The sequence below is a fragment of the Corylus avellana genome, chromosome 1 (genome assembly GCF_965113065.1).
Source record: "Corylus avellana chromosome 1, dhCorAvel1.hap1.2, whole genome shotgun sequence".
NCBI classification, from domain to species: domain Eukaryota; kingdom Viridiplantae; phylum Streptophyta; class Magnoliopsida; order Fagales; family Betulaceae; genus Corylus; species Corylus avellana.
The window spans coordinates 8,485,993-8,621,160 of record NC_142490.1 but is presented as its reverse complement, the minus strand read 5'-3'; the positions used below and the strand labels follow the sequence as shown (position 1 = coordinate 8,621,160).

The 135,168-nt window shown below is 36.4% G+C and overlaps 8 protein-coding genes and 1 pseudogene across 11 annotated transcripts in view; 5 read left to right on the top strand and 4 right to left on the bottom strand.

The window, feature by feature from the left end:
• The window catches only part of LOC132169741 (sterol 3-beta-glucosyltransferase UGT80A2), a gene marked incomplete in the record, with an annotated part of 36,457 nt that extends 28,558 nt beyond the window's left edge, over positions 1–7,899 (bottom strand). Inside the window, 2 exon segments of the mRNA XM_088517286.1 lie at positions 6,757–6,929; positions 7,518–7,899. Coding sequence (XP_088373412.1) covers positions 6,757–6,929; positions 7,518–7,650 — 306 coding nt within the window.
• A 10,765-nt stretch (positions 7,900–18,664) lies between these two features.
• LOC132171562 (uncharacterized) lies at positions 18,665–31,001 on the top strand. 3 transcript variants are annotated; one of them, XM_059582919.2, is made up of 8 exons: positions 18,665–18,823; positions 19,371–19,692; positions 23,971–24,072; positions 24,241–24,975; positions 28,402–28,457; positions 28,548–28,879; positions 29,052–29,371; positions 29,540–31,001. In XM_059582919.2, the coding sequence occupies exons 2-8, from the start codon at positions 19,501–19,503 to the stop codon at positions 30,794–30,796; spliced, it is 2,994 nt and encodes a 997-aa protein (XP_059438902.2). In that variant the 5' UTR covers positions 18,665–18,823; positions 19,371–19,500; the 3' UTR covers positions 30,797–31,001. The 3 variants fall into 3 exon arrangements, with proteins under 3 accessions (XP_059438902.2, XP_059438901.2, XP_059438900.2); XM_059582918.2 differs by having other exon boundaries at positions 24,235–24,975; positions 29,055–29,371; XM_059582917.2 differs by having other exon boundaries at positions 24,235–24,975.
• Positions 31,002–33,278: 2,277 nt separating this feature from the next.
• Positions 33,279–39,104, top strand: LOC132168467 (uncharacterized). The gene is made up of 7 exons (XM_088516381.1): positions 33,279–33,831; positions 33,908–34,085; positions 34,562–34,742; positions 34,850–34,933; positions 35,325–35,432; positions 36,476–36,745; positions 38,911–39,104. The coding sequence occupies exons 1-7, from the start codon at positions 33,537–33,539 to the stop codon at positions 38,986–38,988; spliced, it is 1,194 nt and encodes a 397-aa protein (XP_088372507.1). The 5' UTR covers positions 33,279–33,536; the 3' UTR covers positions 38,989–39,104.
• A 15,968-nt stretch (positions 39,105–55,072) lies between these two features.
• LOC132172901 (uncharacterized) lies at positions 55,073–60,874 on the top strand. Its single transcript, XM_088516383.1, has 7 exons — positions 55,073–55,553; positions 55,633–55,810; positions 56,290–56,470; positions 56,578–56,661; positions 57,003–57,110; positions 58,123–58,392; positions 60,560–60,874. The coding sequence occupies exons 1-7, from the start codon at positions 55,253–55,255 to the stop codon at positions 60,635–60,637; spliced, it is 1,200 nt and encodes a 399-aa protein (XP_088372509.1). The 5' UTR covers positions 55,073–55,252; the 3' UTR covers positions 60,638–60,874.
• A 4,318-nt stretch (positions 60,875–65,192) lies between these two features.
• Positions 65,193–91,746, bottom strand: LOC148587919 (violaxanthin de-epoxidase, chloroplastic-like; annotated as a pseudogene).
• Positions 77,442–87,383, top strand: LOC132170943 (uncharacterized). Of its 2 annotated transcripts, none has more exons than XM_088516375.1 (7): positions 77,442–77,962; positions 78,042–78,219; positions 78,825–78,993; positions 79,101–79,184; positions 83,169–83,276; positions 84,177–84,446; positions 87,158–87,383. In XM_088516375.1, the coding sequence occupies exons 1-7, from the start codon at positions 77,662–77,664 to the stop codon at positions 87,233–87,235; spliced, it is 1,188 nt and encodes a 395-aa protein (XP_088372501.1). In that variant the 5' UTR covers positions 77,442–77,661; the 3' UTR covers positions 87,236–87,383. The 2 variants fall into 2 exon arrangements, with proteins under 2 accessions (XP_088372501.1, XP_059438086.2); XM_059582103.2 differs by having other exon boundaries at positions 77,444–77,962; positions 78,822–78,993.
• A 3,340-nt stretch (positions 91,747–95,086) lies between the features above and the next one.
• LOC132169019 (putative serine/threonine-protein kinase PBL22) lies at positions 95,087–100,585 on the bottom strand. The gene is made up of 6 exons (XM_088513279.1): positions 100,495–100,585; positions 99,267–99,886; positions 96,924–97,383; positions 96,429–96,544; positions 95,868–96,128; positions 95,087–95,329 (listed from the first exon to the last, which is right to left on the bottom strand). Exons 1-6 carry the CDS (start codon positions 100,583–100,585, stop codon positions 95,087–95,089), a joined length of 1,791 nt encoding a protein of 596 aa, XP_088369405.1.
• Positions 100,586–103,596: 3,011 nt separating this feature from the next.
• CYP97A3 (cytochrome P450, family 97, subfamily A, polypeptide 3) lies at positions 103,597–120,874 on the bottom strand. Its single transcript, XM_059581548.2, has 16 exons — positions 120,566–120,874; positions 120,317–120,485; positions 115,410–115,626; positions 115,233–115,304; positions 115,031–115,141; positions 113,453–113,644; positions 113,139–113,300; positions 111,142–111,237; positions 110,966–111,067; positions 110,428–110,460; positions 110,257–110,337; positions 110,082–110,164; positions 109,137–109,268; positions 104,670–104,730; positions 104,435–104,500; positions 103,597–104,022 (listed from the first exon to the last, which is right to left on the bottom strand). The coding sequence occupies exons 1-16, from the start codon at positions 120,681–120,683 to the stop codon at positions 103,795–103,797; spliced, it is 1,923 nt and encodes a 640-aa protein (XP_059437531.2). The 5' UTR covers positions 120,684–120,874; the 3' UTR covers positions 103,597–103,794.
• Positions 120,875–128,441: 7,567 nt separating this feature from the next.
• Positions 128,442–131,249, top strand: LOC132169246 (disease resistance protein RPM1-like). The gene has a single exon (XM_059580311.2). It carries the CDS (start codon positions 128,442–128,444, stop codon positions 131,247–131,249), a length of 2,808 nt encoding a protein of 935 aa, XP_059436294.2.
• Positions 131,250–135,168: the final 3,919 nt, after the last annotated feature.

Genomic DNA, 135,168 nt, shown 5'->3' with positions numbered 1-135,168 from the left:
ATGTGCGTGTGTGCACATGTGATAGCAACAAACAATTACTTGTTAAAAAACATACAATCAGCTTATTTACAACAAAAATTTCAAAAAAGAAAATGAAGAACTCAATGAAGTAGAAAGACCTAATATATAACAAGGGTCTGGTTGGAATTGCGTTTGAAGAGCCTAAAAGTGCATTTAACACTCAAAAAGTCCATTTGAATAAAAAAGTACTCGTTTGATTTGGAAGTCCCAGCCATACACTCGCTCTCTCCCTGAGCTCCTCTAGAACCTGAGTTCTTTCCTCTCTACTTCTTTCTTTTTCCTTCTCTAATCTCTACTCCTTTCCTTTGTTATGGATTTCTCATCTCAAAACATAGACTCCCTTATAACACAAACAGCTGCTCTAACATGGGAGGACCCTTCCTCTCAGCTAGAAACTCTCCCCTCTGAACTTGTTAATGATGAACTTCTACCTTTGGTAGGACAAGTCATTTCCCAAAAAACTCAAAACAATCAATCTGTTAATGCAGCCCTGACCAAAGCCTGGTTCTTTGCCATTCCTTTCTCGTTTGCTGTCCTTGGCCCAAACACATATCTGTTCAAATTTTCTGAGAAGGACCACATTTCCAGAATTCGCAATCAAGTCTGGAATGTTAATGGGTTCTTGTTAGCTTTACAAACTTGGTCCCCCACAGCTACTCTAGGTGAACTCTCCTTAAAAGAAGTTCCTTTCTGGATCCAAGTTCATGGTCTCCCTCTACACAACTTGTCTATCAAAAATGCCATTGCTATTGGGAAAGGACTGGGTCACCTTGTGAAAGTTGAAGATGCTAGTGGAGTTGATACCCCTTTTCGCAGCTATCTAAGGCTTCTTGTTGATGTGGATATAAGTAAGCCTCTAAATCCAGGGTTTCTCTTCACCAGGAATGATGGAACTTCCACCTGGATCAGTCTGAAATACGAAAGATTGGATGTCTATTGCACCGAATGTGGAAAGATTGGCCATAAACATTTCTCATGCCTATCCCCTCAAGCTGCCAGAGTTCCTTCCAGGTACCAAATCTCTCTCAAAGTTAACATTTTTTCTAACCTGCCTTCTTTAAATACGACTCATCATGAAGAAAAACACCATACTTCGTCTTCCCCCCTCAGAATTGATCCCACTCAGCCATGCATGCCAAGCACTCAACCCCATGCAAACCAGCTAGATATCCGCCTGACACCTCAACAACCCTCTCTCATATCCCATACCCCTAGATCTGTTACTTCCCTTACACAAGACACTCCCTCTCAAAATATCCCTAGTCTAATCCCTCCTACTGCCACAAGATTGGACAACCCTCTTGAGAAAACATTAAATGCCTTATCCTTGTCTCAGAAACCTACTCAACTATTTTCTTCTAAACTTTCTCATCACTCAACTAACAAGTTAGTCTCCAACCACTCTTTGGACTCTAACTTGATGGATATCTCCCAATATAGGCCCACCAATATCCTCTCACATGACCCAGCTCAAACTGCCCAACTCAAGCCATTTCTTCTGAATATTTAAACACAATCCACTCACCAGACCCAGCTAAAACTTCTCAACACAAGCCCATTTCTCCTGACAATTTAAACACAACGGCTTCTATCAATATCCCCTCTTCCTCTTCTGTTCCCACCAAATCCAGCCACACTTCAACCCAATACAGTAGGAAATCTCCCTACAATATTCGTCCCCCCAAAAAACCCACCTTACCATCTCTAGAGAATTCTCATACTCCCCCTCACTCTCCCCCATCAAGCCCTCCTTCTTCTCCCACTCATCAGATCAATAAGAAAAGAACTAGACTGTCAGATTTAGCCTTTCCCTCAAAAAAACGTCCTGGTGCTTCCACTACTAAGGTTGAACATCCTAACCAACCCCATTCTCAATCCCCTGTTTTCACCCCAGGTTCTTCTGAAAAGCTCCCAGCTCGATCTATTTTTAGAGCTGCTAGAAAAGGGAAAAACAAACTTGTTTCAGTAGTTGTGGCTGCTGAAGTTGACTCTGTGAAAAAGGGGGGCTTTGTTAAGCCTCCCCAGCACCAATGAAAATTATATCCTGGAACTGCAGGGGCCTCTCTCGGCCTGCTGCAGTTCGAAGTTTGAGGATGCTGATCCGGGATCAGTCTCCTGATGTTCTTTTCCTCTCTGAAACTAAATCTCCTCCTCCCCAAGTCTCTGCTACTTTGAACAGGCTTGGTTTTTTTCACATGACTCAAGTTGCTCCCTCTGGTTCTAGTGGTGGTTTGGTTCTCTCTTGGCGTCCTGGAGTGGACCTTGAATGTTTTGTTTCAAACAAGAACAACATTTCAGCTTGGTGCTTTTCTGATCCTCCTAATTCTCCTTGGATTCTCTCTTGTGTGTATGGTCCTCCTGATAGAAGGGACAGATTGGCTTTTTGGGAATCTTTTGCCTCTGTTGGTGATCTTTTTGAAGCCTCTTGGCTTTGTATAGGAGACTTAAACTCAATTTTGGATCAATCTGAGAAGCTTGGTGGGAGACCTGTGGCAAGCTCTTCCCACTGCCCTTTTAGAAGCTTCATTGATCGTTTTGGAATGATTGATTTAGGATTTGCTGGAAATCCTTTTACTTGGTGCAATAATAGACAAGGCTTGGATACTATTAAAGAAAGGTTGGATAGAGGTTTGGCTTCTCCAAATTGGGTTCATCTTCACCCTGAATACTTCCTACTACATCTCCCTGCTCTAAACTCTGACCATAACCCCATTTCTCTTAATACCAACTACTCTTCCTGCTTCTTGCCTAGGCCTTTTAGGTTTGAGGAATTTTGGACCAAAGACAGTTCTTGTGGTCAAATTATAGAAGCTGCTTGGCAGAAATTTGTTCCTGGAATCCCTGCCACTTGCCTTCCTAAGAAACTCAAAAACACCAAATCTGCCTTGCTAAAATGGAACTCTCAACATTTTGGTAATATTCATAAGAAGATTAAGGCCACTCTTCTTCTCTTAGACACAGTCCAACAATCCCCTCCCTCTCCCTCCTCTTTTGATAAGGAAATAAGTTTGAAGTTGGATTTGGAGAATCTCCTAAGCAAGGAAGAGATCCTATGGCGCTCAAAATCCAGAGAAAGTTGGTTGACTTGTAAGGACCTTAACACCAAGTATTTCCACACTTCCACTCTCATCAGAAGAAGATCTAATGCAGTGAACTTTCTCAAGTTGGGTCCAGGAAATTGGGTTTCCTCTAGAGCTGAAATTGGTGGACATTTCACAGCTCACTTCTCCAGTCTGTTCACTTCTTCAAACTCTCCCATTGAGGCTGAAATGCTGGACTTATTCTCTCCTATTATCACTGAGGAGGAGAATGTTACCTTATGCTCCATTCCTTCTGAGGAAGAGGTTTTTGAAGCTTTAGCAAGTCTTGGCTCTACCAAAGCCCCTGGACCAGATGGTTTTACTGCTCTATTCTACAAGAAATACTGGTGTCATGTCAAAGTGGATGTTCTGAATTGCATTTGGAATTTCTTTAAGAACAATTTTTTGATGAGGGATCAGAATCATACTTTTCTAGCTTTGGTTCCTAAACTTAGTGGCTCTCACACTGCTCACCAATTCAGACCTATAAGCCTTTGCAACATTGTCTACAAAATCATTTCTAAAATCCTGGCTAACAGATTGAAAATCTTTCTTCCTAGAATAATATCTCCTCTTCAGTCAGCTTTTGTTCCAAAGAGGAATATTCAAGACAACACGATCCTGGCCCATGAGCTTCTTCATTCTTTCAAATCCAAGAGAGGCAAAGGGGGTTACATGTTCCTCAAGATGGACATGGAGAAGGCTTTTGATAGAATGGAATGGACTTTTCTCTTGTCTATAATGGAAAAACTGGGGTTCAGCCCCATTTGGATCTCCTGGGTCAGAATCTGCATCTCCTCTTCCTCCTTCTCTATTTTGCTGAATGGTAGTCCTTTTGGTTTATTCTCCCCTGAGAGAGGGTTGAGACAAGGAGACCCCCTCTCTCCTTTTCTTTTTATTCTGGGTTCTGAAGTCTTCTCCAGACTTATGTTCAAAGAGGAAAAGAATGGTTTTCTTAAAGGCCTTCGGATAGCAAGGAACTGCACTGCTATTCATCATCTTTTATTTGCTGATGACTTACTCATTTTTGGGAAAGCTACTGTGTCTGAAGCTACTTGCATCAAATCTTGTCTGGATAAGTATTGTAGATGGTCTGGTCAGTCCATCAATGCTGCAAAATCCTCCACTCGTTTCAGTAAGAACACCAATCCCTGCACTTCAGAAGCTATCTCCAATATTATTCCTTACCCCTCCAACCCTTCCAGCTCTCTTTATCTTGGTTTACCAATTCTGATGGGGAACTCAAAGAAAAGAGCCTTTCAAGGTTTTATTGACAAGGTTCTTGGAAGAGTTGAAGGTTGGAGAGCCAAAACTTTATCTCAAGCTGGCAGATTAGTTCTCATTAAGTCAGTTGCTGCTGCACTTCCCTCTTATGCCATGAGCACTTTCTTGCTTCCTAAAAGCTTTTGCTCTGATCTTGATAAGATTTTCAAAAATTTTTGGTGGGGATTCCCAGCAAAAAAGTCTAAAAACCTGACTTTGAAGGCTTGGGACTCTATTTGCCTTCCAAAGGTTTTAGGTGGTTTAGGCATCAGGAAAATGAGAGAAGTTAACTTGGCTCTTATCTCCAAGTTAGGCTGGAAACTTCACTCTAATGCAGATTCTTTATGGGTTTCTCACTTGCGAGGTAAGTATCTTCACTCTAGCTCTTTTCTCTCCCCCTCATCCATTTCTTCCTCATCATGGTTATGGAAAGGCATCCTGAAAACTCGTTCTTTTATCTCCAAAGGTGCCTGTAACAGAATCCATAGCTCCTCCTCTCTCCCTATTTGGAGCTCCTCTTGGATTCCAACCATTCCATCTTTCATTCCTTCCCCCTCTCCTCTTTTGCTTAGGCCCCTTCCCAATCTTCTAGTTTCTGATCTTTTCTGTCATGATCCCTCTTCCACTGCTTATTCATGGAACTATCCTCTTCTCCACTCTCTTTTTGATTCTGTTAGTATTAAGGAAATTGTTAAAATCAACTTTTCCTCTCCCTCTTCTGATAAGCTTCTCTGGACCCCCTCTGCTAATGGCTGTTTTTCAACTAAATCTGCATATAATCTCATCAGTAGCCAGAGATTTTCTACTGAAAACTCCCCTCTTTCTCCAGCTCAATGGAAGCTTCTCTGGAATCTCAATCTTAATGATAGATTGAAACTTTTCCTTTGGAAAATTGCTTGGGATATTGTCCCCTCCAAGATTAGGTTAAACTCTGTTTTCCCCATTCCCCCTACTACCTTAGTTTGCCCCTTATGCAATGTAGAAGAGGACTCCCTCTCTCACCTCTTCTTCAGTTGCTTTTTTGCTAGAATATCTTGGAGATCCTCTCATTGGCCTCTAGACTCGTTGAAATGGTCCTCTCTCAGCCTCTCTGAATGGATCAAAGGTATTTTAACTCCTCATACATCTTTTGGCATTCCTCTCGCAGACTCACATTTGTTCCAGATTTATGCTGCTGTTTTTTGTGATCTGCTTTGGATTTCCAGAAACCAAGCTGTTCATAATGGTGTTTTCCCTGAAGCCTCCAAGCTGGCTGCAAACATCAACCGTGTCTCCTTGGAACATTTAGCAGCCTGGACTTCAAAGTCACATCCAATCAGAGAGCTATGGTCTCCTCCTCCTACAGATTACTTCAAGATAAATTTTGATACAGCCATCAGAGATAACTTCTCTACTCAAGCAGCTGTTTGCAGAGACTCCAAAGGCCAGATCATCAAAATCCTCTCCCAAGTTAGGCCCACTTGTAGTCCTTCGTATGGAGAAGCTCAAGCAGCCCTCTTGGCTGGTTCCCTGGCAGCTTCCATGCACCTTGATAAGTTCATTCTAGAAGGGGACTCCTCTATTGTTATTTTATCTTTACAGAATCCATCTAATGTATTGGATTGGCATCTTGAACATGTAATCTCTGAAACCTTATCTATTTTTCCAGCCTCCTGTATTTGGAAGGCCAGAAAAGTTAACAGAAGTGCGAACTTCTGCGCCCATCATGTGGCATATAGGGCCGCGGCAAGAATTTTCTCGGGCTGCATTCCCTCCTTATTCTCCCCTCCCCTCTCTATTCCCTTATGTAGTGGAAAAGATCCACCCCCTTCTTGTCCCTCTTTGTGAGGGTTTGTGTTCTGTTGGCTCTTTTCTATAAAGTGGTTTGTTACAAAAAATAAAAATAAAAAAGTACTCGTTTGGTAAAAATATTAAAAGCGCTTTTAAGGGTCTAAAAAGCCTAAAAATTGCCAAAACGCACTTCTGGCAAAAGCTTAAAAATGAAGCTTTTGCCCAAAAGCGCTTTTTAACTTAAAGCTCTATTTCTAAAACGCAATCTCAAACAGACTTTAAGTGTTTCATGTCAGCTTAGCAAATAATTATTTTCATCATAGCATTATCGACCACACCCATCTATCAGGAAAATAAATTTGATCTAAGCTATAGATGTTGTTTGGTTTTATAATAATTGTTTCTCCTCTTTCATAAGTCCTCCAGCTAATCAATACACGTATAGAGTCTTAAATCCATATCAATCAAATAACGTTAAAGCAAATAACAAACTAATTTAATCATCAAGTAAAAAACATATCCATCTATACCCTGCATAAGTAATTTTGTAATGAAAACAAACAAAATGTGCGCGATGCCAAATTGTAACGGCACAAGTTAACATTATCTTGATGTATCACACCTTCTTCTTGGGTGAAACTTTCTCGTCGAAAAACTTAGCTGCCAACACTCCTAGGGTTTGATCTTGCTTGGACTTTCTACGCTGATCACTGGAACTCGAAGCTGCATCTGACCTTCCAACCGCCAACTCTTCCCCAGGCACACTCTGTGTTGATGAATTACTCCCAGTAACCTCTGATCAAAAACACATTCATTAATCAAATTGTAGTACATCCTAATACCTAATATTCTTCTGATCATCATTCAAATAAAATAAAAATAAGCGTGATTATCCCATTAATTACAACCGCACCTTTCCCACATTCATAAAGATTTGTAACAAAAAAAAAAAAAAAAAAGCAACAGACCACGAGAGGCAGTGGTATTAAAAATATAGGCAAAATTTATTTATTTTTCTTAATACTTAAATTGCTCCAAAAAAGATTAAATTTTAGACAATTGAGAGACCGTTGCATTGAAAAAGGGAGAAACTGTAATAACTATAACATATCTATATATGTATATAGATAGAAAGCGAAAGCAATGGAAAGAATTAAAAATGCTTCAAAATTGTTTACAAATAAATAAAAGTGACTTCCAATCATAAATTTTGAAATTATAGAATATTAAAGAAGAAAATGAATAAAGAGGAAACGTAAGGAGCAGGAGATATAGTGGCACTGCCGCAATGGCGTCTTAATCTTCTCGAAAAAAAAAATCTTAAAAAAAAAATAAAAAATAAAAAAGGAAAGAACACCGTAATCCCACTAATTTCAATGGTACCCTCGCCGGAAGAGTCGAAGTCGACGTTGACGTCAACGGCGGCAGGTAGGGCTTCGAGATCAACGGAGATGTCCGACGAGGCATCGGAGGAGCTCCGGCGGCGGTGATGGTTGGGCGCTGAGGACTCGGCCATGGAATTTTCTGGAGAAAGATGGCGCTGTGTGTGTATGTATATATACAGTGAGGAGGAGGAGGAGGAGGAGGTCTAGATATGTGGATGGACGAAAGGAAAAAGGTGAAAATGGACAGAGAGGCAGGAGAGTAGGAGGGATTGCGTGGTGGGAAAGGTATCTGAATCTGGAACTCTGGAACTGTAAATTTTACGTGCGCATCGGAGGAGAGAGTCTTGAGGAAAAGAGAGAAGCCAGAGTGAGAGAGAGAGAGTGAGCGCGGGGTGGCGCCGTGGCAGTGAACACGTGGAGAAAATATAAGTTTAAATTTGAGTGTTCGTTAGGACACGTGTATATATGGCTGAGTTCAGGAAATTGAAAGGAAAATAAATAAATAAAACCTTTTATGGGCGCCAAATTAATAAAATGGGGGATGAATCGGGGTCGATTACTTAGCCAACCACTTCTACCTTTATAAATAAGGATTTTAAATTTTTTAATTCTGATAATTATAAAAATTTATTTTTAACCATTTGATAAATAAGTTCCTTCGTCCTTTTTTATTTAACAATAGGTTTCTTTTACCATTCATACTTGAAAATAGAACTTTGGAATAATAAATAAGTAATAAAATAAACATATATTTGATAAAAATATACGGAGCACAATATAAAATTCAGAATAAATAAAATAGAGAAAAAAAATATAAATAAAATGCAAGAAATGAAAACTAGAAAAAACTTAAAATTTCAAATTTAGCTTTCTGGTTCGATCGAGACGAAGTTCATTCAAACAAGGCAGGACTCGTTCGAACAAGCTTAATTAAAATTTAGCTTTCTCTTAGTACCAATTGTTTGTTTTGTTTTAAGTACTCAATCTTAAAGGGAGGTTGTACAATGAGTGAACGACAAAGGCTCAAATTTGTAGAACAAGATTCTCTTCAGTTCATTTGAATTGGATAATATCGAGTTAGTTATAGTGAAAGGGTATTTTGTCTTTTTACTTTTTAAATAGACAAAAATATATTTCTACTATAACTAACTGATATTATGTAGTTCAAATAAAATGGAAAGGATCTTAATTTCAAATATGTTAGGTTGTCCATCCTCTTGGTTAAATTATAGGATTAGTGATCTATAAGGGCTCGAATAAGTCGAGTCATCAACCATGACCCAAATAAGTTGAGCTGTTGACCTTACCGGATAAAGTATAGGATGAGTGATCAACTAGGGTTCGAATAAGCTATGTTATTGACCCTCTTGGGTAAAATATAGGATAAGTGATCATCCATGGCCCGAATAGGTTGGGTTGTTGACCTTCCCAAATAAAGTATAGGATGAGTGATCAACCATGGTTTGAATAGGCTGGGTCGTTGACCCTCCCGAATCTAATATAGGATGGGTTGTGGGCCCTTCATAGTAGGACATTAGCTAGGTCGTGGGCCTTATGTGGTGGAACACTTTGGCTCACCCTTGTAAGGTATTGGTTGAGCCTATTGAGAGAGATTTTATGGCCTCTTTGGCATTTTTGAGTAAAGTTACGGGTCCCTTTAGGCTGAATTTTCTAAATAGACAGGCTTTCTATTTGTAGGTTGACGGCACAAAAAAAACTAGCCCTTAACAATAGTAGTTTGTGAAAAGTATTCTTATGATGTCCTATTCAGTACCTTCCAAATGTACCAACATATTAACCAGAACTCTTCACATTGATATCATTCTATCATGCCTAATTTTATCATCCGAGGGAACTCAAATTTACAAGTTATAAGAAACTTGTGATTTTTGATCTTTTATGCCTTAGTCACACTCAATGCACCTAAATCATAATATAATATAACTTCACCAAAAAAAGGCCCAATTAGTGACGCATGAAAAGTGAAGTTTTTTGTCCAAAAAAGTCAATTTTCAAGTAGTGACGTTTAAATAGTGACGCTGGTCAAACATTACAAAACATAGTGTCGAGATTCAAGAATAGTGACGTTTACCGTTGAAACGTCACTAATTGAAAGCTTTTTTGCTCAAGCAACAACTCAATAAAGGTGTCACCACTGTTCAAACGTCACCTTAAAATAAAAAATATATTAAAAAAAAAAGACATTTCACTATTCAAACGTCACTTTTCTTTTATAAAACTAAGAAAAAATAATTTATACCCAAAACAATGTGAAAAAATATATAAATAAAACTAAAAAAAAAATTCAAACTTTTTTCTTCTTTTTTTTTGGGGGGGGGGGGGGGGGGGGGGGGCACCCCCACCTTAGGGTTGGCGGGTGGCGGCCAGCCCATGGGGGTGGAGCGCGCCCACCCCAGGACACATCTGGGGGTGGCTCGCTGGCCACCCCCTCCCCTAGGGGCAGTTGGCAGCCACCCCTTTATTTTTATTTTTTTCAAAAAAAAAAAAATTTAAGTGTGTGTCTGGGTGAGAGAGGGAGAAATTTTGAAGTTTTTCAGAGTGTGTGGTTATTATAAGTGTTAGGTTTTAGATTGGCCTAATTCATTGACCGTTCTTGTAAAGTTTTTGAGTTTAAAACTTTGTTGATCTTTGGGGAGTTGGTTCTAAGGTTAAAAATTTAGAGCACCAAATTTTTAAAAATTATTTAATGTCGTTTGAACAATGTTATTGTTCAAACGACACATTCTGAAGCGTGAATAGTATTGTTTGAAAGCGTTACTGTTCAAACGACATTGCTGTAGTCAGAAGGTGTCGTTTGAATAGTAACGCGTCGTTTGAACAATGTTACTATTCTTTTTTTTTTTTTATAAAACAGTGTTACTATTCAAACAACACCTTTTGGCGCATCAATGGTGTTGTTTGAACAGTGTTATTGTTCAAACATCACATTTTGACGCGTGGATAGTGTCGTTTGAACAGTAATTTTTATTTTTATTTTTCAAATGTTAGTAATTGGCCCTTTTTTTATAGTGCTTGTGGACTTCAATTTATCCCATGAGTCAATATTACCCAAAATTCTTGAATCTAAAAAATAAAACAACTTTTTTCAAAGAAAATCAAAATCAAATTTGTTTTTTGGGCAACAACCTTAACGTTAATCATGATAAAAGAAATAGGTTTTGTGTTTACAGAGTACTAGAAGGGATTAATCACAAGCATATGAACAAGAATCCCCATTTGGCCATTCCTAACATCATTGAGGATGTTATGCTAAGATCGAAACCTGCACACTTGCTGATGCATAGTGCGTAGGAAAAATAAAACATTGACAAAACTAAAAGAAAGAAAAAAAAAAAGTTTAATTTAGACGTATTAGTTGTCATAAAAATATCATAAATAAAGTTTTACTCAACCGATTAATCTTCCGAAGAATATCAAGAAAAAATGTATCAAACCATGTAGCTATAATTAATGATACCAAACTGCGTTAATTCCAATGATACCAAACCATGTAGCTATAATTAATAAATTTTTCTTCTTAAATTATTATTTCACTCAAAGACTTAATAGACAGTGTTATATACTTATGTTAAGAATATATATATTACATATTATTTTAGGGTTATTTACTTCCTTATGTATTATAGGTCTACTAGGTCGCTTGCCTATCACTTATAGCATCTCTATAAATAGAGGTCTCTGTAATCCTTCATATAATATAGTCTTACTACAATGTAGTCCATGATATGCTTTTGTTCTCTCCTCTCTCTTCTCTTCTTTTTTTTTTTTTTTTGGCCACCAACAGTATCCAAACGAGTCGCCATGGCCCCTAAAGAATCTATATGTTCTATTATGCGTCGCCACAAAGCGCCAATCGCCTCGAATATAGTGCCAATCGACAGATCAGGGCCAAACGAGTCCAGAGCCACCAAGTATAGCCTCATCAGATCATCCACGCGCTCACACGCATTGCACGAAGGTGCTGCCATTCCACCGCACACTACCACGTCTGGTCGATGATTAGCCTGGTTGTCGGACCATTCCATAGATCCGCCGCCAGCCGTTCAGGATCAGTCTAAAAATCAGCAAACAGACGTAACACGCACCCACACGCGCCACTACTGTCTTTACGCGTAGGGCCACGCGCCTAAGTTTCGCCGCCACAATGAGTGCGTGTTATACACACGCCAAACAATTCCCCTATTTCCTGCAGCCACGTGTCACCCAACGAGATCGCCACATCAACCCTAGTCTTACGTAAGCACCTCTGCCACGTCAACACATTGTCAAGGTTGACTTTGACCTTTCGTTAGACTCTGACCTTGACTTGTCCCAGAGTTGACCTTTGACCGGACTTAGAGTTGACCAGGTATTTCCCACTCAATTTTTCGTCCCGATTTCATATTGAAAGTCTATTCTTGCTTTTAGCATCTCTATATGGCGCCAAAATGAGATTCTTCACCAAGTTAAAGCGATGTTTTGTCGAATTCAATTCAGTTCATGCATTGTTCAGTTCGGTTCCAAGGCCTTTTTTCAGCGTAGTTCAACCCAGTTCATTCTTCTTGCAATGGGCACTCTTGGGTCAGACCAATCTTTCATCCGGTCCACGTGTTTTCAGGCCAAGCAAGCTCCTTCAGCTGACCCACTTATGCCTTGCCAACTGTCGCCATCACCGGTTATTACAGCCTCTCCCCAGGCGATCGATCCATTACTAACTCAGAATTTTCGAGTCAAACCTTTCAACGGTCCAAGATTTTTCGGACGTGATTAGCCCCTTCAACCAGCCCTTTCTCTTAACTCAACTCAGCCGACAAAGCGAGATGGTCCAAGGATTTTGGGCCACATATGACTCTTTTCTCTCCACTCAACCAACTAGGCCAACTAGTCCATTACTAGTATATGGTTTTTGAGTCAAACTGCCATCAAGTGAACCAAGCTCTAGTCCAAATTGTAATGCCTCCAAAATTGACTTTGGTCAGCGTGGCAGGGTTACTGGCAATTACCCTAGTTTAACTAACTGGTGGCTAAATGAGGAATTGCCCCTCTAAGCATTATCAGAGTTAATGCATAGAAAGGTAAAATTACTCTGAGAAATCTATAAATCGTTACAGGTGCAAGTATAATCCTCAATTTGAAGAAATGGAGCAACTAATAATATAAGGCAAACCTGATAGCAGCATGAGAATCTTAAAGAAAAGTCTGTAATGGCAACCATACTACTCTTGGGTTATAGGAACAGGCTCCCTATAAGAGTAATAATCGCTTAAGTCTAATGGCTTAGTAAGTAAACCTCACAATTTGGTATGACATAAGCTCATTATTATTACGCAGTAGTAAACGTGTAGCTTTTGGTAAACATTTAAATGATGTATTGTCTCCGTTAATACAAACATGTGGTGACTTTAAGGTATGATGACAAAGTCTACTAGATAGTTATGGATTAAGGATCATGATTGGTTGTGCCAGTTATATAATGGGTGAACTTTTCGCGTACCGGCATATCTGAAAGGTGTGTTTTGGGCTGGTATGAGAACTACACAGTTGAGTGAAACTATGAATGCCTTTTTTGATGGCTATGTGCGTCCGTCAAACACTTTGAAGCAATTTGTTGACCAATATGATGTTGCTTTGCGGAAGAAGGTTGAGAATGAGACTTTTGCAAATTTCAAGTCAGTAGTCTACCGAGGCACGCAAACTCCCATCGTGTCCCATATCACATTTCATGAATCGAAAGGGGCTAAGCTTCCACATGCAAGCTTCTTTCATTTTGAGGAAAAATTTCAACAAGTGTACACCATTACAAAATTCAAAGAAGTTCAAACTGAGATATTAAGTAGAATTTATTGTATTGTCTCTCTTTTGACTAAAGATGGTGCAATTTGCACTTACCAAATGATTGAACAGGTAATAGTTCAAAATGTAGTAGTTAAAGATGCTTATGTGAAACTAGTAACATATGTTATCTACTTCAATGAAGATGTCAATGAAGATGAAGATGAATTTGAAGTAAAATGCATATATGACGCATTTGAATCAAGAGGCACCTTGTACAGACATGTTATTTCTGTATTAAGTGCATATAACATTACATCTTTGCCCCCTAAATATTATCTTGACTGCTGGAGGAAGGATGTGAAGCGAATATATACTTTAATTAAATGTAGTTTTGATGCGTTGAGTGCCAACCCCGAAGCAAAAAGATATAACAACTTGTGCAAAAGTATGCATACATTAGCAGAGATCGCTGCAAGAAGCGTGAATCATTACACAAAAGTTCGGATGCATATTGATATATTAACCAAGGAATTATGTGGTTTAAGTTCTGAACCCAGTTCATCTTCTCTTGCACTTCCAGGCATGTCATTTATGTATTGAGTGCATATAACATTACATCTTTGCCCCCCAAATATTATCTTGACTGCTGGAGGAAGGATGTGAAGCGAAGATATACTTTAATTAAATGTAGTTTTGATGCATTGAGTGCCAATCCCGAAGTAGAAAGATATGACAACTTGTGCAAAGGTATGCATACATTAGCAGAGACTGCTACAAGAAGCACGGATCATTACACAAAAGTTCGGACGCATATTGATATATTAACCAAGGAATTTCGTGGTTTAAGTTCTGGATTCATCTTCTCTTGCACTTCCAAGCGTATCTTTAACATGTAGTGAATCCATTGATGATGTAGAGTTGGCGGTAGATGGTGATGAGGTTCATAGTCCAATTGTAGCTCAAAGAATAGGAAGGTTACCTCATAAAAGGAAGATGTCTACGGTGGAAAAAGTGACAGTGAATAAGTCACAACGAAAAAGTAATGAGTCGTGCAACACTAATCACAATAAAAAAAAAAACAAAAAAATAAGGTTACTTATTTTCCTTCCCCTAGTTTTTAATTATTATTATTAAAAAAAAATTGTGCATTTCTTAACATTTTTTCCCTTTTTTGTACCACATAAAACATTTACTTGAAGACTTCCCATGGAGATGATGTTCCGCATTTATTCAAAGTTCCTTGTCCAATTTTAGCTAATATTCAACATAGTGATATTTTTGAAACTCAAGATAGTGCAAGTACTCAGGTATTAAAAATGAAAATAAATAAATATTTCATGAGATTTGGTTTGTATTGTTGTCTGAAATCTTGATCATAATTTTGTAAAATATGTGGCCACTTGAGCTATTGGAACTGTAATTGGAATGAAATGAATGCAAGTTACAATGCATTTTTTTATGTTTTGACACTTTTTTGGTGTTGTATAGACTAGTTACCCTTTTTGTGGTGTACTAAATAAGAGTGTAGATAGTGAAAATGTTACTTTTAAAAATCTCTTATCTTGCAGCCCCTTAAACGTGTTAGCCTTTTTGTGGTATAATGATTTGGTTATTGTGACTCCTATGAAGGTGCATTTTTCTTTTCAAATGCACAAATACTAGTGGTTCTAATGACTTCAATTTTTGTTTTAAATGCTTTTAGTTAAATTGATATCTAAGGAATTGCATTTAGTTAAATATAGTTGTGGCAATTGTGTAACCATGGATTGGGCATTGTTGTATGAAAGTAAGCAGGACAATAACAAAGTATTATGTAGTTCTTTGGACGTCTCTCAACGGCTATCAAATCAACACAAGGGAAAAAGATGTCACCCGAAAAAATAAACCTCCACAAAAAGCTATCAAAGTAACATCAATTTTCTAATAGATGTAACCCCACCTTATTGCGATCAACAATTGCAATTTTGTATTTTCCAAAGAAACAACCGAATCGATTAACCAATTCACAATAAAAAGCTAGAGTTAGACACCAACTAAGAAAAAATGCATTCAACCAGACAATAGAAAAAAATTAATCAGATTAAGATCTATAAAGGGTACTAAATTTTATTCTTTTCCTTAATTAAGATACAATTACAAATGTCATGTAAGACAAACCTAATTAGACAATATTGTGTCATTCCTTGTTCTTTGTTCTTGTTTTCATTTTATTAGATTGTCCTACCATTTTCATTTTATTGTTTTCTCAAAAGCACAAAGATTGACAACGATTAATACAATGGCAATCCCTTCCTCCATCCTTCCATTTAAATCCAACACGTTTTCATCTTACAACGTTATAATAAAAAAAAATCAAATTTAAGCTCAAAAACTAAATCTATCAGAAAAAAAAAAGATAATAAATATCCTCATTTGTGCATGCAATTGATCACGATGCTAACAAAATTTGTGCATACAAGCTGCTGATTGTGATTGTTAGTTAACTTACAACACGATGAATAAGTTCATCTAAGATAAAATAGTATAAGCAAAATTAAAAAAAATTAAAAAAAAAAAAAAAAAACTAAGGCAGCATGATACATCTTATCTCTAGATTGGTACAACTTTACCTTAGTTTGGTACAACTATAGGGTTTAGGATTTAGGATATTGGTAGACAGCATCACGTCAATGACTAAAAGAAGAGAAAATTGAAACAACTATCATGAGGTCTGCACCTTGTAGTCAGATTGTATTTGGTACTCTAGACCTACAAGATCTATGAACTCAAAGCATGAAAAAACCATGAAATTGCTGCCAACCAACTACTTAACTGTCAAAAACAAACTATCATCTTTCATACATAAAACAAGGCAAGGACTTGCATTAGAAATTTACTTCTTCCAGGCCATCGTTCCATGAGAATTCTCCCTAATATGCATATGGGAATGTTAGACTAACATATGCATTTAAAATTGTTCATAAAAGTAAAACATATTATTAACTTCAAAACAAAATCAAAAACCTTGAAAATGTAAATATACGAAAACAAAAAACATAAACCTTCAAAATGTGAAGCCTTAAATCCCTCACATTTTTGCAATTTATTCAATCCATACACACACAAAAATTTCATTGTAAAAGAAAAGAAAAAGTCTTTTAAGTTTTAAAAGAGTTTCTTACATGGGATAAGGCTATGGTGGGTGGTGGTGCTGGAGCTTCGTGGTGGCCGGCGGCACTGGATTGTGGTGGCTGGCTGTTTGGGAGAGAGAGAGAGAAACCGGGTTGGGGTTGATGATGCTTTTGCTTCATGTTGGCCAACGGCGCTGGATTGTGGTGGCTGGCGGGTTGGGAGGGAGAAAGAGAAAAGGGAAAGGGTCAAGGCTCTCCTACTTCGTGGTGGGTGCTGGCGTGTCTGCTTCGTAGCCATTGGATAGTGTGGCTAGCGGTGCTGGATGGTGGTGGCCGGTTGTGGTGGTGGGTGGGAGGGGGTGGGAAAAATTGAGAGAGAGATAGAGAGAGAGAGAGAGAGAGAGAGAGAGGGAGAGGGGGGGGGGGGGCAGGAGATTTAGAATTTGGAGTGAAAGTGAAAGTGAAACCCTAAAGATATAAAACGTGCGTGTTGTTATTATTATTATTTCATTATTTTACTTTTTATTAAAAGGTTGGTTAACTAGCCAATTTGCGGACTGATTCCGCACAAACTTTATTTCTTTTGACTAGTTTATAAAGTTGTTATATGTTTTTTGAGCATGTAAGAAATATTATTTTTGTAATAGTTATATTAAAAAATTATGTGATTCTCACATGCTAAATGACACATGGCAAAGTTATAAATAGACATAAATTTTCTCTAATTTGGGTGGAAGCAAGTTCTTCAAACGTAGTTTTATAAATTTACTATGTGTCCTCTTTACATATGCAAACACATGATTTTTTAGAATAGAAATTTCTTCCAATACAGTTTATAAAAACTAACATGTATCCTTTTACCATGGGAAAAATACATAATTTGTTAATATTATTAAAAAAAAGGAAAAAAATATACTTTACCCCCCGAATTTGGACACCTTTTTTGTTTTACCTCCCATGTTTAAAAATAGACAATCTACCCCCATGAAGTTTTCTTTCTTTGCAATGTAGCTATTCGTGTTGGCCGGTGGAGCTGGATTGTGGTGGCTGGCAATTTGGGAGAGAGAAAGAGAAAGGGGAAAGGGTCAGCGCTCTCCTGGTTCGTGGTGGGTGGTGGCGCGTCTGCTTCGTAGCCACTAGATGGTGTGGCTGGCGGTGCTGGATGGTGATGGTCGGTTGTGGTGGTGGGTGGGAGGGGGTGAGAGAAATTGAGAGAGAGAGAGAGAGAGAGAGAGAGAGGGGCAGGAGATTTGGGATTTGGGGTAAAAGTGAAAGTGAAACCCTAAAGATACAAAACGTGCATGTTGTTATTATTATTTTATTTTTTTATTAAAAGGTACATACTTTGTTAATATTATTAAAAACATGAAAAAATATACTTTACCTCCCGAATTTGGACACCTTTTTTGTTCTACCTCTCATGTTTAAAAATTAATAATGTACCCTCATAAAGTTTTCTTTCTTTTGCAATGTAGCCATTCTGTTTGTAAATTTCGTCTTTTTTGATAGTCACGTGGGTCTCACGTGGCCTTTAAGTACCAAAATTGCCCCTATGATATTTCAAAATTACCCAAAATGTCCCTATATATATATATATATAAACTGAAGAAAAAAAAAAAAGGGGGGTGGCTCCACTCCCATTAGGTCATGGGGTGGCTCGTCACACCCATTTCAGTTAGTTGTGGGTGGCCCAGCCACCCCCGGCCCAAAGGTGGGAGCTAGAATCAATAGAGGTGTATAAATTCGAAGGATAAAATGTATTTTTTCCTTAAAAAAAATTATATGATGTAAAAAAAAAAAAATTAAATGATTCTCACATGCTAATTAAAAAAACATATATTTTTTCCATGTTATAGAACGCATGGCAAAATTAAAAGCTTAATTGGAAAAATTTCTGAAATTTATGTCTGTTTTTAATAGTTATATTAAAAATATATATATATATATATATGTAAGAAAAACAATTGAAAGGAATTTTTGTCCCCTTCCAAGATACTAGTAAACCCTAGATTCTAGAGGGAATGATGAGGTGGCATCCCAGGGTGAGTCTCGACTCTCACGTGTCGCTACGCCAGCTGTTCTTATCAGCGTTGGTCCGCACGTAGGAAATTGAGACAGGGGAATAGAAGGGGCCGGTAGGACCCGCCTGACACAGCCAATGCCCTGCTTCTGCTCCACTGCTGCAAAACGACAGCGACGTCGAGAAATGCTAAAAATAAAGACGTTTCTTTGCCTCAAATCACTTCTTCCCACTCCCACTGCCAAAATGTAAAACGCTCTCTCCTTTATATAACTAAGCACCACCCCCCAGAAAGCAAAACGCATTCTCCGACACCGAAAGAGAAAGAACGAGAGAGAGAGAGAGAGAGAGAGAGAGAGAGAGAGAGACGCCTTCGTTTCGCTCGTCGCTGCCTCTCTGGTTCGATCGTTCTCCTTTTTCCTCCTCCTCCTTTCAGCAAGTTGTTGGATAATATTATGTAAAAGAATATATTAATTTATCGCATTTCTTAGGATTGCACATTATCTTTGTTGCTCCTGAGTTTGGCTGCCAAAGAAAAATAATGGGTAGTTAAAGTATTGTGCTTGCTTGGTTTTGGTTGAGTAATTTTCTGTGGTTTTTTTTTTTTTTTTTCCTTTTCATGCTTGCCTACTAAATGGAGTATTTTTTTGGGTCAGAGGTGAAAAATCTGTGAAAAGATTAAAAAAAAAAAAAAAAAAAGTGGTAAGAAGAATGGCTTTTAGCTATGAAAAAGACCACGAATCATCACATTTGTCAAATAATTGCTGTTGATTTTGATCATATCTTGTTTTTGTTGCTTTTAATTCAAGATTGGTTGATTTCTACTCCGTGTCTTTGTCTCTGTGTGTGTTTGCTGGTCTTGTCTTTTAATTTCTTGTTTAGCTATTTCATTATCTATTTGTTCTTTATTACCTCTTAATTTATGAGGAAGCTTTTATCTTTGCAGGTGATGGGACTGTAAAAATAAGCTCGAATAATTTTTCCCATATGAGAGAAGCAAATATTTTCTTTGTCTGATTTCTGAGTTACTTAAGGCCATAGATCTCTGCACTGGGCAAGAGTTCTTGAAAGCTTCAATGTCTAGCAGCAAAGTGGTTTTAACATACAAGCGAAAGCGGCCATCTTCAAGAAATGGCCTTGCCCATGGCAATAGTGGGTGTGATGCACTTTTGGGACGTCCAAATGACACTCCTTTAGCCACCCCAGCAGATAAACATGGTGCGCTGAGTGATGAGCAGATATCAGAAAATCATGAAGGAAATTCATCAGTGAGATTCTGGAGACCCTGTAAACCTTTCTTATTTATTGTGTAATGGAGTACCCTAACATGCCATCATTAGCACCTTATGTCTTGCACTTGTATTGTTGATTTACTGCATCGATTGTTGGCATGAACTAAACTTTTTCTTTAGTATAAATCTAATTTATAACATGTAGTGATTAATCTCAATCCTGACTGGTATATGGAAACAATACTGTTTACCGTTGATTTTGCTTCTATGTTTTGATTAGTAATTGAAATTCATTAAAATGAGAAAGGGTGCAACCCAAGTACAAATGAAGTATACAAGCGAAATACCTAATAAAAAAAGAAAAAAGTTCAAAAAAATCATAAAAACTAGAAATATGAAGACAATCCTGCATTAAATCTGGTATGACTAGAGAAATCCCCCCAACCCCTCATGACATTTTTCCACAACCCTACCCTATGTGTCCCATGAGGGTCACTAGAACACCACCCACCCCTAGAGCTGCCATATTTAGACCCCACTACGATTCTCCATAAAGCCTCTCTCTTAAGCATATAGCGCCATAGCCACTTCCCCAAAAGAGCACGGTTGAACAAAAGCAAGTTTTGAATCCTCAACCCTGCCTTAGAGATTGGAGAATAAACCTTGAACCAATTCACTAAGTGAAATTTGAATTCTTCTCTTATCCCACCCCATAAAAAATATCGATGCAACACCTGCAAGGAAAGGGAGGAGAGACATTAAATATTTAGGCAAATTGGAAAGGGTGCTCTTGATCAAGGTAATCCTTCCACCCTCAGACAAATACATCATCTTCTAGCCAGCCAAACGACGCTCAATCTTCTCAATAACACCATCCCAAATAGATTTGGCCTTAAAAGAAGCTCCCAATGGTACTTCAAATGCAAAGAAGAGACCTTGCATCCTAGAAAACCTACCAAACCATCAGCATTATTGATGTTGCCGCGAAGAACGAATTCCGACTTAGCCAGCTTAATTCTCAACCTAGAGGTAGCTCCAAAGCATAAAAATATATCACACATATAGCGGGGGTGGTCTCAATTATCCCTGCAGAAAATCAAAGTATCATTGGTAAACAGGTGATGTGTAATGTTAAGTACACCAAAGTTCCTAGACTCCACAGAAAAACCTGGAAGAAGACCCCATTAACAGGGGCAAAAAGCATTCTGCTTAAGCCTCCATGATGGTGACAATCAGCAATGGAGACAAAGGATCTTCCTGTCTTAAATCACGGGAACTATTAAAGAAACCAAAAGGATTACCATTCACCAAAATAGAAAATCGCACCGAAGAAATACAATGCAGTATCCAATAACGTCATTTCTTCCCAAAATCTCACCCCCTCAACAAATACAACAAGAACTCCTAATTGACTTGATCGTAGGCCTACTCAATGTCCAATTTGAAAATCATCCCCGATTCACCATATTTGACCCTACTATCCAAACATTCATTAGCTATTGTTAAATTACCACTTGTCCTAAAAATTTAAGCTCATAAGAAGAGGTAAATTTAATTATTTAATGAATACTTTAATAGTTATAAACACTGAACCAAGGATTTGCCTACCTCTGACAAATGTGTTTTGAGGCTTCGAGATGATCCTCTCCACAACCCTTCTCAACTTGTCGGCTAGGACTTTGGTAATAATATTGTACACTCCACTCACAAGACTAATGGGTCGAAAGTCCTTAACATCAATAGCCCTGGATTTTTTTTGGAATACGAGCAATGAAAGTGGTGTTTTTGGTGTGAAAATCAAGGAACACCCCCATAATGTATGCTTTGATCACATTCCAGCAAACTTTGAAAAATGCCATAGTATAAAGCCATCATGGCGTGTCACCTTATTGTTCCTCAAATGGTCTCTCTAACCAATAAGCCTCCTCCTCATCAATGGAATCAAAAGCAAGGCCATCGGGCTGCCAATTAAACTATTCAGTAAACAAACCATCATAGAATCCTGATCTCAGTTTGGTCGGAAGAGACTGAGCCATTTACCAACAACATCTCAATAGAGTTGTTTCTCCTATTCACTTCGTGCATTTGCCCCCCTCTCTTAACCAAAGTGCCATTGACTTTTACCTCCAAATCACCTCCTCCAATAAGATAGCCCTCTCCAGATCACTAATTACTATGTTTTTCCTCTACCTCTCTTCATCACATAAAGCTCTCACCTCCTCCAAACCATCAAGAACCCGTAATTTGGTTCCTGAGCTAAGCCTTGGCTAAACCTCCAAAAGAATCATTTTTTAGGTCTCAACATTACCAAACACATGTTTGTTCTAGACTCTCAAGTCAGCTTTCAATGCCTTGAGTTTACGAGTCAAAATGAAGCTCAAGGCGCATTGAAAATGATAAGAAGTCCACCATTTCACCCTATTTGCAAACACTTCGGCCTTTAACAACATGTTCTCTAACTTAAAGTATCTTCTGCTACGTTGAACACCGCCACAATCAAAGAGAATGGGAAGATGGTTTGGGAAAAATCTAGGCAACCTTCTTTGAGACAAATCAGGAAACTTGGCTTCCCAATGAGAGACAAGAAACCTGTCTGCTCTTGACCCATAAGGAGGATCCCTATGGGAAGTGAACTTTCAGCGGGAGGTGAAGGTTGCTCGGGCCAAGTCTAAAGGCAAAAGGGAGTTGTTCAATTTGAAGAGCTCCGTTAATTATGGCGATGCTTCCAATCGGCGAAGGAAAGGCAAGGCTCGTGAGCGGTAGCGTTGGTTTCCCCTACGGGTGGGAGGGTTTCGGGTTTAGTCCCTTGGGATGGTGAGTTTTTATGGGTCAGTTTGGCAGTTGTTGTGCTCTTGTGGGTGTTGGGTTCTACGGGTTCTTTTCCTGTTCTTTCTTGTTTTTTGTTTTTTTTTGACTCTTTTTACTTTCTGTGTCCTTTTTGTATACTTCCTATATGCTTGGGACGCCTACGCTTTTTATAAAGCTTTCTTGATATTACCTATAAAAAAAAAGGAGGATCCCTGTTGTTTGACCACGTAAAATTTCCTCCTACAAAGGGGGGTGTCCACGAGGTCCTGCTCAAAAATAAAATCAAAGAAATCCATCATGGCCGGACAAAAGTGCGCTTCACCCAATCTTTCACTAGGAAAATGGGTGATGTTGAAGTCTCCCCCAATGCACCACAAGAAGTTCCACCAAGCATGCCTGCCAGCTCCTCCCATAAATACCTTATGTCACAATCCGAATTGGGCCTATGGATGCCCCTCTAGAAGCTGAGTAGCACACCAGTCCTCATGTTGACGAGTAATTCAATTCATCATCTCCTTATCTCCTTCCCATTCCCCCTGTTAAAGTAATGATTAAGTGATTAAATTTACCTTTTTCTATTAGCTTAAGTTTTTTGGACTACTGGTGATTTAACATGGTATTAGAGTCAAAGGTCATGGGATCGAACCTCGACTCCATCAATTCTCACCCCCCATTTAAATTAAAAATATTCCACGTGTTGAACCTCACTTATTAAAAAGGAGTTTGAATCCATACGGATTGGTGTGGTCTCCCATCCAAAAATCCAATCTCCATCCCCCTCTATGCATGGAGATTGGTATTTTGGTTGGGGGACCATGCCACATACGTTTTCGGGGAATGGGAAAGGGAGAGGGATTCTTTTTTTTGGGGGGATGGGGGGGATGAGTTTCAATTTAGATTCCTGTAAATTCCTGTAAGCAAACAGAATTTTCCGTCGACTATCTTGCTCTTTTTTTTTTTTTTTTTTTTTTTTTTTCTATTATGTACTTCTGTTTCACTTATTTACTTCAAATGATTGTTGCCTCTGCTAACTTGATGGCTCTACAGATCATAACTTTTCTATTATGCTCTTCAAATGGCTCCCCTTTGTCTTCTTTGGTGCCTCTGGAAGGAAAGGAATGGGAGATGCTTCGAGGATGTGTCGAGGAATCTTGAGGACCTTATTCATTTCTTTTTGTACACTTTATTCACATGGACTACAGGCTGGCTTGCTCCTTTAGTGATCAGCTTTTCTGATTTTCTCTTTATGTTCTCTTCTTTTTTCTCCTCTACTTAGGCGCTCTCTTGTATACTACCTGTGTACTTGGGTTGCGCCCCTCTACGCTTTTTTATGCATTATTACTTATCAAAAAAAAAAATGATAAGTTCTCATCTCAGTCTTGATCATATGATTTTGATTGCTAATTAGAAGTGTCCCTTAATTATTTTTGACAAATGTTCTCTTTTATCTTTTCCAATTCCATAGTTAATTGCCCCTTACTCTGCCCATTGTTCAAATTCATGCAGGGATCTCTTGAATGTGCTGCATGTGGTGAGAGGGGTAACCTCTTATACTGTGATGGATGCAATCAATCATATCATCCTCAATGCATAAATAAGTCCCTTAAGGTATTGCTAATTTTTACTAAAAGCTAAAATGGTGTTTGTTAGCAATGCTTAATTAATGATGCAACATTCAATGTTTGGCTAATGATGTGACATGCCTTCTCTTTCCCCTCCACCCCACCCCCACTCTCTCTATTCTCTCTGAATGTGTATTTCTCATGGAAGAGGCAGTGTTGCGGTAGTATTATACAAAAGGATTCTTCGACATCTCAGCCGCTCCGAAAATCAAGTAGACTAAAGGCAAAGAAGAACATTGAAGGATATGACTCAAGTGAAATGACGGTTAGCTCTAATAAATCTCTGATGAGAAGTCCTGGTGAGGGTTCTGGAAAGGACACTGCTGGCCCATCTTCTGAGGATATAGTTTCGGACAATAAGTTTGGTCACATTCAGATGGTTTCATGTTCAAATGTTAATTCCAGCACTGCATGTGATCATAATTATTCTGAAGGGATATTACTCTCTAAGTCAATGAGTCTGGACACTGAAAAGTGTTCAGACTTTGTTAGCTTGAAATCTTCTTTCGGGACGAAGTGCAGCTTTGCATGTGATGATGTTTCATCTGGGTTAAAATTGTCAAATTTGGAAGACACTGACTTACGCTGTAAAGCTAAGTTCAGTAACTGTAGTGATGCTGTTGCGCCAACCAAACTGACCACTTCATTTATTACGTTCAGTCGAAGATATAAAAGAAAAAAGGAAATGGATGGCGGTAATACACAAGGAAAATCACTGTTTGAGGAAAAAAAGTGTACGTTGTTCAGCAAATGGAGTAACTGTGCAAATGGTAATGCCCATGGCCAAGCAACATTCAATAAAGCCTGCTTGGTGGATCATGCAGCAGATATTATCCAATCAAAGGAGGTTCCAGATTCGAGGCATTCGTATTGCCAAAATAAAGATAAAGTAAGTCCTCTGTCTTTCTAAAGGCTTCTTGGCATGGTTCTAAACTGTGTTGGGTTCTTCACTTGATACCAACAAATTGAAAAGAATGCTAATTAAGTTTCTGGTTATTTCTGTAGCATAGATTCATCAGTTTTAATATAGATTTATATATATTTTTGAGATGCTCTAATTTAACTAATATATTACCAGTACATGTGATATATTCTTGAGATCATATGTTTGCCTGCCTGGTCTGGCATTGTTTAGTTAAAAGGATGGGAGGATATGGAGCAAGTCCTTTTTTTTTTTTTAAAGGATATGGGCCTAGTCAATTAGACTTTGCTCTCTCTTGCTAGTGTTAATGCCATCAGCAGAGTAGGTAATAGGAAGGGTTCTTAGGAAATAGGTATAATCCACTGCAGATATTTGAGTTAATAAAGTGATTGGATTTCTTAGTTTCCCATTTGGGCTTTGTCTCTCACACGTTATTAGTTAATGTGAGTTCTGGATGCTAGATATAAACCTATTCAGGACTATTTCAAAATTGTTTCTTTATGTGAATCCCATTGACTTGATGCTTTTGACAAATTATTGTTATTACCCTAGGTTGTATAACAAATAAGCAGCATTTGTGGATTTCAAGATAGAAGTGGGGGAGCACATTTCTTAAGAGTACATCTGTGCGTTGTAAATTGGAGCTAGGCTCTTACTAGGGTAACATTAATAATTGAGAGACAATTGGATATAAAAACAACGTAAGCATGCTAATATATTTATGTTTGCATATGCTGGGTTGCATCACCATGTTGCAGTTTTCAGCTTGAAGTCTCAGGGAGTATAGACCTGGAGAAGATTTTCTGGTGATGGGAGTGTCATTGGTAAGGATTAATTTCAATAAAGTAAGAGATTAGTGATTGGAAGTGGATCATGAAACAGGAAATTGGTGATTTTGAAACAGTCGCATTCAATCAATACAGTAGCCATACTTTCAGATCTTCTGCTTTCTTTCAACGAATGAAGGCAACACAACTACCACCGTGTGGGCGCCGTAATTGGCATCCTGAGCTATTGACAGGGGCTTAGTCTCACCTAAGAGCATGAAGGTCTATGAACCTTTAGGAGAGATGGTATGCACGGTAGAAGGGGATGGTAAATGTGAGAAGTAAACGGGACAGTAAAGGTAAGAATAAGGAAGTGAAGCTGGTGAAGGAAAAAAAGAGAGAAAAACAAAGTATAGGTTTATTTTATTAGTATTCAAGCCAGGGCTCTGATATCATGTAGATGAAAATAAGTGGTAGGATATTTTTCTAATTAACCTACACACTGTTATTATTTATAAAGAAGAGTTATGTATTTTTACTCTTATAAAATTTATCCTAATCTGACAATTACAAAAGCTCATCCATGCATGTTCAAAGAGGTGAGACTATCAATCTTGATGGGATAGTGTCCAATCATAGTTTATCCTTGCACACTCGCACGAACACCAAATAGTGAACAATCAGTCGTCGCCCTGGCACATTACCAAGCATAGGAGCATAGCCTTTTCCAAAGATGAACCACAAATTTCACGTTTGTAGTATATATGTATATATACACACACCAAACTGACCCATAAGCATTCCAAAGTGAACTGTGGCGTTGAACAGTGAACCACTAATTGTCCTAGTGCATCATGGCACATGGGTATACCTTGTTGTCCTATCCCTACGTGAACTTTAGCTGTGTTATAGTTTGTATGAACGGTTTAGACACAAAAGGCGGAAGCTTTTATATTATTCAACTTATGTTAACCTAATACAGGCATCCTATTATATAGGATTAGGGAAATACCATAAAGACTAAAATACCCCCAAAACCCTAATGACTCAAACCCTAACTCTTCTAACACTCCCCCTCAAGCTGGAGCATATACATCATATGAATCCAGCTTGGAAGATACAAGCAAACGAAAAACAACTAGAAAACATATTCTAACACTCCCCCTCAAGCTGGAACTGCTTGGACCACACAAGTTAATTAAATAAAACTTCAACGCCGGTCGAAAACTCGTTGGTAACTTGAACAACCATTTGATCGGTTCTCACCGAAAAACACCAAGGCCGGTCGGATGCAATGATCACTTGATCGGTTCTCGCCGGAGAATCCAAGGCCGGTCGGATACATCAATCACAAACAACAAACAAACAACAAATTTTCACATGATTAACCAACAAGATTCGCCGGAAAACAGATACTGGAAAAACAAAACAAAAAATTCGCTGGAGCTTCACTGGAAATACGCCGGAACTTTGTCGGGGCTTCAAAACTGGCCGGAAACAAACAGAACTGGCCGGCAGTACCTAAAAACACTGAAAAACAGAACAGAAACAGTCACTGGAGGCTCGCCGGACCTTTGCCGGAGACTTGCTGGAGCTCGCCGGAACTTGCCGGAGAAGACAGAACACTCCGACCACTTCAACAGCAGCAACTACAGAATCAATAGAGGGCCACACAGTAACGTTTCAACACCAAAAACATCAAATCGTCGGAATTTTTTTTTTTTTTTTTTTTTTCCGATGGCCGCTGCAACTTTTCCGGCCACCACAGAATACTCCGGCCACTTCAGACAAGACAGAAAACCACCACAGAACCATCCGGCCAGCATCACAGAACATCAAAAACAAACAAAATATATATATATATTTTTTTTTTCCCCAGAAGGAGTTTCGGTCACCCTAAAACAAGAACAAAACAGCTCTACGGAGCTCTTTGAAGGTACTGCCCGTGTGGGTTAGCCCACACGGGCATTGCGGCCACCAAGTTGAAAACTTAACTACCCAAGAATCGAAACAAGCTCTGATACCATGTTATAGTTTGTATGAACGGTTTAGACACAAAAGGCGGAAGCTTTTATATTATTCAACTTATGTTAACCTAATACAGGCATCCTATTATATAGGATTAGGGAAATACCATAAAGACTAAAATACCCCCAAAACCCTAATGACTCAAACCCTAACTCTTCTAACAAGCTGCATAACATGGGATCTGTAGAAGTTAGAATCTGACCCCCCCTTCTCTTTCTGTCCAGTTTATCCTTTGTCCTCTCCTTGAGCAGTGCATCTCTGTTGGGGACATGGACATTGTACAATTGGTACCATGGTTAAGTTTCATATGTGATTATTCATTAATGCTATCCGCTTTGGTTTTAGTAACTAGATTGACTAAAGCACTTACCAAAAAAACTAGATTGACTAAAGTACTTTGATTTTTTCTGTGTGTGAGTGTGTGTATCAGGGCTTTCCTATGGATGAATCTGTCCAATAATTGATTGTGAACTAAGACCTTAAGTATATATAATATTTTGCATTCTTGTATTGTTTTTCCTTTCTGTGAAGAGGCTGGCATACTCGATATGTTTGTGATGCACTTTAGCAATCACCCATTTCATTGATTTGGTGACAGATAAAAGATGTTGATTCTACAGAGACTCATGGTGGAGATGCTCCTGAAACCAAGACGTATTTTCTTATAAACTCTATTACTTAATGCTAAAATTTGAATTGCTGGTATTAAATATTGTAATTGCTTTGTTAATTTGTTCTAAACAGTTTGGTTTACAATAAAGAACCACCACTTGATGGGGAAAATATATCAAAGGAATTCTCACCTGTAGCTGGACAAGTACTAGGTCAGAGCTCCAAGATTGCCATAGACATCGAAGAAGATCTTCCTATTTATTGTACAGGAATGTCTTTAAATAATGCCGTTAAAGACTTGCACTCTCAAGCCAGAACTGTAGATAAAGAATCTGAAACTTTGCAGGCCTACATCAGAGAGGAACCTCAACTTGTGTCAAGTGATGGTTTGAAAGCAATAGTAATACCTGATTTCACTACAGGAGGATCTCTACCTTATGTGAACCTGTCTTTTACTCCCACTGGTATTATCTCTTTACTTACCCTTTCAACATGATATAAACATGCTCTTGGGCCAGTAGCTTTATTAGTTGACATATTGTGAGGCTGCAGTTTTTGTCCCTTATTTCTTATGGAACATTTATATACAGATTTTCCATACTTTTTTGCCTAAATTATTCAGAAGAGCTCTTATAGCAGATTCATGCAATACCAAGGGTTGTAATATTAATTTGGATCTGGATTCTCAAAAGCAATCCATTTGTTCTGCACCACAAACTCTTCAGCGCGCGGACTCTGCAAGCCGAAGTGATGCCACTTCTTTACATGGAGTGCTTCCCCAAGAATTGTTGGATTCTATGAATGAGAGAGTTGGGAAATCCCCTTCAGCCCACCCTATGCAGGCACGTGGAGATGCATATATATATATGGAAGGAGGTGGTGCTAACTGCAAAATTAACGATAAACTTTCTTTTGAGTTCTCCATGGACAACACACCAAAAGTTAAATGTCTTCAGGTAGGTTGCGTTCTTGAAGTGTTGCTTTTCTATTACCCATATGCTGTACTTTCTTATGCCATATTGTCGTCTGGTAATCTCATTAAATGGTCATTTCTTATTATTTGTTCCTTTTTGCTTGATGATATGATTTGGGATTGAAATAAATGTATTTTTAACTGATTTCAGCTATTTTCAGAGGACAAAACCACTGATGTTCTGAGCTTAGCCATTACGCAGCCTGAGGTAACTGCTTCCATGGTTTCAGAAGAACAAAATCATCTTCATTTGGGAAGTGAAAGCACTCAGCTGAAACAAGATTCAAATAGATCGCCACTCCTAGGTTTATCCTTACCCTCTGAGTCTAAAATTGGAGGATCTGGCTCCAACAACTTTTCCACCGCTCTGCCCTGGTTAAACTGCATCAGTGAAGCAAGACAATTTGTCCAGGATGCTGTGCCCGAATCCTTGACTAACCGTTCGTCATCACCTCTGGGACACAGGCTGATGCTTGACAGCATTGTAAGCCGAGCAAAAGCTTTGGATAGAAGAGGCAGTGTACATGGTGACTTCAAGCCTAACACTATCATGTGGTCTGAAGAGGAGTTGGATTTTCTGTGGATAGGTGTGAGAAGACATGGAAGGGACAATTGGGATGCTATGTTAAGAGACCCAAGATTGTGCTTTTCACCATGGAAGGTGGCAGGGGACCTGGCTGAGCGGTGGGAGGAGGAACAATCCAAATTATTGAATGCTACACATGCTTCATTGTTTAAGTATTCAAATACGAGAAATTATTCATCGAACTGTAACCTCAACTTCTCAGGTCGTAGAAGAGGAATCCGGAGAGAAAATATGACAGATGAAACTCAGCTCTCACTTGGAAATTTATATGCTCACTCAGAGGGTAATGCTGGTAGTAATGTCTCCAATAGGCCATATTTCAGGTCAAGTTATATTCAAAATAATGACCCTGGACAACTCCAGAGGCCTTTTAGTCACCCATGGAAGGGCCCTTATTCTGATTTTCATGGGGTAAACTATGATTGGGAGTCATATAATTTTTTGGAATGGGAGACTATGCCAAGGGGCAATCCTCCATCAGCTGATGGCCCCATAACTTGTCCTGCAGCAAAAGCTAATTTACCCCACTGGCTCAGAGAAGTGGTTAGCACTCCTCCAAGGTCAGCTGGGTCAAATCTATCTGTGGTTGCCTCATCATTTGCTCAGCCATGCCCTTTACCAAGAAACAGAATCCATAGCAGGCTTTGTGGTTTCAGGACAAGAGGCATGCAGCCATCAAATAGCACCCATTGGTTCAACTACTCATTGAGAAACAGAAGTGGAATGGCTGAACAAAGCATGGCTTGTAAACCAGATGATGTAATAATTATTGACAGTGATGGTTCTTCTGAAGAGACCATATCTGATGATCGTAGTACTTGAAGGAGGTTTTTGCAAGGAAAACTCTTGCTGAGTTGATGGGGAAGTTGTGGAAAGTTTGTATCTCTATCTGCTGTACAGTTTTGTACAATATCAATTTGTAGATGCAGAGATTGATTCGTGCTTTGTTGTTCTACTTTTTTGAGCGAGATTGGACCAATAAACCGTTGAATGTATATAAGAGCAGGGTTTTCGTTGTTGTGGCTTACTCTTAAATCTTAATGATGGTGCTTAAAGTCTAAAGAATTCTTAGGTTAGATGACAGATACATAATTTGGGATTAATAATAATAATAATAATAATTAATATAATGAATGTACATTCAGCCCGCCCAGGTTAGAGAATTCAGGGCGGGATCCCGGGGTTTGTGCGGGGGTAATTAGGTCCAAATCACGAGCCCAATCAAGCAATAGGAATTAATGTGTTGGTGCATTAATTCCATACCCTCATAAAGTCGGAACAGGATCCTCTCTAGTCCATTATGGACTGGAGAATATCCAGTTCATGGTAAGGATTTCTTCTCATAAATTCTATGGCTAGAAATAGAACACATGTCCCATTAAAAAAAATAATAATAAAATATTATTTTAAATTAAAAAAATTAAAAAATAAATTAATAAAAAAAGAAGAAAAAAGAAGGGGGTGGCTGGCCACCATAAGTTTGGGTAGGGGGTGGCTCAAGCCACCCCCAATGGCCGGCTAGGGGGTGGTTCGGCCACCCCCAAGGGCCAACCCATTTTTTTTTTTTTTTTTTTTTTTTTTTTTAACTTGGCCCTTGGGGCGGCCACCCCCAAGGGCCATGGGGTGGCTTCGGCCACCCCCAATGCTCTTGGGGGTGGTGCGGCCACTCCCTTTTTGCAAGATGGGGGTGGCCGAACCACCCCCATGGCCTATGGGGGTGGTTCGGCCACCCCCTGGCCGGCCATTGGGGGTGGCTCCCTACCCAAAATGGGGTGGCCAGCCACCACCTATGGTGGCCAGCCACCCCTTCTTTTTTCTCTTCTTTTTTTTCTTAAATTTTTATTATTTTTTTTAATTTAAAATAATATTTTATTATTATTTTTATTAGTGGGATCTGTGCCCCATTTGTGGCCATAGGATTTCTGAGATGAAATCTTAGCCATGAATTGGATATTCTCCAGTCCATAATGGACTGGAGAGGATCCTGTTCCCATAAAGTCTCACACCATTTTTATTCTCTCTTCCAGGCGTATGTTGCTTGAGCTTGACCGTGCGATCAACTGCATCATCAATTGGTGTGGTCTGTGGGAACTGCTTTGTTACTCCTTAGACAAAATATCATATGATGCAAACTAGATAACAAATGCTCGGAAAAACACCACCAACAACACAAACCAACAACTTCATAGACTTATATGAATTCTACATAAGTCAATGGTTGATCTATTAAATTTATAGAAAAATAAAAAACTTATTGATCCCTAATATTTTGCATTGTCAAGTTCTCCTAAGACGAGGAAAAACAGAGCAAGCTCTATTATGCGGAAGAAGAACAGAGCAATCCGAGAGGAAGAAGAAAAGAAAGGAAAAGAGAATAGAAAGAAATAGAGAGACATTGAACAAGAAACCAAAACAGAATCAATGAGAATATCTTCTTTGTATAATAAGAATGAAATGTACTTTATATATAGATTACATTGAACTTCCAAATAAAAGAATATTAACAAGAATGTTAACTAACTAACTGTTTAAATTAATTCAATACAACTATATTTATAGCTTGAACTATATTTACAACTTTCATCGGACTTTTTTGAAAATATAAGTTAAATATAAAAAAAATATTGATCTCTAACATGTTTCATATATATATATATATATTACCCACAACTTCCCCTAAACCCGTCACTTAACACCGTAAGAGCATTCCTATGGAAGAGCCAAATATTACTTTTATCTAAAATAGCTTTTCAGATGTTTAAAAAACATCCTACATTAAATTGGCCAAAAAAAAAAATGTAAAATAGATACTTGATTGGAAGAGCTAAAAAAAAAAACTAAATGTAGCAGCACTTTTCAAGAGAGCTATATTATTTTTCATTGTTTCTCTCACATGTTTTTTTTTTTTCTCAAGTATTTTCCTACTTTTCCTCTTCATGTTCTCTTTTTCTCAAATATTTTTCTATTTTTTCTCTCACATGTTCTTTTTTTCTCAAAACTTTTTTTACTTTTAATAATATTTTAATAGAATAGATAGAAATATAGTTAATTGGATGTAGAGACATTTAAAAATGACTTAACTAAACTAGATAAAGGTGAATTTTGAAAATTCATTTTACATAAAAATATGACTCTTGTATTGAGAATACCTAACAGACTATTCCACCAAAATACCCACCAACGGTTACTTTACTAATAAGTAGGAAAGAAATGTCGGTTCATCGGAATTAAAATGCATTTTCCTTTTTTCAGTCTTGCAGGACAAGTACTGTCAGTTCATCGGAGTAAAAATGCATTTCCCTAATCTTTTCTTTAATCCTGCTTTCTTTTTCTTTTTGTCTTTCTTCTACTCAAGTCAACAAAGTTTGGACGACACAAATCCCATGCAGAAGGTGGTAGAACTCACTCCTCCATTTGTCTAATTTCGATTGCTTGTACCACAAGTACTTGCCCTGCAAGTATTGAAGCTTTTGCGCTCTCTATAAAATCTAAACGTTTCTTCTTCGGAAATCGGATCATCCACACCCCTCTGCCTACTCTGTAATTGCTATACCCTTCTTCCATGTCTTACATTCCCCGACACAAGCGGCGGTCCAAGGACTCCTACAGGCCCTCACCAATACCAGAATCTTTTCGTCCTGATTTTAGGAGAAATCTTGATTTGAGGTCATCCAAATCTGTTAGAGATAGAAGCGGAAAGATTACCTATGCTGAACGGGCTGTATCCACTTGGTTTGCAGTTGGTTTGGATGACGATAACCACTTTCCATCTTTCGTGCAGCTTGAGCCGGTTTCCATAGAGTCTATTGAGAGAAGAACCGGGGAAAAACCCCTTGCTTTGGCGAACCGGAATCTGGGTAAAGGTTAGTCTTTTGTCATTTTGCTTTGTCTCTGGAATTGGTGATTAATAATGGGTTTGCCGGTTTTGGTTAGTTGAGGATGCGCAAGTCGGAGGAGATTGTGTGACGAAGCCGTGGGTGTCTATTGCAGACAATGTCCTGCCGAACCTGCTTTCCTCTTTTGAGAATGTGCGGAATGAAGCTGTTCGCCAAAAGTTGGAAAACGTTAAGCCGACGCTGGTTGCTAGATTTGGGAATATTCTTTTTCATGGGTAATTTCTTTTTTATTTTATTTTATTTTTATTTTTTGGCACCCTATGAAAATTTAGTTGAGAATAAAGGAAACAACATGTCATACTGTGCTGTATGTGTAAGATGAGTGGGGAGTCTTAAGATCATCTTCTACTCCATTGTAAGATTGGGAGTGCCTTATAGAGTGATATTTTTGGTCGTGTTGGGTTAGCTTGGGTTATGCCTAGAAGCGTAGAAGACATTTTTGCTTGTTGGAGAGGGTTGAGCGGTAGTCCTTAGAATGCATCAGTGTGGAAGATGGTGGTGAACTAATAGAAGTTTTGTGGTGTCTTTGGAGGGAATGAAGACAACTGCTTTGGATCTTAATTTGCATAGTTTTCATAATTTTCTTGACTTTTTTTTCCCCTCTTTCTAGTTTGGTGCACCGCTTGTATACTTGTGTGTACCTGGGTTGTGCCTTTCGTGCTTTTCAATGATACTAGCTTTTGTCACGCAGAAGCCCTTCAATCAACCAGGAAACTACCGCAATAGATTTGGCTGCAGAAACCACATTGAGAACATTGAAAAGAACATTTTACACAAATCTTCCTAATTCAGACATAGAAAAAATCAAGGGGGAAGCTGCTGGAAAGATTGAAGTTGATTTCGAAGAGGAGAAAGATTTATACCATGTAAAGGTATTTCTTGCTATATACCTCTGCTTTTTAGGTTCAGATTCACGCTGTTTACTCTTTTGATTCAGTTGGCTACTGACTTCCTCAATTTATTTTCTCATGTTGTATAGTTGTCTGATGCCACAAAACCGGATTCAACTCTTTCTTGCAAATGTAGGGTGATGAAAGAACATAAAAAGCTTCAGCTTTATAAGGCAAGTTTCAGCTTAAAGTCAATGCACATTTCTGTTTTAGGTTAGAGAGCTGATGATTTATTCACTTTCCTGTTTTGTTAATTTTATGTGACAAATACCTCAATGTAGTGTAAAGAGCATAATAAGAATAATTGTTGAGTAGGTTTATTTTTCCTAAATTGCTGCCCTTTTAAGCCAAAAGTGGATTTCTCTTCCCTTGAACGGTGGAGATTTGGGATTTGATCCATTATGGGTGGGGGTATCTGGGAGTAAGGTTCTCCTAATGTTTGGCTAAAAAGAAAAGGGGTCTCAGACTTTATTTTCTCCCCCAGTATTTTGACAGTTTTACTATTTCCTTCCAATTGTTTATAACGATTGTTTGGAGGCTTATGTTGAAATGTCAACTCTGTAGGTTGAACTAAACCCGGTGCGTCACATGGTCGTGGACGTATCGTGCCTTGATAAAAGTTTAGACCTAAGGCTGATGCTATACAACAAGGGCGTCTTAACATCTCTCACTGTAAGTTGCTTTGTTATAGTCACTGTCATATCTCACAGTTTACATTATTTCACAAAAACTGGTCATGTTCATCCCCATGTCTTCTCATATCAATAGGTATTAAAAAAATTATACGAGGGTGGAATCTTTACACTAGAGCTTTTATGCTTTGAATCCTTATCTGGAAAAGAACAAACGTGATAAAATCTTGAATTGTTTAACATATGTATGCGTTTATGTCACTTCAGGCAGGTAAATTTAGCAGAATCCACCAAAATTTCTTTCAAAAAGTTTCCTCTAGATGAACATAGAAATTGGTATATGCAAATAGGGTAAGGTTTCTTTGAATCAAGTTAGTTGCAATCACGAAGACTTGAAAATGGAAGCCAGGGAAAAGATTATGTAATTATGACACATCTTCTATTTTTTTATTTATTAATTATTTACTAGCATATTGATCACATGTGTTGCCTTTGAGCAATTTGAGTGTCAGGTTACAAAAACAAAATGGTAGATTATACAATTTATATGTGATGAAATAAGTAGATAAAATAATTCTTCTAATTCCTTGAAAATTTGAAAACACATGTTAAAAGAAATGAAGTGTATTTTCCCCTATTATTTATCTATTGTTACGTCTGTTTGTCTGGGTATGTGTGCATGTCAATGCCTATTTATATCAGAAAAGAAATGAAAAGCTCGTGTATGAAAAGCATATTTATGTTTAGGTTTTAATTTTATGGGTACTTTTTTTTTTTTCTTTTTTTTTTTAAAAAAATGTAAGTTCTATGGGTACTTATTGACTGGAAAACATATTCAAAATTTGATTTCTTCCCTCAACATGTTTTAATTAGAAAGATTAATTTTAATCAGAAAGATTAATTTTAATCTTCGTTTGCTATGAAGCAACCTGACCAAAAAAGAAGAAGAGAAAAAATTAAAAAAGAAAAAATGAAAACAGGTGTGGGAATAATCCGCTTAACCATTCAAGATAGTTTTTTTGTGCTATTTTTGATACCTGAGACTAACATTCATGATCAAACTAAATTCATTTGCTATTTCAGGATGATGAGCTGGAAAACATTAGAAATCTGATTAATTCTGCAGTTCTAGATCCAGATGTGAAGGGTGGGTTGAGATGGCCCCTGGGTTATGCGTCTTCTGAAAACAAATATTGTGTGGTGGGGGTTTGGCACACAGTAGCTAAAGCCTATAAAAGTCCATCAATGAGGCTGAAGGTGAGAGAGGCTGATCGATTTGATTTTAAAACTTCAACTGGGGAAGCTTCAAGGGAGATAAATTTGAAGGTGAAAAGTGTCATCTCGTTATTACAGGTAGTAATGTCTATCTTCATGCTTCTTAAGTGGATAATTTCTGCGCTTTATTGTGTTTTCTTGTTTTATTTTTTATTTGTTTTTATATAATTAATTTCATTATCATTAATTAAATGCAAAGATGTAGAACCCTAGTACATAGAGAGTATAAATGAACCCCTAATATGAAGAAAAAGAATACAAATTCAAAAAATCTGCAAAACTAGTTACTAGCAAACTATGATGCGCAGATATCCTAGTATAGAAAGTGTTGAATATAATCTTCTGCAACTATGTCACCGAAGTCTCTACATTTTCAAAGCTCTTAGCATTATGCTTTCGCCAAAGACACCACATTAAACACAATGGAGCCAACCTCCATACTACTATACTTCCATAGCTGTACCTTGCCCAACTTGTCCTCCCAATCACCACAATATTCATCTAATTATCGAGTGTCAATATTTTTCCTAATGCTACTGTCTACACAATAAACTCCACCTGTGAAGGAGCCTTGACTCTCCATATACTCTTCAAAGGAAAAGATGAATCATTTTGACTAGTTAACATCTTTGATAAAACAATTTCACTTCAAACTTGGTCATTTTGGAAGGACTCCAACCCATTCTATCCTCCTCTCCTTGTCTTAGTTTGAAAGAATACAACCTCTCAAAGAAAGATACTACCACCTCCATCTCCACCTCCACCTCCCAAACCTGAACTAGTCTAGTAAAATTTACATTCCATTGAACAATCTGTTCTCGAACCAGCATGTTATCTGCTACCCACGCATCTTTTCTCAGAGCAATACTAAATAAATCCGGATAAGAGATCTTCAATGGACTATCCCCACACCACACATCATGCCAAAAACTAACCTTTGACTCATCCCTTACCTCAAATCTAACAAATTTGGAAAACATATCCCGCCCCATTCTTATATGTTTCCAAACTCCCATTCCGAATGTCCTTATAACCTCTTTAGAGCACCAACTTCCTTCTATACCATCATATTTGGTCTCTATCACCAATCTGTATAGTGTGTCTCTATCCATAGTATACCTCCGTAACCACTTTTCCAAAGGAGCTCGATTGAACTGAATCAGATTTCTAACTCCCAATCATGTCTCTATCCATATATCTAATCGTTGCAGCCGCCAACCACCAACAGTTTCCATCACCTTCTTGATGAGCCCTCAAAATTGTAATAATAGTTGAAATGATAATTAAATTAAATCATCATATAATCAAAATTAAATCAATCAAAACCACCCTAAAATTTTAAAGTACAATTAATTGAAACCTTTGTCCGCTCTCCCACGTTTCATGGCTTGCTGCAACTCGGCAATTTCCATTTGCCTTAAATATCATCTGCTACTAATCACCTGCTATGCTATTTTAACTCAAGTTCGAACACCAAGCGCTAACATGGAATTAATGTACTCCTATAAGTTGCTTATACAGAACTGAACCCCACATTAGAGTATCAAGAGCGAAACACAAAGTTCACTAGTTATCGACATTGTATCTTCTTCTTGAACATTTTGGTTTATGCTGTACCTTGTATTGATTTTTTTTTTTTATCATGTCTCGAGTCAAGGCAAGAGAAGAGAAGAGATTCTTTAAAATTACTGAGACACATTCTATGTTTTTATTCCAAAGTGAGGACATATTGTGTCCTAAGAAAACTGGGGATGTTGCTATCCGCCTGTTGATGTAAGGAGAGGAAAATCTGATATGCATACATGTACTATGTTCATCTATTGGTAGATCAAAAATTGTGTTTGACTTGGAAGGTCTGACTGATCATCCCCTATAGGTTTGAGATACAAGATATGTTCAACATTTTTCTCTAGGATAATTATGTAATGTATTCTTCCTGTACCTACATATGAAGTGGGGGTCTGATTTGACAAATAATGTATTCTACAACTTGAGATCCCAAATAAGACCCCCACTTTCAAAAGCAAGATCATATATAACAACAGAGTAAGCAACAAAGAACCCGAATCATAAGCAACAACACAGGATTTGGATAATTATTCAGCTTCAACGTAATTGACATTGTAGATTATTTGTGATGAGTACATATTAATTAAGCAAACAATGTATATGTTTCTCTTTACATTTATTTCTATATTTTCTTAATGATCCTTCACGTGTTTATGACCTCATTCAATTATCAGGAACAGGTAGTTGAGATTACTTCGGTTTCGGAGATGCTTAAAGACATGCTAAGGTTGATATGGAATCTCATACCATGAAGGCTTTTGAACATGAAATAGCACATTGCAGGCCGCCCGTCCTTTCCCTATGTTTTGTAATTTTTTTCCTTTTTTTGAAAAATGCTAGACAAGTTTTACAAAATAAATTTCACAACATGATGTGCTACAACATGATGTGGCACAATATGAGTAGGTTTCTTAAAAGTTAAATTTATCTCATTTCCTTTCATGTTATGTCACATTATGTTTTAAAAGTTTTTTTGTAAAATTTGTTTGTAAGCTTAGCATTACTTTTTTTATTTTATTTTTTCCTTGTTTGATTATAGTGTAAATGTGTACATTTTATGGCCAAAACAAGGTTGTGAATATGTCATTTGTAAGTTTGACTATATTTCTCTTATCGATCGATCACCTTTTAGATGCTTGATAGATGTATAGCAAGTCGAAACCTACCTGCCTCTTGTATCCGGCCGCTTGTAAGGAATACGAGTGGACTTTTGGCCTAATAACCTAGGTGGGTGAGTACCCATATAGCTATATCTGCCCTAGGAGGATACTGGTATATGGGTATGCGGGAGCAGATAATATTTGTTTGCTCTCACACCTATATATATATAGGTTATTTTTTATGCTTAAAGTTTCAATCTGTGATGTTTTGATTTTGATGTTTCTTTTGTGCTTCTTCAACTTGAACCCAGTGTGCATGTTTGTTTTAGAGAATGATCTGGGTGGTTAATAAAAATATCCGCCTGCCCTATGCCCATAGGTGGATATGAGCAGATTTTGCTTGTGGACAATTACAATGGCATATTAGGGTTGATCTCAACCCGTTAGGGGCGATGCTTAGCCCAGCCGTAATGCCTATTGTTGAGATTTGATATCGAGGGAAGGATATCTCACATGTTGATTCTTTGTTTTCCATGAAATGGGAGTCATTCCTAGAGTCTATCAAACTAAATCATATTATGATAAACACTATCAGCTGATAGTAATTATAATTTACCACGTCCAAGAGGTTTTTGACCTTGTCCTGGACTACAAGAGCAGTCATGTGACGAGCTTTTTTTGGGACTGACATAAATTGGCTTGGGCTGTATATGAATGCAGCTATTGACAATATCTGCATTCATATCCGCATCATGCGATTGGTTATTATTTGCTATCCGTATATTGTGTCTATTTTTTGTCTTTTTTGCCTTCTTTGGGTCTCTATTAGGGTCTATTTTAAACGATTTTGAAAATAATTTGGGCTTTTTTTTTTTGTTTTTAGTGGGTTGGTCATATTTTTGTGTTTTTTAAGCTCAGCGTCATGGCATGAGTGTGTGAGATATGAGATGAAAAAAAAAAAAAAACCCTAAACATAACTAATAACTTTACATCAAATCTAAAACACCAAAATGATGCCGTTTTGGTTAATTTATTTTATAAATATAAAGGATGTGGTTCCAAATTTAATTTCAAGTGTTTTATGTGAGAGAGAGTGAAAATTAAAAAAATTACGTAAGAATCTAAGAGCCAATATAGAACCACGTTCTTAAAAGAAAAACAAAAAGCCATTGGATAACACCTTTCACTGTTTCACAAGTGTCGTTAGAGAATTTGCATGATAACAACCCATTTTCTATCTTTACATTCTCTGATTTTATCTAAAATTTAGTTAAGAGTCCCCCAAAATTACCTCATTCCATATCATGCATTGTTGCTCTAAAATCCCAACGAGCTGCAATCAGCAACAATCCAAATTTGATTAAGAGTTTTTAAAAAGTGCGATTTAAAAATAATGATTTTTAAAAACACAGTTAAACGTTTGGAAAAATCACAATTTGACCTTCAAAATAGTAATTTAGCCTTTAAAATTGTGTGTTTTCAAATCGTAATCTCAAACAATTTATTTCTTGTGATTTGGTTTAAAATAATACTTTTTGTCTTTAAATCGCAATACCAAACACACCGTAAACACTAATTGTTAACGAAAGGTGTAACTTATATCCAAGTAATAATTGGAGGGGTCAAATGTTACTTTTTTTATATTAAAGTTTGGTGGTCTAAGAGTATTCACAATGGGCTCTTTATACTTAGCTTTTCTCTAAAAATTTAACAAAACTAATAAAAACACACTCATTTAACAAGCTCCATTCTCTACTTTATATTTAACTATTGTCATAGATGCTCCCTATATGTCAAGAGCTAAAAAGTTAAAGTTATATAATTTTTTAAGCTTATTTTTTATCATCCCCTCTCTTGATTGGTTTAAAACTAATAGAATAATAATATTTATAGAGAGTTTGATGTTTGACTCATTTTAAAAGTAACTCTTTAAATTTGATAAAATAAATTTTTCTTCTCAAATTTAGCTTATTTGAGAAGTCCATTGTGAATGCTCTAAGGTCAAATGTTACTTTTAAATTTTCCCTTCTTGAGAGCCTTGCAGTTATATAATCCAAGAAAAAAGTATGGGAAATTACCTTGTAATTGATTTTTCATATAATATTAATTAAACTTCGCATTTCATCTTCTACCAAGTGAAAAAAGTATGGATGCAAAATCAGATTACATCTTTCAAAGAATAAAAAATGAAAGTAACTATGTCTGGTGCAAACAATGAACTCACCTATTTCAAGATGGAAATCTATCTAAGCTTTCTTCTAATTGGCAGTGCTTTTCCAAAGAGCTTATCTTCCTCTGTTGCCTCCATCTTTAGCTCGCTTAATATATCCATGTCTTCTTTGCTTAGCTTTCTTACGATATTCTCATCTTCTTGAAGCACTCTAAATCCTTCAGCCAACCTCTCCAACAAGGTCCTTTCCGTCTTTCCAACCTTCTCAACTTCCCCTTCTATCTCTTCAACTTCCTTTATATAATGGTCCTCTCCCCTTCCTCTAAGGGAGTATCGCCCTTAAATTTTAAGTTCGAAACTTGCTAGATGCAAACTCCTCCTTGGGGTCAAACCCCTTGGAGTAATGCTACAAGTCCCTCTTGTGTTCCTCTTGAGTCCCTCCAAGAATGATATGACTATTAAAATCACCATTGAACTTGTGATTGATCATTATTGTATTTTGATCAAATGGTAATTTTAATAGCCACATCATTCTTGGAGGGACTCAAAAGAGACATAAAAGAGACATAAAAGGGACTTCTAGAATTACTCCACCCCTTGGTATAAAAAGTCTATGATTTACCCGAATTCGTGTAGGAAAACTTCGGAGAATACAGTGCCCAAGTCCGAGGTTTACTTTGTACGGATGGCTCTGAAGAGGCCTTATCGAGTTTCCCATTATTTTTGCCAATAGGTTTCAAGTGACTTGAATAGAGTTGTGCACAATTTACACTAAAGCAACTTACCTGGATCACCATAATGAAAGGTAAGAACTTAATTGAATTAACTAGCTGAGCACCTGGGCAACAAGGTTAATGGTTTGACCAGAAAAGATTCCTTACTGATAAATATGCACAATTAAATGCATGATGTTCGTCATCTATAAAGAGGCTCCCAAAAAGGATAGATGTAGACATTTCTAATCTGGTGTGGATCACATATCATCTTCCTTAAAGAGAAGATAAATTGTGCAGTGACATGTAATAAAAATGAGTATGCTTTCATATCAAAAGCTTTATGTTGTTTTCCGAAAACATATACGGGTAACTTTTCTCCCTACCTCAAGTATAAGGACCATTAACTTTTCCATTTAGTATCCTATAGATATGGACAGTCAGAACCTAATTGTCCAATTCTTTCAACTGCCAATAATCCAGCAAGGCTCAAAGGACTAACTATTGTTGCTGAAGACATATTAATGTTTTAGAGCAAACAAGTAGAGAACTAGTCTTGTTTGGTTTATCTGTCTTATACTTTTACCCAATCCCTAAAACCAATAACTGCAATATATGTGTACACATACATACAAACAAAACAAAAAAGAAGGCAAAAATCAATGACAAGTACCCTCGTTGTGTCATAATCAAAGAAATACTTATTTGATGAATTGAATCATGAAATGCAAAAGGAAGTCATATAAAGAGGAAATTCATCCAGAATTCATACTTAATTCAATGCGAGAGCACAGTTACTCAAAGGTCCTTCCATCTGAAGGCTCGACTTAATCGATGTTTGAGTATTTTTTTTTTTTTAATCAAATTATGCTTATCGAAACACAAATATTCATCCATCCATGCCATAAATTGCTAATTACCACAAGTTAACAAGGCGAAATAAAAAGATGAGTGTGAACTTATCTCACACATCCACCAAGACGAACTCCGAGTGCAGATCTGAGTAGATCGGCAACAAATAAACATATATGTGCATATTCTGAGTAGATCTCAGTATGAGTATAAGTCTAGATTCGATACAAACGATAAAATATCCAAAGAAGGTCGTCCATCAGCCGGTCGGTCGTAGCCATAACTTTGATAGATGAGAACTGTCGTTCTCACAGATGGCGCCAAACTATTGATGTAGTTTTTGGTATGGCTTGATCAGCAATGAATTGCCTGCAAAATAACAAGATCATCAAAGGGTCCCGACCTTGGCCGGAGACTCTCCAATACTTAAGTTAGCACTCTTATATGGAGTCAAAATAATAGCATGACCTTATTTCTTATGAGAAGGATTTTATTGATCCCCTTTAATTGATGCCTTGAGTCCCCTTTTGTAGGGTTTTAGGTAACTGCTCTCTCCATGTTCCACCTTCAGGTGGTTGATGGATAGTGAGAGGTAGTTTAGAGATAAATGAGGGTGGTTGATAAATAGTGGGACCCATAGTGAATTTTATACACAACAGTTACCCCCGATTCCCATGATTGAATTGTCCAACTAGTTGGGCATTGGGAATCTTCTGTGTACTCATGACCGAATTTACCTTTGTCCTTGATAAGCACCGAATGTTGCACATTCAAGCCCCTTAATTTGCATATGTTAATTCCTTAGCGTTGTTATTTGTTTGATTTTGTTTTGTTTTTATTGTTTTCAGGTTATAAATAAAGATGCAATTAATTCCATTGATTTTGGGCTCCGAATTTTTGGAGTCGTTGCCGGGGACTGCTTAACGGTTTCATTATCAAAATTTAGAGATTAATTTTAGCTTAATGATTTATTTTTCTGTTTTAAGTTGCTAATTTTAATTATGTTGTGTTTGGTTTTTTTTTTTTTTAAATTTTTTTTTTAGAATTTGCAAACAGGTTCGTAAGCTGCCTTCTTTGTGACTGCGATCCAGCGCAGGTTGTGTGCGATCGAGTGCACAGACGCATTCCAGCAGGAACCAAGTCAGCAGCGCTCGAGCCTTCTTCTCATGCGCTCGCACCCATTCGCGGCAGTACACTCGAGCGCACCTGCCGTGCGATCAAGCGCACTTGCGGCAACCTGCATCCAAAACCCTAAGTGCACCTAAGGGCCGTTTGTGAGTTTTTATTTTTATTTATTTTTATTTTTCTGTTGTTATTTTATGTTAATTCTATTAGTTAGTTCATGTGGGGAGGCATTCCAACACCCCATGGACCATGTTCATACTGCTATTGTCCTTATCATCATGTTAGAGATTGTCCTACATCAGGACAATTTTCTAATTATTCTTATGAGCATATGAACAGACCGTTCTCTAGACCGGGGAATGACCTTTATTCTGATCCCTATAACCCGGCATGGAGCAACCAGTCTAATCTCTCGTGGCAAGCTCAAGCTCCTGGGAATTATGCTCCACAACGTCATGAACTATACCATCAGGCATATCCGCAATTCAATGATCAATCCTATTCTCCTCAATATCAAGCAACTCCACAACAGCTATACCAGGCCGCACCACCCCCTCAGATTCTAATTTTGAGGCTCGGATACTAAAAATGATAAGTGAGCTAACGGGTGAGATAAAGCAGACAGTGAAATCTCAACAGGAATGTTATACTCCTCAATTCTTCGCCGAGATAGACGCCAAGATGGAAGCTCATGTTGAACAAATCATCAACCACCTCAATAGGATGGAAGAAGAAGAGCGTCAAAGTTACCCGGTGGCCATTCCTGATGAAAACTACATGGAGGAAGAGAGTACTTCTTGTCATGAGCAAGCTATCATCACACTGAGGAGTGGAGAGGTGGTCGAATACCACGTGGAAGAAAGGAAGGAGGAGCCAAAGGAGGAGCAAATTGAGGTCCCACAGGATCTACATCGGAAAAAAAGCAAGGAAGCGAGCATTAAGGCTTCTTCACTATCACCTCCTATTTCCGAGATGCCATATGAGCCCCGAGCCCCTGTTCCAGGTAATCTGAAATCTTCATTTTTAGGGACAAATGACACTATCCCGACCATTATTTCTTATGACTTACTAAGAGGCCAGAAGGGTAGTCTATTAGGGCAGTTAGATGAGCAAAAAGAGACCATCGAGGTAGAAAAACTCCCTAAGTATTCTTCTCATTTTATTCCAATTCATGATTCATTTTCGGATGAGAAATTGTTTGAGAATACTCATAGGGATCTACCTCGAAATGCTGACATTTGGAATTACCCATTTGTGGGTAAAATTTATTCTCTTTGGTCCAAGAGAAGAAAAAATTGGTGCTTCAAATTTAAACTTAAGGGTTAGAGAACACTGCGCGCATCAAGGATGTGGATTCCATTCCATATATTTTGACTAGATGAGTTAGTTTCATAGGATCGAGCGCAAGCCCTGTGCGCTCAACTCCTCATTCTACCAGGGTACATGATCTTAATCCAGGTTTACTTTATCCATTGTTGTTTCATTCCTTGATTATATTTTTACAACAATGTGTGCACTTGATTGGTATTTGGTTGGAGTATCACTTTGTTTTTCAGGACATGTGTTTTTGCATTCAAGTTTGGGGGTATGATATGCCCTCATCTGCTCATTCAGGTATTTCTATACTCTTGATCTGATTCTTTAGTTCTATATATACATTGGGGACAATGTATGATTCAAGTTGGGGGGTATGGAAAAAAAGAACACAGTCCATTATTTTTGTTATGTCATTCTTAAGCATATGGTTGAGCTTTGATTTTGATTTGAAATTCTTTGGTAGGCTTAAAGTTGTGAACACATGATCATATGACTTAGGAATTTTGAGTCTTGTTACTTACTTTTGGCAACATGAGATGTTTCTTGTTTCAATTTAAATCTATCTTGAGCACACTAGCACATGTCTGTGAGGTATGAATTTTGAGACCAATTATGTTTGTTTTCAATGTCTTGATTTCTGTTGGGTGACATATTGGATGAATAACTTTGGCATGCTATATATGTATAAATAATAATAAAAAAAAAATCAAGTTTGAATTTTTCGCTGAGTAACCGGATCTCTTGCCTCATTAAGCAGTGAGTGTTCGCGTCAAAAAGTGAAATTTTTGGGTTGATTAATAAAATGGCTAGCTTAGCTTCGTAGCCTTTTTGACTCGAGTTATTAAGTCCTTATGGGTGTCTTTACACCTAGTGCCCTAAAGCCATTTGGTTTGGGAGACATTGGCCTAACACTCGATACATGGGTCAACTAGAAAGCTTAAGGGAGCTAAGCATTGCAAAGCCTACAAAAAAAAAAAAAAAAAAATGTATGCATTGGTTGTTTCATTTTGATATGAAGTCCAATAAATTCTGAGATGTTAATTCATTCATATTGGAATTATTTTGAAGCCTCATGATTATGTGTTAGTTCACTTTGCACTAATTGAAACTTGTTGTATCTCAATCTGCCATTGGTAAGTGATTTGACTTGTGAATTCCTTGAAATTTTGAAGATGGAGTTTATAATAAGCTTGCTAATGAATGAGAACCATTATTTTTGTGATACTTTATCCTTTTGAATGACATAATGATAATGTTTGTGGGTATTATTCCTGGAAAACCCTCACGAGACTTCACTCGTCCACTAGGGAATTCCTAGGGGTTTAAAAGGCTTGTTGCATACGCTAAATGCAATCGTATATCCCACGAAAGATTGATTTATCTTTTTGTTTTTCAGTTTCTTTTATGTTTTGTATTGCTAAGGGACTAGCAATATGTAAGTTTGGGGGTGTGATAAGCACCGAATGTTGCACATTCAAGCCCCTTAATTTGCATATGTTAATTCCTTAGCGTTGTTATTTGTTTGATTTTGTTTTGTTTTTATTGTTTTCAGGTTATAAATAAAGATGCAATTAATTCCATTGATTTTGGGCTTAAAAGCACACTTTGAGAAGACTTAGAAGATATGGTTAAACTTAACCAATCATGGTTAAGTTTAATCAAATAAAGAAAATGATTAATTCGGAATTTCTCAAATTGGAGTCAAAATCGGATTAGATTCAAATTTGGATTCTGCATATGTCTCGGTATTTTGGCCATAACTTTCAGCTCAAATATCCGATTGAGGTGATTCAAGCGGCATTGGAAAGCTAACTCAAATTTATACAAATCATTGTGAAATATAATTTTCCTAATTCGGAGCGCCGCAATGCCAAAATCGCCTCGTAAGATAGGAACACAATTCTGGGCGAATCCTATTCCGATTTGGACTTAGGTTTTCTTTATCCTAATTGGACTTGGACTTAAATCTTCGAAATTTTTAGGTTTCCTAGGGCTTCTAGGACTGGCTTGCTCCCTATAAATAGACCCTTAACCTTCAAGAGAAGGTGTGCTTAGTTTTAGATACAAAAATCTTCTTGGAGGCTTGACAAGTTGAAGAGGAGATAATCCATGGCAATAGGCCATCCTAGCACCCCGATGAGCGGCTAATTCTGTAATAGGGTGTTGATGTAGCCCTTTCCAAGTAACAATGGTTTAATTGTATTTCTAGATTTTCAATTTATGCATGTTGATTGTATAACTATGAGAATTACTACCTTTTGATTATGTTCTTAATTATTAAATGCAATTGTTCTTAAATTCCCAAAATCAATATTTGTGAAATTCTTCTCTTGTCTTAGAAAATATTTTACTTTTATTGATCTCAAATCATTCTTGTTTTCTGTGATCATGAGAATGATAGTTATACAATGGGTTTAATTGACATATGATCAATAGGAATTGATAGGCCATGCCTAGGGAAGACGGATTGTACTACACCCTAGTTTAGTATAATTTAGGTAGACAGTCTGTGCCAACTGAAGATGGGTTACACTTATTCATTGATTGTATGTATCCTGTTATAGAATTTGATAATTTATACCTAGGGAAGACGGGTTGTATCGCATCTTAGTGGTTAGGTGGACGATCCGTGTCAACCGAAGATGGATTATACTTATTCTTTAATAAAGTAGTTTCTTGTTTATTTATAACATGCATAGAACGAATTTTTGGATTAAATCTGATTGACCATTGTTATGCGGTTAGTGGTGAAATCAACTCCCTATTCTATCTCTCTTATTTTATATCTCTTTATTTTCATGCACTTTACTTTTAAAGAAAATCAAATCAATTCTCTTTTTAATTAAGTTAATTTTGATCTTTCGAATTTGATAACAAAATCCCTGCAGTCCTTGAGGTTCGACACCCTCAATATAGCCCTATCCTACGAGATTCGTTCTATTGCGAGTGGTAATTTTTATAATTGATATTTTTTGTCACAAAAATACCACATCAGTCCTTAATACCAAAGGTGAAGTGTCACCCGTTGGGTACTTGCTAGGACCATGGTTGTTAGGGTGCCTAGCATGCATTATAAGTCTTATCCTGTTGGTCATAACGCCATAATTGCATGTCAGGGGCAAGGGCTCTAAAGCTCTCATGCAATGTGTGCTTTCAGAAATGGGCCCGTAAGCTTCTCATTTTTTGAAAGGTTTGGATACTTCCAGAAACGGGCCGTAGGCTTCTCATTTTTTGAAAGGTTTTGTTACTCTTGGAAATGGGCCTTTTTGGCTTTTCATTTTACGAGAAGTTTTGTTACTCTCAGAAATAGGCCTTTGTGACTTCTCATTTTTTGAGAGGTTTTATTACTTCAGGGATAGGCCTTTGTGGCTTCTCATTTATCTAAGTTTTTTTACTCTCGGGAATGACCCATTTTAAGGTTCATTTCTCAAAAGTTTTTATTGCTTCATGAATGGGCCTTTGTGGCTTTTCATTTTTCAAAGTTATTATTCTTGGGAATGGCCCTTGTGGCTTCTCATTTTCCAAGGTTTTATTTGGTAATGGGCTTTTGTGGCATCTCATTTTTTGAGAGGTTTGTCGAGCGTTCTCCCGGTTGGCCGGGTACTGTTTTGGTCTTTGGCTCCTCTCCCTTGTCTAGCATACTCGAGGCAAGGGCATAGTAGATCCCCAAAAGCTTCTATTTATGTTGTTTCTCACTTCTTATTTATTTGAATATCTCTCCACGTAGTAGTTAGTACCACATACTAACACTTGACACAACTTCCATAAACCCGCAACTTAACACCATAAGATAACAGTTACTTTACTAGTACACCCACTAGCGATAAGCCCCGATTGGCAATCTGTTTTTTCATCTTAACATTGTTTATGTACTATTTTTTAAAAAAAACTAACATCAGAATATTTTTATCGTTAATTTTTTATTACTATTTAAATAAAAAAATACTATAAAATAAAACATTTTCAGTTCTTATTATAAAAAACTCAAAACTTTATGTCACGTCAATCATTTTCATTTTTAACAACAATAACAAAAGCAAAAATGCTTTGCCAAACAAGGCGTAACGTCCTCCACGATGTGCCTCTTTTCAGTCTTGCAGGACAAGTACTGTCAGTTCATGGGAGTAAAAATGCATTTCCCTAATCTTCTCTTTAATCCTGCTTTCTTTTTCTTTTTGTCTTTCTTCTACTCAAGTCAAAAAAGTTTGTGTTGAAATAACTAAAGAAGACTAGAGAATATAGGGATAAACTGAATATTGTATTTCTGTGTGTTTAGAACTGTATACAATGAGGCCTATTTATAGTTGAATAAGGCCAGACAGAATAGGAAATACAATCACGGAATTAATGTACAATATTACAGAATAATATCAATGTATATACAGGGAAAGTATATCAATCAGCAATTATGGTAGTATATTAATCAGCAATTATGGTGATTAGCAGAATATAATCAGAATATATTCTGATTATATTCTAACATCCCCCCTCAAACTCAAGGTGGTAATGTAGATGCCAACTTGAGTTTGGAAACAAGATCACGGAACCGTCCAGGTGGATGTGCTTTGGTGAACACATCGGCCAACTGATCAGCGGAAGCAATGGGACAGAGACGAAGAGTTCCCTGTAAAAGATGATGGCGCACAAAATGACAGTCGATCTCAATGTGTTTAGTACGTTCATGAAATACATCATTATGCGCAATTTGAATCGCACTTCGATTGTCACAAAAGATAGGAGAACTGGAGGTCTGAGAAACACCCATATCATGTAAGAGCCAGCGAAGCCAGAGGAGCTCAGAAGTGGTGTCAGCAAGGGCACGATACTCAGCTTCGGTGCTGGAGCGGGCAACAACAGATTGTTTCTTGCTACGCCAAGAGATGAGAGAATCACCAAGTAAGAAACAATAACCCGTGGTGGAACGACGATCAGTGGGATCACCTGCCCAATCAGCATCTGAATATACATGTAAGTCTAATGATGAGTGAGAAGAGAAATGCAAACCATGAAACAAGGTGCCCTTCACGTAGCGAAGGATGCGAAGAACAGCCGCATAATGAATTGAGCGTGGCGCTGTCATAAACTGACTAACAAGGTGGACTGCATAGGCAAGATCCGGTTGTGTCACAGTAAGATAGATGAGACTGCCAACTATCTGTCGATAGAGAGTGGCATCAGAAAGTAGCTCACCATCAGTGGCACGAAGTTTGACATTTGTCTCTAGAGGACTATCAACAATTTTGCAGTCAGTAAGGCCAGCTCGTGAGAGGAGATCTGAAGCATACTTGGCTTGAGAGAGATAGTAACCATTTGGATCAGAAGACACTTCCAATCCAAGAAAGTAGCTGAGAAAACCCAAATCCTTCATCTCAAATTGTTGGCTCAAAAACTGTTGAAGGTTACGAATACCAACAGTATCATCTCCAGTAATAATCATATCATCAACATATAGTAAGAGGAGAATGAGACCAGCATCAGATCGCCGGATAAAAAGAGCAGAGTCATAGGGGCTAGAAACAAACCCAATCTGCGCAATAGTGGAACTGAATTTGGCAAACCAAGCCCGTGGAGCCTGTTTCAGACCGTACAATGCCCGGCGAAGTCGGCAAACCTTGTGTGGCGGATGATCGTACCCAGGAGGAGGCTGCATATAAACTTCTTCACTAAGATCACCATTAAGAAATGCGTTTTTCACATCCATTTGAAAAAGATCCCAACGACGCACAGAAGCCACAGCAAGGAGTGATCGAATAGAAGTAAGACGAGCCACTGGTGCAAAAGTCTCCTCATAGTCAATACCATACTCCTGATTGAACCCCTTTGCCACAAGACGTGCCTTGTATCGCTTAATAGACCCATCAGATTTTGTCTTAATCTTGTATACCCACTTGCACCCTACCGCAGTTTTGCCTGGAGGTAAATCAACTAAGTCCCAAGTATGGGTTTTGGAAAGGGCATTAAGTTCTTCTGACATAGCATTCTGCCAAAGAGGGTTAGCATGAGCCTCACGGAATGAGTGAGGTTCATGGAGAGTAGCAAGGGCAGAATAACAGTGATAATCATGAAGATGGGAAGGAAGAGATGTTACCCGAGTAGAACGACGAGGGATAGAGGGAGCAGCCTCAAGAGTAGATGGATCAACAGGCAGGGCAGTGTCATTGGGGTCGACCGTCGGAATGTCGTCTGGAGAGCTTGTCATCCCTGCATCAAGATCAGTAGTGTCGGGGAGCAAATCCACCGAGATATTAGTGAAGATAGGAGAAGAACTAGAGGGACAAGTAGGAAAAGACTCCATATCACTAAATAGCCTATGTTCCCAAAAAGTGACGTGCCGCGAGATGCGGAGCCGTTTGGAAATAAGATCATAACAACGATATCCTTTGTGTTCAATGCCATACCCAAGAAAACAACATAGACGAGAACGAGGTTCTAATTTTGTTCGTTCATGGGGTGGAAGGAGCACAAAACAGACACAACCAAAGATGCGGAGAGATTGGTAATCAGGAGGAGATCCATACAAGAGTTCATAGGGGGACTTATTTAAGGTAGTGGGAGACGGGACCCTATTAATGGTATAAACAGCGGTAAGAGCGGCTTCTCCCCAAAAGTGTTCAGGGATAGAAGCAGATAGGAGCAAAGCCCTAACAGTGTCTAAGATGTGCCTGTGTTTACGTTCAGCTCGACCATTTTGTTGAGAAGTATTTGGGCATGAGCGATGGGGAAGAGTACCATTTTGTTTGAGAGTAGTAAGGAAGGTAGATTCACGATATTCCATGGCATTATCAGAACGAAAAATTTTTATGTTTCGAGAAAATTGGGTTTGAATCATCCGTTGAAATTCAGAGTAAATTTTCGGAAGTTCAGACCGATTTTGTAAAAGATAAAGCCATGTGTATCGAGAAAAATCATCCACAAAAATGACAAAATAGCGGGATCCACCCATGGTGGGAATAGGCGCAGGGCCCCATACATCAGAATACACCAAATCAAAAGGAGCAGAAGAAACAGATGCACTATTATTAAAAGGTAAAGCACTTTGTTTTCCAAGTTGACAGGCAACACAATCAAATGACTCAGACTCAACAGACCCTAATTGACCACTTGTAGCTATAGAACGAATACGAGAAATAGATGCATGTCCTAAACGAGAGTGCCATAAACTGAGGGTGGTAGAGGAAGACCGAGATGGAGTGGCAGCTGACACAGCAGGAGGAAGATGGAGTGATGAAAGCTCAAACAGACGTCCAATCTTACGGGCGGTCCCAATTAGCTGTCCCGTCTGTGGATCCTGCACATCACAACCTCGGTTAGAAAAGTGCAATTCTAAGCCAAGTTCACAAAGTTGACCAACAGATAAAAGATTTAATGAGAGATTAGGCACTAAGTATGTATCAGACACAGATAGTTGATTAGTAGAAACAGACCCGACATGACTAACCGCAAGATGGGAACCATTAGCTGTGTAAATGGTGGTAGGCCTAGGTAACACAGATTTTGCAGAAAATATGGAAGAGTTCGGTGTCATATGATTACAACAAGCAGAATCAATATACCAAGAGGAATTACCTAGTGTGGTGGACATGGCGGTATTAAGATTGGACTTAGATAAAACCTGATGAATGAGAGCTTCGATTTCTGCAGGAGAAAGAGTACTGGGTTGGGGTGTAGTATCGGTGTAAGGCATATCTGATGTATCAGTATGAGCGACCGCAGCAGCCTTATGACTAGGAGCTCGATGATTCCCATTCCCACGAGAAAGTCTTTTCCTGCATTCACTATATCTGTGGCCAAACTTTTGACAATAGTGGCACTGGATGTTCCGATTGGATGAGGAAGATCCGGCAGGAATAGAATTAGGAGCGCGCGCATTCCGGGATGCAGTGGCCATGACCATCTCAGAAGTGTGTAACTTCATAGTAGAGAATCGAGTCTCTTCTTAAACAAGTTCACTAAGAGCACTTTCCAAAGATGGCAGTGGTGAGCGGTGAAGAAGAGAAGCTCGAGTATGCTCAAACTCATCTCGAATTGCTGCAAGAAACTCGGCTAGGCGCATGCTATCGCAAAAAGCGATGTACTCAGAGGCATCAACCTTATCCCTCCACTTTGGCTCACATAGTGCTAATTGATTCCAAAGACAAGTCATTTGTGAATAAAAATCAGTAATACTCTGACCTGGTTCCTGGCGCATGTGATGGAGCTTGGTCGCAATCTGAAACCGCTGAGCAAGATCAGTAGTGCTGTAGCGCTGAGCTAACATGTCCCAAACATCTTTGGCATTGTCAAGATTGCCAAATGTCATGCTGATGGAGACAACACAAGTGTTGGAGAACCAAGAAATAATCCTGTAATTGATACTTTTCCATGTGCGGAGGCAGGTAGAGAAAGCCGCAGCAGGTTCCTCTTTTCCAGCAAGAGGCTTAGATTCTTCACCAGAAACATATTCCCAGAGACAATGTCCTTTGAGCCACCTACTCATATTTTGAGACCAAGCCGGGTAATTGGAGCCATCGAGAATAGTAGGAATAGGTTGGGTAATATCTTTGGTGTTTGGAAGAGTGGTAGGAGGTACGGCCATTTTTTTTTTTTTTTTGGGATATAATCCGGTGTGGTTGGGTGTAGGATAGGTTCTGTGAGCCTGGTGAGAGAGTTGAATCTGGTGTGGCTGAGTGTATGATAGGTGATATGAGCTTGTTTTAAAAGGTTAGGATTTGGTGTGGCTGAGTATATAATAAGGAATATAGGCTTGGTTAAAAGGCTGAGATCTGGTGTGGAAAGGGGGCGGCGCGTGACGGCGCGTGGCGGGGCGTGGCAGCTCTGGGTGGCGCTTGCGACGGCTGGTTCGACAGATCGGCAGCCTCCGATCACGAATCTGTGATTCGTTTCTGAAAATGGCTGAGAATGGCGGCGCGTGGTGGCCGGAAACAGCGCGGGGCGTGTTCAAAATTCCACAGAAAGTTGTGGCGGCGCGTGGCAGCGCGTGGGGACTCCTGGTGGCGCTTTCTTTCGGTAGGTCAGTAGATCGGCAGCCTCCGATCTGGATTCTGGCAGAATTTTCTGAGAACGGCTGACTTGGGCGGCGCGTGAGGCGCGTGAATAGTGACACAGAAACTTCAAGCGGCGCGTGAGAGCGCGTTGAACTTCAGAACGGTGATCTGATAACTCCACAGGATTTATCGTACCTTTTTGAGCCTGTTGGTATAATAATTATACCAAAACAAGATCGAAAAGGCTTTTGAACGAACTGACTTCCTACTTCTCTAGAGAAGTCCAAAACTTGGCTCTGATACCATGTTGAAATAACTAAAGAAGACTAGAGAATATAGGGATAAACTGAATATTGTATTTCTGTGTGTTTAGAACTGTATACAATGAGGCCTATTTATAGTTGAATAAGGCCAGACATAATAGGAAATACAATCACGGAATTAATGTACAATATTACAGAATAATATCAATGTATATACAGGGAAAGTATATCAATCAGCAATTATGGTGATTAGCAGAATATAATCAGAATATATTCTAACAGTTTGGACGACACAAATCCCATGCGGAAGGTGGTAGGGCTCACTCCTCCATTTCTCTAATTTCGATTGCTTGTACCACAAGTTCTTGCTCTGCAAGTATTGAAGCTTTTGCGCTCTCTATAAAATCTAAACGTTTCTTCTTCGGAAATCGGATCATCCACACCCCTCTGCCTACCCCTCTGCCTACTCTGTAATTGCTATACCCTTCTTCCATGTCTTACATTCCCCCACACAAGCGGCAGTCCAAGGACTCCGACAGGCCCTCACCAATACCAGAATCTTTTCCTCCTGATTTCAGGAGAAATCTTGATTTGCGGTCATCCAAATCTGTTAGAGATAGAAGCGGAAAGATTACCTATGCTGAACGGGCTGTATCCACTTGGTTTGCAGTTGGTTTGGATGACGATAACCACTTTCCATCTTCCGTGCGGCTTGAGCCGGTTTCCATGGAGTCTATTGAGAGAAGAACCGGGGAAAAACCCCTTGCTTTGGGGAACCGGAATCTGGGTAAAGGTTAGTCTTTTGCCATTTTGCTGCTCGCGTTTTGTCTCTGGAATTGGTGATTAATAATGGGTTTGCCGGTTTTGGTTAGTTGAGGATGCGCAAGCCGGAGGAGATTGTGTGACGAAGCCGTGGGTGTCTATTGCAGACAATGTCCTGCCGAACCTGCTTTCCTCTTTTGAGAATGTGCGGAATGAAGCTGTTCGCCAAAAGTTGGAAAACGTTAAGCCGACGCTGGTTGCTAGATTTGGGAAAATTCTTTTTCATGGGTAATTTCTTTTTTATTTTTTTTGGCACCCTATGAAAATTTAGTTGAGAATAAAGGAAACAACATGTCATACTGGTGCTGTATGTGTAAGTGTTGTATGTGTAAGATGAGTGGGAAGTTTTAAGATCATCTTCTACTCCATTGTAAGATTGCGAGTGCCTTATAGAGTGATATTTTGGGTCGTGTTGGGTTAGCTTGGGTTATGTCTAGAAGCGTAGTAGACATTTTTGCTTGTTGGAGAGGGTTGTGCTGCAGTCCTTAGAATGCATCAGTGTGAAAGATGGTGGTGAACTAATAGAAGTTTTGTGGTGTCTTTGGAGGGAATGAAGACAACTGCTTTGGATCTTAATTTACATAGTTTTCATAATTTTCTTGACTTTTTTTTTTCCCTCTTTCTAGTTTGGTGTATCGCTTGTATACTTGTGTGTACCTGGGTTGTGCCTTTCGTGCTTTTCAATGATATTACCTTTTGTCACGCAGAAGCCCTTCAATCAACCAGGAAACTACCGCAATAGATTTGGCTGCAGAAACCACATTGAGAACATTGAAAAGAACATTTTTCACAAATCTATCTAATTCAGACATAGAAAAAATGATGGGGGAAGTTGCTGGAAAGATTGAAGTTGATTTTGAAGAGGAGAAAGATTTATACCATGTAAAGGTATTTCTTGCTATATACCTCTGCTTTTTACGTTCAGATTCACGCTGTTTACTCTTTTGATTCAGTTGGCTACTGACTTCCTCAATTTATTTTCTCATGTTGTATAGTTGTCTGATGCCACACAACCAGATTCAACTCTTTCTTGCAAATGTAGGGTGATGAAAGAACATAAAAAGCTTCAGCTTTATACGGCAAGTTTCAGCTTAAAGTCAATGCACATTTCTGTTTTAGGTTAGAAAGCTGATGATTTGTTCACTTTCCTGTTTTGTTAATTTTATGTGACAAATACCTCAGTAAAGAGCATAATAAGAATAATTGTTGAGTAGGTTTATTTTTCCTAAAGTTGGAGATTTGGGATTTGATCCATTTTGGGCGGGGGTTTTTTGGGAGTAAGGTTCTCTTAATGTTTGGCTAAAAAGAAAAGGGGTCTCAGACTTTATTTTCTCCCCCAGTATTTTGACAGTTTTACTATTTCCTTCCAATTGTTTATAACGATTGTTTGGAGGCTTATGTTGAAATGTCAAGACTGTAGGTTGAACTAAACGCGGTGCGTCACATGGTCGTGGACATATCGTGCCTTGATAAAAGTTTAGACCTAAGGCTGATGCTATACAACAAGGGCGTCTTAACATCTCTCACTGTAAGTTGCTTTGTTATAGTCGCTGTCATATCTCACAGTTTACATTATTTCAGAAAAACTGGTCATGTTCATCCCCATATCTTCTCATATCGATAGGTATTAAAAAAATTATACGAGGGTGGAATCTTTACACTAGAGCTTTTATGCTTTGAATACTTATCTGGAAAAGAACAAACGTGATAAAATCTTGAATTGTTTCACATATGTATGCATTTATGTCACTTCAGGCAGGTAAATTTTGCAGAATCCACCCAAATTTCTTTCAAAAATTTTCCTCTAGATGAACATAGAAATTGGTATATGCAAATAGGATAAGGTTTCTTTGAATCAAGTTAGTTGCAATCACGAAGACTTGAAAACGGAACCCAGGGAAAAGATTATGTAATTATGACACATCTTCTATTTATTTATTTATTAATTATTTACTAGCATATCGATCACATGTGTTGCCTTTGAGCAATTTGAGTGTCAGATGACAAAAACAAAATGGTGGATTATACAATTTATATGTGATGAAATAAATAGATAAAATAATTCTTCTAATTCCTTGAAAATTTGAAAACACATGTTAAAAGAAATGAAGTGTATTTTCCCCTATTATTTATCTATTGTTATGTCTGTTTGTCTGGGTATGTGTGCATGTCAATGCCTATTTATATCAGAAAAGAAATGAAAAGCACGTGTATGAAAAGCATATTTATGTTTAGTTTTAAATTTTATGGGTACTTTTTTTTGTTAAAAAAAAGTAAGTTTTATGGGTACTTATTGACTGGAAAAACGTATTCAAAATTTGATTTCTTCCCTCAACATGTTTTAATTAGAAAGATTAATTTTAATCTTTGTTTGCTATGAGGCAACCTGACCAAAAAAGAAGAAGAGAAAAAATTAAAAAAGAAAAAATTAAAATAGGGGTGGGAATAATCCGCTTAACCATTCAAGATAGTTTTATTGTGCTATTTCTTATACCTGAGACTAACATTCATGATCAAACTAAATTCATTTGCTATTTCAGGATGATGAGCTGGAAAACATTAGAAATCTGATTAATTCTGCAGTTCTAGATCCCGATGTGAAGGGTGGGTTGAGATGGCCGCTGGGTTATGCGTCTTCTGGAAACAGATATTGTGTGGTGGGGGTTTGGCACACAATAGCTAAAGCCTATAAAAGTCCATCAATGAGGCTGAAGGTGAGAGAGGCTGATCGATTTGATTTTAAAACTTCAACTGGGGAAGCTTCAAGGGAGATAAATTTGAAGGTGAAAAGTGTCATCTCATTATTACAGGTAGTAATGTCTATCTTCATGCTTCTTAAGTGGATAATTTCTGCACTGTACTGTGTATTCTTGTTTTATTTTTTATTTGTTTTTATATAATTAATTTCATTATCATTAATTGAATGCAAAGGGGCAAAACCCTAGTACATTGAGAGTATACAAGAACCCCTAATATGAAGAAAAAGAACACAAATTCAAAAAATCTGCAAAACTAGTTACAAGCAAACTATGATGCGCAGATATCCTAGTATAGAAAGTGTTGAATATAATCTTCCGCAACTCTGTCACCGAAGTCTCTACATTTTCAAAGCTTTGAGCATTATGCTTTCACCAAAGACATCACATTAAACACAATGGAGCCAACCTCCATACTACTATAGTTCCATAGCTGTACCTTGCCCAACTTGTCCTCCTCATCACCAAAATATTCATCCAATTATCGAGTCTCAATATTTTTCCTAATGCTACTGTCTACACAATAAACGCCACCTGTGAAGGAGCCTTGACTCTCCATATACTCTTCAAAGGAAAAGATGAATCATTTTGACTAGTTAACATCTTTGATAAAACGATTTCACTTCAAACTTGCTCATTTTGGAAGGACTCCAACCCATTCTATCCTCCTCTCCTTGTCTTAGTTTGAAAGAATACAACCTCTCAAAGAAAGATACTACCACCTCTACCTCCACCTCTCAAACCTGAACTAGTCTAGTAAAATTTACATTCCATGGAATAATCTGTTCTCGAACCGGCATGTTATCTGCTACCCTCGCATCTTTTCTCAGAGCAATACTAAATAAATCCGGATAAGAGATCTTCAATGGACTATCCCCACACCACACATCATGCCAAAAACTAACCTTTGACTCATCCCTTACCTCAAATCTAACAAATTTGGAAAACTTATCCTGCCCCATTCTTATATGTTTCCAAACTCCCATTCCGAATCTCCTTATAACCTCTTTAGAGCACCAACTTCCTTCTATACCATCATATTTGGTCTCTATCACCAATTTGTATAATGTGTCTCTATCCATGGTATACCTCCACAACCACTTTTCCAAAAGAGCTCGATTGAACTGAATCAGATTTCTAACTCCCAATCATGTCTCTATCCATATATCTAATCGTTGCAGCCGCCAACCACCAACAGTTTCCATCACCTTCTTGATGAGCCATCAAAATTGTAATAATAGTTGAAATGATAATTAAATAAAATCATCATATAATCAAAATTAAATCAATCAAAACCACCCTAAAATTTTAAAGTACAATTAATTGAAACCTTTGTCCGCTCTCCCACGCTTCATGGCTTGCTGCAACTCGGCAATTTCCATTTGCCTTCAACATCATCTGCTTCTAATCACCTGCAATGCTATTTTCACTCAAGTTCGAACTCCAAGCGCTAACATGGAATTAATGTACTCCTATAACTTGCTTATACAGAACTGAACCCCACATTAGAGTATTAAGAGCGAAACACAAAGTTAACTAGTTATCGACATTGTATCTTCTTCTTAAACATTTTGGTTTATGCTGTACCTTGTATTGATTTTTTTTTTTTATTTTTATTTTTTATCATGTCTCGAGTCAAGGCAAGAGAAGAGATTCTATAAAATTACCGAGACACATTCTATGTTTTTATTCCAAAGTGAGGACATATTGTGTCCTAAGAAAACTGGGGATGTTGCTATCCTCCAGTTGATGTAAAGAGAAGAAAATCCGATATGCATACATGTACTATGTTCATCTATTGGTAGATCAAAAATTGAGTTTGACTTGGAAGGTCTGACTGATCATCCCCTATAGGTTTAAGATACAAGATATGTTCAACATTTTTCTCTGGGATAATTATGTAATGTATTCTTCCTGTACCTGCATATGAAGTGGGGTTCTGATTTGACAAATAATGTATTCTACAACTTGAGATCCCAAATAAGACCCCCACTTTCAAAAGCAAGATCATATATAACAACAGAGTAAGCAACAAAAAACCAGAATCATAAGCAACAACATAGGATTTGGATAATTATTCAGCTTCAACGTAATTGACATTGTAGATTATTTGTGATGAGTATATATTAATTAAGCAAACAATCTATATGTTTCTCTTTACATTTATTTCTATATTTTCTTAATGATCCTTCACGTGTTTATGACCGCATTCAATTATCAGGAACCGGCAGTTGAGATTACTTCGGTTTCGGAGATGCTTAAAGACACGCTAAGGTTGATATGGAATCTCATACCGTGAAGGCTTTTTAACATGAAATCGCACATTGCAGGCCGCCCGTCCTTTCCCTATGTTTTGTAATTTTTTTTTTTTTTTTTTTGAAAAATGCTAGACAAATTTTACAACATGATGTTGCACAATATGATTGAGTTACTTAAAAGTTAAATTTATCTCATTTCCTTTCATATTGTGTCACATTATGTTTTAAAAGTTTTTTTGTAAAATTGTTTGTATGCTTAGCATTACTTTTTTATTTTTTTCCCTGTTTGATAATAGTGTAAATGTGTACATTTTATGGCCAAAACAAGGTTGTGAATATGTCATTTGTAAGTTTGACTATATTTCTCTTATCGATCGATCACCTTTTAGATGCCTGAAAGACGTATAGCAAGCCGAAACCTACCTGCCTCTTGTATCCGGCCGCCTGTAAGGAATACGAGTGGACTTTTGGCCTAGTAACCTAGGTGGGTTGAGTACCCATATAGATATAGCTATATCCGCCATACTGGTATATGGGTATGCGTGAGAAGATAATATTCGTCTGCTCTCCCACCTATATATATATATATATATATATATATATATATATATATATATAGAAAGAGAGAGAGAGAGAGAGAGAGAGAGAGGTTATTTTTTATGCTTAAAGTTTCAATCTGTGATATTTTGATTTTGATGTTTCTTTTGTGCTTCTTCAACTTGAACCCAATGTGCATGTTTGTTTTAGAGGATGATCTTGGTGGTTAAACAAAAATATCCGCCCGCCCTATGCCCATAGGTGGATATGAGCAGATTTTGCTTGTGGACAATTACAATGGCATACTAGGGTTGATCTCAACCCGTTTGGGGCGATGCTTAGCCCAGCCGTAATGCCTATTGTTGAAATTTGATATCGAGGGAAGGATATCTCACATTAGGGGTGCAAAGGCGGTTACGGTTAGCGGTTAGTGGCAATAACCGCTAACCGTAACCGCCCTAGCGGTTAGTAAATTTCACTAACCGCAACCGCTAACCGCCTAGCGGTTAACGGTTAGCGGTTAGTGGCCGGTTAGCGGTTAGTGAAATAGACAATCGCCCGCTAACCGCTTTTTTAAAATTGGGCTTTTTGGGCTTTTTTTTACCCTCATTTTTTTTTCTTGTATTTTTAATATCTTCTTGGGCCCAATTGCTATAAATATTTGAATTGTCATTGGATCATATGATTAAGTGTTGATCTTATAAACTTACAAACAAACAAAAATACTTCAATTGTAGTTATAAGTAACACATTGTTTAATCCAATGTCAATTACTTAATTTGATATTATATGAATCACATTGTCATTGTCATTGTACATGAATAATTGATTAAGTATTGGAATTGTAATTGGATCATATAGTTAAATATTTATCTTATACATTTATATTATTCAATATGCATATAATATAACTATAAGCAATTATATATATATATAAAATTCAAAATTGTTCAAAATTGTTAATTTTCTTTTTTTTTTTTTCTTTCAAAAAATGGTTAAATTTCTTTTTCTAAAAAATGTTCAAAAAATACATTAATACTTCAATTGTGATTATAAGTAACACATTGTTGAATCTAATGTCAATTACTTAATTTGATATTATATAATCATATAGTCTCATTAAATTATATCATATGATTCATATGATTAATTATTTAAATTCTTATCATATTTACTTATAATCTTTTTTCTTTGAATTGAACTTAATATCTAATGGTAAATGGTAATGTTCAAACTCCTAAATCCTAAATTCCTAAAGTATCTAATAATGCTTTAATTAAATTGTAGATTTGTAGTTATAAGTAACATATTGTTTAATTCAATTGAATCAATTGTGATTATCATTGTACATGAATCATATGATTAACTTGTAGACTTATGACTTATGAGTTATGTCATATTATATATGTGTTATTTATTATTATATAATCATATGATTTAATGATCAAGTCATCATGTGATATAATCATATCAATTATAGTGATAATATATAAATTACTAAAATTATAATGATAATACATTAATACTTAAATTATGTTTATAAGTAACACATTGGTCATTGTTTAATCCAATGTCAATTACTTAATTTGATATTATACGAATCATATCATCATTGTACATTAATAATATGATTCACTTGAAGTCTTGAATAAAGTATTTGAATTGTCATTGAATCATATGATTAACTATTGATATTATACATTTATATTATTCATATACATATGTAGACTTATATAGACTTATAAGTTTATAACATACATTGGAAATAAGTCTCTAGATATTTAATTGTTGTATTAGTATGAATTAGTATACTTATGAGTTATGTCATATTATATATGTATAATTTGTTATTATATAATCAAATGATTTAATAATCAATCTCATGTGATATAATCATATAAATTATAGTGATAATATATTAATACTCAAATTGTGATTTAATTATTTTTTTTAAAAAATTGTGATTTAATGATCAAGTGATTATATGATATAATCATATAAATTATAGTGATAATATATTAATACTCAAATTGTGATTTAATTATTTTTAAAAAAAATTGTGATTTAATGATCAAGTGATTATGTTATATGTATAATTATAAAAATATATTATATAAAAAGGCGGTTAGCGGTTAGCGGTTACGGTTAGTAGACCCAATAACCGCTAACCGCTAACCGCTAGGCGGTTATGGCGGTTAGGCGGTTAGCGGTTAATGCGGTTAAACGGTTAGGCGGTTAGGCGGTTGGCGGTTATAGCGGTTAGCGGGCGGTTAAAAACCGCCCGCCTTTGCACCCCTATCTCACATGTTGATTCTTTGTTTTCCATGAAATAGGAGTCATTCCTAGAGTCTATCAATCAAAGTCATATTATGATAAACACTATCACCTGATAGTAATTATAATTTACCACGTCCAAGAGGTTTTTGACCTTGTCCTGGACTATAAGACCAGTCATGTGACGAGCTTTTTTCGGAACTGACATAAGTTGGCTTGGGCGATATATGAATGCGGTTATTGGCAATATCTGCATTCGTATCTGCATCATGCGATTGGTTATTATTTGCTATCCGCATATTGTGTTTATTTTTAGTCTTTTGGGCCTTCTTTGAGTTTATATTAGGGCCTATTTTAAACGATTTTGAAAATAATTTGGGCTTTTTTTTTTTGTTTTTAGAGGGTTGGCCATATTTTTGTGTTTTTTAAGCTTAGCGTCATGGCATGAGTGTGTGTGTGTGAGATATGAGATGAAAAAAAAAAAAAACCCCTAAACATAACTAATAACTTTACATCAAATCTAAAACACCAAAATGATGCCGTTTTGGTTAATTTATTTTATAAAATATAAAGGATGTGGTTCCAAATTTAATTTCAAGTGTTTTATGTGAGAGAGAGTGAAATTAAATTTGAACTATTAAAAAAATTACGTAAGAATCTAAGAGCAAATATAGTACCACGTTCTTAAAAGAAAAACAAAAAGCCATTGGATAACACCTTTCACAAGTGTCGTTAGAGAATTTGCATGATAACAACCCATTTTCTATCTTTACATTCTCTGATTTTATCTAAAATTTAGTTAGAGTCCCCCAAAATTACCTCATTCCATATCATGCATTGTTGCTCTAAAATCTAATGAGCTGCAGTCAGCAACAATCCAAATTTGATTAAGGGTTGGTTCGGGTTTCCAATTTTAAAAAGTACGATTTAAAAATAATGATTTTTAAAAACACAGTTAAACGTTTTAAAAAATCTCAGTTTGACCTTCAAAATCGCAATTTAACCTTTAAAATTGTGCGTTTTCAAATCATAATCTCAAACAATTTATTTCTTGTGATTTGGTTTAAAATAACACTTTTTGTCTATAAATTGCAATACCAAACACATCGTAAACACTAATTGTTAACGAAAGGTGCAACTTGTATCCGAGTAATAATTGGAGGGGTCAAATGTTACTTTTTTTATATTAAAATTTGGTGGTCTAAGAGCATTCACAATGTGCTCTTTATATTTAGCTTTTCTCTAAATATTTAACAAAACTCATGAAAACACACCGATTTAACAAGTTCCATTCTCTACTTTATATTTAACTATTGTCATAGATGCTCCCTATATGTCAAGAGCTAAAAAGTTAAAGTTTTATAATTTTTTAAGCTTATTTTTTATCCTCCCCTCTCTTGATTGGTTTAAAACTAATAAAATAATAATATTTATAAAGAGTTGGATGTTTGACTCATTTTAAAAGTAGTTCTCTAAATTTGATAAATTAAATTTTTCTCCTCAAATTTAGCTTATTTGAGAAGTCCATTGTGAATGCTCTAAGGTCAAATGTTACTTTTAAATTTTCCCTTCTTGAGAGCCTTACAGTCGTACAATCCAAGAAAAAAGTATGAGAAATTGCCTTGTAATTGATTTTTCATATAATATTAATTAAATTTTGCATTTCATCTTCTACCAAGTGAAAAAAGCATGGATGCAAAATCAGATTACATCTTTCAAAGAATAAAAAATGAAAGTAACTATGTATGGTGCAAACAATGAACTCACCTATTTCAAAATGGAAATCTATCTAAGCTTTCTAATTGGCAGTGCTTTTCCAAAGAGCTTATCTTCCTCTGTTGCCTCCATCTTTAGCTCGCTTAATATATCCATGTCTTCTTTGCTTAGCTTTCTTACGAAATTCTCATCTTCTTGAAGCACTCTAAATCCTTCAGCCAACCTCTCCAACAAGGTCCTTTCTGTCTTTCCAACCTTCTCAACTTCCCCTTCTATCTCTTCAACTTCCTTTATAATGGTCATCTCCTCTTCCTCTAAGGGAGTATCACCCTTAGATTCTAAGTTTGAGACTTGCTAGATGCAAACTCTTCCTTGGAGCCACACCCCTTGAAGTAATGCTACAAGTTCCTCTTGTGTTCTTCTTGAGTCCTCCCAAGAATGATGTGACTATTAAAATCATCATTGAGCTTGTGATTGATTATTATTGTATTTTGATTAAATGGTAATTTTAATATCCACATCATTCTTGGAGGGACTCAAAAGGGACATAAGAGGGACTTCTAGTAATTACTTCACCCCTTGGTATAAAAAGTCTGCGATTTACTCGGATTCGTGTAGGGAAACTTCCGAGAATGCGGTGCACAGGCTCGAGGTTTACTTTGTACGGGTAGGTCGGAAGGGCCCTGCCTTGTCGAGGTTCCCATTAGTTTTGCCAATAGGTATCATGTGACTTGAATAGAGTTGTGCGCAATTTACACTAAAGCAACTTAACTAGATCACCATAATGAAAGGTAAGAACTTAATTGAACTGACTAGCTGAGCACCTGGGCAACCAGGTTAGTGGTTTGACCAGAAAAGATGGTTCCTTGCTGATAAATATGCACAATTAAATGCATGATGTTCGTCATCTATAAAGAGCCTCCCAAAAAGGATAGAGGTAGACATTTCTAATCTGGTGTGGATCACATCTATATCATCTTCCTCAAAGAAAAGATAAATTGCGCAGTGACATGTAATAAAAATGAGTATGCTTTCATATCAAAGGCTTTATGTTGTTTTCCGAAAACATATGTGGGTAACTTTTCTCCATTAAATTTTCCATTTAATATCCTATAGATATTAAATATCCTATAGATATGGACAGTCAGAACCTAATTGTCCTATTCTTTCAACTGCCAATAATCCAGCAAGGCTCAAAGGACTAACTATTGTATAAGGACCATTAACTTTTCTCCCTACCTCAAGTATAAGGACCATTAACTTTTCCATTTAATATCCTATAGATATTAAATATCCAATAGATATGGACAATTAGAACCTAATTGTCCAATTCTTTCAACTGCCAATAATCCAGCAAGGCTCAAAGGACTAATAATTGACGCTGAAGACATATTAATGTTTTAGGGCAAACAAGTAGAGAACTAGTCTTGTTTGGTTTATCTATGTCTTATACTTTTACCCAATCCCTAAAACCAATTACTGCAATATATGTGTACACATACATATAAACAAAACAAAAAAGAAGGCAAAAATCAATGACAAGTACCTTTGTTGTGTCATAATCAAAGAAATATTTATTTGATGAATTGAATCATGAATGCAAAAGGAAGTCATATAAAGAGGAAATTTATCCAGAATTCATACTTAATTCAATGCAAGAGCACAGTTACTCAAAGGTCCTTCCATCCAAAGGCTTGACTTAATCGATGTTTGAGTTTTTTTTTTTTTTTTTTTAATTAATTAAAATATGCTTATTGAAACAAAAATATTCATCCATCCATGCCATAAATTGCTAATTACCACAAGTTAACAAGGCGAAATAAAAAGATGAGTGTGAAATTATCTCACACATCCACTGAGACGAACTCCGAGTGCAGATCTAAGTAGATCGGCAACAAATAAACATATATGTGCATATTCTGAGTAGATCTCAGTATGAGCATAAGTCTAGATTTGATACAAACGATCAAAAATCTGAAGAAGGGCGTCCATCAGCCGGCCGGTCGTAGCCATAATTTTTGATAGATGAGAATTGTCGTTCCCACAAACGGCGTCAAACTATTGATGCAGTTTTTGGTACGGCTTGATCGGCAATGGATTGCCTGCATCCCGGCCTTGGCCGGAGACTCTCCAATGCTTAAGTTAACACTTTTATATAGAGTCAAAATAATAGTATGACCTTAGCTCTTATGAGAAGGATTTTATCGATCCCCTTTAACCGATGCCTTGAGTTCCTTTTTGTAGGGTTTTAAGTAACTGCTCTCTCCATGTTCCACCTTTAGGTGGTTGATAGATAGTGTAAGGTAGTTTATAGATAATGGAGGTGGTTGATAGATAGTGGGAGGTAGTTTAGAGATAAAGGAGGGTGGTTGATAAATAGTGGGACCCATAGTGGATTTTATACACAACAGTTGCCCCCAATTTCCATGGCTGAATTGTCCAACTAGTCGAGCATTGGGAATCTTCTATGTACTCGTGGCCGAATTTACCTTTGTCCTTAATACCGAAGGTGAAGTGTTAGCCGTTAGGTACTTGTCGATGTTGAGATAAAATAATTCTAGGATCATCAATGAAGCAGAAAAATAGCGGAATAGAAAAATAACAAATATCACACAAGACACCAAGATTTAAGTGGTTTAGCTTAACAAGCCTACATCCACTAGCGGAGACGATCCATGTGAAATTTACTAACAAAAGGTGGAGTACAAAGAGTAGTACAAACAAAACCACTCAAACCCAAAAGCCCGAATACACCCAAGCTCACTTTCGCACAAAAGAGAATTAAATACAAAAGAGAAATTATCTCTTTTAATTCCCTAAAGCTTGCTGTCTTTTCTCTCTTATTTTTCTCTAAAAAAGACTGCAGCCCCTCTCTTCCTTTTTTTTTTTTTTTTTTTTTAATCTTTATGAAGCTGCTATCTCACCCTTACTTGACCGAATGCCAAACTTTTCTATATATATAGAAAACTTGGCCAAGTGCTTCACTAGGAAGGAAAAGAAAACTTCTTCATGAAGCATTCTTAGAAGAGACAAAAAACACCACTTAGCAACCAATAAAAGTAACATACTGCGGCCCACATAAGACTTGATAAAATCAAGTCACTTTCGCTACAAATCTCCACCTTGACTTAAATTTTATCAAGTCCACTTTGCTGGACATCTCCTCCAATACCCTTAGGGTAATCACAAACTACAAACACCAATCAAGTCCAAGCAATACTTAAACTTGAGAACTGGAACTGGTTTTGTTAACATGTTTGCTGGATTTTCCGTTGTAGCAATTTTCTTCACTGTGATATCACCTTGTGTCACAACCTCCCGAAGAAAATGATATCTGACATCAATGTGCTTGGTCCTCTCATGACATATTTGATTTTTGGTCAAATATATTGCGCTCTGGCTATCACCAAACACAATAGTCTCATCCTGCTGCAAACCCAGATCACTGACCAAACCTCTCAACCAAAATGCTTCTTTTACTGCCTCTGCCGCTGCCATATACTCTGTCTCTGTAGTAGACAAAGCAACTGTTGACTGTAATGTCACCTTCTTACTAATGGCACATCTCGAGAGTGTGAAAACAAAACATGTCAAAGATCTTCTCTTATCTAGATCACCAGCATAATCTGAATCAACATATCCAATAACACTGGAACCGATACCATTGCCTCTGTCATAGACTAAACCAACATCTGTAGTTCCCCGTAAATATTTGAGTATCCATTTCACTGCTTGCCAGTGAACCTTGCATAGGAACATGTGACATGAACTGCTCCTCCTCCTCATTCTCCGGGGCTAACATTGCTGAAAGTCTGAAATGTGCGGCAAGCGGCGTACTCACTGGTTTAGAATTATGCATACCAAAGCGTTCAAATACTTTTGCAATGTACTTTTTCTATGACAAGTATTACTTCCCCGCTTTTCTTTCCCTATGAATCTCCATTCCTAGGATTTTCTTCACAGCACCCAAATCTTTCATTTCAAACTCATCACTCAACAGAGATTTCAATCTCTTAACCGCCAACTTGCTTTTAACAACAATAAGCATGTCATCCACATAAAGCAACAAATAAACAAAAGCACCCTCTAACAATTTCCTGTAATATACACAGCTATCATAGCTACGTCTTGTGTAACCATGCCCAACCATGAAGCTATCAAAGCATTTGTACCACTGTTTTGGAGATTGTTTCAAACCAATGAGTGATTTCCTTAACTAACAAACATGATCTTATTTACCTTCAACAATGAACCCCTCTGGCTGATGCATGTAAATGGTTTCCTCAAGCTCACTACGTAGAAACGCCGTTTTCACATCAAGTTGCTCAAGTTCCAAATCAAATAAAGCAACCATGGCAAGCAACACGCGAATAGAACTATGTTTTACAATATGAGAGAAAATTTCATTGAAGTCTATACATTCTCTTTGACTGTAGCCCTTTGCCACCAAGCGTGCCTTGAACCTTGCATCTTCAACCCCTGGGATCCCTTCATTTTCTTGAAGACCCATTTACAACCGACAACCTTAACGCCCTTAGGAAATTTCACCAATTTCCATGTCCGGTTCTTATGGAGAGACTCAATCTCCTCATTCATGGCAATAACCTATTGTGCAGACTCACTACTTTTGACATCATCTGAGTAAGTGGAAGGCTCCTGGACTATAGTGTCCTCTGCCACAGTAAGTGCATACGCTACCAAATCTGCATAGCCATATCTTTGAGGTGGCCTAATCTGCCTCCTCTATCTACCAGCCGCAATACTAGTCTCTTGCTTTTATTGTGGATCATCATCATTAGAACTGGAACCATGATCATCTGTAACAGGCTGATCTTGAGTGCTCTCTCGCTCGATCTGTGAATCCTCCACCTTCTTGCTATGACCCTGCTCTTTTCCTGCAGAAACAGCAGAATCCTTCCTTGGGTGAAGCATAGCAAATTCATCAAATACAACATCTCTACTGATTATAAACTTAGGTGATTTAGGATCAGAACACCACAATCTATATCCTTTCACCCCATCCGCATAGCCTAGAAATATACATTTCTTTGACCTAGGCTCAAGCTTTCCATAATTCACATAACAATAAGCAGGACAACCAAAATTTTTCAAAATCGAATAATCAACAGGAGTACCAGACCATACCTCATAAGGAGTTTTGTAATCAATGGCTGTTGATGGAGAATGGTTGACCAAATAGCAAGCAGTATTGACTGCCTCAATCCAAAATTCTTTAGACAACCCGGTATTTGAAAGCATGCAACGCGCCTTATCTAAAAGAGTCCAGTTCATCCGCTCAGCAACCCCATTATGCTGTGGAGTATGATTAACTGTACGGTGTCTGGCAATGCCTTCCTCCTTGCAGAATTTATTAAATTCACCACCACAAAATTCCATGCCGTTGTCTGTCCTAGGTCGCCTGATTTTCTTTAACCTGAGAATGACCTTATAAATCTGAATGGATATAATCCACTGTACCACTAGTTCTATGGATACCTGTACTGAACTTGACTCTGCACTGTTTCTCGAATACACAATGCTCACAAAAGTCAAGAGATCTTGTTTTCTGGTCACAAAGCTAACCCCATTTGCTCAAGATTGTCATTATCTCCTTCTCACTCATATGACCTAACCACATATGCCATAAATGGGTAGTCTTTGAATCTGGATCGTCTGAAGAAGACACATCAGCTAAACCTGTTACCGTACTGCCCTGAAGAAAATAGAGACAGTCAGTCTTGTTACCTTTCATTATAACCAACGAGCCTTTGCTAACCCGAATGACTCCACCTTCACCTGAATACTTGTATTCAAGAGAGTCTAAAGTGCCCAAAGAAATAAGATTTTTCTCCAAATCTAGTATGTGTCGAACATTCTTCAAAGTCCTCTCGATCCCATCATGCATCCTTATTCTAATTGTACAAATACCAACAATCTTGTAGGCGACGTCATTTCTCATCAAGACTGAACCACCATTGACTGACTCATAAGTAGTAAACCAATCCCTTTTAGGGGACATATGAAATGTACAAGCAGTATCAAGGATCCAAGTGTCGTGAAAACGACCATCAAAAACGGTAACTGCAAGGACAAGTTCTGAATTTTAAAAATTTCCTTTAACAACACCAGCCACTGAAGAGGAATTTAACTTATCACTTTTCTCTTTATTTTTCAGCTTCGGACACTCTGATTTATGATGCCCATACTCTTAATTTTCCTTTACCAAAATTCCTCTCACTGGATCGACCTCTAAAATTACAGGAATTTTCTGAACAACCCTTAACAAATAAACCCTCTGCCTGATTATCACTACCTTTACCATTTAATTTTGTTCTCAACTCTAATAGAATTCAAAGCAGATTTAACATCAGCTAAGGAAATGGTATCTTTATCGTACAACATTGAATTAAGAAAATTATCAAACAAATCAGGTAATGAACACAACAAAATCAGGGCTTGATCCTCATCATAGACTTTAATATAAATATTTTTTAGATTCAAAATAATTCTATTAAAGTCATCAAGATGATCACAAAGAGGCATACCTTCTTTCATCTTAAGGGTATATAACTGTTGCTTTAAATACAATCGGTTAGTGAGGGACTTCTTCATATACAGGCTCTCTAACTTCTTTCAAAGGCAATATCTTCATCGGCAACTTCTCTCAAAACGCCATCTAAAAGAGACAACAAAATTGCGTTGTGGGCTTTTTCTTCAAGTTTCGCAAGTTATTCAATTTCTTCAAATGCTTTAATACCAATTCTCTCCTCTGGTGGTTCCAAAACCTTCGCCAAACCTTGTTGTCATAACAAAGCCCGCATCTTGATACGCCAAAGACTGAAACTATTATGATCATAAAATTTCTCTACTTCATATTTTGCAGTAACCATCCCGCAAAATAAATACCCAAGCTCTTAATAAAGTTCAAAGAACACTATATGATGTAATGGCTTTTATACCCATCTACATGTGTATTCATTGATATATATAATAATTCTTTACAACAAGATTTCCAACAATTTCTCAATTACAGCTAGCCATTAGATTACATCAAATAACAAATAATATTTAAACTAAGATATACACAAGTGACAGATAAGGGATAAGAGACATTATCCCTTATCACTTGAATTCAAATGTGAACTATCTTCAATGATATTTGAATTCAAACTTGAAGCTTTATCTTGTGCTTTATCATTCCCCCGCAAGTTCAACGGGGAGTCACAGACGTTGAGCTTGTAACAGAACCATTTAAACTGTGTAGATACAATCGGTTTTGTTAGAACATCCTCAATCTGATCTTTACTTGGAATAAACAAAACTTGAATAGTTTTGTCTGCTACACGTTCCTTGACAAAATGAAAATCGATTTCTACATGCTTAGTTCTTCCATGGAACACCGGATTAGCGGAAAGATAAATTGCTCCAATGTTGTCGCACCATAATTTCAAAGGTGTGGAAAGTTGTATACCAAGATCACCAAGTAAGGCCTTAATCCAAATTAATTCTACGACAGTGTTAGCAACTGACTTGTACTTAGCCTCAATGCTAGACTATGAGATTGTAGGTTGTTTTCTCGAACTCCAAGATATAAGATTTGAGTCAAGATACACACAATATGCACCTCTGGATTTTCTGTCATTCGAGCATCCAGCCCAATCCGCATCCAAATAGGATTGAAGTTGAGATACAGTTGAACGAGTTATTAATAATCCATGAGATATAGTATGCTTCAAATACCTTAAAATCCGTTTTACTGCCTGTCAATGTAGATTGGTTGGGTGATGCATAAATTGACACACTTGATTTACTGCAAAAGTAAGATCAGGCTGAGTGAGAGATAAATATTGTAGAGACCTAACAGTGCTTCGAAAAAGAGTAGAATCCTCCATTGAATCGCCCGTATTTGTTGATAAATTGTGAGAAGAAGACATTGGTGAAGAAATCGGTTTTGCTTCATGCATGTTGGTTCGTTTGAGCAAGTCCATAATGTATCTTCTTTGTGACAAAAGCAACCCATCCGGGCAGGGAGAACCTCAATGCCAAGGAAAAAGGATAGTTGTCCAAGATCTTTGACTGCAAAATCCATCTTCAGTTGTTTCAAAAGATCATCAATTGAAGCCGGATTGGAAGCTGTGATGATAATATCATCAATCTAGATCAAAACAAAAATAGTAACAGATTCGGACTTGTATGTAAAAAGTGATGAATCTGCTTTGGATCCAATAAACCCCAAATGAATAAGTCTACCACTAAGTCATAAAAACTGAGCGCGGGGAGCTTGTTTTAAGCCATATAGCGCCTTATTTAATTTGCATAAATGTTTTGGCAGTGATGGATGCTCAAAGTCAGGTGGTTGGCTCATATAGACCTCCTCAGACAAGAGCCCATGGAGAAAGGCATTTTGAATGTCAATTTGCCTCATTGCCCATCCAAGACTGTAAGCAATAGATAGAACGGTGTAGATAGTTGTGGGTTTGACTATCGGACTGAATGTCTCATCAAAATCAATCCCAGCTTGTTGATAAAATCCTTTAGCAACCAGCCGTGCCTTGTGGTATTCTATCGTTCCATCGGCTTTACGTTTCAGTTTGAAGACCCACTTGCATTCAACCACATTGGCAGCAGTTGACGAAGGAACCAAACTCCAAGTATTATTTGCAATAAGAGCATTAAACTCACTTTGCATGGCCTGATGCCATTTAGGGATATGTATAGCAGTGGAATAACACATGGGTTCTTGAAGAGCCAATGCTTGGATTGTGAGAAGAGCACATGGAAGTGGGTATCTTACGGTGCCATCTGTGAATTGACGTGGATATATTATGCTGAGCCCGTGTTGCCATAGGATGAGTTTGAGTGGAGTCATGTGGCGCAGGTATAGGACTTGGGATATTGGGATTATCATGATGTGTAAGAGATAAGGATGACTCAGTGTTTGGGTGACTTGAATCCGAAACTAATGGATGAGATTGAAGGGATACGGGTAACATGGTATATGAGGAAGTGGATAAAGATGATGATGCCACATTTTTAATTTTTGAAAAAGGAAAAATTGTCTTATGAAATACTACATCACGTGAGATATAAAATTTTCCAAATTCAATGTGGAAGCAACGATATCCTTTGTGTTTTGAACTGTAACCCATGAAAACACTCTTTTGACCGGAATTCAAACTTGTGATTATATTAAGGTCGAAGATTTGGAAAGCAGGCACAACCAAAAATACATAGGAATTTATAGTCAGAAATTGATTTAAATAATTTTTTGTAGGGAGACATGTAACATAGAGTTGGAGTTGGTAACCTATTTATGAGATAGCATGCAGTTTGACATGCCTCATCCCAGAAAGTTTTGGAAACATTATTGTCAGCTAGAAGAGCTAAAGTAGTATCAATTATGTGACCGTGCTTCCTTTTGACACACCCTTGTTGTTGATGAGTGTGTGGGTAGGAGATCCAATGAATAATTCCAATCTTTTTAAAAAAGGATGAGAGAGGTCGAAATTCTCCACCCCAATCAGTTTGAACACATATGATTTTACGATTAAATAGGCGTTCAACCATAGATTGGAATTGAAGAAAAATAGCATACACATAAGATTTGCAAGAAATAGGAAACAACCATGTATATTTACTAAAATCAATAAACGATACATAGTAACGATTTCCATGACATGAAACAACTGAGAAGGGACCCCATACATCGGAATAAATTAAAGCTAAAGGACTAGATGTCACAGACGTAGATGCTAAAAATGAAAGCTGGTGACCCTTGGCTCGGCAACACGCAGAACAAGGTAATCCAGGTTTATTATCCGTTATCACTTGAATTCAAATATGAACTATCTTTAATGATATTTGAATTCAAACTTGAAACTTTATCTTATGTTTTATCACCAATGAAGCAGAAAAATAGCAGAATAGAAAAATAGCAAACAGTCACACAAGATAGCAAGATTGAAGTGGTTCGACTTAACAATTCTACATCCCCTGGCGGAGATGATCCGGGATAAATTCACTAACAAAAAGTAGAGTACAAAACGTAGTACAAACAAAATCACTTAAACCCAAAAGCCCCAATACATCCAAGCTCACTTTCACACAAAAGAGAAATTATCTCTTTTAATTTCCTCAAGCTTGCTGTCTTTTCTCTCTTATTTTTCTCTCAAAAAGACTGCAGCCCCTCACTTCCTTTTTTTTCTTTGCGAAGCTGCTGTCTCACCCTTACTTGACCGAATGCCAAACTTTTCTATATATATAGAAAACTTGGCCAAGTGCTTCACTAGGAAGGAAAAGAAAACTTCTTAGTGAAGCATTCTTAGAAGAGACCCAAAAAAAAAAAAAAAAACACCACTTAGCAACCAATAAATGTAACATACTGGGCCCCACATAAGACTTGATAAAATCAAGTCACTTTCTCTACAGTCGGGACCATGGTTGTTAGGGTGCCTAGCATGTGGTATAAGGCCTTCTTTGTTATACTCCACCCTATTCCCCTATATTTCACCACACTATTTACTTCATGTTTTTTTAATTTTTTAATTTTTTAATTTTTTTTTTTTACTTTTATATTAAATAATTTATTTTTTATATCACATCATTTACTTTTTATTACTATTTAAATAAAAAAATCACAACAAAACAAAATTTTTCACTTTTTAATTCCACTTTTTCATTTCCCTATATTAATCATTATTTTATTTTTTATTTTTTTTACACATGAACAGTGCCGTGGTGGGAGGTGCTGTTTAACAAACACTCCCTAAGTCTTACCATGCTGGTCATAACGCTATAATTGCATGTCAGGGGCAATGGCTCCAAAACTCTCATGCCATGTGTGCTTTCGAAAAAGGGCCCGTGGGCTTCTTATTTTTTGAAAGGTTTGGGTACTTTCAGAAACGGGCCTGTAAGCTTCTCAAAGGTTTTGTTACTCTTGGAAATTGGCCTTTTCGGCTTCTCATTTTCCAAGAGGCTTTGTTACTCTCGGAAATGGGCCTTTCTGGCTTCTCATTTTCCGAGAGGTTTTATTACTTTGGGAATAAGCCTTTATGGCTTCTCATTTATCGAAGTTTTATTACTCACGGGAATGGGTCCTTTTAAGGTTTCATTTCTCAAAAGATTTTATTGTTTCATGAATGAGCCTTTGTGGCTTCTCATTTTTTGAAGTTATTATTCTTGGGAATAGGCCCATGAGGCTTCTCATTTTTCGAGGTTTTATTCGAGATAGGCTTTTGTGGGCATGTGGCTTCTCATTTTTTGAGAGGTTTGTCGAGCGTTCTCCCGGTTGGCCGGGTATTCTTTTGGTCTTTGGGTCCTCTCCTTGTCTAGAGGACAATTTTTTTTTTTTTTTAATGTTAAAATATTATTAAAAATAAAGAAAAAAAAATTGTCTAGCGTGCATGAATTGTTCAAGCACGCCGGCGTTGTGTGAATCACAACTCTTATTTGAATCTCTCTCTCTCCACGTAGTACCACATACTAACGCTAACACAAACACATGCAACTTCCATAAATCCCCTACTTAACACCATAAGAGAACAGTTACTTTACTAGTACGCCCACTAACTATAAGCCCCGTTTGGCGATCTTTTTTTCATTTCAACACTGTTTATGTACTATTTTTTCAAAAAAACTAACATCAAAATATTTTTACTTTTACGGGAAACTTTATTTTGGCTTCCTAAACTTTTACTGGATTTTACAAACCTCTCTAGACTTTCAAATCTCTTATTTTTGACCTCTGAGCTTTCAATTACTCTCAATATGGACACATCCATCAGATTTTAAACGTTACATGACATTTATACTCATGACTTTTGTATAAAATTTTAACTTTCAAAACCTTTTTTTATTTTAAAAAAAATGAAAATCAAGGACATTTTGGTCTTTTTTTAGTATTTTTAACGGCTAAATTTAACGGAAGAGTTCTAATTAAGAGTAATTAAAAATTCAGGGGGTCTAAAATGAGATATTTGAAAGTTCAGAAGTTTATAAAATTGGGTGAAAGTTCAAGGAAAAAGTGAAATTTCTCCTTACTTTTAATATCACATAATTAATTTTTTATTACTATCTAAATAAAAAAATTACTATAAAACAAATTTCACTTTTCATTATAAAAAATTCGAAACTTTATACCATTTCAATCATTTTCAATTTCAATAACAAAGGCAAAAATGTTTTGCCAAACAAGGCGTAACGTCCTCCACGATGTGCCTCTTTTCAGTCTTGCAGGACAAGTACTGTCAGTTCATGGGAGTAAAAATGCATTTCCCTAATCTTCTCTTTAATCCTGCTTTCTTTTTCTTTTTGTCTTTCTTCTACTCAAGTCAACAAAGTTTGGACGACACAAATCCCATGCAGAAGGTGGTAGGGCTCACTCCACCATTTCTCTAATTTCGATTACTTACCCCACAACCAGTACTTGTCCTGCAAGTATTGAAGGTTTTTCTGCTTTATAAAATCTAAACATTTGTTCTTCGGAAATGCGATCACCCACACCCCTCTGCCTACTCTGTAATTGCTATACCCTTCTTCCATGTCTTACATTCCTCCACACAAGCGGCAGTCCAAGGACTCCGACAGGCCCTCGCCAATACCAGAATCTTTTCCTCCTGATTTCAGGAGAAATCTTGATTTGAGGTCATCCAAATCTGTTAGAGATAGAAGCAGAAAGATTGCCTATGCTGAACAGGGTGTATCCACTTGGTTTGCAGTTGGTTTGGATGACGATAACCACTTTCCATCTTCCGTGCAGCTTGAGCCGGTTTCCATGGATTTTATTGAGAGAAGACACGGGCGGAAACCCCTTGCTTTGGTGAACCGGAATCTGGGTAAAGGTTAGTCTTTTGCCATTTTGCTGCTCGCGTTTTGTCTCTGGAATTGGTGATTAATAATGGGTTTGCCGGTTTTGGTTAGTTGAGGATGCGCAAATCGGAGGAGATTGTGTGACGAAGCCGTGGGTGTCTATTGCAGACAATGTCCTGCCGAACCTGCTTTCCTCTTTTGAGAATGTGCGGAATGAAGCTGTTCGCCAAAAGTTGGAAAACGTTAAGCCAACGCTGGTTGCTAGATTTGGGAATATTCTTTTTCATGGGTAATTTCTTTTTCTGTGAGTTAATTGCTTCATTTGCTTAATCTGCCTTACTTAAATAGCAATTTTTTTTTTGGCACCCTATGAAAATTTAGTTCAGAATAAAGGAGACATGTCATACTGGTGCTGTATATTTGTAAGATTGCGAGTGCCTTATAGAGTTATATTTTTGGTCGTGTTGGGTTAGATTGGGTTATGCCTAGAAGCTTAGTAGACTTTTTTGCTTGTTGGAGAGGGTTGTGCAGTAGTCCTCAGAATGCATCAATGTGGAAGATGGTTTCGTCTTTTGCCTTTTGTGGTGTCTTTGGAGGGAAAGAAATAATAGAAGTTTTGAATACCGTGAGAGGATGGTGGTGAACTAAAATTTTTCTTTTTCAAAAGTCTTTATCATGAGACAACTGCTTTAGATCTTAATTTGCATAGTTTTCATGATTTTCTTGACCTTTTATTTTATTTATTTATTTATTTTTTCTTTCGTCTTTCTAGTTTCGTATATCACTTGTATGCTTTGTGTGTGCTTGGGTTGTGCCTTTCGTGCGTTTCAATGATATTTTGATGACTTACAAAAAAAGGAAGCAATTATTACCTAGATCTTTGTCACGCAGAAGCCCTTCAATCACCCAGGAAACTACCGCAATAGATTTGGCTGCAGAAACCACATTGCAAAGAACATTTTACACAAATCTTCCTAATTCAGACGTAGAAAAAATCATGGGGGAAGTTGCTGGAAAGATTGAAGTTGATTTTGAAGAGGAGAAAGATTTATACCGTGTAAAGGTATTTCTTGCTATATACCTCTGCTTTTTAGGTTCAGATTCACGCTGTTTACTCATTTGATTCAATTGGCTACTGACTTCCTCAATTTATTTTCTCATGTTGTATAGTTGTCTGATGCCACACATCCATATTCAACTCTTTCGTGCAAATGTAGGGTGATGAAAGAACATAAAAAGCTTCAGCTTTATAAGGCAAGTTTCAGCTTAAAGTCAATGCACATTTCTGGTTTAGGTTAGAGAGTTGATGATTTGTTCACTTTCCTGTTTTGTTAATTTTATGTGACAAATACCTCAATGTACTGTAAAGAGCATAATCATCATATATATATATATAAAAGCCGAGTTTTGACGTAGGGAATGCTTAAAATTGCGACACGTGTCCTCCTAACTCTATTTCCCACGTCTCTCTCTCTCTCTCTCCCTCTATCTCAACTTAAATGTCTTAAACTTTTTTGAGAAAAATGTCTTCAACTAATTCAATGGTTTAAGACATTTAATTAATTGTGCTAACTCTCACTCTCCCATAATTTATGTTTCAACCGTTTTTGTCTCTCTCTCTCTCTCTCTCTCTCTCTCCCTCTATCTCCTCTTAAATGTCTTAAACTAATTCTATGGTTTAAGATAATTAATTGTGCTAACTCTCACTCTCCCATAATTTGTGTTTCAATCGTTTTTTATTTTTATTTTTAAATTAATTGTGCTAACTCTCTCCCATAATTTGTGTTTCAACCATTTTTTTTTCTCTCTCTCTCTCTCTCTCTCTATCTCCATTTAATTGTCTTAAATCTCTTTCCCATAATTTGTGTTTCAACCGTTTTTTTTTTAAAATTAATTCTGCTAACTCTCTCCCATAATTTGTGTTTCAACTGTTTTTTGTCTCTCTCTCTTTCTCTCTCTCTCTCTCTCCCTCTATCTCCACTTAATTGTCTTAAATCTCTCTCTTTCTCCCTCTATCTCAATTTAAATGTCTTAAACTAATTCTATGGTTTAAGACAATTAATTGTGCTAACTTTCACTCTCCCATAATTTGTGTTTCAATCGTTTTTTTTTTAAAAAAAAATTAATTGTCCTAACTCTCTCCCATAATTTGTGTTTCAATCGTTTTTTTGTCTCTCTCTCTCTCTCTCTCTCTCTCTCTCTCTTTCTCTATCCCCACTTAATTGTCTTAAATTTCTCTCCCATAATTTTATATCTGAATTCCTTTTTCTTCTTTTTTTCTTTTTTTAATTAATTGTGATAATTCTCACTCTCCCATAATCTCTCTCTCTCATAATTTATGTTTCAACCGTTTTTTTTTAATATAATTTTATATTTGAACCTTTTCTTCTCTCTCTAAACTAATTATATGGTTTAAGTGTCTTAACTATTTCTCTCTCCCATAATTTTGTCTCTCTCTCTCTCTCTCTCCCATAATTTTCTCCACTTAAATGTCTTAAATCTCTCTCTCTCTCCCATAATTTATGTTTGAACCAATTTTTTGATTTTTTATTTGTAATGCATTGAGTTGTCTTAATGAAGAATACAAAAGGTTTTCAAATTCTCTATTTCTCTCTCTTTATTTAATTTTCTTTTTATCTTCTCTTGCTTTATGTTTATATCTTAATGTGAGATATATTATTATATATATATATTCATCATCATCATAATGCATTGAATTGTCTTAATGAAGAAAACAAAAGGTTTTCAAATTCTCTATTTCTCTCTCTTTATTTAATTTTCTTTTTATCTTCTCTTCCTTTATGTTTATATCTCAATATGAGACAATTAAAATATATGAGTTTTATTTGTAATATATTTAATTGTCTTAATGAAGAAAACAAAAGGTTCTCAAATCCTTTCTTTCTCTCTCTGTTTATTTTTCTTTTTTCTCTTCTCTTGCTTTCTATTTATATCTCAATGTTCCTCTGTCAATTTCACACTCAAATCAGGAAAAAGACAAGACTACAAGAGAGAGGTAGAGAGAGTTTCTAATCGTTGTTTCTCAATGATTTCTTTTCTTTATTTTATTTTTTTGCAAGAATAGTTCTTTTAAATTTTCCAATCGTTGTTTCTCAATGAAAAATTATACTATTCTCAATGAAGAGTAGAATAGTTATTTTCAATTATATTAGTATTTTCATTTTATTCGTTTTTTTTATCTTTATTTTCGGTGCTTATGTTCTTCCATTTTTGCTTTTGTCCCTTATATTTTTTTCTAATTTTTTTTTTCTTCTCTTACTTTCTATTTATATCTCAATGTTCCTTTGTAAATTTTACAATCAATTTAGAAAAAGACAAGAGAGAGAGAGAGAGAGAGAAAGGGATTTGCATTGCTGCTTCTCAATGAAAAATTATACTATAGTTATTTTTTTTATATATTTTTTTTTTCTAGAACAGTTCTTTTCAATTTTTCAATCGTTGTTTCTTAATGAAAAATTATACTACGGTTTTTTTTTTTTTTTTTTTTTTAATCTAGAATAGTTATTTTCAATTAGTATTTTTTTTTCCTTTTTTTTTTATCTTTATTTCCGGTGCTTATGTTCTTCCTTTTTTTTTTGTCCCTTATTTTTTTCTTCTAATTTATATATTATTTTTGATTCAAATGATTACTTTTCTTTGGTAAATTTTACATTGAACTCAAGAAATAATAATGAGAGAGAGTTTCTTATCGTTATTTTTGGTTGATAATTTTTTAGTTTGTACATGTTGTTGTTCATTGAGTGATTTAATTTTTTTTATCTGTTTACATGCTTAATTAATGGATGACATTGGTTTTTAAGGTTTCATTGGAATCGAGAAACGTATACAGTAGAAAAAGACAATTCTTTCAATTATATTAAAATTTTATTTTTAGTTTTTTATTTTATCTTTATTTAATGTATTTATGTTCTTCCATTGTTATCCCTTAAATTTTCTACTAATTTATATATTATTTATTCAAATTGAATATTTTTCTTTTATAAATTTCACATTGAATTAGGAAATGATAGTGAAAGAGTTTCCTATCATTATTTTTGGTACGGTGTAGGATGCTTTTTTAGATTATGTCAATGTTCATTGTGTAGATTTTTTCGTCTTTGTTTTCCTGTATGTCTTAAAATTAGTTTCATTTACTTTATATATGTGAAGGATGGCTGTTAAAAAAAAGAAAAAATTGGTTATGTTCTTCCATTTTTTTCCCTTAAATTTTATACTAATTTATATATTATTTTTTCAAATTGATTAGTTTTCTTTTGTAAATTTCACGTTGAATTAAGGGAAATGATAGTGAAAAAATTTCCTATCATTATTTTTGGTACGATGTATAATTAGATTATGTCAATATTCCTGCCAATGTTTTTTATCTCTTTCATTTTTTTTAAAAAAAATTAAACTACCAACATTCTTTTGTTTACAAAATTAGTAAACATAACTGTAATCAAATATCAATATGCTCATATATTTTAGAACACTTCTTCATTTTTGTTAGTGTAATAGAAAAATTTCTCAAAAAAATTGTTTATGAGGAGAAAGTTCAACTCCTGAAAGACAAAAGTTTACCATAATGGATTGTGTAGTGGAGGAGAAGTGGTGTCATTGTTGGAATATAATGATTAATCAATCATTTTGTATAATTGATTAATCTATGTTTTTATTTTGAATTTTTTTTCCTTTATATTTCATTTTAAACTACATATATGGGAACAAATATTTAATATGTTTCAGTTTATAAGAACTAAAATTTATGAATTTTTAAATTTATTAGATATGTATTGAGTAAAACTATGGTTTAAAAGGATCTTATGAACATTTGTCATTTTTAGTAGCTAATTAGTTAATTAAGAGAAGAAAATAAAAATTGTTGTTGATAATCTTTTAAAGAATTTTTGAGTAAATTACAAAATAAAAAAAAAAAACCCGGCGCGTAGCACGGGCTCTCTAAGCTAGTAAGAATAATTGTTGAGTAGGTTTATTTTTCCTAAATTGCTGCCCTTTTAAGCCAAAAGTGGATTTCTCTTCCCTTGAAAGGTGGAGATTTGGGATTTGATCCATTATGGGTGGGGGTTTCTTGGAGTAAGGTTCTCCTAATGTTTGGCTAAAAAGAAAAAGGGTCTCAGACTTTATTTTCTCCCCCCAGTATTTTGTCAGTTTTAGTATTTCCTTCCAATTGTTTATAACGATTGTTTGGAGGCTTATGTTGAAATGTCAAGAATGTAGGTTGAACTAAACCCGGTGCGTCACATGGTCGTGGACATATCGTGCCTTGATAAAAGTTTAGACCTAAGGCTGATGCTATACCGCAAGGGCGTCTTAACAGCTCTCACTGTAAGTTGCTTTGTTATAGTCGCTGTCATATCTCGCAGTTTACATTATTTCACAAAAATTGGTCATGTTCATCCCCTTGTTTTCTCATATCAATAGGTATTAAAAAATTTATACAAGGGTGGAATCTTTACACTAGAGCTTTTATGCTCTGAATCCTTATCTGGAAAAGAAAAAACGTGATAAAATCTTGAATTGCTTAACATATGTATGCGTTTATGTCACTTCAGGCAGGTAAATTTTGCAGTATCCACCCAAATTTCTTTCAAAAGGTTTCCTCTAGATGAACATAGAAATTGGTATATGCAAATAGGATAAGGTTTCTTTGAATCAAGTTTGTTGCAATCACGAAGACTTGAAAATGGAAGCCCGGGAAAAGATTATGTAATTATGACACATCTTCTATTTTTTTATTTATTAATTATTTACTAGCATATTGATTACATGTGTTATCTTTGAGCAATTTGAGTGTCAGGTGACAAAAACAAAATGGTGGATTATACAATTTATATGTGATGAAATAAATAGATAAAATAATTCTTCTAATTCCTTGAAAATTTGAAAACACATGTTAAAAGAAATGAAGTGTATTTTCCCCATTATTTATCTATTGTTATGTGTGTTTGTCTGGGTGTGTGTGCATGTCAATGCCTATTTATATCAGAAATGAAATGAAAAGCATGCGTATGAAAAGCATATTTATGTTTAGGTTATGGGTACTTTTTTTAAATTTTTTTTGTTAAAGTACTTATTGACTGAAAAAACATATACAAAATTTGATTTCTTCCCTCAACATGTTTTAATTGGAAAGATTAATTTTAATCTTCAAGATAGTTTTATTGTGCTATTTCTTATACCTGAGACTAACATTTATGATCAAACTAAATTCATTTGCTTTTTCAGGATGATGAGATGGAAAACATTAGAAATTTGATTAATTCTGCAGTTCTAGATCCAGATGTGGAGGGTGGGTTGAAATGGCCCCTGGGTTATGCGTCTTCTGGAAATAGATATTGTGTGGTGGGGGTTTCGCACACAATAGCTAAAGCCTATAAAAATCCATCAATGACACTGAAGGTGAGAGAGGCTGCTCGATTTAATTTTAAAACTTCAGTTGGGGAAGCTTCAAGGGAGATAAATTTGAAGGTTAAAAGTGTCATCTCGTTATTACAGGTAGTAATGTCTATCTGCATGCTTCTTAAGTGGATAATTTCTGCATAGTATTGTGTTTTTTTTTTTTAATAATTAAATTCATTATCATTAATTAAGTGCAAAGGGGCAGAACCCTAGTACATAGAGAGTATACAAGAACCCCTAATATGAAGAAAAAGAACACAAATTCTTTTGAATTTGTAAAACTAGTTACAAGCAAACTATGATGCGCAGATATCCCAGTATAGAAAGTGTTGAATATAATCTTTCACAACCCTGTCATTGAAGTCTCTACATTTTCAAAGCTATGACCATTATGCTCTCGCCAAAGACACCACATTAGACACAACGGAGCCCATCTCCATACTTTCATAGTTGTACCATGCCCAACTTGTCCTCCCAACCACCACTCAACCACCACAATATTCATCATTTTCAAATTATCGAGCATCGATATTTTCCCTAATGCTATTGTCTACACAAAAAACGCTACCTGTGAAGGAGCCTTGACGCTCCATATACCTTTCAAAGGAAAAGATGATTCATTTTGACTAGTTAACACTTGATAAAACAATTTCACTTCAAACTTGCTCATTTTGGAAGGACTCCAACCCATTCTATCCTCCTCTCCTTGTCTGAGTTTGAAAGAATACAACCTCTCAAAGAAAGATACTACCACCTCCACCTCCACCTCCCAAACCTGAACTAGTCTAGTAAAATTTACGTTCCATTGAATAATCTGTTCTCAAACCTGCATGTTATCCGCTATCCACGCATCTTTTCTCTGAGCAATACTAAACAAATCCGGATAAGAGATCTTCAATGGACTATCCCCACACCACACATCATGCCAAAAACTAACCTTTGACCCATCCTTTACCTCAAATCTAACAAATTTGGAAAACAGATCCCACCCCATTCTTATATGTTTCCAAACTCCCACTTCGAATGTCCTCATAACCTCTTTAGAGCACCAACTTCCTCCTACACCATCATATTTGGTCTCTATCACTAGTCTGTATAATGTGTCTCTATCCATAGCATACCACCACAACCGCTTTCCCAAAAGAGCTCGATTGAACTGAATCAAATTTCTAACTCTCAACCACGTCTCTATCCATAAATCTAATCATTGCAGCAGCCAACCACCAACAGTGTAATAATATTTGAAATGATAATTAAATAAAATCGTCATATAATCAAAATTAAGTCAATCAAAACCACCCTAAAATTTGAAAGTACAATTAATTGAAACCTTTGTCCGTTCTCCCACGTTTCATGGCTTGCTGCAACTCGACAATTTCCATTTGCCTTCAACATCATCTGCTACTAATCACCTGCAATGCTATTTTAACTCAAGTTCGAACTCCAAGCGCTAACATGGAATTAATGTATACCTATAACTTGCATATACAGAACTGAACCCCACAGTAGAGTATCAGGAGGGAAACACAAAGTTCACTATTTATCGACCTTTCAACTTCTTAAGCATTTTGGTTTATGCTGTACCTTGTATTGTTTATTTTTATCATGTCTCGAGTGTTTTAGGGGTGTATGTTTTTGTTTTTGTGTGTGTGTGAGAGAGAGAGAGAGAGGGTGGAAAAGTTGCAGTAGCTGGGCAACATCAGAGATTCTATAAAACTACCGAAACACATTCTAAGTTTTTTTTTTTTTTTTTTTGACGTGTCCACACAAGGGAAGGGGGAGGGAGGATTCAAACTAGTGACTTCCGCTTCATAAGGCGTGGTCTACAGCCGATTGAGCTACCCCTTAGGGACTACATTCTAAGCTTTTATTCCAAAGTGAGGACATATTGTGTCCTAAGAAAACTGGGGATGTTGCTATCCTCCAGAAGAGTAAGGAGAGAAAAATCCGATATACATGCATTTACTATGTTCATCTATTGGTAGATCAAAAATTGAGTTTGATTTGGAAGGTCTGACTGACATCCCAGATAGTTGTAAGATACAAGATATGTTCAACATTTTTCTTTAGGATGGATAATTATGTAATGTATTCTTCCTGTACCTGCATGCTGTTTTGATGATGATAGCTCTTCTTCCAAGACATTTGTTGCTATGAGAATCTGTTCTTGCATGGGTCGTATGTCATTATTTGAAATTAAACGGCTTTTTAAATATCTGACCTTCTCCAGAAATACATAAATAAGTAAAAAAAAAAAAAAAAAAAAAGTAGCTGAAAAATGTTATAATTTTCTATACATCAAAGGATAGCAGTCTTTAAAATATTATGTTGCTCCCTTTGCCATAAACTGTGGTTGAATGTGCACGGACAAATATTCATATGGTCTTACTTTTAAATCTAGCGGTTTTATTTGGGATCTCAAGTTGTAGACTATAGTTAAAAAGAAAAAGAAAAAAAATAAAAATGGAACAATTGACATGTTCAGCTGTACTTACTTTTTTTTTTATAACTAGTGTACAACTTCAAACCCCAAATAAGACCCCCGCTTTCAAAATGTATATATATATATATATATATATATATATATATATATATATATATATATATATAGTAAGCAACAAAAAGCCAGAATCATAAGCAACCACACAAGATTTGGATAATTATTCAGCTTCAACATAATTGACATTGTAGATTATTTGTGATGAGTATATATTAATTAAGCAAACAATCTATATGTTTCTCTTTACATTTATTTCTATATTTTCTTAATGATCCTTTACGTGTTTATGACCTCATTCAATTATCAGGAAGAGGCAGTTGAGATTACTTCAGTTTCGGAGATGCTTAAAGACACCCTAAGGCTGATATGGAATCTCATGCCATGAAGGTTTTTTAACATGAAATAGCACCTTGCAGGCCGCCCGTCCTCTCCCTATGTTTTGTAATGTTTCTTTTTGAAAAATACTAGGGTTACAAACAAATTTTACAAAAAAACTTCTACAACATGATGTTGGACAATATGATTGGGTTTCTCAAAAGTTGAATTTTTTTCATTTTCAATCATGTTGTAAAAGTTTTTTTTTTTTGTAAAATTTGTTTGTAAGCCTAGCATTCTTTTTTTTTTTTTTTTCCTTGTTTGTTAATAGTGTAAATGTATACATTTTATGGCCAAAACAAGGATGTGAATATGTATCTGTACGTTTGACTCTATTTCTCTTATCGATTGATCACCTTTTAGATGCTTGTTAGACTGTACAACAAGCCGGAACCTACTTGCCTCTGGCATCCGGCCACTTGTAAGGGATACAAGTGGACTTTTGGCCTAGTAACCTAGGTGGGTGAGTACCCATATTCACCTAGGAGGATAGCGGTATATGGGTATGTGGGAGCGGATAATATATGTTCGCCCACAGGCGAATAGCGGCATATGGGTATGTAGGAGCAGATAATATTCGTTCGTCCTCACACTCATATATATAATAAAAATGTATATTTAATACCAAAATGAGAGAAATGATTTTTCTAAAAGGCCTTTCTCTTGCCAAATCAATTTGCATTCTCTAACTCAATATTCTCTTCTTTCTTGCCACTCTTGATATGAGTACTTTTATGCTTCTTCAACTTGAACCCAATGCGCATGTTTGTTTTAGAGGATGATCTGGGTTAATAAAAAATATCTGCCTGCCCATAGAGGAACTATTAGGTCCAATCCCTTTCCTAAATATTTTTTAAACTATTAGGGCCTATTTCATGATTCGTTTAAAACTAATATTTAACTAAAGTAGAGAAATATATAGAGTTTGATGTTTGACTCATTTTAAAAGTGGCTCTCTAAATTTGATAAAGTAAAATTTTCTCTTCAAATTTAGCTTTTATTTGAGGAGTCCATTGTGAATCCTCTAAGGTCAAATGTTACTTCTAAAGTTTCCATTCTTGAGAGCCTTGCAGCTGTACAATCCAAGAAAAAAGTATGGAAAATTGCCTTGTAATTGATTTTTTATATAATATTAATTAAACTTTGCATTTCATCTTCTACCAAGTGAACAAAAAGTATGGATGCAAAATCAGATTACATCTTTCAAAGAACAAAAAATGAAAGTAACTATGTATGGTGTAAACATTGAACTCACCTATTTCAAAATGGAAATCTATCTAAGCTTCCTAATTGGCAGTGCTTTTCCAAAGGGCTTTTCTACCTCTGTTGCCTCCATCTTTAGCTTGCTTAATATATCCATCTCTTCTTTGCTTAGCCCTCTTACGAAATTCTCCTCATCTTCTTGAAGCACTCTAAATCCTTCAGACAACCTCTCCAACAAGGTCCTTTCAGTCTTTCCAACCTTCTCAACTTTCCCTTCTTATCTCTTCAACTTCCTTTATAATGGTCCTCGATCTCCCCTTCCTCCATTGTCTTCTCAAGCCTCTCAACAATGGTAGGCTCGGGACCGCAAGTATTATCCCTTTTTATGAACGTGTTGAAGTCACCTCCTACGCTCTTAGCTGCTCTTTCAAGTTCTGGAACAATGCTTGCCGGCAAAACCGAACTTCTTGTGTACAAAAAAGCACCACCATAACCATCCCATGCATCATTTCTGCCTCGATAATACACAAATACGTAGTCATCTTGCTTATTCTCTATTTTGGATGATAGAATATACCTGCACAAGTCTTTAGTAATGCTGCTAAGGTTTTTAGTTAAATGAAGGGTCAAATGATATTAAAACAGAAATAATTATGAGGAGCTTTTGCAACTGTTAAGCCCTAAATGATAATAGCAGAATCTCTATACTTCAACCGATCCAGTATATGTAATTTGTTCAACGTATGGATAACTAGTCAGACAGCTCTATAAAAAAAACTCGGTGAAATTAATGTCCATTGTGCATATATATGAAGTCTAATAACCCCAAGGGATTAGTCTAGTGATTGAGGCATGTGGTCTTAGGGAGTATCATCCTTTGATCCCGAGTTCAAGACTTGCTACGTGCAAATTCTCGGTGTAAAAAGTCAGTAATCTACCTGGATCAATGTAGAGAAACTTCTGAGAGTGTGGTGCACAGGTCCGGGGTTTACTTTATACGAGTGGGTCTAAAGAGCCCTGCCTTGTCGAGGTTCTCCGTTATGAAATTATATATATATATATATCTGTTTTTAAAAATATATATATATATATATATATATATATATATATATATATATATATATATATATATTTTAAAACAGATACTAATAGGGAGTATTGTGTCAACTAAGCACTGTGAGAAACAGATTGTGTCACGCATCCCCAAGGAGCAACTTGAGTGGTATACACTTAAGCTCCCTAGAAAGATTAAGTAGTGGGATATAAAATATGGGGCTACTTCTACAGTGGAAACCCCAACTCAGGCCACTAAACTACAATTGTCAAAATGTTCTAAAAACAGGTCGAGAAGGAGAGCTAGCACTTTATTTTTATACATATAGTTTCCTCCTATAATGCCTAACATTCAATCCCCTTGATTTACTCATTTTTTTGATATGGAAAGTATATTATACTTTACAACTCTCCCTCAAGTTGTGTATGGAATCCATGATGAGATGCATAACTTGCAGGATTTAAATTTGAAAGCGTGAAGTTGTCTTTCAAAATGTATTGCACTTCTAGTGTACAAAAACTTTGGCTAATAAAGCCAAAACTTGCTTTATGAACCAAACTGGATGTGCTTCAAGAGTACATAAAGATAAATGCCATTAGAATGGAAACTTCCACTCAATGATTAATCCGGAAAAGATACTCCCCTAAACATGTCACAATAATATTACTGTGATGAAATCTTTGCAATGATGTGAGACATTAGGATGAAAAATGCCTAAAGAAGAGGCAATATTTCCTATTGAAGATGGGAAATGAAAAATGAGGTTGATAACAATAGTTGATTGACAAAGTAATTAAAGAAATCACCCACAAGGTTTGAAGGTTTGATAAACCCGCTTTGATATCATGTTAAAATTTTAAAGAGGACACAATGAAGAGAAGATTGAGAAAGGAGGAACACAAAGAATTAAGGTCATTCGATCTTCGAAACCTATGTCCAAACACCCGGTAGGGCTACATCTTTGATTAGTGGCTTGAATGTGTAATACAATAACGAACCCATATTTATAATGGGATTTCAACACTTTGAAAATGAAAAGTCAACTATCAATATCAAATCAAGGTAATTGATTGGTATAATTTCATGATTTTCTCCTAACAACCAATCCTTTGACTGACTCATTCTGACATGAAAGTGCATCATATTCAACACATGGTATAAGAAAGATTGTTCTACCGAAGACAAAGAACTTGGAAACAAACAACTAGCAAATATGCATGCAAGCATGCCTAAATGGATACATGAAGAGGAGTATAAAATTAGCTACAGAAAGAAATAGAGAAATTACCAATCATCTTGATAGTGAAGATACGTATACCAGGCTGGGCGGGATCTTGCACAAATCTCTGTATAGCTGATCGAGTGAAAAAGCCACCATCTGTTGTTCGTAGTCTCCACGACAAATTTCCAACAAGTTTGTTAGACTCCATGTGACATTCACGCAATTGGCAATCAAAAGCATCAAAGGTAGGATTTAAGCCACTAGACTAGTGGCGCTAGTAATGAACCACTTCCCATTGAAATCTGCAATGTTGAAATTCCTAACTAGAACTGAAGGATCAGGGATAGGAAATTCCCCAACATCAGATTTTGTAGGTACGCACTTCTTTCGTGATACTGCACATTCATTGAATTCATCTACAACAATGTTTTCAAACAAGTCCCCACATTTGATCTGCAAGACATAAAAAGTGACATAAGACAACAAGAGTTTACCTTACTCGGTCCAAACTGGTGAGCCCCATAATATATCCAGAGAAAGATAGAGAACTAACCTGACATTCAGTCTCATCAGGTCGATTGTTGCAAGTTTGGAGACGAGCAATATTGGCAGCGCATAATGGCATGGGTTTCCAATGCACTTGGCAAGTTCTACCCTGATGTTTACAAAACCACCAGTGATCAAATTAAGCATAAGGGACAAACTAAAGTTCGGACATAGAATGACATATTTGGTGATAAATAAAGAAAGAAAGAGGGGGGAAAACAGCATTCAGTTAAACCTAAGATCAGTCTTACAAAAAATGTCATATCTCGTGATTTTGACATCGGATGGAAGCAGACATGGTGGCGTTGGAAAGCTGATTCAAAGGCCTACAAAGTCATATTTCATGAACTTTTTTCCAATTCCAACGTTTAGTAGGTCAAAACGGGCTGTAAAGAGAAGACTGAAAAGTTGGACAGAATCGCTCATTCTAAGTTTAAGTTCAAACGAGATTTAGAACGAGTTGGCAGGTTGAATTCCACCTCAGATTGAACGCCATCTAAGAGATATGTTCTCCAAGAGTGGGTAAACTCCAGTTCAATGTTGGCAATCAATTTAAAACAGATACTAATTCCTTCATTATATAATTCCCCTTCTTGAGGTGAAATTTCTGAATTAATGTAGATATTATCAACAAACAACTTCAGTTAAGTCCACAATTTCTCATTGATGGTAATCATTACCCCTTGCCTTGAGCTTACACTGCTTTTTTGGTTTGTGATGAAGTTGAGCCAACTTCATTTATTCAAGCTACCAAAGATGTTAAATTGCAATGGGTGAAAAGTTTAATGCTTTTATTAAAACTAGAATTTGAAGACTTGTTTTGAAAACATCTTCTATGAATATTGTTGGTGCTAAGTGGGTTTTTCGTATTAAGTGCAAATCTGATGTTAGTATTGAGTGTTAATTTCTATGAAATATATAGCCCAGTTGTAAAGCCAATTCCTATTCGTGCAGTGCCTTCCTTAGTTGTTTCTACAAGTTGGTGTATCAAACAAGTGGATGCGAGCAGTGCTTTTCTTCATAGTCATTTGCAAGGGACAGTTTATGTCTTAACCCTCTGAATTTGTTCATCCCATGTATCCTGTTGTTGTATGTCTTCTAAAGAAAGCTTTACAAGGGCTCAAACAAACTCCTTGAGCTTGGTATCATAGATTGAGTTCTCCACTTTCAGAATTGGGATTCACCAATTCAAAATATGACAGTTCCCTCTTTATCTTCAAAACTTCTATTATCATTTTGGCATTAGTTTATGATGATGAAATCATCTTTGCTGGTTCTAGTTTTACTACCATTTCATCTTTAATTCAATCATTATCCATGGACTTCTCAGTCAAGGATCTTGGTTATTTGAAATTTTTTTCTTGGTGTTGCTGTCACTCGGGTACTTGCTGGTTTGTTACACTCCCAACACAAATATATTTTAGACATCCTGGCTAGGACTAATATGAAGAAACTCAAGCCAATAACTTCATCAATGGCTACAAATGCACTCGCAGTAAACTCTATGGATCTCATTTTTTTGGTATCACCCGTCTTGATATAGCCTTTGTTGTTAGTGAAGTCTCTCAATTTATGCATGATCTATGAGACACTTACTGGTGAGCAGTTAAGAGGATTTTGTGGTATCTCAAATCTACAATTGACATTGTTTGCTTATCAAGTGTTGGTCCTCATCTTAATTATTTGCTTACTTTGATGCTGGCCGGGCGAGGTGTTCTAATAACCAGAAATCAACATTTGGATATGGCGTATTTTTGGGTTCAAATATTCTATTATGGATTTCTAGGAATCAACCCATGGTTTCACAATCTTCCACCGAAGCTGAGTACTAGGTTGTTGCTAATGCAACAGCTGAATTGCTTTGGATTCAATCACTGTTTGGAGAACTTGGTGTGCTTATACTGACAACACTTAATTCTATTTTGTCGTAATATTGGGGCTACATATTTTGCTTCAAATCCAGCATTCATGCTTGCACGAAGCATATAGAGATTGACTATTATTTTGTTCATGATAGCATAATCTCCAAGTTGTCGTGAAATTTTTGTAAAGTAAAGATCAAATTGCAGATGTGTTAAGCAAACCATTGTTATCTCATCACTTCACTCATTGGAGGTCCAATCTCAACGTCTGGTCACCAACATTATGATTGTAGAGGCAAATTACGGTAGGGCTGGCAAAACAAGTGGCTGACATGACCTGTTTACGACCCGTTTATTCTATGCATGTATTTTTATAATAAGGTTCTTTTAAGTGTCATAAAGAATAGTTACATGCATAGGATAAATGAATACCTGTTTATTTGGCAGGTACCTGTTTTGCTAGCCCTAAATTACAGCATCCACAACTAATGATCACCTTCAACACAATGTACCTGCTGATAAGTACCAACCTTAGCAAAATGATAACACAATTGTTTGAATTAGTCTCAACGTGTGGATAGTTTCAATTTATATTTAAATTTAAATATATTCAAATATAGTGCATATAAATGTAAAGATAGATAATGTACAATCTTCTCATAAATAGAAACCAACACCCAAAACATCTCTTGGGTTGTTTTACCAAAACAGAGTGTCATTATAATATGTACATGATAAGGTATCTAGGATCAAAGACAAGTACGATGAAACATTACTCCTTTACTATTCTATCCCCTAATCATCACCAATCTTTAGAATAATATAAATACAAAAGATTCAAAACCTTATGGATCGGCATATGTGGGTTGTCCCACATTACTTAAGTGAGGAGAGGCTATGGCTATTAGTTTGTATAAAACATCATCCTCTAGTCCCACATTAAGAATGAACCTACATCCACACACTAAAGTTTTATAGATTATATCTTGTATGTTCTCTTATTTATAGAGAGGAGATTAGGAATTAACCTTCTATCTTAGCAATGTGGGACTATAGGAGGTCAAAGCCTCTCATCACTTAAGCAATATGGGACAACCCACATATGCTCTCTAACAGAGCTTGTCCTTTCTTTGCCCTATACACTCAAAATGAAAATTATAATAATATGAACATAGCAGATTCAAAACCTTCTCGATCCAGCTCAAATTGCAATGTTGCATGTCAAACTGGAATCGCTTCTAAGGATCTAGAGAAAGAACTAGCTAATGCACTCATCTCTTGCTTTCCTCTCTGCACTCGAGGAAAATTAGAAAATAAATTTCAAGAATTTCACCTTCAATAGAAGGCAGAACTTTCCTCTAAAACAGTTTGGAAGAAATATTCTTCAATCTTTTTAAAACATGAATAGGATTCTCTCCAGTCCATTATGGATTGGAGAATATCCAGTTCATGGTTAGGATTTCTAAAATCTCACTAATAAAAATAATAATAAAATATTATTTTAAATTAAAAAATAAATTAATAAAATAATAATAATAAAAAAAAAAAAGAAAAAGAAAAGAAGAAGTAGAGGGTGGCTGGCCACCATAGGGGGTGGCCGGCCACTCCCTATGGTGGCCAGCCACCCCCCTTCTTTTTTTCTTCTTTTTTTATTAATTTGTTTATTAATTTTTTTAATTTAAAATACTATTTTATTATTATTTTTATTAGTGGAATATGTGTCCCATTTATAGCCATAAGATTCAGAAATCTTAACTATGAACTAGATATTTTTCAGTCCATAATGGATTGAAGAAGATCCTGTTCCTTTAAAACAGTGCCAAGTGTCTATAAACATTTAAAAGGTTGGTCTAATTCTTAAGGTCATTAATAACAGTTTACTAACTTAGACTAATCTTTTTAATATTTATAGTCACTTGACACTTTTTAAATGGGTTTGAGGATATTTCTTTCAAACTGGTTTGGAGAAAATTTCTATCCATATGTAAAATTGTTACAAGCATTTAGTAACCAAACCTTGTAAGTATCAGTGTTTTTCCAGCCCGTATCCATTTCACCAAACACGTTCTCAATGTTTGGGCGTCCTCTACTTGTGTTGGCAACACAGAGGACAGCAATTTGTAAGATGGATTTGAAGTCCGCTTTGTTGAAATCTCCACCTAACCTTGGGTCTTCAAAATCCGATAAGAGACGATTTCCCATATGCACGTCCCTTGCCTGCACAAATTAAAATGATTATATACTTTATTTCTCTCTCTAGGTCCGTAAAAATCCACAATAATTATCTATTTGAATTTCTGACAATTTGTGTAGGTAAAGTGAAAGATCCCATATAAATTTTGGGTTGCATGACCCCTATAATTTCTTTTAAATTTAAGATTCTTAAATTCATAAATCACAATCGTTCATTTCATCTAATTATCTAAAATAAGCTAGCCATGTTTCAGCATTTAATGAAAAAGCTACCTTCAAGCAAACTTAGGTTTAGTAACTTCCTTATTAAATGCTAAAACATGACTTATTTTAAACAATTAGATGAGGTGGACGGTTGAAATTTATAAATTTGAGAATTTCAAATTTAAATAGAATTCTAGGGGATCTCAATCCGTACGACAGATGGTTTGCAGACTCTCATATAGGGTCTTTCTTTCATATTACCTGTCCAAATTGCTAATAGTTTGAATTTCTAATAATTAATTAATAAGTATCCCAATCCAACTTGTTCAGTAACTCTAAGCACACATGAAAAAATTACCATTCTTGTCAGTTGATCTCTTGCATCAAGATCTAATTCGATTACTTTTCGTCCTGATAAAAGTTGTAGAGCAACAATGCCAAAACTATAAATGTCACTAGCACATGTTAATTTGGCATTGCTCATGTATTCTGGATCCATATAGCCTATAGTTCCTCTCACATCAGTGAATACTTTGGTCTCTTCCATCCCCAACAGTCTTGCCAAACCAAAATCAGATAGCTTGGGTTCCAGCTTGTCACTCAAAAGGATGTTCGTAAGCTAAGAAGTAACCATGCATGCAAGCAAGATTTGTTAAATTACATCAAAATGACCATCTTTCAAATTTATCAACATAATAAAAACAAGAAATGGAAAAAGTCACATATAATTCAGATATGAGAAATGCTATATATTTTCAAGTACTTACTTCATGATGTAGCAATGAAAATCACCATTGATATGAAATTTACCTAAAATCTAATGGTAATTTTCATTACTACATCAAGATATAAGTACTTGAAAGTACATGTAGTATTTCTCATTAAGATATTATACACAGACGAAAAGAAGAGCATGTACCTTAATATCTCTGTGAACAATGCAGCCATCTATGTAATGGTGAAGATACCTCAGTGCAAGCGCACAATCTCTTAAAATCCTAACTCTTATATCCCATGTTAAAAGGGTATCTTTTCCTGAAAATAAAGACATAAAAGACAATAATAACATTTTTCTTTCATCCTAACACATAAAGGCCATTGCTTAGAGCTTTTGTTTCCTGCCAAGACTTTTTTTGTAGGGTGCAAAAGACATCCTCTCCCTAGCATCCTCTCCTATAGAACCGGTTTTATGAGATGAGTTAGGATCACAAATTTCATCAACCACAAGATTGACTATTCGAATCCTCACTCAATCAATACACAGTTTTTGCGAGTGGGGTTGTGTATCCTAGGTTTACCTTATAGGAATAGGTTACAAAGTGGTCTTACCTTAAAAGGGGTTTCAAGTCATTAGAAACAAAAAAACAAACAAACAAACAAACAAACAAACAAAATTGAAGTTAGAGGGAATTACTTAAGAGATGTTGAGCTAAGTTGCCTGCTGGACAGTATTCATACACAAGATATTGCTCGCCATCTTCGACGCAGCAACCAAAGAGACAAACTAGGTTTGGATGCCGAACCCTTGAAAGATTGTCAACTTCCCGTTTAAACCAATCGGAGATGTTGCTCTTATTTATGTGCTTGATGGCCACAACTTGCCCACTGGGAAGAACACCTTTATAGACATGGCCAGCACTTCCCCGCCCAAGGCATATTTTTTCATTGCCAAAATTCAAGGCATTCTCGATCTCCGCCTTTGAGAATGTATAGAGGCCAGACCAAGTGGTGATATTCACTTTCGATTGAACTGCTTTATGAGGCTTCTTCTTGGTCACATATTTTATCAGCAAAATAATCAGCATTAATGTGATGATCGCTATCAAGATTGCAAATAGAGGTTTTACCACTGAATCTGATGAGTAAATTAATGACTTCTGTGAGTATATATTCATGATCACCATCATTCTTCCGGAAAACTTCACTTACCCCCATGTATAATGGACTTACAATGTTGACCTCGAATGATCAAAAATCGCAATGTGAGTATTCAATTTTCAGTCTTTTTTAATTTCACCCGTTAGGATTTATGGTTAAATCCTAACGGATGATGCCAAAATGACCAAAATACCCTCATTTTTAAAATTGAAAAAGAAAAAAGAAGTGAACATTTGCTAGTCATGGGTTTTTTTTTTGTTTTTTTTTTTTTTTAATTTTTAATCAAGGGTAAATTTTTATAGAGGTATATATAAGAAATATTTAATGTGTCAGCAGTTTGAATTCACATAAGAGAAGTGCTACACATCTCAAATTTTCTTTTCAAAAGTTAGTTTCCAAGTAATGCATGTGTCACTATCCCATGAAATTTATTATTTTGAGAAGTGTGTCACCAACTCATGGGATGGTGCACATTATTTAGGAATCAACTTTTAGAAAGAAAATTTAGAATGTGTAGCATTTTTCTTCACATAAAACCCAAATGGTAAAAGGACTGAAAAATGGAATACCCACAATGAAAATTTTGATGATTCGAAATCAACCATGCAAAACAAGTGATTTTCCCCCTATTTCTTCATATGTTTTACTTCAGTTAGTGTGTATGTAACAAATACATTTAAGAAGTAGTTCTACTTACAGCTGATTGAGAAATCCGATCCTGTGGACAAGTAAAATACTTATGGTTAAAAGTTGGAATCCAAAAGAAGCCAAATAGCAACTAGATCTAAATTTAAACAAAAAATTAACTAAATAAATAAACAAGTTATCGTAAGTCTTTATCCGTACGCTAAAACCAAAATATAGAGAATCAGTAGGCCCATGACCATAATTTATATTATCAATCGAGTGATTTTTTTTTTTTAAAAAAAAAAAAAAAAAAGAAAGAAGTAAATTTCTCAAAAAAAAAAAAAAAAAAAGGGAAAATTTCATTGAAGACCCCTGAACTTCCACCCGATTTGATAAACCCTCCCTAAACTTTAAAATATCTCAATTTAGTCCCATGAACTTTCAATTGCTCTCAATTTGGACCACTCTGTCAAATTTTAAGCATTACATGACGTTTATACCCCTGACTTTTGTATAAAATTTCAATTTCCAAAACGTTTTTTTATTTAAAAAAAAAAAAACAAAAATTAGGGATATTTTGGTCTTTTTTTTAAATTTTTAACGGCTAAAATTGATGGAGGGGTCCAAATTGAGAGCAATTGAAAGTTTAGGGGACTAAATTGAGAGATTTTGAAGTTTAAGGATGGGTATTTCAAAACGAGTGAAAGTTTGGGGGTCTTCAGTGAATTTTTTCAAAAACAAAAAGGTAACTTCACTTTAAACCTCTGAATTACCACGCATTTTAACAGGCCTTCTGAACTTTAAAACCTCTCAATTTGAACCCCTGAACTTTCAATTGCAGTCAATTTACCTCAATCCGTCAATTTTTGCAGTTAAAACCCCAAAAAGACAAAATTGCCCTTCAATTTTCTTTTTATTAAAAAAAAATTTGAAAAAAAAAAGGTCACAAATGGCCCAACCGTTGGTTAACTTGTCATTTTTTTTATAATATATATATATTTTTTTAATTTAAAATTAATGGTAAATTTGAAATTTTATAAAAAAGTCAGGGATATAAACGTTATTGTCTCACTTTTAACGTTTAAAATCTGACGGGTTCAAATTGACTGCAATTAAAAATTCATGGATTTAAATTGAGAGGTTTTAAAGTTTGGGAGCTTATCAAATCACGTGATAATTCGTGGGTACAAAGTGAAATTACCAAAAAAAAAAAAAAGTAATAATAAAAGTTAAAGTTCTTACCTGAATCAACTAAACTAGGCAAACATCGATAAAAGTTGTCAATCAACAAACCGTTGCCCGATTCCCCGGCAGCAACAGAAATAACGGCAGCTACGCCACATATGGCTCTTTCTGAATTGTTGTCGTCTTTTTCTTGAGATAGCTTTAGTAGACCTTTCCTCATGTCTAATATTGCAGGAGTGCAATTTGCGCAAGTGTCGTCAAATATTGCATTCTCAAAGTTAGAGCACTCGTCCACGGCAAACTGGTAAGGCTTAACGCTCTTAACGGCAGCCAAAGAGAAGGTAGCGCACTGGCTAAGACCGCCGGAGAAAAGGTAATCGTTAAACCCGCAGGAATCCACGAACGCCGAGTACATTTCCGGGGAGAGGGAGGCGTTACAGTTACTCCACATATCTTTGGAAGGGAAAATGGTGCCCTGCGTGCTATACACGTGCTGTGCCAAGGCTTGAGAGAAAACGGTGAGGGCATTCCGGCAGCACAGAGTTTTGGGGAAGCTATCCCAGTCGGCTATTTTTTCTTGGACGCCGACGCAATACTCACCGGTTAACTGGTATGAATATGACGAGAAATTTAACGCACACCTAGCTGCATGGATGCATGTGAGTCGTTTAGTAATTAGTAATGAGGCTCAAACCATAAAGATTTAAAGCAATTATTATTAAAACTTAAAATTTAGAAATGAGAAATGAGAACAAGCGCAAGGAATTAAGGTGCTTCAACCTATGACCTACGTCTAATGCATGGATATCATCGTTATTATTATTATTATTTTTTTTATCATATGATTTAGCCAAAGCCCTAACGATGAGAAATAATTGAAAGGGATAAGTAGTTTTCGGGTCATTACAACTCTTTTTTTTTTTTTTTAGTTTAGGGAATCATTGCAATTGAAGAAACATTCATGAGAAGCAAGTGTAGTTTTTCCAAAGCTTTCAATTCTTATATTTTTATTTAGTTATTATATTATTTCGCCTTAAGATAGACATAATTTATACTGAAGAAAGTATTACATGCCCATCTTTAATCATTAAATTTGCAGAACCTACATAGTCAATGGTGGATTTGTTCATCTCTTATTGTACCGAGATTGGACAAAAGATAAAATCCAAATATTTCTCTTACATTGAATTGTTCTGGGAGGTAATATGAATTTGTCTACCAAAAGCAAATATACAAAAAAAGGAATAAAAATAATAAACATAAAATAAAATAAAAAGAAGAAGAAGCAAATGGACCTGGTGGAGGTGAATCGCTGGAACAAGTCCGAAGGAAAATGGTAACAAAGCAGAAGAAGGTGAGATTGAGCAAACGGCCGATTGGCTTCATACTTTTAACCCACCACAAGGAAATCAAACGTTATGAGAAAAAATTTCTCTTGGGAAGAGTGGAAGGGTGTAGTTATAGACGATGGTTTCCTTGAGACCATCGGAAAAAGGATATTCTTGTTTGTTAGCTGTGTTCGTGTCTGCAGCTAGCTTCCATTACAACCTCGGAATTTCCGAGCCCCTTCCGTTGAATACAACAGCCTCAAAACATTATAATTATAAATAAAAATTATATTGTGCAGATTCTCCATGCGTCCGTATCATTCAAAACTTTGTATGACAATTTGTTGAATCTGAGGATCGATCAGATGTTTGATCGAGCATTTGATCCTATCACGATCAATCGAATTAATTCATTAGGATCGATCGGATCGATCATTTGATCCTATCACCATGATCGATCAGAAGTTTGATCTATCATGATCAATCGAACTAATCCATTAGGATCGATCGGATGTTCAATCGGATGTTTGATCCTATCACGTCCAATCGAACTAATTCATTAAGATTGGTCGGATGTTTAATCGAATATTTGATCCTATGACGATCAATCGAACTAATTCACTAGGATCGATCGGATGTTTGATGGAACATTTGATCCTATCACGATCAATCAAACATTTAAATAAGAATAAGAAATAAAAAACTTCAATAATAGTATAAAAAAATAATAATAATAATTTTTCTAAGCGTTTTAATTTAATAGGAAAAATTGTTATATTTAAAAGGAAAAAAAAATATTTATTTTTTTCACGATCGATCATTTGATCTTATCACGATCGTTGGAACGAATGTACTAGCTAGAACCAATCGGATTTCTGATTAAACATTCAATTTCAATTGTTTCAATCATTTGATCTTATCACGATCAATCTAACTAATTCATTATGATTGATCGGATATTCGATCAAACCTTTAATTTTAGTTGTTTCAAGTTTAATTGATCATTTGATCCTATCATGATCGATCGAACAAATGCACTAGGATCAAATGGATGTTTGAACAGACCTTTAATTTCAATTGTTTCAATTTTGATCGTCACTTGATCGTATCGCGATAATCAAACTAATTCATTAGGATCGATCGGATGTTTGATCGAACCTTCAATTTGTATCAAGTTTGATCAATCATTTGATCTTATCACGATCAATCGAACTAATTCACTAGGATCAATCGGATGTTAAATCGAATCTTTAATTTGTATCAAGTTTGTTGCGTGACAACAATAAATTGAAATTAATTTATTTTTTTCATTTTTTAAAATTAATTTTAATTTCAAATTAAGAGAAAATTTATAATTTTCTAAAAGTTTTGAGGGTATAAAGGACATTTTATCATTTTTAGATGTTCAATTGAACCTATAATCTTAAACTTTTAATTGTGATTCTCATTAGCGACGACACTAATTATGATTTTAATAATTTTTCTTTTATTATTTAGCGACGACAATTAAAATTCTCATTAGCGACGACAATGTCGTTGCTAATTATGATTTTAATAATTTTTATTTTATTATTTAGCGACGACACTGTCGTCGCTAATTAAATTTCTCATTAGTCGTCGCTAATTATGATTTTAATAATTTTTATTTTATTATTTAGCGACGACACTGTCGTCGCTAATTAAAATTCTCATTAGCGACGACAATGTTGTCACTAATGATTTGGACCCGTCACAATATTTTTGGCGCTCCTTTTCGCGCATGAGAAAAAAATATTATTCTGGCGTTAGCGACCACGTATCAGCGACGACATCTAGTCGTCGCTGTTTCCAAAAATTTTTTATGAAATTAGCGACGACATGAAATTGTCGTCACTGATATTGAGCAATAGCGACGACTTTTGGGTCGTCGCTAAAAATATGGTCGCTAAAGACCAATTTTCCTGTAGTGGTAGTATTCTCCTTTAGTGATTGGTTTGCTAGATTTGATTGCTCCGAAGTGATTTTACTTTGCCAACAAAAGCATTGTGTTGATTGTGTGATGATTATCTTTGTGGTTGATTTGTTATTTCAATTGCTGCAGAATTTTAGAACAAATTGCTGCATATTTGTGCATTTGTGCTTGGGATTGGATTCCGGCGGCCCCTTCATATAGGATATTCTACCATGTTAAATCCTTTAAAATTCAATCATTATTTTCAAATTAAATCGTTAAAAATTTGACAACATTAGTATTTATGAAATTTAAAATGTGATAAAACCTAGTAAATACTAAAGTAGTAATAAAAACTGTAAATGCTGATGTAACAAAAATCCTAACAATTTGATCTAAAAGAACATTCGAGTCCAAATTGTTGGAAGCCATTTGCCATTACATACTCTCGTATAGTGTTGATTGCTTCAAATCGCATCAACATAGTGTACTTTCGCATTTTGGTGAAAATCCCACATCACATGCCACCTATTTCTTTCAACTTGTAAGCTCGCGATGCAGTTCCAAAGGAGCAACGCTTAATAGATTACTATATGACTGGCACACAATTGGAATAGTGTGACAGTGAAAATTAACCTATCTCATTTTTAATGATGATCCAAAGACTGATATTCCTTGCCACAAATATCAAGTTATATACTAATCTACTAAATAAATAACATTACTCTCTTTTTCAAAATGCTTGGGAGAACTTTTGTCCTCGATTGTCAGGCTTTCGTCCTCTCTTACAATTCGAGATGGTCTCTATACTCAACAAAACTCCAATTGTTTGTTATCATCTGAAAAGTCAAGCACATGCTATGCGGTTTAGGCATGGAAGAGGAAGGGGAAGCATATTGTGATGTATATAGGCAGAAAGTAGCAAGGCTATAAAGCAATCATCCCGAAAAAGGGGAAGCATATTGTGCAGTATATAGGCAGAAAGTAGCAAGGCTATATAGCAATCAAGAATGATGGCGTAGCGGAAGACTAAGGTAACTAATCAAAGAGTAACGTCTTTGATTCTGCAAGGAGAAACGTCTTCATCTTCTACTCAAAAAGATAAAAACAAGCCCGCAAAGAAATAAAACTCCGTAGAATATTTAAGAGAAATTTTTCTGATTTGATAACAATTCAATGAATTGAGTTTTACATAATAAGCTTGCCTATTTATAGAAGAGAAATCCTTGAAATAAAGTAAATCTACTTCTAGTAGAGAAAGTAAATTTATTCTTAGTAGAGAAAGTAAATCTAATCCTAGTAGGGAAAGGATTATAAAATAAATAAATAAAAACTATTTATTTATTTTTTTTCTCTAGTGGGGACCGCATGTCCTGCATCAAATGAGGAGAGGAAACTTCACCTTCCTGACCCAATAATGTGTCCCCTTTTGAGAGGATGACTGATGAATCCATTTTCAATGTCGGCATATCCAGTACGGGGACTATGGGACGTTTTATTCTCTTTGTGACGGTCATCTTCAACCCGTCTGTCGTGTGGATTGTCGCTCCTGTAGTCATCTTAACCTATACACCCATTGTTAGTAGATAAACTTGAAGTTCACTTTCTCAAAGTCCATTAGCATCCCCTACCTTCGGGAACTTGACTTTAACTAATTCAAGTGTACTTAGTATAAATAAAACGAGACGCTTGATGGAAGCTCAATCAGCTGCATCTAGGTCAGGTGGTGCATGTCGACCCCAAATTAGAGCTGACAATTTCTTTATTTGTGCTATCGACCTTGTAATAGCTTTACCAGACTCTCTGGGTTAATAAAATATTTAGTGGTGTCAAGTCTGACTCTTTTCGATGTGCTAAGTTATCAGATTTTACTCCATTAAACTATGAATATAAGTCAAGATAACAAGTCTATAACCATGGTTCCAAAAATTTCAGGCTTGCCCAAAAAACATGTAAAATAAACAGCATGCTACTTACAGGAGGAGCTCCAACGGCCAATTGAAAGTCAAATTGCTGGACAAGCATTGCCAGTGCCACTACAGTCTGCAAAATGTGTGAGGAAGAAGTTTGAAGTTTATAATTTGTTTAAATGAGAAGTAAATACATATTTAAAAATATCGCTATACAATACATCAAATTTTATTTTTTTTATATCATGACAGTTGATCATCTAACAAGTTTCAGAGCTTACAGCAATCTTAATAAAATTTACCTCGTATGAAGCGAACAAGTCACCTACACATTTCCGTGGTCCTCCACCAAAGGGCAAGTAACTGAAAAAAGACGGTATCATCTATTTGTAAAAACATGGCAGGTCACTTTTCAATTAAAAAAAAAGGTTGCTTTTTTAATGAGAGTATACACTACCATTCCCCACCCCCAAAAAATGCCTAAAAGATTGTTTGTAATGGCTATTGAGAGATAACAGTATCCTGGAAACTAATATTCCCCTTACAAAATTTTGATGCCAAGCATGACTTTAATAAAAGGTGACCTGGCCAAATATTGGCTGTGTAAGCATGGACATTGCTAGAGGATGGACCAAGTTCAAATCCATACATGGAGTGGAATTCAAAGCAAGAACCAGCACCTAGGGGTCATCTTAGACTCAAAAATGCAGGAAAAAAAAAAAAAAAAACAAAAACAAAAACAAAAACAAAACAAAACAAAAAAACAAAAAAACAAAAACAAAAACAAAGCCTTAGTCAAAAGAAAGAGAAGTGATGACAGTAAGCTTGTAATTCTATGCATCATAGTGCATTATGCTAGAACGGTATAAAGCACGAAGGTTCCATCTTCCAAGCTTCTAAACTGTTATGGCCTCTTCAACATGCCAACAACTTTATTACCCTTTTAGGTATGACTCATTCTATATCAAAGAGGAGGAAAATAGAAGCTCATAATTCTCTAGCCACTTCACAGTGAAGAAGAAGATGATCTATAGACTGCACACTTCTCTTGCACATACAACACCAATCCACCACTAAGAATTTCATCTTCCTTAGGTTATCCAAACTTAAGATCTTCCCTAGTGCTACCGTCTACACAAAGAATGCCACCCTCAATGAAGCCTTAGCTCCCCAGATACTCTTCCAATGAATGGGCAACTAACAAGAATAGACAATGCATGATAAAACAACCTTACTTCAAACTTCTGCCTTTTAGGTGGGATCCAACATATTTTATCCTCACCACCTTGTCTCAACCTAAGAGAGTACAATAGATCAATGAACGCATTGACCAAGTCCACCTCACTGGTCTAATAAAAAGATATATTTCGCTGAAGATTGCTATTAAAAAACTGCATATGATCCGCCACCCAAGCCTCCTTACAACGTGCAATACCAAACATTTCCATAAAAGTTACCTTCAGGGACTGATCCCCACACCACAAATCATGCCAAAACATGATCTTGGCCCAATCTCCCGCCTCATATCTAACAAATATCGAAAAGACTCATTCATCAAAAAAAAAAAGACAAATATTGAAAAGACTCCCCACCCCTCTTTATATATTTCCACACTCCCACTCCAAAAGGTCCCATTACCTCCATAAAACACCAACCGCCATTTGTGCTATCACATTTGGTTTCCACCACCAATCTCTACAAAGCCTCCCTCTCCGACAATATCATCCATTAAACCACAAGTAGAATATATCCCACATTAGTATGCAAGTGAAATACTAAATGATCCATGTGATACCTATGAAGATCAAAATTCCAAAACAACCTCAAGAAACTTACCAAACAACGCTCTTGGTGACTATTTTTGATGCAATTCCGAATATGAATGAGAGAAAAAAGAGTTTAAGAACATAAATCAGAGAGCTAGTTCAAGCTATTAAATAAGCAAGAACTCCAAACTCAATCCCTAAGAAAAGGGAGAGAGAAGCCATAAATGTTGGCTGAAAGTTTATTTAATTCTCTGGAAAAAAAAAAAAAAAAGAGTTGTTGGTACAACTTCAAAAAACTCTTAAATAAGACCATAAGTTGTTGCCCTAGCTAAGACGTGATCACAACCACTAATTCAAATCTAACCTAACGATTCTACATCTGTCCTGTTATGGTCACACACACACACACACACACATATATATATCTATATATATAAGTAATGTATATTCATACAAAGCGTAGAAGGGCACAAGCCTAATGCATCGGGAGTATACAAAAGAAGCCCTAAATTATAGAAGAAGAACATAATTCCAAAGACTCAAAAAAAAATTTAGAGACAAGCAAACTATTCCATGCCTCTCCATGTGTACATGACTCTTAACATATCTTCTTCATCTCTAACAATCCAATGTTATGATCTTCAAAGCTCCTTACATTCCGTTCTCTCCAAAGGCACCACATTAAACACAACAAAGCCAGTCTCCATATTTTCAAAGCATTTTGGTTTCCCAATTGTCCCCTCCAACTTCCCAACAACTCGCTCACCCTTAGAGAAATAATCCAAGCAATACCAAACTGAAGAAGTGTACTCCACAACTTTGTTGCAACCTAATAGTGAAGGATTAGATGATCTATAAACTCCCTACATTATTTACACATATAACACTACTCCACCACAATAACATTCATCTTTCGTAAACTATCAAAAGTTAAGAATTTTCCTTAAAACTGCCGTCCACACAAAGAATGCCACGCTCGAGGAAGCCTTAACTTTTCAAATACTCTTCCAAGGAAAATTGGACCTTCTAGGATTAGATGACACCTGATAGTAAGACTTAACTTTAAATGATCTCCTTTAGATGGAATCCAAAAGGTCACATGACTCATTACATAAAAATTAAAAGACTTAACATAAGAAAATAATTAGTTCAAGACACAAACAGCAACTAAAATCCACTAAGATTGATCACATAATCAAACTTATGGATATCTAGGCTTCCTTCTAGTGTTCCGCTTTGGATGATCAAGTGTTTGCAAAACGTCCTCTTCCATATGCGTTGCTTCAGTTTTAGACCATACAATTCTTTCTTCGACCTACCCTGAGACTCCCCCTAAGTATCAAACCCGGTTGGTTGCCCTGAATAAACTTCCTCAAGTAAATTGCCACGGAAGGCCATTTTTTTCTTTACTTTAATAACATGTGTTAGTGAAGATTCTAATTGTGGATAATTTCAGGAAGCATAATATACTTAGTGGAATGGTGTTGCAAGTACTTACGCAAGTAGAAAATGGATTTATGGTCAGGGGGGACCAATTCTCAGCACAACTTGCACGTTCCAACAAGACAATGGAGTTGGAGCCCTTGCATGTGGAACCAAACCACCTCTGTCCAGCTGCATTTGTTTCCTAATTCATCTGTCAACTTTCACCCTCGATGATGTTCTTTTCTGGGCTTTTTGAGCTACAATCATCCGATTATGCCTAGAAAATTATGGACCACAATGTTCTATTTCTGTAAGGTTTTATGGGTTATGCCTAGAACGGAGGCTGATATGTTGGCATGTTGGAAAGGATATTTTGGGAGGCATAATAATATGAATAATACTAATAATAACAATAATAATAATTGAAGAGTAATTCCACTATGAATTATGTAGCGTATCCAGAGGGAGACGGATGCATGAAGATTTGAGAGTTATGAGGCTTTGGCAACGAAGTTGAAGCTTTTGTTTTTCATTTCTCGATGATTGGATGCCAGCCACTAATCGTTTATCATTTGTAAAGTTGCTGGATTTTATTGATCTTTCAAATTTTAGACGCTAGATTTTTGCTGTTTCTCGCCCTCCTGCATACTTCCTCCATCCCAATATAAATATCTTGCTATGAAAAAACACAATTATCGATAAAAATATATAAATATAATAATCTTCTAAAATGTCCTTTATAAACTAGAGGTGACACGAATTTTAATAAGCTGGTTTACTTTTATTAAGAACATGAGAGGTATAAGAAAATAAGGAACTAAGAACTTCCACCTCAGAAAGTGAACATATATCTTGGGATGTCCTGGAAAGGAAAACAAAACTATAAATCGGGATGGACGGAGAACTAGGGTTCCACCAAAAAAAACCAAAAAAAAGGAAGCCACCAACAAACATCTAGCAGAAAGATGACCCATGGAAGCCAATCAAATGGCTTGAAGAAGAGCCAAGAACAAATAGACCAATCATATAACCCGAATACACATTGGATAATAGTTTATAACACGTGTTGCACAAATAAGCTAATTAAATAATGACTCAAGTGAGCCAAACAGCCATATGTGGCCAAGAAATGGCAAATCTAACAGCTTATTGAGCCAAGCAGCCCCAAATGAGTGTGAATTGGAACAAAATAACATCAACTCACTTCAAGCAAACCCAATAGCCCCATAATGGCTAATGTAATAACAAATCAAGTGGAACGCAAAAAAAAACCCCAAAAGGACAGGTTCAGTGTTGTATTATAGATACTTTTTCTACAGATCCATTCGTCCACGCATTCTGGTGGTACTTTGTTCTTGAACTCTTACTTCCCTAATCCCAACAAATATTGAAAGTTCTCTTATACAATTTGATTTTCCTATTAACAAAATACTTCTCTGACTTTATTTCAAATGGTACTACAAATTGAGAAGGTTCCGACATGGAAAACAACATGAAATTCTTCAATCACATAACTGACTGGCTGTATAAGACAGGAAATCAACACAATGATATTTGTACAAAATAGATTAAATATACCTGAAATTTTGGTTAGTTTCATTTGGATTGGGTCCATCTAAAGGCCACCTTTCAGGTTTAAACTTACTTGCATCATCCCAATGCTTTGGACTACGATGCAGGTTCCAAACAGAAATAAAGATATCCTCACCCCTGTAAATTAATAACAGAAGCAGAAAAAATATATTGCATTATAATAACCGCATCCAAGACATGGCATTGAACATGAATGCTAAAATGATAACGCCAAATAGAAAACTGAAACAACTCGAGACTTAACATGCACAACACAAGAAACTATCCAAAGATAGAAACTCATATTTTTCCAAAGATACTCTGACTTGACGCAACGCAAGTTGACAGAAACTCATAATGTACATCCATTGCATAAAATTGATCTTTTCCAAATATTACATCACTGTTTCTGCATAATCTATCAATGTTCTGCTGTCATGCTCTTTGAAACTGTAACAATTATTGGAGACAAAAGAGAAGGGGTGTGAGTTAAGTAAAGCTGCTCTAATTTAATACTCTAGCATTTGTCTTTTATACTTTAGACCCGTCAAAATTTATACCAAGTGAAAACATAGTGAGCACAATGTAATATATTTTTTCTTTTTCCATTTTTTTTTTTTTTTTTGGGGGGGGGGGGGGGGGGGGGGGGGGGGGGGGGTGGGTGGCTGTTGGGCATGGCATGGCATAATAAGGAATACATAAAAATATATTAATAATAGTCAAGATCCACCGGCACAGGATTCTTTTCCCTACCATGGAACACACTTTTCACCTAATTGATGAAAGATAACTGATATAGAAAATGGGAGGGACTAGAAGACATTAACAAAAAATATAGAGAAATAATAAGGTTATTACTAAAAAGAAAAAAGGTTTTAAGCAAGAAAATTACCAAGAAAAATGTATGCTAACTGGCAGCAAAACATAGAACTGACAATAACTTGGACATACCTTCTTATGGGATACTTTCCAAGCACATCATCCTCAAGTGAACGACGAATTAATACAGGCGGCTGTGGGTAAAGCCTCAAGGACTGCCAAGAAGTGAAGAGAGTTTGAAAAAAAATATGAATGCATGAAAGCAAAAGATTAAGTCCAAAACTGGTTAAAAATATCATCTTCTCACTTCATTGATTACTCGAGTTGCATACTTGAGTTTTTTCATGTCTTCAATTGTTGGAAACTGGTCTCCTAGAACAGAATCTACCTACAAAATATAATAATATCACATATATTAAAATTTTGTCACTCTTCTTTCTTTTGATACTAATTCAATGAATGTGACCTTTTAAGATACCTCCTCTTGAAGTTTGGCCATGACACTAGGCTCCTGCAACCAATCACAAAGGAAAAAAATAATGATGACCTTTACAAAGTAGTCACTTGGGCAAGATACATTTGGGGTCTTCATATGCATAAGTACATACACATTTATACATATTTAAGGTTATTGTGTGAGCATGTATAGCCAGACTTGACAAAGAGGAAGATATATATATATGTGTTCATGTTGCTAGAAAGCTACATTGTTTGTTCTTGATACATTAACTGCATGTAAAAGATATGCCAAAACAACTGTCAATCTACGGATTACTAGACAAATTTCCTTTTGCGCTTTACACAATTATATTATCCATTTTAAGCACAGAATTTATCTAATAAAAGAACTTTGAGAACATTAATACTATAACATTTCAAAATTATTCCATCCTAATGAACTACTGCAAACATTTTCCTATTAGGTAGCTGATGTAAACTTGTATATGCACTCTTTTTTTTGATAAGTAAACTTGTATATGCACTCTATGAAATAACTAACCTTAACCATACATTACCTTGGAGAGAAGATAAAAGGTCCATGTTAATACTGCGGCTGATGTTTCATGGCCAGCTATAAGCATTGTCATCAAGTCATCACGGAGTTGCTTGCTTGAAACCTGCAGACAATTGAGAGGAAAGCTTCAATCAGTTGGACTGGAACAAAAACATTTGACAGTTTCTAGTATCATACATCATCTCCTGACGCCAAAAGGAAGTGGAGAATACTGGGATCTTGTTCATTCATGTATTCCTCATGAAACTGAAGCTCTTCTTCATCAACCATCCTCTGCAGATGAAGAGATAAAATATTCATATAAACAAGAACTGGCAAACTTAGCAGTCAAGCACGTGTAAAAGGTCTGCAAAAACATTATGATGATTCATGGGTTTGCAATTCAATATATAGACCACAAACAACAGCATACAAGTCAGTTTAATCATAAAGAAGTTGAACACCTTCATAACATAACAAAACTTAAAAAAGTTCCCGATTTTCAGAAAATAGTCTCAAGGAACTATTGAGTTTGATATCAACCATTCATATCTTCTTCAACAACAAGATTACATACATTTTCATGAGAACAAGACTTGAAGAAGTTGCAGTATATTATACAATAATTTATCAAACTTTTAAGCAAACAGCGCCTAATTAGTAACTATCACAAGCTCCCTCTTTCATCTTTAACAATGCCAGCAATCATAATTTCCTAAAGGACTTGCTGAAAGATACGGGCATTTATATCTTCCCACCCAAGATCCAATTTTTGCAATATCAGCACTAGGTAGTGGCCTTTTTTGACAAAGCGAGGATTCTACACAAGTTCCACCATAAAGAATCTATAAATTCCAATTTGGACAATTTGTCTGGTAACACAGATACATTATGCCATGTAACTAAAATTGAGCTGTATCATATCTGATGCATCACATCATAATAAATAAATTTACAGTAATTGATTAGGATTTTACCAGCAATGAACTAAGATTTGAGCAGGTAAAATTTCTTATTTTTTAATAAATTCATTTTAAAGTGATATCATCTTGGTTTAAACCCTGGAAAAGGTCTATCGAGCCAATATCCAAACAATAGGAAAGGTGTGATACGGTTAGAAGGTAGTTAGTATTCAAAGAAGTTTATATTTAGACATAACTCCTCTTAGGGTTAAGTTGTAAGCATTAAAGGTGGCAAAACTTTCTTTCCGACTGCTTTCATACTTTTACCAGGTGGCACTTTGCATCATGCCTCACCACTTTTTCTCTTCCATTTTCCTTCTGGTAGTCCTTTCCTTAACACTCTGTTTCTTTCACACTCTACTAGAGAGACAAAGATAATCAATCTGTATCCCATATATATAGATACATACATTAGGGGCCTTTGAATAGCATCAAGGGTAGCTGTATTCCAGTGCCCCTATGGAATGTTTGCTTGTGCTTTATAGAATGTTTTCTTTAATCGGTTCAGGTTGTCTTGAATTATGCCTAGATGGGTAGTCGATATGTTTGCTTGTTGGTGGACTACTAGTAGTACATAGAGTGCTGCTGTATAAAAGATGGTGCCATTGTGTCTTTTGTGGTGTCTTTGGAGGGAAAAGAATGATAGATATTTTGAGAACCACGAGAAGACGTTGAAGGAGCTGAAATCTTTTTTCTTCAATACTTTGTATCTCTGGACAGCTGCTTTTGTTTCTCTTTTAGTAATTAGTTATCTTGAGTTTCTTGTTCTTTTTGCCACTAATTCTTAGGTGGCTTCTCTTGTATACTCACTGTGTACATGAGGCGCCATACACTTTTAATGATATTCATTTATTTATCCAAAAAAAAGTATTCCGGTGCCTCTGTGGTTTTCTAATATATTTTCCTCGGGCATAAAGTTCAAGGATAAAGCACTTTAAATTGGCTTATCTCAAATCTATAATACAAACAAGATATTTCTCAAATAAAATGCTGAAGTGGCCCCTTTAATACCTATTAGGTGTGGTATGTCATCGATTTGGCAATAGTTAAAATAGAGGGGGAGTGGGCTCAACGTGCATTGTCAACCGTGTGCCCATGTTTTGCAAGGTAGCAAGCATTACATAAGTATGCACAAATGTGTATCAGCACAGATATCCAATATGCATTGAACCATTATATACCAAAACAAATTTGAAGAAAATAGTTTTATGCTCCTACAGTTGAGGACCTTACCTTACATATTGCAATCAGATCATCAAGTGTATCATTAATCAATTTGAGCGATGCAGCAACCTTTTTCTGCCGAGGTGATATGTCTTTCCATATTGGAATCTCCCAGATTGGAATTGGAGCAACACTCCGATCTTCTGCTTCTCTTAGGACAGTGTAAACCGCCTGGTTTAGCCAAAATACAAAATACATATGAAGCATTTATATGAAAGCAACCTTAACCAAAAACTATGGAGGCTGTAAAACTGGAACGGGTATGAACTTCAACAAACAGAAGATAAGATCAAAGGGAAAAGGGTGGGGGGACAAAGGAATACCTCAACTATCCCAGTATCATTTGTTAATGAATCAAAATCGTAATTAAATACTGCCTTTCCAATAATATCCAATGTCAAACGTGAGAAAAGTGACTCCATCTCAACATCCTCCCCATCAGATGCAGCCGCCTCAAGCGTTTTGCAAAGCCTATCTGTAGCTTGTCCGAAGAGGTTAATCATAGCAGCCACATACTACATATCAAAAAAAAAAAAAAAATTAAAAACAAACAAACAAACAAAAAGTCAAACAGCAAAACAGGTCAACTCTAACAATGTTGAAAATTTTTTAATGCCCAACTCAAGGCTGACCTTCCAGTGTACTAAAATATCATGTAAAGTAGGCAATACTCTTTGTTAAATTACCAGTTATCCTAAAAGCTTAAGCTGATATGAAGAGATAAATTTAATCACTTAATCATTACTTCTTTTTTTTTTTTTGATAAGTAACAGATTTTATTAAAAGCGTAAGGCGCCCCAAAGTACACTGGAAGTATACAAAGAGGATCACCTAACTAGAAGGGGAAAAACGTACAAGGAAATCATCATAGCTAATTGAAACCGGAAAAACAAACGCTACAGTCCAAAAATACTGAGTATGGAAACAATAAGATAAAATGTCCTCAAAGGACCTCTCAACATCCTCGAAGCACCTATTATTTCTCTCTCTCCATAGACACCAAAAAAAGCAAGTAGGTGCCATCTTCCAAACCGCAGCACTCCCCCCCCTTTCCTGAAAACCACCAACAGGCTAACAACTCGAAAACCCGTCCAGGCATCACCCATAATAACCCAAAACGACCAAAAAAGGCACTCCACAAAGCAGAGGCCACCTCACAATGAAGAAGAAGATGATCCACCGTCTCCTCACTCTTCTTGCAAATGCAACATTTGTTATCATTTAATCATTACTTTAACACTCCCCTTCACGTGTAGGCTCAAATTCCCTTTTAATAGGTAAGGTCCAATACATGAAATATTTAATTTAAATAGATAGTGATTTGACGGAATCAAAGTTCGATCCCAAGACCTTTGGCTTTGATACCTTGTTAATGATATCAAAATTTACCTCTTCCTATCAACTTAAGCTTTTGAGATAACTGGTAATTTAACATTCTTGTTAGAAATATTAGGTACTATACGAACAAGTCCGGCAAAACCCTTGTATAGCTTCTTCGAATATTTAGATATATTTCTTTCTTAAAGCAAATATTTCCTTTTTATCAACCATATAAGCTGTTTTTCGTATAATTCAAATGATGCCCATTATAATGGATATAAAACACTTTTTGTTATATCCTTCTAATGGTAAAATGTTTAAATTTATTCATATAAATCACACTCATCTATCTGCATCCAAAACTAACAACTCTTACATAGTATTAATATTCATATTAAGTACCAAAAGGCTTAGACTCTGTCTCTCATGTAGTGTGTAATGTCATGCCTCATTCTTTGGCCATTCAGAACACTCAACTTCCCATTGTACAATTAACTTATTGAAAGACATACATCACAAGAACATGGAAACTTTGGTAGGTGAACAACATAAACACCAAATCCATAAATCACTTGAGTTACCTTCTTATGCAATGCTGGCACTATAGCACGTCTTCGAACACGCCATATCTCCCCATCAGCTGGGATAAGCCCCGTCCCCATGACAAATTCTAGAATTTCAGCCAAGATACCCTGACATCCAAGAGTTAACAGCGGCTATGTGAGAGAGAGAGAGCGAGAGAACGAAAAAATAAGCAATTAGTGAAAAGGTCAATTGGTTTACCTTCGAATAAGCCTTTGAGTTATCCCTCAATACATGTTTTGCGATGGAAGGATCCGAAACTATTAGAAATGACTACAACCAACATCAAGGGTTGATCAAAAATCCGTAACTGACATGCCCTATTAATAATCTAATAAATTCAAGGCGAAATGGATGTTGAAATAAGAAAAAACAAACCTTTGGCCCAAAATTTAACCTGAAAATTCCACCATATCGGAGGTAGAGCTCATACAAGGGAATGAAAAAGGCCTCACTTCGAATGGCACCAATTGATCCTTTTGCCTCCGGAATCTTTGCACACTCTTCATGGGCATCAACCCACCCGAATAAGAATTCCAGAATTGCACTAGGAACCCCCAACTTTGACAAACTCCTCAACACTACAAATGGAAAACTTGCACCCAAAATAAAAGACAAATGAATAAATACGAATTTATAAAATGGTCACATACATGCATTTGAAGGCAGAAATGCAATGAAGAAGATTTATCCTTGACTGTATTCAAACAAACAAACAAGTATAAACACAAATTCAACCCTCCAAGATTAACTTTTGAATCTATAAGTAGTCATCTTATCAAGATTGGAGTTCAAACGCACACCTAAGTGAGCATTTGAATGCCTAAGTGAAATAAAACCAAAGAATATGTAATGGGCCCAGTGATGAAGGATGCAATGGTAAGATTCTGGTAAGAAGGGAATGGTACATAGAGAAATGGGTTTCAAATAAGGGTTGGGAGCTAATCGCATAGAAAGGGAGGAGCTCAGGAATGGGGAAACAGATGGCATAATCTGAGGTTTTTGGAATAGGTGGCAGCATCTGAAGGAAGGTGTATGGAGTGTTAAGGGAATCTGGAGGAGAGCATGTGGATTAATAATGGAGGTGTGTGTTGCTATATCAGATAGTGCCATTTGTAATCCTAGGTGGATTAAATTTCCATGTGATTGCTTAGATAGATAAGTTTATTGGGCTGTTAGCCACTTCTGGTTTCTTTATCTTATTATTTTAGCCAGTTAGGCCTGATGAGTAGGGAGGTGGTTAAGTTTCTAAGGCTTGTCTAAAAGGCCCAAGGGGGAAATGTAAAAACAACTCGGGAGAAATATAAAAGACTTTGTTTTGGAGGTTGACTACTTTGAACTGAGTCACTCTCAATTCTTTCTTCTTATTTCCATTTCCTTTCCTTCAATTCACCAATTGCACTACAAATCATCACAGATACACTCTCTACTGAAAACTAAACAAGCATACTACAAGTGGTATCACAACAATTCTTCCTACAATGGTAGAAGGTACACACTTCTTTCAACTGACAGAATCAGTGGCCAATATGCGACAGCAGCAAGAAGCACAACAGCGAGCTCAAGAAAACCAATGGAAGATATTAGAAGATATTGTTCAGATGAGTAATATGGCAAAAAGTATAAGAGCTTTAACTAATGTACAAGGCAGAAACTCACATATGCATCAAGATGGAGCTAAAACAACAGGAGGGCAGCATGCAAGATTGCAGACAAGGATACTCAAACTGGACTTTTCAAGATTTGATGGGGAGAATCCATCTAAGCCCAAGGGGTTGGCTCAAGTGGTGAAGGCTTCGGACTTTGGTGGCATAACCATTAAGTCTAAGGTTTGAATTCCCTTGGGCGCAAATAACTCCTTAGGGCCACACCCCAAACAAAAGCCAAATTTAACCAATTCGTGTGGTGGTGTGCATTACACGAGTCTGGGGTTTATCTTTCAGAGGTGGGCACACAAGGACTTAGGGGGTTTCCCTGTCATCAGAAAAAGAATCCATCTGGATGGATATACACGGTAAACCAGTTTTTCAACTACAATCAAACACCCATCCATCATTGGGTTCTAATGGCCTCACTTCATATTGGAAGGAGAGGCTTCAGTATGGTTTCAGGATGCAGAGGAATCTGGTGTTTTTACTATTTGGGATGCATTTGTCAAAGCTCTTCAAGTGAGGTTTGGACCAACAGCCTATGATGATCCAATGAAGGCACTCACTAGGCTAAGACAGGTTACTTCAACGTCATACAAGCCAGAGTTTCAAAGTTTATCCAACAGGCTGAGAGGGTTGTCTGAAAGGAACAAATTGAGTTGTTTTCTAAGTGGGTTGAAGGATGAAATAAGGCTGCCTGTAAGAATTCTCAATCCAACTCCACTAAACGCTCAATTCAAGAAGAGTATGTGCGGAGCAGCAGAGAGGTTATGAGGTCTTTGGGGGTGAAGCGGAAAGAGTACAACCACAAGGATCCCAACAATCTTCGGGTCCTCCAAAATCTAAAAATAAGAACAAGGTTCCTATACAGAAGATTACTTTATCTCAGATGCAGGAGAGAAGGGATAAAGGATTATGCTATTATTGTGATGAAAAGCGGCATCCAGGCCACAAATGCAAGGTTCCTACATTGTACATAATGGAAGGTATGGAGTTTTCCAAGGAAGAGAGGCAAGAAGATTACCTGGAATAGACAGCAGGGGAGGATTTGTATCTATCAAGGGAGTTGTAGAAGAACTGGGTGAATTTCCTGAGATATCTCTACATGACATTACTGGTTCACCAAGTCCTCGAACCATGAGGCTATTGAGGCAGTTAAGAAATCAACGGGGTGATGCTTATTGATACGGGTAGTACCCATAATTTTATGGATGCTTCCATGGTTACTAGAAATCAGTTACCAATCCAGCAAATGGAGCAGATACAAGTTAAAGTTGCTAATGAGGAGATGATCAATAGTGAAGGCAGATACAAGTTTAGCCACATGGGAAGGACAATAATTTGGAAGGATCTTAACCCAACTAGAACTACTTGATTGATGAGAAAGAAGTTAATAAGTAGCATAGGGCGGAAAAGAGAGGAGTTTTATTACAACTCCATTTTCAAGAAGATTCTTTTTTTTTTTTTAAGTACATTGTCAAGAAGATTACGCTTTTAAGAAAATGAGCAAATCCTTAAAACTGTTAGGGGAATTTGAAAAGGTGTTTGCAAAACTTAACAGAAACCATGACCATCAAATCAATTTGAAAGAGGGTTCACAACCTCTATGCTTTACACCTTACAGGTACCCCAAGTATAAAAAAATAGAAATTGAGAAGATTGTTCGGGAGTGCCTAGAATATGGGGTAATTAGGCCAAGTCTATCCCCATTTTCTTCGCCTGCATTATTGGCTAGGAAAGTGAATGGAAGTTAGCACATGAACATCAATTATCAGGCTTTAAACAAGGAAACTAATAAGGATAAACATCTTATTTCCGTAGTGGATGTGTTACTGGATGAATCGCATGGGTCCACTATTTTTTCTAAGATGGATTTACGATCTGGTGATAACCAGATCAAAATGAGGGAGAAGGATATTCATAAGACTGCTTTCTGTACTTATGAAGGTCTATGAATTTCTGGTTATGCCTTTTGACTTAACCAATACACACCTTTTACCTTATTCATTTAAAAAACAAAAAGCATCTTCTACCTATCAGGGTTTAATGCATGACGTCTTTCGACCCAATTTGAGAAACTTTGTGATTGTGTTTTTCTATGACATTTTAGCCTACATTTATAGTCTAGAATTGCACTTGACACGTCTAAAAACTATTTTGGGAACCTTGAAACAGCACCAACTTTATTCCAAGAGATCTAAGAGTAAGTTTTGGCTACCTGAAATCGACTACTTAGGTCTCGTAATTTCAAAAGAGGGTGCTAAGGGAATATAGATTCAATGCTAAACTGGACTTTTCCTGGACATCGTCACTAAGGGTTTGCTGCCTATGCCATGCTTTAGTCCTCTTAGCCCTTTCTAGGTTTAACAAGCTATTACAGGAAGTTTATTCATGGTTATGGACTGATAGCTGCCCCCATTGACTTCACTACTGAAGAGAGATTCTTTTAAGTGGATTGACTCAGATAGAGAGGCTTTCCAAAAACTCAAAGTTGCAGTCAACTAGCCCACGGGTGTTAGCCCTTCTTGATTTTACTAAAACCTTTGCGATTGAATGTGATGCATCTGGTGAAGGGGTATGAGCTGTGTTGATGCAAGATAATAGGCCACATGCCTTTATAAGTCGGCTCTGCATTTGTCAACTTATGAAAAGGAACTACTGTCGTGGTACTTGCAGTTCCTATTTGCTAGGGAAACCATTTACAGTTCAAACAGATCATCATACTCTGAAGTTCCTCCTAGATCAGAAAGTTGGTATTCCCTCTGAACAAAAATAGGTTTCTAAGTTGTTGGGTTAAGATTTTCCAATTGAATACAAGAAAGGTAAGGAGAACAGAGTTGCAAATGCACTGATACTGAGGACTCTAGTATTTCTGTTATTACTTTTCTAGACCCTACATGGATTGAAGACTTGAAGGCAACTTATTCAAAAGATGCAACATCCAAGATATCCAATCGAAACTGAAGGAGGGAAAACTAGAAGGAAAGGGTTACAGTTTGAGGAATGGTCCACTCTTCAAGAATGGCAGAATATTTCTTGGGTGAGGAATCTGGACTTAAAGACAGGATTTTACACTGTACATAGTAGCCCTATTGTTGGACACTCAGGGTATCACAAAACCCTACAGAGAGCTACGGCTGATTTTATTTGGTCTGGGATGAAAAGGGATATCAAACAGTTCATCAGGGAATGTGACTCTTATCAAAGAAATAAGACACAGAATCTAAATCCTGCTGGGTTATTACAACCCCTACCTCTTCATACTAGGATTTGGTCTGACATCTCAATGAATTCTATAGAAGGACTATCTAATTCTAATGGCTACAATTTGATTAAAATAATTTGTTTAATAAGCTTATAATTCAACTCTTTTTTTTATTTTTATAAGTAGTGATAGATATTGACATTGTGACTGGTAGTATTTGATAGATTAACAAAAAATGCCCATTTCATTTCAGCCATGCATCCCTACACAGCATCTAAGATAGCAATGTTGTTCAAGGCTAATATTTTTAAACCACATGGGATATCTTGCCATATAAGCACATCCACACAATTCTTTAATGTAGATTACTATGCTAAGAGAAACAAAAGGATCATCATTCATTTCAAGGTTATTATATTAATTAAGTATACCCAGATTGCTCCACAGTGAATTCCCCCGATGCAATCCGATCAGACAACTCGGCACGCGGTTTCTCTTCCTGCAGCCGTTCAACACTCTTGACACCGTCATCCACCGAGTCAGGCTCAGGCTCCCTCCCATTTGAATAAGCGCATGCGACAGAAGATAATCCACGCAAACCTGCAAAACAGACACATGCACAGAATGAAAAGAGCAAAACATAGTGGTCATATTTTACAAAAGAAACATACGGAACCGACCACTTTGTCTTGGAATGTACGAAGAGAAGGTTGGGGTAGTGGGCTTGAAGCTGGAGATATGAAGAGGTCTGGTGGAGAGGGAGGTTGGCGCCCGGAGCAGAGGAAAATGGGCAGCCATGCTAAAATGGTAAATTCCGAGCTCTCGGCTGAGATGAATTAATTCCTCATCAGAAGATCTGAAGAGAGTGAGTCTGTGTGTGTGAGAGAGTGACAGAGGAGCACTGTAGAGATAAAGCACCCAAAATCATAAAAGACAGGACGGAACCTTTTCAAGAGGCGTGTTCGCATGAGATCGTTAGATATCCAACCCAAGGATCCAGACATCACCTTAAAGGAGATGGACGGTCAAGATTCAACAAGTGATAAACGACAAAGCAAATGGGTCATTCTATTCTTTGTCTGTTCCCAACTAAGCAAAATGTTTTGTCTCTTCTAAACTCGATCAAATGACGGCAGGGGCTGGTGGGTTTTGGTTGCATTGGTGAGTTCAGCTCCGAAAAAGGGAAATGGGTCTTGGTGTAAGGTCTCCAACCCGCCATTTGTGAACAGGGGAGGTTCCTGTGAGCTTTGGGTTTGGTGAAATGGGGATGATGAAGAAAGGAGGACTTTGTTGCTCAGCAGAAGTATATACATTTGCAAATCAAAACTAGATCAAAGGAAGGCGGGGTTTGTGGGTTCTTACAATCTACATTCTACCACGAAGACACAGGAAAAGTGTTATGGCCTAATCATGGTTAATATATTTAATTAGTGATTATAGAATTAATGTGTTTAGTATTTGTGAGTTACATAATTGGGGTTGATTGTTTATGGGTAGTTATTGTTAGTGGGCAGTTATCTTAGGGAAAGTTAAGTGTTAGTGGGTCTCAATCGTAGAAGTTATCTCATGTTGTATTGTGGGTAGTTATTTCCAGCATTTGGTATTATATTTAAAGCTTGTTAATATTCCAATGAAAGTATCAAAGTAATTGAATCAAAACCCGTGAGGTTATAGCCGTGTGCTAGAGGAGGGTTGGCCCCTTGAAGTGCCAGAATTGTTATTTTTATTGTCTTTTATTGTTATTTCTTTACAAATCACATCACCAAATATTCACGATCATTACAAGTGGTATCAGAGCCGAGTTCCTGCGACATGGCAAAAGACACACAAATTTCCAAGTTAGTCAAAGCAATGGTTGCCCTCACAGAAGAAGGTGCATTAATAACCCTTTTAAAGCTCTCATCAGTCTTAAACAAATATCAACGATGGAGAAGTATCGATCACAGTTTGAAGTACTATTTGAAGTAATATCCTGCGGAATTCTCAAAAGTTTGACTGAGGAGTTTTGGTTGCTTATGTTCATCGGTGGTCTTAAGGAGGAGGTAAGAATTATTCTTGCCATTTTGAAACCAACCTCATTGCAAGCAGCATTTGGGCTGGCCAGATTGCAAGATGAGAATGTTCTAAGAGAAAATGTAGACCACATGCACGAAGAACTTATAGAAATTGAGAGCCAAGAAATTGATGAAGTGCATGAAGAACAACTCACACAAGTGCAGCCGCAAGGGATGATCCTTGTTGGAATGTCTTCTTCCGATTCTGATTCATCATCATTAATCGTTGTTGCATCCAATACAACCACTGTTCCTAGTAGTCAAGGAGATAGTCCAACTATTGAAGATGACAAAAAGCTCAATGATGGAGAGAACCGTGTCCAACCAACCAGTGAATATAATGAGGTTAATGATGAGCAAGGATCTACTTCTTTATCACTTGCAAGGGCACGTATGGAATGGCAAATAGCCTGGGCTAGGCTGAATTTGGTTAGGAATGGATCTATTCATGCTACACCTTGTGGGCAAGGTGCTTTGAAGGGGTGGAGTTTGTTATGGGCCTAATCATGGTTAATATATTTAATTAGTGGTTATAGAATTAATGTGTTTAGTATTTGTGAGTTACATAATTGGGGTTAATTGTTTATGGGTAGTTATTGTTAGTGGATTATCTTAGGGAAAATTAAGTGTTAGTGGGTCTCAACCGTAGAAGTTATCCCATGTTGTGTTGTGAGTAGTTATTTCCAGCATTTGGTATTGTATTTAAAACTTGTTAGTATTCCAATGAAAGTATTGAAGTAATTGAATCAAAACCCATGAGGTTATAGCCGTGTGCTAGAGGAGGGATTGGCCCCTTGAAGTGCCAAAATTGTTATATTTATTGTCTTTTATTGTTATTTATTTACAAATCATATCACCAAATATCCACGATGTCCACAAGCTACAACCTTTGTCTTAAGACAAGCCTTGGGAATTGTTTTGTAGAAAGGCATTCCAGTCCAAGTTTCAAGGGTGTTGTCCCAAAGAGTTGGTGAGACTGTCGATGGACATTGTCAAAAAATGTGAAGGCCTGCCACTTGCAATTATTGCCATAGGTGGCCTTTTGTCAACAAAGGAGAAGGTGCCATTAGAATGGCAAAATTTGCATGATAGCCTCAATTCTGAGCTAGAAAGTAATCCACACCTAACAAGTATAACAAAAATTCTCTCTCTCAGTTATCACGATCTTTTGTCGTACCTAAAGTCTTGCTACTCATACTTCTTTATGTTTCCGGAGGACTACTCAATCACAGGTGCAAGATTACTTTTGTTGTGGGCAGCTGAGGACTTTATAAAAGAAAAGAAGGGAAAAGTATTGGAAGAAGTAGCAGAAGAATACTTAATGGAGCTCATCCACAAAAACTTGGTTCAAGTTTCATTTGGGGAACTTGATTATGAGATAGACAAGAAGTACAGAATCCATGATTTGCTGCATGAAATCATCCTATCGAAGGTTGGAGAGTTGAATTTCTCTTAAGTTCTGGAAGCAGGTGACACCACTTCCCATGGAAAAAGTCGTTGCCTATCAATCCACAGTGCTAGAGAAGATATTTTTTAGACAAGTGAGTATTCTCGTGTTCGTTCTGTTTTTCTGTTCATCATTAATGAATTGCCCACGTCTTTCATGGTTAAATTGTTCAAAAAGTTCAACCTTTTGAAAGTGTTAGATTTTGAAGATGCGCCTATTGATTGTCTTCCTCAAGAAGTGGGGAATTTACTACATTTGAAGTACTTAAGTTTGAGGAGAACAAAAGTTGAGATACTTCCAAAGTCAATGGGTAGGCTACAAAACCTATAGACTCTGAATGTCATGGAAACCCTTGTGCGTGAGCTACCAATTGAGATATTTAAGCTTTATAAATTGAGACATCTTTTGGCTCATTATCACGACCTTGAAATTGAAAGTTGTTTGTATGTGATGGGGTTGGATGTTTAAGGGACTTGCAGACTCTATCACTTGTAGAGGCAAATCATCAAGGCGTTGGTCTATTTACAGAGCTGGGAAAGTTGAGTCAGTTGAGGACACTTAGCATTTCAAATATGGCAGCATAAAATGGGAAGGATTTGTGTGCTTCCCTACAAAATATGGTCCCACTTAAGATTTTGGTTGTAAGCTCAATCAATGAAGAAGAAATTTTAGATTTACAATCAATTTCATCGCCACCTCAATTTTTAGAACATATCTTTCTAAGGGGGCGGTTGGAGAGGTTGCCCAACTGGATTCTAGGGCTTCATAATCTGGTCACATTAGGCTTATGTTTCTCATTTTTAGTGGAAGATCCACTAATTTGTGTCAAGACTTTGCCTAATTTAATTAATCTTAGCCTTCGCTGTCCAATGCATACAGAAAATTACATAGTACAAATCTTTCAAATCTCAATGGAGTTGCAAATATTAATTGCTTGCGTGTTATCCTAGCAATTTTCTTGTGAGCTGATTAGTCTAAGAGCAATCCCGATGTTCTCACTGCACACTGCATCTAAACTTCTCTACTGAGAGGTATTAAGAAATAATGGTCAATAGGGGATATCAGTTTCCAAGGAGAATTACTTATTGGACAGAAATTTCCTCCTCCAACGTACTCTCTAAAGCAAAATAAGAATATGGAAAAGAAAACTGGTTAGAGTCAATAGAAGATCGAGCAAATCAAAAGCCTATATAATAATACTCTTATCGGTGGTTAAGATAGCATCATATCACCGTATAGTTATGTAAAGCCAAGACTCCCTGTTTTTTGTCTGTAACCTTTCCATACTTTTAACTGAAACTGAAGCTAATTTTTCCGTCGTTTGGGCTCCCACACAAGTTAAAAACAGAAGCCATCTTATGAAAAGTTAAAAGGCAAGTAGATCCTCTAAATTCCAATATTGCAGACTACATATGAAAATATCTTACCTAACCTTTGCATATTTGCATCAATATTACGTCCAAAATCATCATCCAAAAAGTTAAAATAAGCTTGTACTCTAGATTACAATGTTGACCTCATCGAAAAATACTTTATCTAATAATAATGTCATTAATTAGGGGCTAGTTTAACTTAAAGATTAAGTATTAAGTTAGAAAAATGAATAGCTATTATTAGGAATAGAGAAAAGTGGAATAGAATAGTTATTTTTATTCTTAGTTTGTTAATAACATATGGATTCTAATTGGAGTTAACCAAAATTACCAAAAACCTTACACTTTAAAAAAAAAAAAAAAAAAAAAAAAACCAAAAACGTTGAATTGCAGGGGTGGCCGGCAACCCCATTGGAGTGGCCGTATTTCCATCATAATCAATCGCATCAACCTCCATTTTCACATGAACAGCGTTAACCTTATTCACATTCTCAAATCTTTCAAAGGCATTAGCCCCATCGTTCACCAACATTGCGGCATCTTCCTCCAACTTCGAAACCCTAATCTCCAACATCGTTCAAATTTGAGAGTCTTTTGGTGGGTGTGGGATTTTGAAATCTACTTTTGCCTACTCTCTTGAAGATTCTCTATTTTGGTGACTTTGGATTTTGAAATTGGCTTTTTACTGTGCCGAAAGAGGCAAAAATGGGTTCAGGGTCTAGTCCTGTGTATGCATTGGACAGCGACGATGATGACGCCTCCACGAGTTGGAGCATTTCGGAGCTGATTTCAACGTTGAGAATCACGTACCGGTCAAAGCGAAACTGGTAGCCAGAAACAAGACTGAAGAGAGAGATTGAGGATTCGAAGAAAGAGATTGATGAGCCCCGGCCACCCCCAAATCCACTGGGGGTGGTCGCTCCACCCCCAGGTACCTCGGGTGTCCATCCCAAGGTGCTCTGGGGGTGGTGCGGCCACCCCCAGGTCATGCCAGGGGTGGCCGGCCACTCCAATGGGGTTGCCGGCCATCCCTGCAATTCAACGTTTTCCTTTTTTTTTTTTTCTTCTTTTTTTTTTAATAAAAAACAAATTTTAGGGTTAAAAATAAAATAAAAAATAATAAGGGAATTTTTTGGAAAATTTATTCAATTTCATAAGTAATAACTATTCCACTATTTTTTAAAGGAATATCTATTCCTGTTAATGGGATTAGTTATTCCCAACTATTCCTAGAAGTTGCAAACATTAGACATAAATACAAATAAAAATATCTAAAAAATCTCATAAGAGTTGCAAACATTAGTTGCGTGTATTGTGGTTCAATTGACTTGTGTGCTGATTAGTCAAGCTCAAGAAATGGTCAAGTGGGAATGAGTTTAATTTCCATGGAGAATTCCTTAATTGGACAGAAATTTCCTCAGCGGACTAAATTTCTCCAACCCGCTCTCTAAGGCATCATATGAATATGGAAAAAGGAAACTAGTTGCATGAGCCGCCAGGAGGCCAGTAAATCAGAAGCCTATATGATAATACTCTTATCATCACATGACCACCATATAGTTTTGTAAAGCCAAGACCCCCTATTTTGTGTCTCTTACTTTTCCATACTTTTAACTGAAACTGAAGCTAATTTCTCCATAGTTTGGGCTACCACACAAGTTAAAAACAGCAGCCATCTCACCACCAGCAAGCTACCTTCCTCTGGCAACATTTTTGTCAAACTCAATGCAGCCTTACCCAACGTAATTCAAGGTAAAAGCTTCAAATTCCTCTAGTTTCTGCAACATTCTTGAGCATAGATTTTTTTTTTTTTTTTTTTTTTTTTTTGGGTGTCTTGAGCGTGACTCTCCTTTTTGGGCATTCTTTTCTTTTGCTTTAAAGATTGGATTTTTATGTGGATTTTCTGTTTTTGGTTTGTGGGTAATCTTGTTTTCGTTGGGTTTGCTTAAGAGGGGAAGATTTAGATTGTGGGTGTTTGAGTTTATGAGAAGTAGTTGGAAGAAGGAAACATGAATGACATAATATTGGTGAATAAAGAAAAAATAGTAGTTTTTCAAGCTTTTATCAGTTGTTATAAATAGTTTTGGGCACAAGTAAGTTGTTACAACTTTTGGAAGGCAACTTGGTTTGGTAGCAAGCGAGGTATGTTGCTTAGCTAATGGAATTTGAAAAATATCATTTTACTTGTTTAATTAAATGCGATTCTTGAACCATGTTCATGAAAGTAAAATTATTTTTATATTGCTGGGCATTTTCTTTTACTTGTTCGTTGAGAAAATTACATGCACTTGGTAAATGCATTAGTTTAATTATATTACTTATGGTTATGGGGAATTATTGACTTGTTGATTTATGGTATCAAATAACATTGCAACTTGATGTAAATATAATTTAGCATTTTTCTTAATGAATTTTACATGGAAAATTAAACATGTGAGCATTTTATGAATTTATCCTCGGGGTTTTGGTAACCGATGTCTTTGTAACATAATTGATCTCTTTGTGGCATATTGACGTCTTCGTGGCATAATGATTATAATGGTGTTTACTCTATCATGTGACCTTGGATAAATTCATAGTCAAAATATTCTTTTGTGGGGAATTTGATTGGCTCATAGGGGTTTTGAATTTGATGTGTTATTTAGCTTGAACTTGCATTTCGATCCCCTAACCCTATTATCTATGCTTCTTATACGGCATTAGCCCCCATATATATATATATATATATATATATATATATATTTTCAGGAGGTTCCTCGAGTTGAGATAGTTAGTTAACTGATTGCTGGAGTCTGGTTAGATGTAGAGATTTCAATAAGTATGTCGTTGTATTAGTTAGAGTTGGAGTTTGTAGTTTATAAGTACATTGGACCCAAACTATGCTGCTGGGAGAATATATCTCAGAGAAGAATTGGGATTTTTGAGTTATTGTGTTTGGCAGTTATGGAGTTCTTTAACTAGAAGATTTATTTTGTTATTAAGTTGAGCAGAGTTTTCCTCCAAACTAGGTTGGAGGAAATTCCTCCAACATATTCTATAAAAATGACATGTGTACTCTATATGTGAGAAGCACATGCTTTTTTTAACTAGCATGTGAGAAACACATTCTTATTAAATAAAATTTCTTTCATTTGTCCTTACAATTAAAAAAAGTATGTGCTTCTCACATGTAGAGGACACATGTCATTTTTATAGAATAGGTTGGAGGAATTTCCTCCAACCTAGTTTGGTGAAAAACTTTGTCCAATTAAGTTTTGTTGCATTATTTATCGATCTCTAATTGATGTTTTTTTAAGTAATTTGGTAGTGCAAATACTTGGTTCTTGGATGAAATAGAAATTAAGAAAATGTTTCAGTTAGGTTTAATATAAGTTCTTAGTATAAGTAGTCTTTGTTATTCAATACGCTTTACCTTTGAACATTTCCATTTGTCTTTCCCAATTAGCTTAGTTTTCAGATTTTTTTTTCTTCTCATTTTATCTTGGTGTTTCTCTTGTATAATTCCTATGTATCTGAGTTACGCTTTCACTTTTTAATGATATTTTGATTTCTTATAAAAAAACAAAAACAATTCTTAGTAAGTGTCATGTCTTGCGATGCCCTTGGGATGTGTCAGTTAGCCCAAATTCTTTTCTAATCGTGACAATATCATTTTCACTAGGTGAAGATTAGAGAGGAAAGCATGACAGAAACCGCTGTGACCCTTGTCATCAATGAGTTGGTTCAGTTGATCGCTCATGAATCAAAATTGCTACAGGGTATCCACCGAGATGTTGTGGACATTAAAGATGAACTTGAGAGCATCCAGTGTTTCCTCAAAGATGCAGATAAAGGAGACCTCCAAGATAGCGTAAAAACATGGGTGAAACAAGTGAGAGAAGTAGCCTATCATATAGAAGACGTAATAGATGAATATGTTCTTCACATGGCACAACATCGTCATCAGCGAAGTGTTATTGGTTTCCTCCATAAAATTGGCCACATATTCAAAAAACTAAAACCACGTCATGACATAGCTACCAAGATTCACGATATTAAAATATCAATCCGTGAAATCAAAGAAAGAAGTGAAAGATATGGTTTTCGTTTTGTAGAGCAAGGATCAAGTAGCAGTGAATCCAATGTAACATGGCATGACCCTAGAGTGGGTTCACTTTTCATTGAGGAAGATGAAGTTGTGGGGATTGAGTCTACGAGGGATGAACTTGTAAGCTGGTTGGTGGGGGAAGCATCTAAACGCTCTGTGATGTCAGTGGTAGGCATGGGCGGAATTGGTAAAACAACTCTTGCTAAGAAAGTATACGAGAATGAATCTGTGAAAGGACATTTTGACTGTCGTGTTTGGATCACCGTGTCTCAATCATACAACGTGCAGAAGATACTCATGTCCATGATAGAGAAAATCTACCATGGAAATACAATAGCTCCAAGGCAAATAGACATGACAGACGAGATCACACTAATTAGCCAGCTGAGGAAATGTTTAGAACAAAAGAGGTATGTTGTGGTTTTTGATGATGTCTGGAAGACAGAGTTTTGGGAAATTGTGAAACATGCCTTACCATGCAATGACAGAGGAAGCAGGATTATTATCACAACACGCAGTGATCTCATTGGTCTATCTTGTAAAGAATCTTTATCCGATCAGGCCCACAAGTTACAACCACTGTCTCAAGACAAGGCTTGGGAATTGTTTTGTAGAAAGGCATTCCAATCCGAGTTTCAAAGGTGTTGTCCCAAAGATTTGGTGAAACTGTCGATGGAAATTGTCAAAAAATGTGAAGGCCTACCACTTGCAATTGTTGCCATAGGTGGTCTTCTGTCAACAAAGGAAAAGGTGTCATTCGAATGGAAAAAGTTGCATGATAGCCTCAGTTCTGAGCTAGAATGTAATCCACACCTTACAAGTGTAACCAAAATTCTCTCTCTTAGTTATCATGATCTTCCGTGCTACCTAAAGTCTTGCTACTTGTACTTTGGCATTTTTCCAGAGGACTACTCAATCACAGGTGCAAGATTACTTCGACTATGGGTAGCTGAGGGCTTTATAAAAGGAAAGAAGGGAAAAGCATTGGAAGATGTGGCAGAGGAATACTTCAATGAGCTCATCCACAGAAACTTGGTTCAAGTTTCATTTGGGGAGCTTGATAATGAGATCTATAGAAAGTATAGAATCCATGATCTGCTGCATGAAACCATCCTATCGAAGACTGGAGAGTTGAATTTCTTTCAAGTTTTGGAAGCAGGTGATACCACTTCCCATGGTATAAGTCGGTGCCTATCCATCCATGATGCTAAAGAAGACATTTTTGAGACAAGTGAATACTCTCGGGTTCGTTCTGTTTTTCTCTTCAACATTAATGAAATGCCCAATTCTTTCATAGTTAAATTGTTCAAAAAGTTCAAGCTTTTGAAAGTGTTAGATTTTGAAGATGCTCCTATTGATTATCTTCCTCAAGAAGTGGGTAATTTATTCCATTTGAAGTACTTAAATTTGAGGAGAACAAAAGTGAAGATACTTCCAAAGTCAATGGGTAGGCTACACAATCTGCAAACACTAAATGTCGTGCAAACCTTAGTGCGTGAGCTTCCAATTGAGATATTTAGGCTTTATAAGCTAAGACATATTTTGGCTCATTCTCATGACTTCGAAATTAAAAGTAGCCTTTATTCGGCGCGAGGAGTAAAAGTACATGAAGGGGTTGGATGTTTAAACGAATTGCAGGAGCTATCAATTATTGAGGCAAATCATCATGGGGTTGGTTTATTTGAAGAGCTAGAAAAGTTGAGGCAGTTGAGGATGTTGGGCATTTCAAATATGACTGCAGAACGTGGGAGGGTGCTATGTACCTCCATACAAAAAATGGTCCACCTTAACATTTTGATTGTAGGCTCAATTAGTGAAGATGAGATTATAGACTTAGAATCAATTTCTTCGCCACCTCCATTTCTAAAGCATATCGTTCTATGGGGGCGATTGGAGAAGTTGCCCAACTGGATTTCAGAGCTTCAGAATCTAGTCACACTAGCCTTATTTTTCTCATCATTAGAGGAAGATCCACTGCCATTTGTCCAGGCTTTGCCTAATCTAACTAACCTATCCCTCAATCATGCGTATGATGGGGAGCAGCTGCATTTCGAGGATGGCGGTTTTCGAAAACTCAAGAAGCTCACACTCAGAGAGTTGAAAAACTTAAAGATGGTGGAAATAGGCATAGGATCACTGCCTGTTCTTGAGCAACTAGAGATTGGGCCATGCCTACGAATGAAGGAGGTACCCTATGGAATCCAACACCTGGAAAGCCTAAAGATTCTCGACTTCTATGAAATGCAAGGAGAATTTGTGCTACGGATGCAACCAGATGGAGGGGAAGATTATTGGAAAGTCAAGAAGGCAAGTACTATATATTTCAGGTATAGGATTAAAGGAGAAAGATATCAAATATATAAGCTCGGTGACTCAGACTTGTTGGAGCGTTTGAAAGGGTGAGACTAGAAGAATCAAACTACCATGTAGTTTTAGTGATATACAAGGTATGTGCCTCTATGCCACAAGACTTTAATGAAAATTTTCTACTTCTATTATATGTAATGATAAAATTCTTAACATTGTGGCTGACTAACTAAATTTTGATGGTTAATAAGACTTGCATTAGCCTGTGAGTTCCAACCTAGGCTACAGTTTCAATTGTTACCACAACCTTTTACATTTTAAATTGTGCTTTTTTTTTTTTTTTTTTGGTACATCTGTTTATTTGATATTTTAATGTTTGATCACTAAAAATTGTTTGATACTAATTGAAAAACTCTAAACAGACAAATATCTCAATTTTATGCGAAATTAACGGATATTTAAATCTAAGCAAACAATCATAAAAAACAAGTAAAATCAAACACAAAGATTTTGGTGACGAAGAGGAAATATTTTAGAAAACGTTCTAAAAGTAAAACCTCTCCGGGGCAGCCAAACCCAGGAAATCACTATCAAAAGATTATCCAGAGATTACAGACATTAGGAACACTTACAAGCCTTTGCAAGACATTGGCTCTATAAGATGGACAAGCCTCCAACTTGTCTCCTCGCTCACAATCTTCTTCAACGTGATTCTCCTTTATCGGACCCTTTCGATAGACTTCAATTAAGCACACAATCAAAACTAACAAAAATCCTCTAAGAGGAATCAATTTGGCTCACAACAAAATAATCACTCAAGCACAGCCTCACACAAACTCTTTCGGGTAAAAATTCGTGCCTCTCTCTTTTATAATGATGTATATATATCAGTACATCAAACCCTAGACCTGGGCCCACTAAAAACACGTTTTTGGGCATAATAGGTACGAGATGTCCGAACAGGTTAACGGGCTATCCGGACACGGCCTTACAGAGCAAAAATGGAGTTTCTGGAAATGCGGTCCGGACACGGGGAAGGCCTGTCAGGACCCAGCATGCAATGGGTGAAATAGCATTTTGAAAATGTTGTCCAGTCTTTATCAACAGCTCCGATCGATGGGCGTTTGTGGTCCGATTGAGTAGAAATTTTGAAGGGACGTTCATGACACATGAATCTACATTATGAACGGTAGAGATTTGATTCTGAGCATTCTATATCAGTGTTTGAGCCCATGAACAGTAGCCTCTGCATTTTGGAATTGAATTAAGCCAATACAAGAACTAACAAACTCCCCCTTTGGTAATTCAGTGACAAAACCAAAATGCCAAGCCAATCCCATCATCTCCCCATATTTACTCCCCATTTTTGTCACAGAATGACAAAAGGTCTTCATGTTTCCTGAAACACTTCACAAAATACGTCAAGGCATATGTGGAACAAGAAGATATAAATAAAACTCATGATAAAAAAAAAATGACGTAGAATGCAAGGTCATAAAGAAACATCACCAAAACTCCCCCTCAATGTATGACTCAATTATCAACAAGAAACTGGAAAAGCAAAAAATGTTTCTCCCCCTCAAAAGTCAAATGAACACACATGATATATACATCAATGACTCATGTATTGCACAATGAATATCTCAAACATGCTCCAAATATGCAAAATATACATGAGACTAGAAATGGCAAAAAACTCATATTGCTTAACTCAAGCAAAGAAAAATGTTCCATTCAACTCATACTTGTGTGGTGTGTATGTAAGCCATCCAAAGAGAAAAAATTTTAACTTACAAAATGAGGAGAAAGTTTCACCACCATGAGGTTTTGACAAGTATATCAAATCAAAAGTCAAACCTTATCATACTAGGGCCTAGCCACTCTCATTGTAAAACATTTTGCACAAGTTTGACACAGTGAAATAAATTCCTTTTGGAATATGATCTTTTGATTTTATTTGTTTCACTATTTTGTTTATTTTTCTCTTTGAGAAAGTGTCTTTAAACTTTTGGTGCTTATCACAAAAGAGAAAGCAGAAATTTTTAAGCCCTAGGTTCAACTAGCATATGGTCAATTTGAATAAAATATGACTAGTCAAAAACCTCATATGGTTACCTAACAAACCTCACAAATAAAGTGAAACAAAACCTCAATTTAAGCTTAAATGCGCACAAGAGATAAAGCATAGGCAAAATGTACCACATAAACTCAGGCTTTAGGTAACCACAAAAACAAGTCCATGGACACAAATTTTCATCTCATGCATATTAAGAGCATTCCAAGACGCAAGGAATTAAATCCATAAAAAGCAACATGAGAAATTAATGGACTATTTAGGTGCATAAGACAAAAGAAAGAAAAGAAAACAATCAAAGTAACATATTTTTGTCTTTTTGAAAATTTTCACAAAAGAAATGCACACGAACGAAAACAAATGCAAAACAAACAAAAATGCAATGCATAAAGAAAAAAAAAAAAAAACAACAACAACAACAACATGCTTGAATTGAGATTATAACAGGCAATACATGAATGTCCTTTAGCATTAAACTTTCATCACATCTTATAGGTCCCACTACAAAATAATGATTTGGTTTAATAACTACTTCTAGGTCTTCACAAGACATTACACATTCATGAACATTTGATTAGCAAGTAGACAAAAATCTTGGTGGTCCGCACACAACATCTCATCTATAAGCCTTTCAAAAATCATGATATATGAATTTCTTGAAAAATCCTTTTTTAATATGCCTCAAAATAAGAATCTCAAAACAACCATGTATACACTCATCATACAAAAAGTGTAACAACAAAAACAAGGCAATGCATAAACAAGAAAGCAAAAACAAAAAAATGTAAAGCAAAGAAAAATAACACGCTCTAGGATATTCAAAAATAAGCAAAACAATCAATCCTAGGCATGTTATTGACTCACCTAACTTTAGGTGAGATCACTACCATTCCCCCTCAATGGGTGAATGTTATAACCCTTCCTAACCCACTCTTGAACAATCTTAGGACTAGATTTATGATGCACATGAGGTCTCAATTTAAAACAATTTGGTCGAATATGACCAACTTTGCCACAATGATGACTGGTGGGAACAAACCTTGAGAATGTTGTCTTTTATAAGAAGGAATATATTTAGACTTTGATCTAGGCAAACCCGACTCTATATCACATTTTTCTTTCTTAGGAGAAGCCGAGTTTTTCCAAAGTCTTTGGGATATAAACTGAAAACAGTTTGGTCTAATGTGACCAATAATCCCACAATGGTAGCATGTCGGAACAAACTTAGCTTGAGTTTGTTTCTTAGAAGAAGTCTTCGATTTGGGCTTCACACAATTATTCAAACAAGAGTTTTTGCCATTATCCAAACAGACTGTATTAGCCTTGACTTCTTTAACATTCACAGGCTTAACAATCAAGGTCTTTCTTTCAGACTTAGAAGCATGCGAAGTAGAGCAAACACCATTATTAACAATCATACTATGCTTGTTATCAACACAGAAAAAACTTTTCAAATTATCACTAGAGAATTTTTGTGAGAGTTCTTTTAAATCATTCTCAAGTGATATATTCTTTTTAACAAGCACAGACATCTTAGAATTTAAAAGAATCAATCAAGGCATGTGATTTAGACAATTCATTCGCCACAGACTCTTTTTCCTATTCTACAGTTTTAAAATTCTTACAAATCTTTTTGTATCTGTAGGACAGTTGGCTATACTCATTAGAGAGGATCTTGTACACATTGTCAAGATCATCAAAACCAAAAGAGTCAATGACAAGGGACTGAGATGTATTCATAGTAAAAATGAGTCAAGGATCTCACTCAGGAATTTAAGCCAAACAGAGTGAATCCACTTTGATACCAATTGAAAAACTCTAAACAGACAAATATCACAATTTTATGTGGAATTAACAGATATTTAAATCTAAGCAAACAATCACCAAAAACAAGTAAAATCAAACACAAAGATTTTGGTGACGAAAATGAAACCTTTTAGA

Bases quoted from the DNA above. Each gene is read 5' to 3' on its own strand.
- LOC132171562 (XM_059582917.2), top strand. From the start codon at position 19,501: ATGTCTAGCAGCAAAGTGGTTTTAACATACAAGCGAAAGCGGCCATCT. The intron at 24,073-24,234 runs GTATTGCTAATT...TTCTCATGGAAG, and splicing joins GCATAAATAAGTCCCTTAAG to AGGCAGTGTTGCGGTAGTAT. The intron at 24,976-28,401 runs GTAAGTCCTCTG...ATTTGGTGACAG, and splicing joins ATTGCCAAAATAAAGATAAA to ATAAAAGATGTTGATTCTAC.
- LOC132168467 (XM_088516381.1), top strand. From the start codon at position 33,537: ATGTCTTACATTCCCCGACACAAGCGGCGGTCCAAGGACTCCTACAGG. The intron at 33,832-33,907 runs GTAAAGGTTAGT...GGTTTTGGTTAG, and splicing joins TTTGGCGAACCGGAATCTGG to TTGAGGATGCGCAAGTCGGA. The intron at 36,746-38,910 runs GTAGTAATGTCT...TTCAATTATCAG, and splicing joins GTGTCATCTCGTTATTACAG to GAACAGGTAGTTGAGATTAC.
- LOC132172901 (XM_088516383.1), top strand. From the start codon at position 55,253: ATGTCTTACATTCCCCCACACAAGCGGCAGTCCAAGGACTCCGACAGG. The intron at 55,811-56,289 runs GTAATTTCTTTT...TTTGTCACGCAG, and splicing joins GGGAAAATTCTTTTTCATGG to AAGCCCTTCAATCAACCAGG. The intron at 56,471-56,577 runs GTATTTCTTGCT...CATGTTGTATAG, and splicing joins AAGATTTATACCATGTAAAG to TTGTCTGATGCCACACAACC.
- LOC132170943 (XM_059582103.2), top strand. From the start codon at position 77,662: ATGTCTTACATTCCTCCACACAAGCGGCAGTCCAAGGACTCCGACAGG. The intron at 77,963-78,041 runs GTTAGTCTTTTG...GGTTTTGGTTAG, and splicing joins GAACCGGAATCTGGGTAAAG to TTGAGGATGCGCAAATCGGA. The intron at 78,220-78,821 runs GTAATTTCTTTT...TTTGTCACGCAG, and splicing joins GGGAATATTCTTTTTCATGG to AAGCCCTTCAATCACCCAGG.
- LOC132169019 (XM_088513279.1), bottom strand. From the start codon at position 100,585: ATGAAGCCAATCGGCCGTTTGCTCAATCTCACCTTCTTCTGCTTTGTT. The intron at 99,887-100,494 runs GTCCATTTGCTT...TTATGGTTTGAG, and splicing joins CAGCGATTCACCTCCACCAG to CCTCATTACTAATTACTAAA. The intron at 96,129-96,428 runs GTACATGCTCTT...GTTACTTCTTAG, and splicing joins TTGTTCACAGAGATATTAAG to CTTACGAACATCCTTTTGAG.
- CYP97A3 (XM_059581548.2), bottom strand. From the start codon at position 120,683: ATGGCTGCCCATTTTCCTCTGCTCCGGGCGCCAACCTCCCTCTCCACC. The intron at 111,238-113,138 runs GTAAGGTCCTCA...CTTCATCTGCAG, and splicing joins ATCTGATTGCAATATGTAAG to AGGATGGTTGATGAAGAAGA. The intron at 110,461-110,965 runs GTAATGTATGGT...GATTGGTTGCAG, and splicing joins CCTTTTATCTTCTCTCCAAG to GAGCCTAGTGTCATGGCCAA.
- LOC132169246 (XM_059580311.2), top strand. From the start codon at position 128,442: ATGACAGAAACCGCTGTGACCCTTGTCATCAATGAGTTGGTTCAGTTG.